This window comes from Spea bombifrons, chromosome 3 (assembly GCF_027358695.1).
Source record: "Spea bombifrons isolate aSpeBom1 chromosome 3, aSpeBom1.2.pri, whole genome shotgun sequence".
In the NCBI taxonomy this organism is placed as follows: Eukaryota; Metazoa; Chordata; class Amphibia; order Anura; family Pelobatidae; genus Spea; species Spea bombifrons.
In genome coordinates this window covers 21,801,804-21,945,982 of record NC_071089.1, presented here as the reverse complement: position 1 = coordinate 21,945,982, position 144,179 = coordinate 21,801,804, and the positions used below count along the sequence as shown (strand labels likewise).

At 39.4% G+C, this 144,179-nt stretch overlaps 6 protein-coding genes across 6 annotated transcripts in view; 4 read left to right on the top strand and 2 right to left on the bottom strand.

Moving 5' to 3' along the window:
* Nucleotides 1-11,108, top strand: part of PAPOLG (poly(A) polymerase gamma) — an 11,898-nt gene extending 790 nt beyond the window's left edge. Inside the window, exons 2-22 of the mRNA XM_053459623.1 lie at nt 1,013-1,171; nt 1,443-1,509; nt 2,209-2,290; nt 2,374-2,483; nt 3,339-3,392; nt 3,626-3,737; nt 3,825-3,914; nt 4,001-4,139; nt 4,233-4,305; nt 4,383-4,503; nt 6,145-6,229; nt 6,448-6,501; nt 6,769-6,888; nt 7,447-7,556; nt 7,974-8,095; nt 8,228-8,403; nt 8,512-8,618; nt 8,823-9,052; nt 9,161-9,232; nt 9,390-9,446; nt 9,688-11,108. Of these exons, the coding sequence (XP_053315598.1) occupies nt 1,013-1,171; nt 1,443-1,509; nt 2,209-2,290; nt 2,374-2,483; nt 3,339-3,392; nt 3,626-3,737; nt 3,825-3,914; nt 4,001-4,139; nt 4,233-4,305; nt 4,383-4,503; nt 6,145-6,229; nt 6,448-6,501; nt 6,769-6,888; nt 7,447-7,556; nt 7,974-8,095; nt 8,228-8,403; nt 8,512-8,618; nt 8,823-9,052; nt 9,161-9,232; nt 9,390-9,446; nt 9,688-9,786 (2,239 nt within the window). The 3' untranslated portion in view covers nt 9,787-11,108. The remainder of the gene's footprint in view (nt 1-1,012; nt 1,172-1,442; nt 1,510-2,208; nt 2,291-2,373; nt 2,484-3,338; nt 3,393-3,625; nt 3,738-3,824; nt 3,915-4,000; nt 4,140-4,232; nt 4,306-4,382; nt 4,504-6,144; nt 6,230-6,447; nt 6,502-6,768; nt 6,889-7,446; nt 7,557-7,973; nt 8,096-8,227; nt 8,404-8,511; nt 8,619-8,822; nt 9,053-9,160; nt 9,233-9,389; nt 9,447-9,687) is intronic.
* Nucleotides 11,109-24,585: 13,477 nt separating this feature from the next.
* On the top strand, nt 24,586-52,165 carry REL (REL proto-oncogene, NF-kB subunit). Its single transcript, XM_053460246.1, has 12 exons — nt 24,586-24,636; nt 40,241-40,276; nt 40,667-40,809; nt 41,840-41,988; nt 43,206-43,297; nt 48,838-48,978; nt 49,608-49,712; nt 49,940-50,152; nt 50,790-50,858; nt 51,146-51,214; nt 51,725-52,002; nt 52,160-52,165. Exons 1-12 carry the CDS (start codon nt 24,630-24,632, stop codon nt 52,163-52,165), a joined length of 1,308 nt encoding a protein of 435 aa, XP_053316221.1. The 5' UTR covers nt 24,586-24,629.
* Nucleotides 52,166-62,475: 10,310 nt separating this feature from the next.
* On the bottom strand, nt 62,476-85,508 carry PUS10 (pseudouridine synthase 10). Its single transcript, XM_053460937.1, has 17 exons — nt 85,302-85,508; nt 84,473-84,709; nt 83,772-83,858; nt 82,014-82,048; nt 78,999-79,110; nt 77,142-77,203; nt 76,000-76,045; nt 75,081-75,145; nt 72,515-72,604; nt 71,755-71,876; nt 71,406-71,462; nt 69,895-69,971; nt 68,529-68,581; nt 68,156-68,273; nt 66,960-67,102; nt 66,072-66,171; nt 62,476-62,782 (listed from the first exon to the last, which is right to left on the bottom strand). Exons 1-17 carry the CDS (start codon nt 85,425-85,427, stop codon nt 62,744-62,746), a joined length of 1,569 nt encoding a protein of 522 aa, XP_053316912.1. The 5' UTR covers nt 85,428-85,508; the 3' UTR covers nt 62,476-62,743.
* A 2,838-nt stretch (nt 85,509-88,346) lies between these two features.
* PEX13 (peroxisomal biogenesis factor 13) lies at nt 88,347-92,935 on the top strand. Its single transcript, XM_053459039.1, has 4 exons — nt 88,347-88,449; nt 89,372-90,060; nt 91,408-91,533; nt 92,155-92,935. Exons 1-4 carry the CDS (start codon nt 88,355-88,357, stop codon nt 92,448-92,450), a joined length of 1,206 nt encoding a protein of 401 aa, XP_053315014.1. The 5' UTR covers nt 88,347-88,354; the 3' UTR covers nt 92,451-92,935.
* Nucleotides 92,936-95,766: 2,831 nt separating this feature from the next.
* On the bottom strand, nt 95,767-112,722 carry LOC128483663 (golgin subfamily A member 6-like protein 22). Its single transcript, XM_053459925.1, has 8 exons — nt 112,631-112,722; nt 111,608-111,961; nt 102,769-102,900; nt 101,710-101,868; nt 101,453-101,568; nt 98,757-98,862; nt 96,655-96,783; nt 95,767-96,047 (listed from the first exon to the last, which is right to left on the bottom strand). The coding sequence occupies exons 2-8, from the start codon at nt 111,923-111,925 to the stop codon at nt 96,000-96,002; spliced, it is 1,008 nt and encodes a 335-aa protein (XP_053315900.1). The 5' UTR covers nt 111,926-111,961; nt 112,631-112,722; the 3' UTR covers nt 95,767-95,999.
* A 97-nt stretch (nt 112,723-112,819) lies between these two features.
* SANBR (SANT and BTB domain regulator of CSR) lies at nt 112,820-129,591 on the top strand. The gene is made up of 22 exons (XM_053460661.1): nt 112,820-113,001; nt 115,416-115,579; nt 115,938-116,102; nt 117,036-117,222; nt 117,422-117,506; nt 117,922-118,163; nt 118,436-118,498; nt 119,501-119,657; nt 120,455-120,541; nt 120,706-120,816; nt 121,815-121,938; nt 122,307-122,459; nt 122,537-122,664; nt 122,847-122,946; nt 123,557-123,589; nt 124,717-124,816; nt 126,512-126,606; nt 126,914-126,939; nt 127,028-127,101; nt 128,505-128,593; nt 128,856-128,947; nt 129,132-129,591. The coding sequence occupies exons 3-22, from the start codon at nt 115,953-115,955 to the stop codon at nt 129,166-129,168; spliced, it is 2,133 nt and encodes a 710-aa protein (XP_053316636.1). The 5' UTR covers nt 112,820-113,001; nt 115,416-115,579; nt 115,938-115,952; the 3' UTR covers nt 129,169-129,591.
* The last annotated feature ends 14,588 nt before the right edge of the window (nt 129,592-144,179 follow it).

The window sequence follows — 144,179 nt, the reverse complement described above, 5'->3', positions numbered from 1 at the left end:
ATTTAGTAAAGTGATGCAGGATTGCACAATGTGTTGTCCTGGTGTATTTAAATGTTCCATTGGTTGCTATGGCGATGGGAAAACCAGTTAATTACCCACATACCTCCTTGGGTTTTAATGCCTTTTATATAACCAGTAATTGTTTGCAGGTTAATACATAAACTCCCTTTTCTATTACAAATGTAAAAGTAAAACTGACCTTTACACCATGACCCTTAAAGGAACCGTCTACTGGCCCAGATTCGCCAAGGATGAAGGCACGTTAAAGTACGGATGTTAAAAATGTGGCCTCGTTAGGACAGTGCCGCGCAGAGATCTGGCTTCCCCTGTCACCAAGTGCCAGGATCACAGGTGCTGGTACACATTCACTGTCGGAAAGCCATTCCCTTTGGCGTATAAGAGCTGAAGATGACTATATGGGCTATATTGGGCATATAAGGGCTGAAGAGAGCAATAGAGACCCAGGAGGGTCTGTCAATCCAGGCTTGATGGGATCTGCCCCACGTCTTCGTCAGGCATTCAGATCCACGCAGCCTGCCTCCTGGTCACAGTGCATGTGATGGCTGGAGTTTACTTTTAAAATTGCACAATCTCCTGTAGTTAATTTGCCTAAACAGTTACATGGGAACTGCATATTAGTGCTGCTCTGTTCTGCAACCAACACAAATCTTTCTGCAAAGACAACCTTTAATAAAAAGTTTGCTTTGAGGCTTGAGTGTTGTGGCTGGTGTTATTGGCTGTCATAGAGAACATGAGTCCACATTAAACGGCTTTGATCCCAAACAAATCAGAGCTTTGACCTGAAACTTTTTGCTTTTTTGTGGACCTTGTATGCTTTTCTCTACACTCTAGTGTGATCCGTGATTATTATATTCCTGCGTGACACGTTTGAGGAGCATTTCGAACGCGTCCTTTAGTTGGTAGTATGCTCTTTTAAGAAACCTGTGTGAAAAGATATATAACTGGATTTGGCAGAACAGGTGAGGTAACGTTCATCTTCTTTACTTTACAGGAGTGGCGTGCCAGATGTCCAGCCCCAGAAACATTATGGCATCACCTCAGCGATTAGTTGGGCTGGCCCCAAAGATATTGATCATATTTACACCCAGAAGCTCATAGAGGCCATGAGACCCTTTGGTGTGTTTGAAGATGATGAGGAACTCAGTCATAGGTTGGTGCCTTCTCTTACCTGTTTGTTTTTAGTGTCTCATTGTTCGTGCTTCTACTCTCATGCCACTGTTTTTACCAGATGAGGGAGTGGTATATTTCTCACTCTGCATACACATTCTACATCTTACCAATGATTAAACTAATGCTTCACCTTTTCCTATCCTATGCCAATTACCAAAGTAAGACTCTTATAAGCAGGACCCTGTGCCAGTTCTCTTCTCTGGTTGTGGAATTGTTTGAATACTGATGATCTCCCTGTTTTTCCCCCATAGGCTAGTTGTGTTGGGTAAACTGAACAATATGGTGAAAGAATGGATTGCAGAACTTGGAGAATGCAAGGTTGGTGCACTGTTAATGTGCCGAAGCATTTCATTTTCTGTGGTAGCTTCCTATGGTTTCCTTGAACACTTTGAAATCAGAGGCATGTGTTGTCAATACAGCAATAAACCTAGATGATAAAAACCTAGATAATAACCTTGACTGACAGCTGGTGTCTCGGTATCTTCATGATCATGTCAAGTAGTCTTTCCAGTAAAGCAATCTGATTTTAGTGAATCCTGAGCAGGGTTTTTTTGTTTTGTTTTTTGCTGCCAGAAAAAAAAATTTGTTCTTTCTGTCACATAAGGCTGGTGTCTGTGCTTTTGCATGTGCAGGTAATAAGGGTGCATTCATGTGCCTCCAGTAACTTTCCCTTTATGTCTAGCCACGCAGCAGTGATCTGTTTTTGTCGTCGGCACATCAGCCTGATGGTCATCTTTATTTATTGATACTATGTCACACCATCCTACACTGTAGTGCTGTACAATGTGCAAGAGTGACAGAACATGTTGTTTGTCTCACAACTCAAAGTTAAATTAATAACTTATGTGTCATATGTTGAATTTAGTGAAAGTGTTTAAACTGTTATATATATATATATATGTATGTATGTATATACATGTATGTATGTGTGTATGTCTTGATAAACTCCTGTATGCTGTATTATGTAACATATGGGACCTTGTGTGCTATATATATATATTTTTTTTTTTTTGTTAGAGTCTTCCTCCTACAATCATATCAGCAGCCGGTGGCAAAATCTTCACATTTGGCTCCTACAGGCTTGGGGTGCACACAAAAGGTTTGACATTGACCTTCCTTTGTTCTGTATTGTGTAGTTTCTGGTATTGTGCAGGTTGACACTAACAGGAGTTTCTTTACTAGGAGCCGATATCGACGCATTGTGTGTTGCACCGCGACATGTTGAACGCGCTGATTTTTTTCAGTCCTTTGCCGAGAAGTTAAAGCATCAAGAGGGCATTAAAAATTTAAGGGTATGTTTTATGGGTTTTGTTGTGCTGATCGTTAAGGTAGTTCTGAAGACAGAAATTAGTAGTTTGGTAATACTCCAGTTACACAAATTAAACTTTTTATGAACAATATGTTTACTACATTGTAAAATGGGAGTAATATGAAAACTAAAAAAAAAAAAAAAAAAAAAAAAAGGGTAGATTTACAACCTTGGCTGTATTGTATTAAAATGTTTTGGGTTTTTTTGTCTGCAAACACGTGGTTTAGTGCAGGACCAACGGCCCACACCTAGCTGTTGGGTGCCAGAGCCTTCTGTCAGCAATAGCCAGCATTACACCTAGTGCAGTCATTCTGGGAGATTGTTGGTGTTCACAGGATAGTATGGGCATTCAAACACTGGCACTGCAGGAATGAAGATCCTGCTTTGACCATGCGCCACTCATTGCACATACTGCGATCAGCAAAAAGGGGTGGAAAAGGATCTCCCTTAAACAAATCATTAAAAATGTATATAATGACCTCTGATGTCAACATGTTCCTCTTGGTACTCTCTCGTAACAAGATCTCTGAAGTCTGCAAACACCTTAAGCCATAGCACTGTCCTGTGAGAGCAGTGCAAAAATGTCACACGTAATAGTGGTGGAAGTTGTGTAGGCATGGTTCAGTGAAGACGCCCAGCAATCTATATAGTGTATGTAGGAACGATTCCCAGTCCGATTGGAGTAACCCATATACATCTAAACATAATTTAGCATTAAAACAACATCAAGGCTTAAAACTGGTTAGTTCTCAAATGAAGAATTGCCTTTTGCTATTGGCATACATTAAGTACTCCTGATCTATATTTGTAAACTGATTTTTATCTTTTCCTTCTTTAGGCTGTGGAAGATGCCTTTGTTCCAGTTATTAAATTTGAATTCCTTAATATTGAGGTTTGTTTCACAGTATAAGGCCAAAGTGCATTATGTTCTCATTCATTTGCTGGTGTTAAAGTGGGTTTGATTTTAATTTGCTCTGTGTATATATTTGTATATCATTTTACAAATTGTGATGCACATTGTCTATTTTACGTAATTTTCATTTTGAAAAGAAACTTAACTAGGGCGTTAACTGTATTAGTTCGGTGCTCTTATTTTTTTTTGTGGTTTCATTTTTTATTTTTTAGATCGATTTAGTGTTTGCCAGACTGCCTTTACAGTGCATCCCAGACAATTTGGATTTACGTGATGATTCGGGTTTAAAAAACTTGGATATAAGATGTATAAGGAGCTTAAATGGTAATGTCTATCGTCATTTTGTGCATGCTTGGCGTTGCTTACGTGGAGCCCTATCATTTATTTATTTTTTGTTAAATATGGTTACAGGATGCAGAGTCACAGATGAAATTCTCCATTTAGTACCCAACAAAGAAAATTTCAGGTTAACCCTCAGAGCTATAAAACTGTGGGCAAAAAGTGAGTTCACTTAAATTACTTGACAAAAATGTATTTCCTTCATCTTTTAAGTTCTCAGCATTTTTTTTTCTTTCCAATTCCTAAAGGGCGTGGGATTTACTCAAATGTGTTGGGATTTCTTGGAGGGGTGTCTTGGGCCATGCTGGTTGCCAGGACATGTCAGTTGTACCCAAATGCTGTGCCATCTACACTTGTGCACAAGTTCTTCTTGGTATTTTCAAAATGGTGAGTTGAGTATAGCATTCACTAAAGAAACACTTATTATTGGTCTCATTTCTGTAACGCTCTCGTGCTCACTGCTGGTTTTGTTTGATCTAGGGAATGGCCTAATCCTGTGTTGCTAAAACAGCCAGAAGAGAGTAATCTGAATTTACCGGTGTGGGATCCAAGGGTATGTATCAAAGCATATGCATTTTTTTTTCTTCAAACTTTATGCCATATTTTACATAAACCTCAATATTCTTTCAGGTGAACCCAGCTGACCGCTATCACTTAATGCCAATAATAACTCCTGCATATCCTCAACAAAACTCCACGTACAATGCTTCTACATCAACACGTGCAATTATGGTAGAGGAGTTTAAGCAAGGTAATCCCAAAGTTCCAGTGATTAGATGCAAATGCATAATAATGTTATGCTACCAATTTACTAATGCATTATAGGAACAAAACATATTTTTAGAAAATACCATTTTTGTAAATTGTAGTTTGATATTTTATGAAAGAGAAAATGAGAGTAATTGCACCATATACAGAAGTCGGAAAACCTAAAGTAAACACTTGGCTATAATATACAGGTAAAACTTTGCACAATTATGTAGGGAAAAATGAATTCCTTATGTGGCACCCACCACAATTGGGTCACTGGCTGATTGGTGAGACTGCAGTTACCGTAATCATTGTGCAGATAACCATTTGCTAGGTTGAAAAGAAAACATTAATTTTTATTTTATAACACCACTTGTAAGGGACAATTGATTGGTGAATCAATATCCAATGATTTTTTTTTTACTTTATGATCTGTGTGACCTCTGGGATTTAAAGGAGTACCTTTTAACAGTACAATATACAATTTCAGTTAATGTGATGCATTCTTAGCTCTGTTAGGCTAGGTTTCCACTTGGGTTTTTGTCCGGCGTTTTTTTCTTGATGAAAAACGCCAGGAAAACTGCCAAGAAAACTGCCGCTGCATTTACCTGCGTTTTGGCGTTTTTTCTGCAGTTTTTTTCTGGCGTTTTAGCCTTTCTGTGGAAATTGCTTTTTTTGACCTTAGGCAGTTTTTCCAGCCTTTACAAGTTAGACGTTTCACCCAGCTAAAAGGGATTAGGATAAATGGCAAGTATCTGCCCTCTCCTGATGTCATTTACTTGGTAGACCCTTTTGTCTCTTTTCTGTGGTTTGTAAGGCATGCTTTATTCTGAATGTCTGCTCCTCTGGGAAGATTGGCCCCAAATGATGGTGCAAATTGTTTGCTGTTGCTTTTGGCACGCAGGATCCAGTCGCGTATGTTTGTTTGTAATGGCATGTTTGTTCCAAATGGTGTAAAATTCAATATGAACCAGTCCAGGACTTTGTTTTGTGTGAAACTGTTTGTTTTCAGCCTATTTCTCGTAGGACACACAGATACTGGGTCCATCCTCTGCATTGTAACTGTGGAAAAAACGCCATCAAAAACGCCAAGACAATAAACCCACATGGCTTTTTCATGGCGTTTTTTCTCTCCCATAGACTTCTATTGGAGGAAAAACGCCAAGATTTCTTGCAAAAAACGCCAGTGTCAACATGCTGCGATTTTGAAAAACTGCCACAGAGCCCAAAAAAGCAGAAAAAAGCCAAAGAGGACTGAAAAAACGCCAGACAGAAAAACGCCAAGTGGAAATGGCATTTTGCGATTTCCTATTGAATTACAGCTAACATCTGGCTGCAGCCGTTTTTCACAAAAAAAACGCCAGGTGGCGCTATTGGCGTTTTTATAGGCGTTTTTAGCAAAAAAAAACCAAGTGGAAACCTAGCTTTATAGTGGAAACCCCAGTCAAGATCACAGGTTGAAATCTGTGTGTTAAATGGAGATGCTTTTTGTATATTGTTGGACTTGAGGTTTGACTTGATTTCCTGAACTTAAGTACTGGAGCTGGTTGAATTTTACTTTCAGATCTTTAAAAGGCATATTTACAAGTGGAATAAATCTTAAGTATCACCGTTTGTAATGTTTCATCCGTTATGTTTAAAGGTCTGACAGTCACTGATGAAATTCTTCTTGGAAAGGCAGATTGGTCAAAACTTTTTGAACCTCCAAACTTTTTTCAGAAATACAAGTAAGTAATTGTAATGGATTTAAGGCTTTTGACCGGCTACCCTATTTTCTGAATTTTTAATTATTAACCCCTATGGAGTATTAACAATAAAATTAACATGGTTCTAGTTGTCTGGTTAGGGTTGATACATAAGATAATACTAGGGTTTTGGTATTCAGAAGTAATATTTTGATAAAAAAAAAAAAGATGTTAACGTGCAAAAATATATTCTCTTTCAGGCATTATATTGTCTTAACTGCAAGCGCATGTACAGAAGAGCATCACCTCGAATGGTATGTTTGCTAACTTGAAACCCGTTAGTAGCTTTAACTTTAAATTATGGGACTGTTATGTGTCCGCGTTGCAGTTCGCTGTCTGAATGCAAGTCGATTGGTTCTTATTGATCAATCACGCATCTGTCTAAAAGTTGAAGGTCTGATGTTTTGAATCTTCAATACGGAATTAGTTCTGTTACTTTGTACGTGTTGCATTACAGCTGTTTACCTAGGCTACATGTAATCAACAAAGTGCCATAAATGCATTGATATTTTGCTTTTTAGGGTTGGCTTGGTTGAATCTAAAATTCGAGTGCTTGTTGGGAACTTGGAAAGAAATGAGTTCATTACACTTGCCCATATAAACCCTCAGTCTTTCCCTGGGAATAAAGAGCTTTGCAAAGAGTAAGTTTGTTTTTTAATGTCTGAGTTTTCTTAAAGCATTAGGAAATGGGTACTAATTGTTTTCTGGTTCTTGAAGTAGGCGGTGCTTGCAAGACCTTATCTCTGCTTACTGGAGTTTCAGTTTAAGGGATTTTTGACATTTGTTCTATTAACAGGCATCGGTAGAATTGCTTCCTGAGTTTGTCCTCCACTTAGTGATTTTTTTTTTTTTTTTTTTTTTTTTTTTTTTTTTTTCTCCGCTGCTCAGGTTTTCACAGCACTGAATTGTGACTGCCAGATTACTTATATTTTGAGGCTGATAATGGTGTGCTAATTTCTCCATTTTGATATAACAATGTATATGTTTAACACCTAGTCAGTCTTTTTAAACGGCAAGCTTGCTTTTGGCAAAACCAACCCTAGACAAGCAATGCCATGATGTGATATCACATTGCAGTTTTAATTAGAAGCAAGACAAATGGCAAATATAATCTGACTGCTTGTTTAGCAGGTTATCTGTGAGGCAAGGTTCTGTTTTTTTTTTCCCTTTTCTTAATGTTTTTTGGTGTCTTTTTCCAGTAATGAATATATGTCAATGTGGTTCCTTGGAATTCATTTTAAGAAGGTGGAGAACGCTGAAAGTGTTAATATTGATTTAACCCATGATATACAGTCATTCACTGACACAGGTGAGTTGTCTATCTAATTTTGCCAATAGCAAGAGGGAGCAAACTTATTCATAGTGATCTTGGCTTCGTTATGCTTATAGGTTAATAAGTGATGCCATTTATGTTCAACATTTGTATTTTACTTTGAAGGTAATTGAGTGTTTTGCCTTTTAGCGTAAGCTTTTACTGAGCTGTTCTGTTTCAGCGATCCCATACTGCTTGAGTTGCCCAAGTATTTCTTATCATAGGGATGCGTTACACATGGCTAGTTTTGCCCTTCTTGCTGCTATAGACTCTTCGTAATGCGCAGTGAAGATGGTTAGCTAGAGCCACAAAGTATATGCGTTTTAGTTTTTCATGTGTTTATTGAATTTGTATGTTTTTTATGCTTGTAAGGAATTTAATGCACAATTTTGATGATTTGCCTATGAATTCTAGTATACAGACAAGCAAATAACATTAACATGCTAAAGAAGGGAATGAAGATTGAAGCAACCCATGTTAGGAAGAAGCAACTCCATTACTACCTTCCTGTCGAAATGCTGCACAAAAGGAAAAAGGTACTATAATAGAGTAATTCCCTGCTCTAACCTTCTAACCTAGCAGCCTGCGTAGACACAGTACTGATGTCCGCCGTGGTAATGACATTTGTATTAAATCTGACCGATTACGTACATTTCTCTTTGTTGTAGCAAAGTGTGCCAGATATTAGCAGATCAGCTTCTGGATTATCCTCCAAAAGATCATCTTTAGATGGAAATTACTTGGACAGCTCTAGAGATACAGACACAGGCACACCGTGTCAATCTCCTACTTCATGTCATCAGAATTCCAAATCTGAAAGTCCTACTCTACCTCCATCACAAAGGTAAAGAGATCCTAACCAAGCTCCCTCTCTGAGCTTGTGTAGATGAAATTAAAATAGTAAGTCCATTATCTGTGCAGCTACCTGAGGATTTTTTTTTCTTTTCTCCAGCCAAGCCATACCAGAGGAAATTTCGTCATCTCTGTTTCCGTGCTCCCAGAGCGTGGATGCGGCTTCAGAAGTCGCCCAAGGATTCTCAATTCCGGTTATAGTGTCAAGTAAGCATCCTAAACTAAAGGGTCAGACTGAGTAAACGGCAAATTAAGTTGCACTTTTTTCTTTTTTTTTGGTGGGGGCTGTCCCAATACCTTGCGTGGTATATTCCACAAACGACTAAAAGGTGGCTGGTCTTAATTCCATGTTTCGTTTTCCCTGTTACTTTTTTTTAATTTGGTTTTATTTTCTATGTATTTCTCCTTCAGAGTCCAAGTCTACTGTGGCCATGAAAGAGGGCGTCCATTCATCTGGCTGCAGCATTCCAACAGTAGTAGGACTGAATGTTGTTCCACGTCATCAATCACCCCCAAAGCATTCTCAGGAGCAACATCCCCAGAACGGACTAGTGAACTTGAGCCCAAAAAGTGCTGCCGCCAAAAGGACTCATCCACCTTGTTTGGAGGGTTCTTCAAAAAGAATTAAGGATGCTGAAAAGGTTTGTATACTTAACTCTGCACTTGCACCAGTATTGTTAAATAGGAACATTGACTTTACCAAAATCTGAGAATCATTTGAATATATGGAAACTTTTCCTTTTTTCTAGGATATGGGATTAGCAGATTCTGCATTGATAGAGCCATGTCCTAAAGAGGAGGAAACAATCAGGCAAGCTGTGGTAAGTATTAAACCTGACCCTTAGTTTACTGGCACTTCATTTGTTGTATGTTTTTAGTGTTCCCTATTTCACATGGAAACTGCTCAGTTTGCATTCCTACAGCAATGTCTGATTAAAGTTGGTTTTCTTGCATAACAGATGTTTTCTCTCGTCTTAGGAAAGGATTATTGTTGAGCCTATGCCTATCCCCACTATTGAGAGATGTAGATCACAGGTATGATCTATAGACTTTCTATATTTGCATTGCTGAGTTTCCACTCAACGGCTATAGGATAACTTGCCAAGTAATTACTTAAAAAAATCTGTTTTTAGGCACTGGTTATAAACTCTACAAAATATGTTCTTAAAGACAAACCTGGCATTTTTTAATTTTCTGAAAGGTTTTGAAATCTGTGTTTTCTGTAGTTATTTTAGAGCTATAAGAATGTTACTGACCATTGTGGTTTGTTTTATAGCGACTACCCAGTAAAGAACTTCCAGATGCTTCTTCACCAGTGCCAACCAGTAACATCAGAGTCATTAAAAACTCTATTAGGCTAACTCTAAACCGGTAACTACAGTTTATACTCGGGCTGCAACACGAGAAGCAATAATCTGCTATGTTAGGTGATCTAAAAAATATTATGGCTCATGAACTGTCTACGTTTCATACGTTTCAAACATGGTGCTGTATCAAACTAATTGTTGAATTTATTTTCCAGTTGTGTACACTGCCAAACTAGAATACATATTTTTAAGTAGCTTTTTTTAGAGTTTGCCAGTTTACACTTTGTAAAAGATATAAAAACAAAAAAAAAACACCAAACATTTGACCCTTGTACAGTGTTACAAATGTTATTTCAATTCCTCTATTTGATACCTGTGAAAAATTGCTAAAAATGAAAAAAAAGTATTTATTTTATGTATGTTTTTGTTAATGAAGTGTTTGTTATCATGTAATAGTTTCTGTCCACCTAACTGGTATAGATAAAATGCGTTGTGCAAACTAACCCAGTGTTTATTAGGCTATATGTAAGTTCCTGCGACAGACTATACGCTGCAGGAACCTTTTGCTTCTCGAGCCTTGATGGGCTTAAGTTTTTGTGCAATAGTTTTCCTTCCCACCCAGAAAACTTAATTCTGAGCTGCCTCCTGTGGAGGCCTGCAAGAAAAATTAGCATGACGAGTCCCTCATTAACCACCCCTTTCCCCAACAAATATTTAAATTTGCTTTGTTCATTAGCACGCTTAGATTTAAATTAAACTTTTAAGTATTCCCTGGTCTCTTTTGCTGCAAGCAGAACCGAAAAACTTGGCACCAGATACTGCTGGGGAAGGGGGATATATATCTGCACCAAGTAGGTAAACAGAAACCGTGCTCTGTCGTCCTGCCCCCGTCTACTGTAAGTGACCGAAGAAAAGCCACATAACTGCTGCCTGTGCCGCCGCATACTCCAAAAACTCAGGAATTTAGAACATGGCTTGAAAGCAATACGTTTTAAGTGCTTCAATTATGTCAAGGATTTTTTTTTTTTTAATACAGAGCATGTAACACACAATTCATACACTTCTGTTTTGTATGCAATATAAATTTCCACCTTTTTCAAAAAAAAAGTGTGCCTTTTTCTTTTATGTTGGTTTTATATTCAGTGTTCTTTGACTTTTTTTCTTGTTTTACTGGCGGAATCGGCCAATGAGATCATGTATCCGACATGAGAGGAAGCAACCCTGGGTATTAATAGGTTCCGAAAAGATCTAGGGAAGAGATTAATTACAGAAATGCTGCGTAAAGCACGTCAACATTTTTACCTGCCTTTTCTGTGTTTCCCTTCTGTGTGTATGTGTTTAATGGGACATATTGAAATATTTGCATGTTAAAATAAAAACCTAAGAAATATACCCTAAGCCCTATATACATTTACACAGCTGCTTTTATCTTACAAGGAGGCAAGACGTACGCACTAAAAGTATCAGTGTGCTACTTGTATCGTCTGCTACAGTCGTTGATTGCTCTTACACCATACGCGTACTCTGTCCCCCTGGCCTTGTACCCCAGCTCACGCCAAACTTTTTGTGACACCAGTCGTTAACCCCTTCAGAACCAGGATTGTAGAGAAAAGGGGGGTGCCACTGCACTGGAGCAGCGTTGGTGTATGGCTAGCCATAGCTTAACGTATTCAGAGCATGTACTGTGCTGAAAAGGACAGTGATATTACAGCAGCCCACCCAAGCATCAGACAGCACCAATGTTGAGGTGAAAACAGGACTTTTTTTTTTTTTGGAACAAGCGCAGGTATTTACAGAAACATAACTGGATCAAGAGTATAATCCCATCACCTCCAGCCATCACTATTTTAGGGTGATCCTGAGAGAGCAGCGTAAATCCCAGGGTACCAATAGAGCGCATGGGGATCTAAGGATGTTATATTCCAAAAAGGGACTTGAGATGACCTCAGGACTCTGAGCGGCGGTCTTGGAAACGTCCCTGGGAGTAGTCTGCTCTGTAGCCGGGCCAGGGTTCCATAGCCATGCCTGGGTAAACCCTGGTCCTAAAGATTGGTAATGAAACCAGGGTTCCCAAAGAAGCTCTCTCTCTGTAACCACCACCGAGTGTTGCCCATCATGAGGACAGTGTAAGTCCAAAAAAAGCAAAGTTTTGGGACAACAGATGCGTGTGGCGACGCAATTCCAAATGTCGGCGGGTATGGCTGGGGTTCTCAGCCCGACATACAGCTCCATGAATTAGCAGCTAGGTCCCGATCAGGCTCATTGAGCGTTTCTGTGCATGTAGAGCCCCCATAGCAGGCTAGTTCATGGGAGTCTGGTTAGAGCAGACCAGACAGGGTTTCCCATTCACCCCGTGCCCATGATGGATGTAAGAGGGGACTGGGTGGGTAGGTAAGGAGTTTCACCAGGAATCCATCAGTTACCCTTTCCTAAACTCAACCCCCCCCCCGTGTCCTCAGCCTCAGGGGGTTACCGTGACACCCTGCGTGTAGGAATGTTTGCACAGATAAGGACAGATTAACGGAGCTTGAAATTCCACAAAGTTGGTACCAAACTTTCCAATAGGCGCTATGCATTCTGGTAAGTAGCGTTCTCTGGGCATCTGCCAAACCCAGATTCATTCATCAGAGTTTCAGATGTTTAGGTACTTGATTTTATACATCTGTTAGCAATTGATGCAGCTGATACACCTCAATAATTATTAGGAGCGTCATTGTTAGAAATTGTTGATTTCATCCAGCAGAGGTCGCCATAAAACAGGATTAGCCCACGCTAGATGTTAAATGGCACTTGCTTACTAAATTTAAGGAATTATATGGCAATTGAGTGGTAACTGCAGGCAAACACCAAGCTTTTTAAGTTGCACACCATGTTTAACCCCTTCGTGACAAAGGCTGATTTTATTTTTTGTACCCTTTGTGACAATGACCGTTTTAGGGCTGCAACTAACGATTATTTTAATAATCGATTAGTTGGCCGATTATTTTTTCGATTAATCGATTAATCGGATAAAAAAAAACAATATGCAAATTTTTCATTTATTTAAAATAATTTAATGAACTGGATGTTAAAAAACAACTTAAAATTTACATTAACATTCTTATTTTGTTATGATGTAATAAAAAACAATATTTTCAAAGTACAAGAACCCAAACACAATATTTATGAAACAAAATAACCCCAAACATTCTGAAAAGAGGTGGACTATTACTGTTCAAGAAACTTTGCCCCAGCCATGGCACTTTGCACCCAGCACTTTGCCCCAGCCCTGGCACTTTGCACCCAGCAAGCACTTTGCACCCAGCACTCAGCACTTTGCACCCAGCCCTGGCACTTTGCACCCAGCCCTGGCACTTTGCACCCAGCACTTTGTACCCAGCACTCAGCACTTTGCACCCAGCACTTTGCCCCAGCCCTGGCACTTTGCACCCAGCACTTTGCCCCAGCCCTGGCACTTTGCACCCAGCAAGCACTTTGCACCCAGCACTCAGCACTTTGCACCAGCACTTTGCACTTTGCACCCAGCCCTGGCACTTTGCAGCCAGCCCTGGCACTTTGTACCCAGCACTGGCACTTTGCACCCAGCACTTTGCACTGTGCCCCTGCACCCAGTCTCCAACTCTGCCCTGCACCCAGCCCTGCCCCCACACTCTGCCCTGCCCCCACACTCTGCCCTGCACCCACTCTGCCCTGCACCCACACTCACACCCTGCCCTGCATCCCCACCCCCACTCTGCCCTGCACCCAGTCTCCCACTCTGCCCTGCACCCACACTCACACCCTGCATCCCCACCCCCACTCTGCCCTGCACCGCCACCCCCACTCTGCTCTGCACCCACACTCACACCCTGCATCCCCTGAAACCCCACCCCCACCCCACCGTGGACCCCCACCCCCGCGAATCGCTCTGTGCGAATGGAGCCACTCGCACAGAGCGAACCGCTCTGTGCGAATGGAGCCACTCGCACAGAGCGAACCGCTCTGTGCGAATGGAGCCACTCGCACAGAGCGAACCGCTCTGTGCGAATGGAGCCACTCGCACAGAGCGAACCGCTCTGTGCGAATGGAGCCACTCGCACAGAGCGAACCGCTCTGTGCGAATGGAGCCACTCGCACAGAGCGAACCGCTCTGTGCGAATGGAGCCACTCGCACAGAGCGAATCGCTCTGTGCGAATGGCTCCATTCGCACAGAGCGATTCGCTCTGTGCGATCTGTGCACATAGACATGAAGAATACTTACCTCCGGAACGCGTCACATCCGTCACGTAGCTAGAAGGCGGAGACTGCAGAGCGTGTAGCAGAAGCGGGGAACGCTCGCGGAGGTAAGTAAAAGGAGCCGAGTGCTCCAACAACGAATCGATCACTCGATTAATCGATAACGGAAATCGTCGACAACGATTTCCGTTATCGATTATTATCGATTTTATCGATTCGTTGTTTCAGCCCTAGACCGTTTAAACATTTCTTCGGTGCTCTTGTATAGCTGTGATTTTCTTCTTTCCCGTTTACTGAACCCACGCAAGTTATATTTTTTTTCAGGACAAGAAGGCTTTCTTTAGATGTCATTATTTTGACTTTATCATAATTTACTGTAAAAAAGTATAAAATATGCAAACTAATGAAAAAACAGCTAAATATATTCTAGTATCTGTCCTGAGTTTAGAAATACCCAATGTTTTGTGTGTTTTTTTTTTTTTTCTCTACACGTTACGGGGCAATAAGTACAAGTAGCATTTTGCTATTTCAAAAGTTTTCTCCAAATTTGGTAATTCTGCCCCATGTGCCATTTCGAGTATCAAACCATATATTTTTTAAAGACTAGGCACCCCAGGGTATTTCAAATGCTGATATTTTAACTCTTTCCATGCACACATGTATTTTTCCCCACATGAATTTAAAGCTTTGTGACGTGTCACTGTCACACAACACCTCCCGAGTACAGTAATACCCTAATGCATGGGTTTGTAGGGTTATTTTGGGACTAAAAGGCCACATTTGGAACATGAACATTTTTCAAATTGAAAATTTGATATGTGGTCATCCTGCGTTAATTGGGACATTGTTGAATCCGGCTAATTCAATTTACCTCATCAAATCATAGATTTTTTAAAAGTAGACCCCATGGGCATTTAACATGCCAGTATTTTAACTCTTTTCCATGTGAGAATTGTTTGAAGATATAGCGCTAATTTTGACTTGCATATAAAAATACATTTATATATATTTTTATTATTTTTGGCCTTGGGGGTTTGGTGTTGCTGAATGCCTCGCTATTGAGGCTACACCATTGAAGTTTAGGAGACGATCGTTATTAAAGCTTAGGAGACAGGGCCTTCACTTCCTACTTGCCAATTCTGCTTACCTTGCCTAGCGAGTTTAGTTTGCTATTTTAGTTCCTGACCTTAGTTCAGCCCAAAACTAAGTGAGAGCAAGGTCTGTTCCTGCAGACCTCTACTTCAGTGCTCCCTAGCACTGTGTGAAGGTAGTTGATGCTGAGTGCCAGGATATGACATCATATCCCAGCACTTAGCATGGAAGCCTTGTGCACAGCGAGGGAGTGCTGAATCAGAGGCCTGAAACACAGGACTTAAAGAAGAAAAAGCAGAGGGTAGAAAGTAAGAGATGGGAAGAAAGGGGTGGAGCAGGAGAACAAAGGTAAGAGACTGGGGAGAAAGAAGGGTAGATGCTAGTGAGAAGGGGAGGGCTAAAGATAAACAGAAAGGAGAGATACAGTGAGAAAAAAGGAAGATATGAGAAAGAAGAGAGATGAGGAGAAAGGGGAGATAAAACTGCGTCCCCTGGGAACACAGTGTGCAGGCACCACAGTCTGTGGGACCAAGTTAGGCGTAAAATCTGCAGGTGAGGTAAGGTGGTGCAGGAGGCTTAACATGGGAATACATGAGTGTTGAGGGGCAGAAATGGAAAATGCAGGCTGTTTAGGGGGGGGGCAGAGGTGGCACAGGCATGCTGTTAAGAGGCAGAGGCAGGCTGTATAGGGACATAGGTGGCAGAGCCAGGCTGTTTGGGGCGAGGCAGAGATGAGACTGAGATGATGATTTTTTTCACATATATATATATGCAGAGATGACACTGGCAGGCTGTTTAGGGGAGGCAGAGATGGCACAATCAGGCTATTTCAGGGGCAGAGGTGGCACAGGCTAGTTGTTTCAGTAGTAGTGTTGGCACAGGCAGGCTGTTTTAGGGGTAGAGGCCTACCACGTCAATGTTTGCCTTAGTATATAGTGATGCAAGTTATGCTGTGCCACTATCAATGTCTGGTGCAGTATATAATGATGGGAGTTATGCTGTACCATATATGTTCGGTAAATGTTATTTATTTAAACGTATTTCATTTATTCATAAGTTAATTTATTTTTTCAGATTTCTAGTTGCCACATACAGGATACGTCCCGGGTGCCCCTGGGGACAGATAAAGAATAAGAGATTTAAAGAGAAAAAAGTGAGGGTCTGCAATGCCGTCACATAATAACCGCAAGCTTGGGGTGTCAGGCGGTTTAGATGGTGCTTTCAATAAGTTGTAATAATATCTGTGACCGTGTCCGAGTTCATCTGTGTCTGTAAGTTGATGATGCTGCTGTTGCTTAATAGTGTTTGTTTAATTAAATTACTTATTTTTAACTATTTTAGGACAGAGGCAATCCTGTTTTAAAACTTAATGTATTATATTAACTAGTGAAATGCTGGGATTGAATGATCTTGGTAATGTCCCTAATTAATTTCCACATCAATTTTCTTGGCCTGGACAATGACTGGGAATGAAAAGCAGCCCTTGAAACATTATGACACCAGCCCCATATATTTTATCTCTTGTACCCACATGCAGCCCTCATAAATACCTGAGTCACACTATTTGACATCCAAATAACTATAAATCATTCATTTGTATCATATTATTTGTATTAAAATCCCAGAAACCAAAAATGTTAAAAGGCCCAAATACTGTAGAGCAGTATTCCAACATGACAACGACCCCAAACATACCTCCAAGACGACCACTGCCTTGCTAAAGAAGCTGAGGGTGAAGGTGATGGGCTGGCTAAGCATGTCTCCAGACCTTAAACTTATTGAGCATCTGTGGGGCATCCTCAAACGGAAGGTAGGGGAGCGCAAGGTCTCTAACATCCACCAGCTCCGTGATGTCATCATGGAGGAGTGGAAGAGGACTCCAGTGGCAACCTGTGAAGCTCTGCCCAAGAGGCAGTATTGGAAAATCATGGTGGCCACACAAAATATTGACACTTTGGCCCAAATTTGGACATTTCCACTTAGGGGTGTACTCCCTTTTTGTTGCCAAGGTTTAGACATTAATGCCTCTGTGTTGAGTTATTTGAGGGGACAGCAAATTTACACTGTTATACAGGATGTACACTCACTACTTTACATTGTAGAAGAGTGTAATTTCTTCAGTGTTGTCACATGAAAAGATATAATAAAAAATTTGACGGGTGTACTCGCTTTTGTGAGATACTGTAGCTGTGAACTGCGGCAAAAGGTTGTTGAGCTTCACAAAATGGAAAGTGGCTATAAGAAAATAGCAAAAGCATTGTGATGTCCATTTCTACCATCAGGGCAATAAATAAGAAGTTCCAGTCAACTGGAAATGTTATAAATCAACCTGGATATATAAATAAATGACACCGTGAATAAAAAACCAAATTTACGTGCTCTTATAGTGAACAAAAAATAAAAATAAAAATAATACTTCCCTGATTGGACCGCAGCACCCAAACAACACTCTCCTCCAAGTGTTAAATTATACAACCAACGAAATTTTGATGGGGCGCAGGTACATATAAAAGGGAAAAATAATACAATATAGTGTAGATTATTTATTCAATGTGAAATTAAAGTGATATATTGCACTCACAAATTGAAGAATTGAATCCAACCCATCAATAGGACTGTAAACAATCTTTAATATTCTTCTTGAGAAAATCTAAAAAAACAAACTTCAATGGTGCAGTATTCCAAAATAAATATAAAAAAGGAAAAGAATGCACTCACAATTGTATATGCACTACAAGTGCATATATAGGCCTTGAAAGTCCACCAAAATGTGGGGTATATCGAACTCCAATTGAAACTCAACGCGTTTCACCCGTAGGCTTCTTCAGGAAAATCAATTGAAGCATATGTCCATAAAATTCCAATGTAAAATCAGCAGTCCGTAAGTCACATTTTGGTGGACTTTCAAGGCCTATATATGCACTTGTAGTGCATATACAATTGTGAGTGCATTCTTTTCCTTTTTTATATTTATTTTGGAATACTGCACCATTGAAGTTTGTTTTTTTAGATTTTCTCAAGAAGAATATTAAAGATTGTTTACAGTCCTATTGATGGGTTGGATTCAATTCTTCAATTTGTGAGTGCAATATATCACTTTAATTTCACATTGAATAAATAATCTACACTATATTGTATTATTTTTCCCTTTTATATGTACCTGCGCCCCATCAAAATTTCGTTGGTTGTACAACCTGGATATATGTCTATATTGTCTCCAAGTACAATCCGACATCACCTACATCCCCACAAGTTGTTTAGAAGGATTTCAAGAAAAAAAGCCTCTAATTTCATCCGAAAACAAGCACACAGTCGTCTTTGCTAGACACAACTGGAACTTCAAATGGGATCGGGTTCTATGGTCAGATGAAACCAAAATAGAGCTTTTTGGCAATAAACCCCAGAGATGGGTTTGCCGCACAGACAGAGGTAGCCATATGAAAAACCTCATGCCCATGCACCCTATCAAATATGAACAGATATTAAATGAACACCTGACTGCCTCTGCCAAAAAGTTTTAAATGGGCTTTGGTTTGATCTTCCAGCAGGGCAACAATCCAAAATACACATCAAAAGCAATACTAAAATGGTTTACTGACCATAAAATCAAGGCCCTGCCATGGCCATCCCACTTTACTGACAGGAACCCCATAGAAAATCTGTGGGGTGAAAAGGAGAGTTCGAAGGGTCTGGAGAGATTCTACATGGAGGAATGGTCTCAGATGCCTTGCCATGTATTTTCCAACCTCATATGTTTTCTCCAACCTCATCAGGCATTATAGGAGAAGACTCAGAGCTGTTACCTTGGCAAAGGGAGGAAGCACAAAGTATTGACTAAAAGAAAGCCAAAATTGTGCCATACATATATTTAACAATTTTTAGTTTTTTGATAAACCTGTGTTGTGTTTGCAATTGTTTGATATCCATGAGAGCAGAGCCTTTTTTGCTCATTAGCAGGTTGCAAAGGTGACATACAACTGTAACGAACACTAGATGTACTGTATATAACTCACACTGGGAAAAATAGGGACCTAGGAACACCATTGCAAAACCTTATGTATGTTTTCCTGCTCTTTTAGTTCACTACTGTCTACTTAGCATACATTACTAGGTACTTTACTGAAAATGGTGGAGTTCCCCTTTAATATAATGTTCATATGAGGAATTGAACAGTGTTGACATAATTAAATTAAAGAGGAAGTCCCATAGAAAAATAAATATTTTTTCCTACACTCCCAACATTACAGATGTCGAAAACCAGTCACCTGTCACTTGTTTTGGAAGCATGCTTAAAAATGACCTGCAGTGTGGATAAAACTTGGTTGGGTATGGCTAGAAGCAGGGGTGTAACTAGAAACCACAGAGCCCAGGTGCTAAAATTGCTCCAGGGGCCAACTTCACAAGCACCACATCCAACAGTGCCACATTTGCCCCCAAGCAGCTTGTCTGTCCCATCTTTGACCCCCCAAACCGCTTGTCAGTGCCCCAAACAGCTTGCCTGTGCCATCCTTGCCACCAAACAAGTTGTCAGTGCCCCGAAACAGCTTGTCTCTGCAATCTTTGTCACTAAAAGCATGTGCTAGCTTTGCCAGCAAAAAGCTTGCCTGTTCCCCCAAACAGATTGTCTATGCCACACTTGTCCCAAACAGCTTGTTAGTGCCCCTAAACAGACTGTCTGTTTCATCTTTGCCACCAAACAGCTTGTCAATGCATTCCCATTCTAAGTTTAAACAGTGTCACTGAAATGCCTCAATAGTGAAGCATTCAGCAACACCGAAAACCCACCACAGGACGCACTGTGACCACTCTGGAGAGCGGTCACAAGCGGCACTGCAAGAGATTTTGCCTTTCACAAATGACAGCCTGGACATCAGAAGAAGCCTCGTTCATGAAATTTCTGCCCTGCTAGACCTGCCCTTGTGCAACGAAAGTGCTATTATTGTGAAGTAAAAATATCTAGGAGTAACAGCAGCTCAGCCACAAAGCAGTAGACCATGCACACTCACGGAGCAGGGCTGCCCCATGGAGTACCTTAAAATCGCCTGTCCGCTGTAGCTTCGCTCACTACAGAGTTGCAAACTCCTTACAAAAGCAACATTAGCATAAGCTCTGTGAGTTGGGAGCTTCATGAAATGGGTTTCCATAACCAAGCAGCTGCACACAAGCCCAGGATTACTATGTGCAATGCCAAACGTTGTCTGTAGTGGTGTGAAGCACACTGCCACTGGACTCTGGAGCAGTGAAATGTTCTCTGTAATAATAAATCTCTCTTCACTATCTGAAAGTTTGATCAACTGGTGGATTTCAGAAGAACACTTCCAACCAAACTGCATAGTGTCTACTGTGATGTTTGCTAGAGAAGGAACAATGGTCAGGGGCTGTTTCTCGTGGTTTGGGCTCCTTAGTTTCCTTGAAGGGTAATGTTACAGCAAAGACATTTTAGACAATGGCATGCGTCCAACTTTGTGGCACCAGTTTGTGAAAGGTCCTTTCCTGTTCCAGCATGACTGTGCCCCTGTGCACAAAGCAGGGTCTATAAAGACGAGGTTTGATGAGTTAAGTGTGGAGGAACTCGTGGCCCGCACAGAGCCCTGAACATTACCCCACTGAAACCCTTTGTGTTGGGCACAAATTCCAACAGACACACTCCAAAACCTTCACAGAAGAAAGGGAGGCTATTACAAAGGTGTGGTCACCTCCATATTAATGTCCATAATTTTGAAATGGGATGTCCAACAAGTGCCAACTTTAGGTGTTCAGGCACCCAGTGCAGCAACCCCTGTGCTACCCCCTCCTTGTCATCACCCCAGAGTCCCTTTGTCCCCTCCTTCACTTTTCCACACCTCTCTTTTCCTTCTCCATGTAGTTCAGGTATAGATCAAATAAACAGCACATGGAAACACAGAGCAATAATATAATCCATGGCAACCCTAAATTGCAGGCATAGATCACAGGCTACAGACTCCAAAGGCCAGCACCGTTACCCAGATTGCACACATAGGACTTGCCCAGCACCCAGATTGCATCTACAGCACCGGACCAAATTGGAAGCATAGGGATTGCAATGTTTTGTGCCCAAACAGCTTGTCTGTGACATCTTCGTCCCCAAACAGCTTGTCAGTGGCCCCAAACTGCCTCCATGTGCCATCTTTGCACCCAAACAGCCTGCCTATGCCATCTATGCCCACAAACAGCATATATGTGCCCAGAGGCGTATCTAAGGTATGGCACCTATGGCTCGTGGCATAGGCACAATTTGAAAGGGGGCGCGAGTGAGCGGCTTTTAAACGCTGTCTTTTTTTTGGGGGGATGCGAAGAAGAGAGAGGGGCGCCTAGCAACCGCTCGGCGCCCCTCATTCTCCTCCACAAGGCCTCTACCTCCGTCCTGGTGCCGGCATTTCATGCTGAGCAGTGGGCACCAGTGAGCGGCTTTTAAACGCTGTATTTTTTATTTTTTTGATGCAGAGGAGAGAGAGGGGCGCCTAACAACTGCTCGGCGCCCCTCATTCTCCTCCACGAGGCCTCTACCATCGCCGCAGCAGAGCAGGAAGACAGAAGCCTTATGGTCCCATCGCTGGACCTAAAGGTGAGAGAACTACAAAGGGGGAGAAGGTAGATAGTGAGTGGGGGGGAGAGGGGTTAGAAAGTGATAAGGAGGGAGAGGGGTTAGAAAGTGATAAGGGAAGGAGAGGGGGTAGATAGTGAGAAAGGGGGAGAGAGGGTAGAAAGTGAGAAAGGGGGGAGAGAGGGTAGAAAGTGATAAGGGAGGGAGAGCATGAGTTAATATGTGGATGTATTGTCTGAATGAGGGAGAGCATGAGTTAATATGTGGATGAGTTGTCTGAATGAGGGAGAGCATGAGTTAATATGTGGATGAATTGTCTGAATGAGGGAGAGCATGAGTTAATGTGAGGATGAATTGTCTGAATGAAAGTGTGAGTTAGTGAGTGACTGTAAAAGTGTTTGTGTGTGTCATAGATGTATAATTGTGGAAACACAAAGATGGCACTAGCAGGACGTTTGAGCCTTGGGGACCAAGATGGCACAGGCAGGTTGTATATGGGACAAAGATGGCACAGGCCGGACTGTTTGGGGACAAAATTGACTTGTGCTGGGCTATTTGGGGACAAAGATGGCAAATCTTATGTGTGTAATCTGGGTGCTGGTCAGGTTCTATGTGGGCAGTGTGGACGCCAGGGCTGGCTTTGGGGTGTGCAACCTGTGATCTATACCTGTAATTTAGGGGGTAAATATACCTTTAATGCCGTGTTTTTATGTGAATTCCAATTGATCTATACCTCCAAAGCTGGGGTTTTGTGTTATTCTGTAGATCCGTATCTGCTATGCTATGTTTCCATACATTATTTATGTATACCTGCAAGTACAGGGTTTGTATGTCTTGTTCAGTTGATTAATACCTGCAATTCTGTATCCATGTATTTATTTGATCTATACCTGAAATGCTATGTTTTATATATTATTATTGTATACCTGCAAATACAGGATTTGTATGTCTGATTCTGTTTATATATACCTTCAGTGCTGAGGTCACAAGTGAATTTCAATTGATCTATACATGCAAAGCTGGGTTTGTGTGTTAATGTGCTGATCTATACCTGCTATCGGCAGCAGGGTCTAATATTTTTATATATATGGGCAGCAGGGGCCTAATCTAAACGGCCGCTGGGTGCTGATGCCGCCGGCCGGCGCTACTTTAATACTTTTTTTTAAAATTTAATATGGCAAGCCGGATCGGCTATTAAATGGAAAAAAAATAGTATTAAAGCAGCGCCGGCCGGCGGCATCAGCGCCCAGCGGCCGTACGCGATGGCCGCCAAGTGATGGGAGCAGCGTGAGGGCTGAAAGCTCCGCCCCCTCGCACTCACCTTTCACCCCTCACGCTGCTCCCATCACTATGCGGCTATCAGATTGTTGGTAATTGAATCTAAACGGCCGCTGGGTGCTGATGCTGCCGGCCGGCGCTACGTTAATACTTTATTTATTTATTTTTAATATGGCAAGCCGATCCGGCATATTAAATAAATAAAAAAAAAAGGATTAAAGGAGCTCCGGCCGGTGGCAACAGCACCCAGCGGCCGTTTAGATAAGTTTTCCAGCAGTCTGATGGCCGCATAGTGATGGGAGCAGCGTGAGGGGTGAAAGGTGAGTGCGAGGGGGGCGGAGCCACTTCACTTGACTTGCCCCCCAGGCCTTAGGCTGCCAGCCCTCCCCTGATGGGCAGCAAGGGCTAATAAATGGGTTTTAGATATTTGGACAGAGGCGCAATTTCAGTGCTTGCCATAGGCGCTATTTTCGGTAGATACGCCTCTGTATGTGCCATCTTTGCCCCCCAAATCCTTATACATCTATGCCGACAGATACTTGCATCCACGCAAACTTATACATGTATAACTTTATAGGCATTCACACATACTCATTTACACATACTCATTTATACTCCCACACACACTTACCTCACCTGCAGCTTTCTCTGTGGTGCTCGCACAGGCCCACGTGGAAGTGTTTCCCAAGGCCTCCCAGAGTGGCGAGCCTTGTCGCAGTTGCCACCCCTACGACCATGGCTGTTGCGGACACAAAGCCAATGAGTCTTTCTACGTGACTTTGTGACCTCTAGATATTCAGTATATTTTATTTACACAATTTCTTCTGTTTCTATACACATTATTGTAACTTTCAGGGCTGTAGATAACACTCATACCCACAAAATATTTTGAGAAAAGGGGGCATCAGGGGAGCAAAGCAAGACTTGGGGGGGGGTTAAGGCCAAAAAAGTGAGACTTGGGCAGTGTGATGCTCTCGCACGTTCACTATATTTATTATAATATAACCTTTGCAATTACCTGATTGATGGTTTGGGGATGAGCAATATTTCATATTCGCTGTAATCGTCACTGGCCCCAACTCCCCATACCAGACCTCAGTGACGTTATATTGTAGTATTAAAACGTCACCACCCTCCTCAAGTCACAAAAAAGAAAGCGGCTGCCCCGAGTTTCTCCGGTTCTGACAGACAGCTCGCGGGTGCGTGGGCTGCAGCGTGGGGGGGGGACAACGCAGGTGGCAGGGACTTTCCACTGCAGGAGGCGACCTTATTAAAGGTCTGCCCCGAACCCTGCACAAGCCCCGCCCACCGCTCATACTCACCAATAATAGCCTGTTACAGCTGGGAACAGAAGACATTAACTCCCTTCACTTACACTTAAGGTACTTTTCTATTCGAGTGAGCTCACTATCTGAGCAGGAAGAAGGGGTCGCTCAGCTTATTTGCTGTGAAGCAAGAGATTCATAGAGAACGCATCGCATGTGGCAGTAGAAGCACCTATAGAAGGTGATCTGGAACCTGGAGGGGTTCTTTCATTTGGGGCACTGGATCTAGCACATTGAGGATGAGTAAAAGCCCTGCTGTCACCAGTTCCTGATCCCCACCGAGTCTGGGTACCTTCTGAGTGCCTTCACAGTGACTGATCTTCTAACCTCAGTAGACTTGGATCTGATCTCCAGTGGCATCCATCACACGCTTATCCCTTCATCACACACACCACAGGGCGATCTGTTCGCAGATTTCTGACGACTGGATACTCAATGGCATGTAAGTACCATTAATAACTAATTCATCATAGGACTTTCATTTCAGATACGCAGCATTATTGAGTTACAGTTAAAAAACCCTTCTCTGATTTCCCTTTTGGATTCACTAAACTGGCATTTAAGCGGTTAAAGTGCTGTGAATAGGGTTAAAGTGCTCTATATAGGGTTAAAGTGTTGTAATAGGGTTAAAGTGCTCTGTATAGGGTTAAAGTGCTGTGCACAGAGGCGATCACATTGTACACTGTGCTGTAGTGACAGCTCCATAGGTCTATATGAAGCTGATCCCTTAATACAAAGAGTTCAAGGGTGACTGGTGATCAGTGTCATTTTTTGGTTAGAAATGTAGATATTTGTTTCAGATTCCAGAAACCGTGACTTTTCTTGTTATTGACAGTTAAAATCCAATCAACTGTTTACAATTGAGCCAACTATAAAGCTTGCAGGCATTCATCCCAGTAGGGCTTCTATTATGTTCTTAATGAGGTTTATTTACTAACATGATGCTCTATTCATCATGAAGGGCCCATCTCCAGCAAGGGCCCAACAATGCATAATTCAATATACAAGGAGATTTTCAAGAACCTTCACTGATTTAACATACATTATACAGGGCCGGCCAAGCTCACCGGGTTTGACCCATCATAATGTATAGGAGCAGAAACACAGACCTCCTGATAACGTCTGTTTAGTGAATAGTGCTTCGCAAGAAGCGCATTTTACTGGAACCTCATTGTGTTGGAGAGCTCTGAAAAAACCTTATTTCATTGTATGAATGCAAATAATAAAATTTGGTTTCTTTTTGACCGAAACTTTTAAAAACGCACCAAGATTAAAAAAGGAGAAGTTCAGAGTACCCGTTATTTGTCAGAATGGTGGTAACTTCTCTAATTTCTACAGGAAGAAAATAACCAATCAATGGTATTCGGTGATGTCATACATAACTTTCAGAATCATTAAACACGGTTTACGTTGGCGAATAGCTGTGCAGTCAGTTACATGGGCTACACATGCTACACATGCAACAGTTACATAGAATATCTTCAGCCCGTCTAGTCTTTAATTTTTTTCGTTGTAAAGACATAATACGCCTTTGGTCTCGTAAATATGCTATAGCAATATGCCTGTCCCATTTATGTTCATATTCCCTTACTGTATTAACCTATACCACTTCTACTGGGAGGCTGTTCCCTTTATCTACCACCCTCTCAGTAAAAAAATTGGTTATACAATCTAGTAGATTAACATCAGAAACTGGTGCCAAGAGATTATTATTATTATTACCTTTTATTTATTAAGCATCAACAAATTATGCAGTGCTATACAATTTAAATAGGGTGGTAAACACATACATAACAAATTTACATTAACGCATACAGACACAACCGTTGAGCTTCCCGTCTAGCCTTATGGTGCTTTTATACAATGGTCCTTTCAAGAATGGGGGATTTATAGGGGCTCTGCTCGTGAGTTTACAATCTAAACATATACCCATACACTACTCTTCTGGCAACTCTTTACATCCTATTGCAATAAGGGTACCAGATTTGGCTCTGATATAATAAACTGCTTATTTCTTAGGTGTCTGGCTAGAATTAAGTTGGGGGAAAGCCAAATGTAAACCAACAGAGATATACTGGGCGGCTTTTATGTCAGTCGTGGAAGTTGTCCCAGACATGGGCTATTATCATACCTGGGAACTTGTGAGCTCCGACTACCTGGAGCCTACCTGCAGGACGCAGCCAGGACTGCCCACTGACACCAATGGGCGGTCCCGCTGACATTGGTGGGCGGTCCTGCTGACATCAGTGGGCAGTCCTGCTGACATCAGTGGGCCGTCCCGGTGGCATCAGTGGGCGGTTCTACTTACATGGGGGCATTCCCGCCCAAGTCGGTGGGCATTCCCACTGACATCGCCGGAAACTTCCCCATTTAAAGGTGAAATAGGCATGGAGTGGGGTGTGTCGGCACCCCGCGACCCGGAGGATTCAGGTGTCGAGAGAGTTCCCAGGTGTGGTTATTATGTGCAGCCCATGTATCAAGATGAGTAATTCAGTGGCATCAAAAATCTGAAGCCCTACTTTTCGGTGACTCAAGTGAATGCTTTTTACCCATCATGTTTCTATGTGTATGACGCGTAAAAGTCAAATATGGCTGAAGGGGGTGAGGTTGCGGCTCGAGGTATGTCAGTTATACCTGACAAGCACATGTATGGAGGCCATCTGTAAAACCTGTTTTGGCTTTGCTTCTCCTGACACCACTGGAGAGTTTCTGAAACCCAGGAAAAAAGAGATTTCATTAAGTTCTGAAAACGTGGGACAGTCCTTTCAGAAATCAATACAATTGGTGGCATCACCACAATTCCTCTGCATGCAAGCAAAACCATTGATTTGTGTTTATTCAAAGGAAGAGTTAAAAAGGTCTTGCAGGAGAGTTCCAAATTCTCACTTCGCTTCACTATGCATTATGAAAGGCCATCCCCAGACTGCTGCAAGAAGAGTTTGGTTGGCCCTGTAAAATGTATAGTTAAAGATGCTGGTTCACATAGATCTTTTTGCGATACAATGCATGGTTTGTTGCGTTCTGTTCAAATGTCGTCATCATTTAGAAACGTACTGCTCTAAGCATGCCAGAAATCTGTTAACTCTTTGAGTTTCTAGACATACACACATACGTACACATGTTTTTCCCCAAAGGATTGCAAAGGCATGCAGATAGCTTCTTTTAACCTTCACAATAAGTGATTCCAGCTCATACGGGAATTTTCATCATAGCAGTTCTGCAACTTCCTGAATATTTGGATATCTATTACTGCGTATGTGATGTCATGTGACAAAAAGGAGGAAGTGCAAAGTATTTTTTTATGGAGTTAATGACTAGATACAGTACTTATTTATTTATACATCCAAGCAACCTGACAGCTTCGTACCTGGGAACTCTCATGCTCTGACTCATGTGCTTGCAATCTGACCAAACCCTTGGGGTCGCTGGATGAGTTTACAGAAGTCTGGAGCCCACCGGAGCCCAGAATTTTACAGGAATTTTATATTTGCAGACAACCTACTCCTGTCCACTACAAGGAAGCACATAGGATGTAAACACTGTCTTAAAGTCCTAATTTCCCATGATATCCTAGTGGCTATATGTGGAATTGCAATTGAAACACAAAACAAGGCTTTGGTTGTGGCAAAGTCTCTTTAAAGCAGAGCAGCTATGAGGGACACTTGTCCCCTTGCATGTTCTCCTCTGCTTGGAGACGACATCTTTACATTCTGTACTAATATAATACTCGAGCCCATTTTATTTATTTTGTATTGGTATTCCCTAGCTGGATTCCATGTTCAGATGCAGATGCAGAAAACGTTAGAAACATATTATAGTCATAGGTTTTTGAGTTTCCTTCACATGGATGCCTAGATATGTGTGTGTGTCAAGTGCCAGACCACCAACATTGTGTGGGCAGTTGTGTGACACCACCCTACAATCTGCCTGTAAAATGTGGGTGAATGCCTTTTTTTTACCCTTTAGGGACATTGTAAACATAGATCTGCCATCAGTCCCAGAGACTGGTGGCAGCTCACAATACTGTATCTGATTATGACACGTGGTTTGCACCAGTTGCTATGGAAAATAGCTGGGAGTGGGGAAAAGGGGCAAATGCATTTAAGGGGGTTTTATGCAAAATACCTCCATGCATTTGCAAGGCGGACACCATAACAAGTTAAAAGTTCCACTCAGCGATCCTGTGCATTTATGTGCATATGATGACTGGTGAGTCTCTTTCCCTTTTCTGCATTCTTATTTGGAGGGAACTAAACGGGTTTCTAGTGAGGCAAAGCATGGAAAAAAAAAACATTGAACGCTTACACTTATTGTCAGTGGCAGAATAAGTCATAATAAGTGCCATTATTATTGCAACAATTAATGTTTTGCTACAAGAACCAACAAACTAGAAATGCAACCTTTCAATTTCTAGGTAGATCGTATGTGTTCCTCCGATGACTGATGATGACTGGGAGGCTCTGGCACTTTAAGGCCAGCGGGTGCCTGATGACGTTAGTGCTGTGTATCTGCAGCCACGCACTACTTTTTCATGCTCATGTAGCGTGTGGCCAGGCAGCACCCGGTCTCTGGACCTGGAGCAGCAGATCAGGTGACTCTGTGGCGGTGGTGGTCAGCGGCCCACCAAGCATTTGCCCAGTGTGCCAGATGTCCGGTTCAGGCCTGCTCCTACAGTACTCTTTGCTTGAATGTAACTCTTTCATAACAAATTCTAGCATTACAAACTTCATTTGTAGTACTGTTCAAACTCTTCCCAGAAATAATTCTTTAATCATGTAAAGTCTTGCCTCGCTCATCACTTGTGCCAGGAATTAAAAGAGCCGATAGGTTGTTGCCATGGAAATATTCCGTGTTTTTATTTGATTCATCCTTGAGAGGAAAGAATAAAATTACAGATGGCATTTTTCAAGACAATGTTCTGAGACACAGACCGAGATTTTTTTTATTTACCGGTATTTACGGATAACCTCATGAGAAGTACATTAGTCATACAGACATTAGAGTACAAATACATTAGGAAGGGTGATCTTTGTCCATAGAGCTTACAGTCTAATCAACGGCTGCTAATGTTATTGTCTTTTATTGGCGTTTATGTACCTCTATAGGATTGACAAAAGATTTTCAACATTTCCTCTTTTAACCAGTTAATGGTACCGTTCCACTGAGACTCACAATAATTGAATCCATCATCTGAAGGTTTTTTCATGTAACAATGACACACGTGTTTTCCTGTGGGGTATAATATTAACTTCTGGCCCAAAGCAATTTATTCCTAAACATACACATAATACATTTGATTAGTAAAAAAAACTTTGTTTCTTGTGGGTTTCCCCAGTCTGCTTTGAAGTTATGTTAGTTGTTTAAAGATTATTTGATCTTAATTGGATTATTCCCACAATAAAAACAACACCTTTTTACAGACATTTTTTTAATATGTTTTAAACTCAAAAGTAAAAGAAGGGAGATAAGAAGAAGGGTAAGATAGTGCCGATGTAAAGGGATATTGATAAGGGTATGACATATGATGGATTAAGGCAGTAAGTCTATATCAATATTTGAATGAACCCCGATGACGATTAGAAAGATCTATTTGCAACCTGTCAGAGGTTGTCTAGAAATTGGGCTAGACAATTCTCATGTTTGGTAAGAGAATCACACTGTCTTAACAATAACAATATCAATTAATAAGGTAAAATAGCTACAGATAAGAAATGGTGTAGCTTAGGTTGACTAACATGTAATGTAGACTATAACGTGCCCATTTCCCATTGCAGCCACTTCCAGGACAACCCAAGATCGTGGCATGTGAGCAGATATCAGATCTGGAGTAACAGAACTTGGCTTTCTGACAAAGTTCAATGATATACAGTACGACACAAATACAATATTCAAGTTCAGTGATCACGCATTAGAGGTTCAAGCATTTTTGAGCATTCTTCTTGAATGATTGCCTCTTGGGGTCAAGAAGGAATAGTAGCTTAATTAGGGTTTTTTTGCCATCTTTTGGATCAAAAATAGGAAGGTTAGGTAGAAGGGTTGAACTTGATGGACTTGATGGTCTTGATGGTCTTTTTTCAACTTTATTTACTATGTAACTATGAGATAGCGCAGTGGGCATCCACTTATTTTCCTTTTACCCTAGTAAAATAAATGTGTTTCTAAAGGGCAGAAAGCAAATGTGCCCATACTGACTCAAGTTCAGGGTTAGAGAGATCAGGTTTAGTTGTCCAGATTTATCCAGATCACGCTTAGGGTGGAGGCAGCAGATTCCTGTTAATCAAACCATATTACTGTCAGCATTTAAGTATCATAGAGCCCCTCGTCTTAAAACCATATCTAGCAAAACCAGTAGAGTCGTCGCCTAGCCAGTCAATATTACATTTTAAACCACCTAAGCAAGTGGCAACTCTAAAAGCAAGTGGTGCGCTTGCACTCATGACAAGTTCCAAGCTGGCTTTTCACCTGTTTACTTTGACACTCTTATAGATGCTGTGACAAGTGAGAAAGGGACAGAAATGTTGCATACATCATGATGTTGCAAGAGTTCATGTGAGATAAATACGAATGGCTTCCCACCATGGGGAAACCCTTGCTGAAAAGCTGTCCTCATTTCTGATGTTCCAGTAACATGCATGTCACAGATCTGTTGATGGACAGTTTTAAATGTAACTAGGGTGGACTTCTCTGGTCATTTAGATATGCTTTCTAGATTTTCACACCCATTCTTATTCAATTTGTTATTAAATTAGATTAAAGAAATTTAAGTGTGGGATTTTTCCAGAATGGTTAAAATTAGCAATCTTCTGAAAAATCTGCCCTTTGGGAATTACACTAACTTTTTCAAAATAAAAATATTTGATCTCGTCAAACAGGGAAATAAGAGGTGACATTTGAATGTATTCATTTTTCGCATTCAGTTGTATTTGCTCATTCTCTTTTTCATAGCTAAAGGATTTTATTAAAGTTTGTGTCAGTTGAGCGTGAATATGAATGTAACCTCTGAAGGTTAATATTGCGGGGGAAAGGGGCGACGTGACCTAGAAAGTGCTGAATAGCCCCAAGAGGATATAGGCACAGGTCTTGACAGCAATGAATTCAAATAAATTTTAGATTTCACAATCCACAACAGTGTTTTCTAACTGTAAATGATTGGCCAGGCATCATTATATCAATAGGTGACAGATCATTCAGTGTCACTGGGGTTCCATACAAAGGTTGTTGATGTGAATAGATGCACCTTTATGATTTCATTATTTAAGAAATAAGTAAAGTGCTACAAAGCTTGTAGACTGTAACAAATAGTTTATTCAACTTCCGGTAAACATAGGCAAAGTGCTATAAAGATAAAGTTATGTTGTTGATCTAGGTCTACCTTTAGAGACTAGGAAACAAGTAGAGAGTAAATCGGTGGAAGAGGTGGAGAAGCCTATTAAACCTATTGGGGATGTCTGGAACCTTGACACACAAATATTTTGAAGGAACATCAATGACGTATTTTATAAAAAAAAATTTGTATAACAAAGATAAGGATCCGTACTGTCAAAAAACATGTGCAAACCCCGGTGACCTTCTCCTGAATACAGGGCCTGCTGTCTGGGAGACCAGACCTGGTACCTGACAGGGGTACAGCAGAAGTCTCCATAATGCATTGGGAACATGTACATGAGACCTATGTCTCCACTGGCATTCAAAACCTATATAAAAGACATGGCTGAGACGTCATTTGGTTCTGTAATACTGTATACGTAATTCACTGAGGCGCATTTTAAAGACTACTCCATGTCACAATCTTTCCCGGTCAATACAAGTGTCAAACTATTTTCATTGTTCAGTATTTTAATTCATCTCACGTGACAATTAAGCACTCCCTGAAGAATTATGATTCAGGCAACATTTTATATGATGCATTTAGTTATAGAAGTATTACATTTGTTAGATTATTGTGAAATAACATCAATAACTCATCTACTCAATGCTGTTTTTTGAATCAAGGTCAACTGCTTCACTTTCAAGAACTGGTTTTTAGGAGTAAATGACCGGAAGCAGCGTGTGTCTGTGTGTTTCAGCGTGTCTGACCTTGATGTATACAACTCATGCTCAGCATGTTGCGTGATGCAGTAATTAGGGGTGGAGGGCAGCCCTCATTGATGTAAATGAGATAAACGGAGGCGCATGTTGAGGATTTAGGAGCGTTAAATCCTGACTCAATGGCTTAGGTAGTGAAAGTGGTTGGAAACTTCTTTCTGATGAGAAAAATGTAGCCTTCAGTATACGTGACAATGTAAACCAGTTTTTCTGCAACTGGAATGTGGTAAATTGGATCATGAATATTAGTTGAGAATTGTCACTAGCCTACGGTTGTTGAAACTGGAATGTCAGAATGGACAAAAAAACTCATTTGTTTACACTGGGCCTCATTAACGTACCTGGGAACTTTCTAAATGAGCTGACCCTGATACTCTAGAGATATCAACCCTTTAATCACCCTTCTTGAAGATATAGTGACTCTGACCAACCAAATAGTGACCCTCATGGGAAACCTTGACTTGTCGTCATTTAAAGATACACTTAAAGATACTCTGCATTCAAGCAGGGATATTAACCATAACATACTGGTAGCAAAAGCCATGGGTTGGGGCATAAGTGACACTTGTACACACTTCATGTTTTTGTGCTCCTGTGGAATTGATTTTTGTCACTGATTTGTGGTCACATTGAAAATGCCACAGCGGAGCCTGGTTGTCGAAGACTCTGCTTTTTGGTGGGGGGGGCGAGCCTTTTGCCCACCATTTCTCCTTAAAGACTTTAGTGAGTCCACTTTTTCAGAGGAGGCCGCAGGAGATCCAGCCATCCTTTGACTTCGTTCTGGGAGGAAAAGAAGAGGCTGTGTATCCCCTCAGAAGAAGACTGGGGGCCTGGTTTCCCTGTGGCCCTAAACCACTTGGAGCACTTGTCACTGTTTCTTTCTTTACAGTGATGGAGAGACCATGGTTAACACTGGGCTACAGAACAAAAATGCTGGTAGCAAAAGCACAAATTGGAAGTGTTACACATGATCATGACAGTCTAGGATAGGAAGCAGCCAACTCCAGACAATCTGCCCCTTTACCATGAGAACCTGGGATTCAGTATTAAACAAGTCACGTGTGATACATCTATCTATCTATCTATCTATCTATCTATCTATCTATCTATCTATCATCTAGCTATCTATCTATCTATCTATCTATAATCTATCTATCATCTATCTATCTATCTATCTATCTATCTATCTATCTATCTATCTATCTATCTATCTATCTATCTAATCTATCCATGTGTGTAGGGAGAGGTCTGTAGTGTGTCTATCATTTACAGAGAGGAGACATCTGATATGGTTTAGAGAAAATTGTTCACAGCATAACAGGCAACCTTGGATTTAAAAGTACTGGTGACATGGTGAAACGTTTTAAAATAAATCTGTTGAGACTGCTAGGCTAAGGGTATATTTATGCAAATGTTTTACAAAAGCATAGAAAGCGTGCTGTATGCCCAATGGATTTGGACACTAAAATCAAGTGATTCTTAAAGTTCATTTATTTCAGTTGAAATACAATATATCAATCTATATGTAAATACCGTTCATAAGAATACCAGTATGATAACTACTTTGAAATAGACAGAAGGACGTACAGAGACAAAAACGAGTCAATGAAAGCTTTTTGTATTCAGGTGTCAGATGATTCCATAAAAGAGAAACATTTATTTGTTTTTTGTCCTGTCACTTCCTTTTTCTTGCTTACACTTCCTTTTTTGTATTCTTTCGTCTATTTTACCCAAGCCACATGGCGTGATTACTGACAGCAAATAGAAGTATAATTGTTTTATTTAATTTTAGCTTAAAAGAATACACCACCCATTATATGCACTTAAATGCTTATGATAGCTGCATGGTCCCTTTATATTTTTATATGGTCTGTTTTGCAACGGCATGGGAATTTGGACGAACCCCCTACAACAAAGGTCGTTTGGGCTTCCCCCAATCCCTAGAGGAGATGTGTTTGGCCGTCCACATATTCCTGCACTCACCTCCATTCTATGGTTATTTCAGACCATTGTGCTTAAGCTCTGTGTAAATTGTTGGCGCTATATAAATAAAAGATAATAATAATAAATGTATAGAAAGTTCTTCCATTGATTTTAATGAGGGCACTTTTCTGCCACCGATTGACTGCTTCAAGCTCCAATCGGCATACCTGGTAACTCTTTGGGTTTCGCCCGCCCACTTACCCATCAAAAATCTGCTGACGTCGGCAGGACCCCCTACACATATCCCACAAGGGGGCTGCGGGTAGCAGGAGGCAGAAAGTCCCCAGGTATTCCAAATAGTGGCAAGAATAGTAAGACCATGGAGCAGGAGGGCAGGTTGTTTAATGTCAGATAAGTGTTTTGTTTGTTTAAATTATTCACATTACTCTCAAGGGTGCAGTTGATAGTCTACTCATTGTTCTGCTTCTCACCAGTCTAGAAATGTTTTGTGTTATGACACTACTATTTGTCCTTTTTTGCCTTGGGAAATATTACATGTAAATCCTGCTATGCTGCTATGACCTCATTTTGCAGTAATAAAATCCACATGGTGTAATTAAATACAATAAAATATATATGCATTTAAGGGACACTCCAATATCCAAGAACGCTCTTTGGGCAATAGGTACTTTTATATGCACTAATTGCTCAAAGAGCTGTCTTGGATATTGGAGCGTCCCATAGTAAATACTTACTATGTACTTTGTAAATACTAATATGCATTGATTTAATTGATAATCAAGGCCAAGCTGAGGCTGGGGTGCACTTGAGGAGATCAAGGATCTCTTTCTAACCAGCCAAAAATTAAAGGAACAATAGAACTGTGCATCAGCAATTGATGACAAGCATCTGGATATCACGTCTTATCCCAACTTTCGGCATTAAAGCTGCGTACACTGAAGCAGAGGTCTGAAGTAACTGACCTTAGGCTCCAACTACAGGATTGAAGGAGAAGCAAAAAAGCAGACGGAGAAAGGTAAGAGATAAAGAGAAATGGGGTAGGTGATAGCGAGAAATGGGAGAGCCATAGAGAAACAAGATTGAAAATGGGGAGGAGGGATAACGGAGAGAGACAATGAGAAAGGGAAGAGATAAGGCGAAACAATAGAGATGGGGAGAAATGGGGTAGATAATAAGATATGAGGGTAGATTAAAAAAGGATAGATAAGGAGAAAGAAAAGCTTGTGTATGTTAGGGCCAGTTAAGCATTTGGCTGAATGTACATGGGTACATATGGGTGTGTGGGCAGGCATTCATAAGGGCAATATGTGACTATATGTGTGTATTTTGACAGTCTACCCATACTATTACTGTTTTGGGCCTAAACAGAATAGACTGATTCACTGAGTCCAGCAACTGTGGATCACTGTGGTAGTGTGTGTGTGTGTGTATGTTAGTGTGTGTAGGGGATATGTTATGTGTGGGTATATTAATGTGTATCAGGGTATGTTAGTGTAGACATGCGTCTAGGTATAAAGTAATAAGCGTTGCGCATAAATACTTATCTAAGTATATTCCAATAGTCTTACAATATTGAAACAAAAAAACAAAATCAGACATAAAGATGTGTGAATCTGTATATAATCTTATATATGGACTTACAAAGACTGGTTGGAGTTGCACTCACATTTAATAGAGCCGCTAAAGTATGGTCTTAAGTGCTTAAAGCATTGCAGGACCCCAGTCCTTTCCCCCCAGCAAGCAAAGGAGTCTTAATGAGATAATCAAATGGTAGAATGGAGTATAAAAACTGTCAAAGTGTACCCCAAATGGTAGAGCTTACTTAAAAATCTGTATATATATATATATGTATATATATATATACCATATATATAAAATGTTTGAGTAAAGCAGACTTGGGAATTGTGTTGTGAAACAAAAATCTATTTAACAGACTTGTTGTAAATAAGCCCTATCCCATGGATGTTTAAACTCCCTCACTGTATTTTCCTCTACCACATATTCACCACCTTGTCATCATGGAACAGGACAGGAAGGAGAAATGGGCAATACAATTAAAGGAATGGAAGAACTCAGCTTTGAAGACAGTTTCCAGATTGGGCTTGTTTACTTTGGGGGAAAGACGTCTACTTCGGGGTAGGACTACTGTAGCAACCAGTGTTCCTGCCGCCTGTTAGCTGCATACATGGTCGCCTTCACCGACTGTTGGTGGATGCCATCACATAATCTGTGTATCTTAATTGTTACTGGAATAGCCAATAGGCCGGTAGTGTGCACATTACTTAACTAGTCATGTCTGTTTCTCCAGAGTGCTGTGCTTCCCACAGACTCGTTTGCTGCAACCTCCGCTTGAAGATCTGGCCATCCTTTTAGCCGTGGAGGCGAGAAAGGGGTCGCATATCCCAATGGAGGAAGAGGAAACCTGAGGACCTCTCCTTTCATCTCAGTTACATATTGTCATATGTTACTATATCTTGGCAGTTTAAATGTTATTATGAATGTCTCCCTATTCTAATAGTGCTTCAGAATCTGCGTGCATAAATTAATTTGATGTCTGGTTTTACAAAGGTCACCTTAGCCAATCTTGAAGAATGATTGGAGGTACAAAAGTATGTTCTGATTGGGATTAGGTGCTAAAGAAGCTTTTCTTGATACTTAAGCTTAGATTGTGTACCTGTTCGAGAGAGAAACATTTGACCTTCTAGCATTAAGGTAGCTTGAAGTCTGAGGTGCTTTCAGGGAGGCCCCACCTGGGCACAAACGATGGACAATTCAACTACACTTTTTTATTACCTATCCTGGGTTTTGTCTGGCATGTGGACGACAATTTCTACATTACCAGACATGGACCGTAATGGCAGTTTCCTCAGGTATTGTACTTTTTTTGTTTGTGCATGTGTGTCAGTTGTTTACACTTCTTTTATTACGTGGTTTCATTGAAATGAAATGCTGACGCAGATTTGCACACACACTGTAAATGCAGTGGAACCAGATTCCTGAAGATTTGGCTTTTAGTAGAGGACATGGTCTGGCCTATTGATTGCCGTCTCCCCTTGAAGACTTCTGTGGTTCTCCTTTCCATAGAGAAATCAAGAATGTCCTGCTCTTCTGGCCAACCTGGTGGGGACCAGGTGATTCACTGTGGCCTTATGTTGCCACTTTGGTCACCCACACATTTTTATCAACTTGACAGCGAAGCACAACACCCTGGGCTTAGAAGTGAATCATGTGTGCAGATGATTGTATATATTGCATCTTTTTCTTTTGATTGAAATGGATGTGCAAATGAAAGGTTTGTGAGCCCTGAAAAAAAAAGAGGGAGTTGGGTCCCATAAAATCTGGCTTTTTGGTGGGGGAGGTAGGCTGGCCTTCTGCCTGCCATTTCCCCTTGAAGATTTCAGTGGTTCTCCTCTTTGGAGAGGGTCAAGAAGGTCCAGCCTTCTAGCTAGCACTTTGGCTGGGGCGTGAAGCAAGGGGGTTGAGTATCCCTTTGAGAAGTGTGATCCCAGAAGAAGAACGATTGTAGACTCCACTGGAGCTCTTAACAATTTAGCACAAGTATCCTGTGGTAATATAGAGGTAAAGTAGCCTGTACCATATTATTTTCAAAAGTACTGCTCATTGGAAAAGGGGAGGGGGCACGTGAAGCCAAAATATTGGAATATTTAAGGCAGAAGAGTTAGTATCTTCCCGGGAAGACCTTGGTGGAGATGAAGAAGTTGTTTCAGTCTTTTTTCAACTTAAGTAACAATGTATATTCAATGTATGTTATAGGGTATATAGAACATAGGGTTAATTACTACATGTATATTTTTCCTGCCTTATTGTTCAGCTAAACAGGTAATTCAAGCAGAAAAGCTAAATACCGTGTTTCTGAGATGTTTTCCACTTCCTGCATACGTTGTATTCTGAACTGATGAGGAAAGACTGTGTAATTCTCAGCAGCTAACGCCTATAGTTCTTTCCACTGCGGCGTAGGCTTCTCCTGCATATAAACATTTAAGACGCTGTAAACGTCTTTCTGATATTGTAAAAGGTTGTCGATGCAAGTTGAACTGCATTCCTTTAAAACTCCTTATGCGTACTTACTGGAGTTGACTGTGAAGGATCCAAATATAACATCCCATCAAAATATAATAATAGATTGTAAATTTGCAAAAGCAGGGCCCTCTTTTCAGTCTGTACGAGTATGTATTAACATGTGTTTAATGTTACTGTCCATTTTGCATATTGTCAATTTTAATGTTGTTTTTCATTTTCACTTCCCTTATATAACAGTGTTACGTAACCTGCTGTTCTATAAACTAAATGTAATAATAATGATAATGTAAAGATGGCCATTCACCCAAATGCATAAAGAAAAAACATATATATATATATATATATATATAATTTGTGTGTCTAAAAAAATGCATAGGGTAAAAATTCACATACAGGTGTGCGTTTTAGTTGTGTTTGAAGTTGGAGTGTACCTTTAATTATCTGTTTAAGACTAACTTAAAACCACTGTTTTCAAAGCAGAAAAGAAGTGCCAAAGATAAACTTAATACTAAAACTATGAAAAAAAAATAGCTTTCTACTTCTATTTCTATTTTTCTATTTTTACCACAGAGTTTTTCCTTTTTCAGTTCCTCCCACCTTGTGGCTCAGTCATAGTGATTGAGTATCAAGAGTGAGCAAGCATGATCAAGCCACTGCTGCTTAGTGAATGAATTGAGAGCACTAACCACTAAGTTGAGAGCACAGACACACAGATTGCCGGCAGAAGATAATAGCGCGTCTAGTCTGCCTTTTGTAAAACATGCAAAGATCTCCACTTAAAGGGGCTCGTATACGAATGAAGAAAAGGAAATATATGGTGTAATATGACCTTAACACAAGGAATACAAGTACCATGCACCCACAAGGGATGAGTGGGAAAGGTGCTCCCAATGTATTTTGCAGGTCTTAACTTAGGGCCTGTCCTCCTCCGGAGAGGATGCCAGACACTTCCTTCTGAGGACCCCGTGAAAGACCTGCGAAATGTGTTGCAAGGCCAGTTTAATGTTTAATGGACCCATTTGGGAAAATCACCTTCCTGAGTAGGTCCGCTTGAGTGGACCTACTCAGGAAGGTGATTTTCTTTTATGTTCCAACGGTGGGGATCATGTACATGGATGTGTGCAGCTGTATTTTATTTCTTCTTCCAAGTGCATTTTTTAACATTCCTTCAGTGAAGTTTTCTTTTGCACTGCACTATTGGTGACATCTCTCCTTTTGTTGAGCAATGTGGAGGCTGGTAGATATAGAAGAGCCGTTTCCCATTCATGTTTGTAAGGATGTAGGCCAGGTATTCCTTGTGTTGGTGGTCGTATGTTGTATATCTTCTGGATATACTTGTTGGTGACATACTGAAGGAGTGTGTTAACAATTAATAAAGGGAACCTTCTTTTTTAAAACAAACTTTTGCTCTTGAAATTGTCTTTTGTTTTCTTATACCTAGCGAGTTGGAAGTCTACTGCGCTTAGTCATATACCCATAGGAGGTTTGTTTTTTCTTTTGAAGGTCCATAAAAGTGCTTAAACATAAATTGGTTCTAATGGTTGCCAGTGTATTTATAGATATGAGATCCATTGGATGCTTGTGTAGCAAGTTGTAATTTACAACATAACTGCTGCTTATTTACGCACACACGCTAACACCACCACCTGGACCACTGGCCAATGGCACCTCCTGTCGCGCAGCTGGACATTTTTATTTGGGGCCTGTCGTTTGTTATGTTTCTAATTGTTGTTTTTCTAAATTATGTCAGTAAAAATGGACATAGCTGTATTGGTCTCAGAGAAGGTGGAGTCTTTAGTCGAAGTGGATACTTTTTTTGGGCTATCACATTAGACGATCTTTACATCTTTCTCTACGTTGACCCAATAAAAGTTATCCACTTCGACTAAAGACTTTAGACTGTATCAACCATTCTTTTGTAACAAATATGATGTGTTATTCTCTATATGATAATTCCACTTTTTCCCCCCCAACAGTGCAAAATTTTGGAGCCATTCAGAGCATCCTTATGGGTAAGAAAACACCTTTTTTAAGTTTTATGTCAATAAGTTAAAACCACTAAACTTGACACAGCTGTATTTATTTTATACATATATTTTGGTGATATTTTTTAGTTCTCTATGGAATATTACTACATTGTTATAACAATAAAATAACCTTAAAAACATTTGGATCTGTTGGTGTTAATTTACCTGATCTTAATAGCATGTAAGATCCTCACAGCTCTGCAATAAACAGTGCGAATGCATCCTGGGGGTAATGAGAGTCCGCTAATGAGTAGGATATTGTAAATATTTTTGTACTTTAAGCTACTTGGCCACCTACTGTGGTTCAGTTCTAACCATATTTTGTTTCTGTGGCTCAGCAAATGAGTATAATGTTTCTTTCAACCTTGCTTTTAGGTGGACATGAGCCTTACATAGAAATATTTGAACAGCCTCGACAGAGAGGAATGAGATTTAGATATAAATGTGAAGGGCGATTAGCTGGCAGCATCCTCGGTGAGCACAGTACCGATAATAACAGGATATACCCATCCATCCAGGTAACTCTATCTTGCCAAATACAATGTTGAAATAAATGACCAGTGTTTATCTCTCTTTCTCTCTCTCTCTCTCTCTCTCTCTCTTTCTCTCTCTTTCTCTCTCTTTCTCTCTCTTTCCCTCCCCCCTCTCTCTCTCTGTCGCTCTCTCTCTTTCTCTCTCTCTCTCTCTCTCTCTCTCTTTCTCTTTCTCTCTCTCTCTCTCTTTCCCTCTCTCATTAGAATTTAATCTAGACAAAAGTCCATGTGGTGCACATTGACAACAAAAGACAGAAAACCTGAGACAAACGTCTTTTCAAAGCATTAGCGCAGGATGTAGATCTAGACCCATTTACTTTCAAGGGCATACCTCTTTGGAAAAACATCATTGAAAAACTTTGTAGAACCCTAGCCAGGAAAAAAAAGACCTGCAACATCCTACAGATATAAAATATGTAGAATACATGTTTGCTGCAGCCTCTATCACCACAAGCTACATGTATCAAAGATAGACAAATAAAGAAGTTATATGCATTGCTTGCTGATTTTTTGGTAACAGAAAACTGTATTTCTAATATAAGATCTGAACAATTATAACCAATCCATAAAAAAACTCAGTGTTCATGCATTAGTATTTCCCTAGTGCCATGAGGTCGTAGCTCACACACAAATAGTTGGCCTCCCATTTGGTCGGACTGGAAACTGATCATCTTCTACACTCAAGTGTGAAGGAGGTGTCGGTGCTTCTCATCCCACCGCCACAAAGCACTAACCCACATTAACAGTGGGTTGGAAACAAATTGTCAAGAGGCACGGCACAAATGTTCCACCTAGGGAAGCTATCTTTAGGTAGCCAACCATGCACAGATGGGACGTTTTTAATTATATGTCAATTTTTTTAGTTTTCCCCATTGGCTTTAGTTGCGTCCAATTTGTCGATCCAACGCACCGTAAAACAGCATGACTTGAGACTCTGGGCTGTGTAAATAAAACATTTTTATTTTCTTTGAAAGCATCATGAAGTTTGTTTCCAAACCGATTTATATATTTGCAGATTATGAATTATGTTGGCAAAGGGAAAGTGAGAGTCACTTTGGTTACCAAAAACGAGCCATACAGACCACATCCTCACGATCTAGTTGGCAAAGACAGCAGGGATGGATATTACGAAGCTGAATTTGGTCCTGACCGTAAAGTTCTAAGGTAAACATATGTTGCAGTCATAGTGGAGCTATTTTCCAAAGGGCGAGTTTACCGTCCCTGACAGCCTCACCAAAGAAGAATGCATATTAAAGTACTTTGTGAGCACTTTCACAGGCAGTCTTTAAAAACAAAAAATAAATAAAGACATGTTTTATGTAGAAGCTGCAGCTCCCCACCACCTCATCTGTGGTCCAACAATTCTCGCCACTGATTGGATGCTTGATGGGTGATGGCTGAAGAATTCTTTTAAGTATTAAGCTACCTAAACTTTTGTTTTGCCTGTGATTATTTATTGATACAGTGCCATCATATTCCACAAACAGGACTGTTTAAAGAAATGATGGTACTAGACATGTCTATAGATTGATTGGAGGGGTATGGTGGGAAAACACCTGATAGCAGGAATGAGACTTGGAAAGGCGGTGTTGGACGGGCAGATGGAAATCCATTGCTAATTTAATAGGCTTTCCTGAATAAATGTTTTTTTTAGAGATGTTTTGACAGACAGGATGCTTACAGGTGAGTCTCATAGGCTGCTGTTTGGGCATTTTATAGGGTGGGGGCTTCACACCTTGTATGCAAGCATAAGAGATGGTGATTAGAGCACGTATTAGAGGACTTATTAATATACAATATCATAACCTGATGTATATTTTTGTGGCTGCTTTGTACACATTATAAGTGACAGGTTTAGAGCATAGTGAGAGTTGCAGTACTTGGAGGATTAACCAGTACCGTACAGTAGTTGAAGGCATAAATGCATCTGTGCACAATGAAAACTGTTCCAGTGATTGAGTGTCTGTCTACAGCCTACTAATTGTGTCTTGTTCTGCATATATCCTATCAAATATTTAATTAATTGTGGTATATAATTGATCATCTTAAAATAGAGACAGCAGAGACTAGATCTCCAGCTCTTGTCAAACTACTGCTCCTACATGTCTGAAGCAGTATCCTAAATAAAAGTCATGTCCCTTTGGCTGTCACTTTTAAAATGAATCCACAACCAAGTTCAAAGATATTGCTTCCAGTCGCCATGACATCACACGTTTTTGACCCAGTTGTGCTCCTTTCATTTTCTGGTTTTGTTGGTTACTCCTAATGCAGGGGTTTGTAATATGTCTTCAAAGAGATCCTTTAAGGTTTGGTTTTGTGTTCAGCTTTTTGTAGATTAGCTTTTTGCATACAATGTAACATTGGAATCCTGTCATTTGTAGTTTTCAAAATCTGGGCATTCAGTGTATCAGAAGAAAAGAAGTTCGAGAGGCAATCCATAACAGGATTGTGAGCAAAATCAATCCATTTGGTGGTAAGTCTGAGTTCCATTTTTAAAATATTACTTTGTGTAAAAGAATATAATTTTATAAATGATCTAATTCACATTTATATCAGTTTACATTGCTAAAACACGTAGTGTTGGCAGTTCCACAAGACGCCAAAAATTATCTTCAAGAAGTGTCTGCAATGACTAGTCAAGTCATTTTTATTATACGTTGACTTGGTACATCACAATTTACCCTCGCTAGCTAAGCTTCTTTAAGAATATGTTTTGCATCAACATGATGGCTGTTTTTGGTTACTGAGGAAAAGCTGAATCAGGGTGTGTCATGAATCAGGGTGATGCAAATCATTATGAATCTTTTTGAGACTCACTTCCTGTTCAAATTAAATATAATTAATGAGATGGTGAATAAATGCCAGATATTTTTTGTTAAAGGGATAGTCACATGCAGGGGCATAATAAAAAACCTCAGCGTCCGGTGCGAAACTTGCTCCAGGTCCTCGACTCCACCAACCAACATGTCCCACATTGCCAGCTTTGCCCCCTGTGAGTGCCACATTTCCCCCCAAATACCCTACTGCCATCTTAGCCCCAAACAGCTTGCTTGTACCATCTTTGTCCCCAAACAGCTTGTCAATGCCCACAAACAGCCTGTCTGTGCCATCTTTGCACCCAAAACACATGCCTGTCCACACTATTTAGCTGCAGGAGTGGTGTGTATTTCTTCCACCATTCTGTGTGCAGACTGATTCAGCATACAGGAAGTGGATTGGATGTTACTTCCTGCATGCCGGATCAGTCAGACACCGCGTGCAGGGTAAAAGCTGTGGTTATTACCCTCACCTTGTGACTTTAAAGGGGTGCACAAGTGGTCGCTCCTAGAGGGAGCGATAAAGGGCCTTTGTACGTCTATGAAGATATTCCATTAAATAACAGCCGCATCCAGCAACAATATTAATTTACAACATTAAGGTCTACACTGTACTTCTGACTCATTTACTGTTATTTATATGGACAAAATGTGCTTTTCTTTCAAACTTCTGTGATCCCAACAGGTAGTGTATATCCATCCTGCTCGAGGAGCTAAACTTTAATCAGAAAAATCTTTATGAATTAATATTCATAAAAAAAATGAAATTTTATTTTTTGCAAGGTTCCTTTTTTTGCATAACAGGAAGTGAAACAGTCTGGTTCTAAGTTTTACAAGGAAATACTTGTACCCGGCAAACCACCTAAAGCACTGAACAGATTAAAAATGCATTAACCCTTTAGTTTAAGGTGTAAGGACTTTCAGACCTGAAGATGTTTGTTATAAAAAGTGTGGACAGTTCCCCTTTTAGATTAAAAATAAGTTTTGTTTTTTAAATGTTTTTAGTTTTTACATAATGTTTTCAGGCAGGTGCGTCTTAGCCGTTTCTGTGTGTTCTAGCGTTTATCTTAGTCCAATCTACTAGACAAACACCCCAACTCCTTATATAATGCCTGTGGTACAATAGACTAACAAAGCTCTATGGCAGAGGTGGCCAAACTTGCTTAGTTGCCAATAGACTTCAGATGTTTGAGAGGCGCGAGACATGCACATTTTGTTACAAAAATTATAAATAAATATTAAACACATGTACGTAATATTTATTCATATATGAAAAAATAATAAACTGTTAATATTTTTTAGTTTCAATAATCACAAAGTTGTCCAATATATTTCTGCGAGACGCGTATTACATATGAAAGAGCGACATGCGGCTTGCGAGCCACAGTTTGGCCACCCCTGGTCTATGGAGTATCAGACTAACAAAAGTCTAAGGAGTAATGGACTTTGTTATACGATTCAGTGTGGTGTTTGAGCATGGAACTTTGCCCAAAATATCACAATTGACAACAATGGCAGCTTCCATGGCTTGTGGATAAAGGAAGTTTATTGGGGCAAAATGAGAAAAAAATGCTCAAGGAAAAATATTTCATATATTTAGTCTGCTTTAGAACTGGACTGTAAATCCTTACAGATGGCAACAGAAGGGATATATATATATCTTCCTATGCAATGCGTTGATACGTTATTTCAAAGATATTTGGGTATGTCAAGTTCCTCCATGTCATGATCCCTTAAATAATTCCATCTTCATGAGACCAGCAAGAGGTCATAGCCGTCCCCATCTAATTGCCAACATGTAACATGGCTTTTTAAAACAACCTAATCGTTAAACAGTTGGTGTTTTTATTTAGAAAATAATCTAAAACAAGAGGGTCGGATAATTAGATGGAATGGAAGGAAGTTTTACTTTACTCAGAGGGTGGAACAGTCTCCCAGCTGAAGAGGTAGATTAGTGATAGCTTTATGGCTATTTAATGCATGTTTAAATTCCCTTACTGTATTAGGGTTTGAGTCTTTACATCAGAAAAACACTAGCAGACTAGTGGGATTGAATGGTTCTCATCTGCTATCAAATTCTATCTTTCTAAAAATATATACAAAAAATAGTTGTTATTTTTTGTTAATCACAAGTAGATAATCAATCAGTGCACATACTAAATAACAAAACATCAATTTAACATCCATGTTTATTAAATAATATTGTAGATAAAATATTGTGTATAAACACTTTACAATTAAAATACTAACAAATGCATAAGTACTTTCTTTTTCAGACTTATTTCTTACATCTTAACTTTTTGTTTCATTGGAAAAATAATTATAGCTCTCTGTTCTCACATTCTTTTCAATAGTGACTATTGTGTGGTAATTTTATTTGTAAAGTTAGTGTAGTAACGTGGGTCACGTAATTTGAATGCTAAAAGGTTGACATGCCTTGATAATCGCTTATTAAATGATTATTTAATAATAATCGCTTATTATTAAAACACAAAATGACCATAAAGGCGAAGAACTTTGTAATTTTAGTAAAGAGCGATATATATATGCTATTTTTTTCACCTTTTGGTGACCTGAAAATGTAAATGCTGCAGTCATGTCGCTTTACCTTGGCAAATGTGGGCAGCTTTTCCTGCCCCCTCCTCCTCCGTTTGTAGGTGTAGAGGAAGTGACTGATGTTACACTTCAGTTCTTTGACCTTATCAACAACACCCCATTCACATTAATTATTTGCATGGATTATAAATAGTAATGTTAACACATGAGCCGAAATGTGTAAGGACGCCGTAGCAGGTACTTTGAGAGAACCACAGATGCAGCATCATCTGTAGACGTAGTCATTGATGTCATTGATGCTAGAACTCCACAGCCTACCTTCCTGTTCGTGCCACGATTCAGGGTTTGAAGGCATATTCTTGACTTTGACACTTTGGCTATTTCAGAACACCTAATATATAGCCTAATTAGGTGTTTTAATTAACCTGTGAGTGCAAGAGAGGTGAGAAACAAGCAGCAGTTGTAATATAACACACACATGATGGCGTTTATTATTGATTTATACAGCGCCATCATATCCTGTAGCTCTGTACAATGGGTAAACAGGGCAAAAAAAGAAGCTTACAATCTAGAAAGTTTCTGTTGGCTTTCTAAAGAAATAAGGATTTGTCCTCCCTTGCTGTATGTAGTAGACTAACTACCCTGGGGTCTCAGATGTTTTCAGGCTTCCCATATAATATCAGTTAAATATACTACAGATTATTGCTTTATTGAAACAAATGCCATAGCTGTTACTTTAACTTTAACAGCTCTTTGCATAACTGTCTTATAATCTATAAACTTCCTTTGCCGAGTTTGTTTGTTTTATTTTCACACACTCTTATCTGGAAGTCATCACATCACTTAATACACTGATTGTAAACGTTGGTATGCAATCCTAGATTTAATGGCCTTGTATAGCTGGTTGTATATCCAAGGAAAGAGGAAGGTCAGTATAATGTGTTAAAACTGCCACGCCAAGGAAATATATCTTAATGCACGTGGGACGTAAAAATCCGCCATATAGCATTAGGGACACTGTTCTGTCGGTGACAGGAGAAGAGAGGGACAGTAATTATTTCTGATGACTTAGCAGTAAGCAGACAATATAATAAAGCATCTGAGGGGGTAGTAGAAGCATTATAAAACACAATCTACAGACACCAGACAAGCCAGAAGGTTTGTTTTTCCCTATATGGTCTGTGCAGGGCAAAAGATAAAATTATCTTCAGAACATGTCAAAATAAATTATGACATAGAATACAGCCTATTATTGATTGGTTATGAGGTATAAATCACCGGTTTATGGATCCAACACATCCAAGAATGCAACAGCAAACAGCATGTGTTAATATCAAACCAGTTAATGTCCGGTCCACTCAGCAACAACAAATAAAATAAAAGGCAATAATTAGGGTGGTAAGAAAAAGATCACTATATTAGTCCGTAGCAATGGTACTAATACAACAATTAAGAAAACAAGTACTCATATATATGTATTTTAATAACGTGTATAGATTATTAGTGACATTTCTAATAGATGTAAATAATGTCAAACTTCTGAAAAAATAACAGGTAAAACTACATCACTGCCTTTATTACGGGTTATAAGCTGCAGTCTCACAAGCCGTTATATACAATAATGACATATATCATTTCCCCAAAGAAGGGATAAACTCTTCTACTGTATATTAAATAAGACAAAATCCACGTCTATTTAGAATTATAAAATGCCATCATATCTACCACCAATTGTTGCTTTGGTTCAACTGGTCCCTGTTGATATAAATCAAGGTCCAGTGGAAAAATGAAGTGGAAAGAAAAATATCTTTTTTAACATTAGGCAGCTGCCATAAAATTTCAATTATCCAGGAAAAGATAGTAAATTTGATTATTAGATAAAGTAATTATGAGAGTAAAAATACGGTCCAAAATCTCAGTAGCCCAAAATCAATTATCCCGGTCCCCTCATTTTTCTAAACATAAACTTTATTACCATAATCTCCACCTATTGATTGAAATTGAAATAAATCAGTGTGCTAAAACAAATAATTGTTTATGATTCTATATAAATTGCATATAAGAAAATGGACCAGATCATTGTGTTTTATCTTAAGCAGGATTAGGTGGGAAACTCACACACATGTATAATACATCTCATGTCCTAAAGTTGTCACCCTTCTCCTCATCCATCCTTTACCAAGGTTATCTGAACATTCCACAACCAGATCATTAGGTGCACCTCAATAGATCAGAGATAGCTTGATAGGAGGAATAATGTGTGTGCATGCATGAGATTGCCATTCATTTATTCCCAATGTGATATGATAACAGGCACCTGTGGAGGCCATTAACACTAGACACCATTAGTGCAGCTGCAAAGAGTCCATTTGTGAAGCAAGAAGCCATGAAGGGACCCTCTAAGACCGTGAAGCTCCTTGAACTGCCGTAGCTTCACAAGCCCAAGTTACTTCTCTGGTTCAAGTTGAAAAATCCTAAAAGGCATGCATTCTAAAAATATTTTTATCGAAACAAATATATATAATAATCTAAAATATGGTAAATAAAAAGCATAAAGTAGATTGATGATAATAGTATCTAAAGATGCAGAGCAACTGTTGGTCCTTAACATAATGTTTCGATTTCTTATATCTCTACGCAGTGCGAGAAGAACAACTTCTTACCATTGAGGATTATGACCTGAATGTTGTACGGCTGTGTTTCCAAGTATTCCTCCCTGACGAACATGGAAACTATACAAGAGCTCTGGCACCTGTTGTTTCAAACCCAATTTATGATAATCGTAAGCTATTTTTATTTCATATTATTTACTAATAACAATGTGTAATTTTCATGCACATTATAGTATTTATGTATATATATATATGTGTGTGTGTGTATATATATATATATATATATAATATATAATAATACAAAAGCATAGCATTCACATAAGATTTGCAATAAATTCAACATGAATATGTGGGTTTCCTGAGATTATATGTCATTACAAAACAAATTAGGAAATTAGGGGCATAGGTTCCCTGACAACGTGCATTTGGTTGAAGAGGAAATATCTGCTGTCTCGGTCCCCTCTTCTTGGTTACTTCACCGGCAGCTGTCCTCTTCATCCCGACATGTCATTCAGTGGCATGTGGTTGTTTGCTCCCAGTGCTATCAACTTTAGAGTTTAAGTTTGAAATATAGTGAAAGGAAGAAAGTATTTCACATGTGGCCAAAGATGACTGACCCCAGTAAAGAATATTGCCTTACAGTGATAATGCTAGAGGATTTGGTTACTCTACTACTCATGCACCCCAATAATATGCTTGTACCCATATTGTTTTTTTTTCCCAAATTACGTTATTTAATAAATTATAGATTTGTAAAAATAGCAAATCCTAACAGAAAACATGAAATAATATTTATTAGGTGCTCCAAATACAGCTGAGCTGAGGATCTGCCGTGTAAACAAGAATTGTGGAAGCGTAAGAGGAGATGATGAAATATTCCTTCTCTGTGACAAGGTTCAAAAAGGTAAATATGGTGATGATGATTGATCCAAAAATGCTACGGTGACCAGACGTGACAATTTGGTGGGAATGGATAATTAAAGCACACAATTTATAGCTAAATTAAAATGCTGATTATTTCCGGGACATTTGGGGAAAAGTAGCATATATTTATGTGTGTTTTTTTCACTCTTGTCATGTCCATCACTATACTCAATAAAGAAGACATTTTTTTCATGTTTTCTGTTGTAGATGACATAGAAGTCCGCTTTTTCTCAGACAACTGGGAAGCTAAAGGAACATTTGGACAGGCTGATGTGCACCGTCAAGTTGCGATTGTGTTCAAAACGCCTGCATTTCCTTTCAACATCACTGAACCAACTACTGTAAAAATGCAGCTTCGAAGGCCTTCCGACCGAGAAGTCAGTGAACCAATGGATTTTCGATACCTGCCTGATGAGAAAGGTGAGGTAACCTCTTTACACTCTTCAGATGACAACATTGACAAATTACCAATGCACTATTGTTCTGTTTACTGAATATAATGCAAAAACAATTAAGATATACCTCTTTAGGACCCAATCGGTCTTTCTCTAATGCCCCTATTTTCTAGGAACTCAGAGTGTTTGTTGGCTTTAAATACATTTCCCTCTATAAAAACCTTACTCTTACACAAATAATCAGCTGGTCACAAAGCCTCATGAACATTTCTAGTGAAGCCCTCATCATAGCCATGGAATAAAAGTGTCCATCTTTGGCCATTTTAAACGTTGGGCAGTACAACACTGTGTTACTGTTCTTATAAGCAACTTGTAAGCCAACCTGGTGTCATCATTAAATGGCAACTTGTAATCAAAGTCCTTTTTATGGATGGATGTGCTTCAGAATGCAAGACCGTGTCTAACAAGTAGCATAGCCTTTCTGGACCATGAGGATTCAGGGTATCTCCTGCTTAGAGGAGTTGAAGCAGAAAGCTTCAAAACCTTGTATCAAATGTAAAAAAATTTCACATTTTAGCCTGTATTATAACTATATTTTATTCACAGTTACTTTAAATCTATGTTCTTAAAATCTGTATTAACAAAATGTTTTTATTCTGCAGACCCATATGGCAATAAAATTAAAAGGCAAAGAACATCCTTAGTGCTACAGCAGTTCAAAAAGAAGTATGGTAAGTAACATAATTACCTGGTTAATAACTGATAATTTTACCTCAAACACTCTTTTCCTGTATGACGTCATCTGCAATGGAGATCAACAGAATGGGGGGCAGCATTGTCAAAACCATAGGCTTCCTCAATTTAACCCAAAAATCCAGGGGTGCAGCCTATATTCGAGGATTTGCCTACAGTCAGGACATATGATATTCCTGATTTCAGTTCTTGTTTTGTTTGATGCCAAAATGTTATTTGCAAAAAAGGGTGTTCAAATATTTCTCCTCTCTATTATCTGGTCTAGAAATGGAGGAAAACATCAGAGTTGTGCCACAGCAGAAGTTTGTAGATGACAAACAAAGTATAAAACCAGGTAATGTTGATGTACAATATTTCATACGTAATAGTGGATAGTTTATCTTCAAATGTGTGCTTATCCTGTTATGGGAGACTAGTCTAGTCCTTAAAATAGTATTCTTTTAAATGCATGTATGAGTCTATTTTACACAGAATCCAATTAATTTGAATGCATGAAAACTTGTACATACATTTTAGTTGGAATGAGAAAATGAGATTTATTTTTGATTTAACAATACTTATGTGTTCAGTAACTCCCCCATTGGGGTCAGAATGTATTATCTTGTTTAGTTCATAAGCTCACAAGATGTTTGAATGTTAGTGCTGTATATTTCTAAACGCATCCTTCTCTTTTCCACCTGCCAGCTTTAGCCTCAGCCACATAGTCTTTCCCTGTAGACCAGAAGTTGGAGTTGGTAGTGTTTTTGCATAAAACCTTAACCTGGTCCTGCCTACATGTTCATTTATTTCACATTTGAATAATATAACTTTTTATTAAACAAATGCTTTATTTTCCTTATTGCAGAGCCATTCGTTAATCAGTCGGACTGTATGAACCGTTCTCAAGTTGCGCAACCCTCCCCAAAAGCATTGTTTTCATCAAACACCCTCAGCAGCTCTATAATGCTAGATTTCCAGAGGTTTGCTGTTCAACCAAGCACACAACATCTTTCCAATTCACTCAGGAATTTGTCGAACATGGGGGACAACTGTTATAATGTGGCACCTAACACCGTCCCTTGTACCTTCACACAAAATGAATTTCAACAGCTTCCAATGATTCATAACCCTGGGTCCCTCTGTGTAAGTGTTCCATATCAGTCGACATGTAGACCTCATAATGATTCCAGTAGTGCATCCAATTTGCAAGGAAGTGGTTTTAACATGTATGAGAACAACCCGAGGAACCCATTGACTGGAACCAATGGAACAGCAGCCGGTTCTATAAATGTACCAACAGAAGTAAGTTACATGGGCATTCCTTATCAGTCAAACATAAAGGAAGGGACGTCTCTCCTGGATTCATTAAGTGGTTTGAGCACATCCACGTCCTCGAGCGTTCTACCCAACACATTTCAGTCCAGTGGGTTTGTGCAATCAACAGTAAACTTTCAGACTTTGCAAAGCGACAGTGACATGCAAAATCAAGAAACACAACAAAACGAGGACTCGTTTATAAGTATGGAGTCTCAGCTAGAAAGTATATTGAAGACGTTAGCAGAATCAGAGCAAAGATTTAATGTCTAGCAAACATTCGTCGGGGAAGGCATCAACTCCCTCACCTTTTATAAACAACACGTTCTGTTTCAATGCATAGTTTGCTATAAAAATAAAAAGCTTTTACTTTCCGGGAACCAAAGGGTTGTTTTGTGCATGGATCCACAAAACTTTGTTTAACCCCTTAAGGACAATGGGCGGTCCCTAAACCCATTGAAAACAATGCATTTTGAGCCCGTTCATGTACGGGCTTTGTCATTAAGGGGTTAAAAAAAAATTAAAGAGATTGGGCTAATTTACCAAGACTAGCAAATCACTTCTCAAAACAACAGGGATTTTGCCATCCATTACTCATTTAAAAATAGCAAATGTAGGCCAAGCCAGGACCAGGACAAAACATCGGCCCAGCCACTTCCACCAATGTCTCAATGAAACTATGGTGTTTCTGCTGTCACTGTGTGTAACAAATGACATCATACAATGTTCACTGGCCCGCAGGGCATTTTTTGTTGAAAAGACGTTATGCGCCATTGACTAAGTGTTATGGGAGCAAAGAAGAAACTGAATATGATTAGTGAAAAATTTACTAAATTCACTCTATTATCTGGTAGATGTATGATTTTAATGAGTACTTGTAGACTAAAATACTCAGGGCATAACATTTTCTCCGGCAAAATGCAGCCAGATCATATAGATGCATACTGTGGATATACCCATGCTAAATGTATGTCATCAAAAATGCAATTAATGTAATGAAGAAATTCAAATAATGTTTTTTTTTTAATTTGTATGTTCTTTTATTTCTACTAAATGTTCTAGAATTTATATATAGGTTACAAAAAGTGCAGTTTATTTTTTATACTTTTTTAAAATGTTTTGAACATATGCAGTATTCGCTGCTATGCGAATGTTCATCAACAACCATAATGACTGTGTCATTGTATTGAAGTGTAAGCTAGATTACATCACCTAGATGTGTTTGTTACCTTTTTAACTAAAAGAGGGGTATGCAGTGTATACCCTTCCCTAAATCCAGGTGTTAAAGATGCATTTGCAACCAAGCAATACAATGGCAAGCAATTCCTAAGTGGCCTGCGTTCCGGAATGCAGGTATAGAGGGGAATAACAACCATGGGCAGATCAAGATCCCTGCTTGCATGGGGTCACATGACCTTGTACGGCACCCAACGCATAACAGCTGTGAGACGGTTTTCATTTTCTTTGGGGAGGGGTAACAGGAGTGGGTCCAATGAAAAAATTGTTTCTTAGTGTTTGCAATAGTTTTCCTAATGGCATAAGTATACGTTAGCTCACTCCTGAGACCTTTAAAGGTCCACCACAGTGTATTCTGAATTGTCACCTGTGTTAAAGCAGGGATAACAGCTGTATACATCATGTCTCCAGTTTGTGTGACCCTGACCATCTGCCCTTTTACCCTAAGACCGTGGGATAGTAGTGTAGAAATGCCATGTTACCAGAAATGCTACAAATGTAAATTAAATGTGTATAGTGTTCTAAATGATTTTTTCCAATGTTTTGGCTTCCAAATATTTTAGTATAACAGGTTGAGGTATCTTCTCTTTAGCTAATGTATTGATTCCTCATGGTCTGTCAGTTCTAAGTTTGTCAGACCCTTTGAAGTGCTACGGAAACTGTTGGCGCTATATAAATAAAAGATAATAATGCAGCTTTAGCGCATCTCCAAAGGAAACAATAATATATATATACTTTTTTGAAATTCCATAGTAGTGAAGTAGCAATTATGGGTGAGGGTAGTGACATCTCAGAATGCTTTGGAAAGACGTATATTTTTTTGGTGGGACTACAGGATATGGTGCTTAATGTAAAGTGAAATTTGGGTTCCCTTGCGATCAGGTACAGCAGTAGAATCTCTCCCCCTGCAGATTTTGGCCGAGGGGGTAGGGGACAGAGGGGTGGCATAAGTGTTTGGGAAATGTCATCGTTCAAGTGCTTTAACTTTCTGCCACTAAGTGGATATAATCTTTATTTTTGCTAAGCAATGTGATGCTGATGCCCCAGGCAATAATGGGGTGAAGCAATAATAATTTCCAAAGTGGGAATGTAAATTGCTGTAGATATGTAAGCATATGCTTGACATTTTACATTACATACACTGCTCGCTTATTCTTCCTTTTTATATTTTCACTTAAATAAACTGAGGTTCATTGGGCCTTGTTTCCAGTTCATACCATCTATTAACATGTATGTATTAACATGCACAAAATACGATTTACTATACCCTTACCTTCCCACCCCTTAATCCCGAGGCCCAAAACATTCTGAAGTATCTCTCTTATCGCTTAACATTTGAGGGTCCCTTGTCCGTCTTCTGCTGGTTCACACCTCAGCAGTACAGTGTTCTCACGTTTTGCATCATTTACATGGGCTATGATGTCATATCTAGGGTAACATACAGCGTAACTTTGAGACAATGGAAGCACAGACCTTCACTCCTTCATAACCCTACTTTATGGGTCCTTCCATATAGTGACATCAGGGCACCCCTTGGAATGCCACTTATTACAGCTTCAGTGTGCCCACTTCCAATCCATGAGTCTAGGCCAAAATATGCTCCTGAGTGCCCGAAGGGCAGCCATATGGCCTTGGATGCTACAATCTTCAATGGGCTTGGTAAACAGTTATGTCAGGTTAGGCCATGCATCATGACCACAGTAGGGTGACTCGATGGACCCTTTAACTGTAGCCATCTAGTCACCTTATGAAACAATGTAATCAAGAGGACCATTTAAAATGTAATGTGAGTTTTACATACAGAAGACCAATAGGTTACCCTTTGAGGAACTCTACTTTTTATACTTAACACCATCGTAGGGAAAGATTTACGAACCCAGAAGTCTTTAGAAAAGTTGAATACTGTTGCTACTCCTGCAAGAAAGACCCTTAAAATACATGGCGGTATAAGAGAATTGAAATGTTCAACTCTCCTGCAGGTTAGTGAATATACTCCATAGTTACATAACCTGCTCTATAACCATGCCTTACCCTTTAGGCATATAGTTGTTCATAGAGATATAAAATAATATATCTTTGCATATATGAGATGGATATGGATGAAAAATAGCCCAGCCAACTGCCCAGGTTGCCATACTGGAAGAATACTGTCACAAAAAATGTAATGACATTATTTTTCTTATTTTCTGACGATAAAGTTCTCAATAAATTTTGTTTCAATTTAGACTGCGTTTCCTCTTTGTTCTCCTCGAGAAACAGATCATTTTACACTTTAAAACTACTTATTTTTATGTTGATTTTTTTGTATCCTTGTGATTAAAAACAGCTTGAAGATTTTTTTGTAGACTTTGGCTGGATAAATGATAACATTATAATTTTAATACTGTATTTTTTATTACGTTGTATAAATAAACTTATTATAGCAAAATACTAAAGTGTCTTCTTCACTCTCCCACTACTCCCATAATTTGCAAACATTGAAATGTCCATGTACATGCGCTGTTTAAAAGGAAATAAGTGTTTGTAACTAGTCATAACAGCAGTCGTTTATTGATAAAGGATTATTACTATTTTTCCCATTACTATTTGTCATTCATATATTCTACAGTGCAGTACAATGGTGGGAACCTATATGGAATGCTGACATTTAAATCAAGACAGAAGCTGTGGGGAAGGCTTTTCTTAATTATAATTCTATTTTGCTAATTTTATTAATATGCTGTATATCAGCAGGTAATGATGGTCGCATTTTTAGACATTTTGTTTAGAATATTATTAGCATTTTTTCTGTTGACAAAATATGACTTCTTTCTTTGAACTGAAATAAAATAGGTAATTGTCTTATAGACATACACATTTTACAGTACAAAAGAGACCGGTATCTTAATTTTCTTTTATTAAAACTCTCTTACAGTATTCTGGATTTATTTTTGAATCTCCAGGAACCATTAAGTTAATTTTAATGAACCAGAATTGAGCTATTCTGATGCTTACAGCAACATCTAATTTATAAAACACACAAACAATTATACATTTACTTAGAATCCCAACATTTGTGAGAACTATAACGTTTTGTTGTCCAAAATGATATTCCATTATGATCTTTCCCCACAGGTGTAAAGTGGGCCTTCACGGGCCTCTTTGGGTGTAGTGTAAACCGAGAAACATAGATAACCATACGGCCCATCTAGTCTGCCCTTGCAACAGCTGCACCCACTATTATTCCGCCCCTGCCTTAATATACCGGTGCACTCATTAGACAATTCATTGAAGTTAGCAAGAGATTGTCAAATTGTTGGATCTACATTTTTGTTCACTTAATCAATACCGATAAGTAGATGTTAGTATAATTACTACGAGCCAGTCTATTACTATAGTAAGAATCTGTGATTTGGAAAGGAAAACCCTACATTGATATTATGAACTGCCGAACATCATCAGCAGACCAAACTGACTCGGCAAGTAATGTGGTTCCGTGTGTGATGACATCATAAATTCAACTCTTTGTTCTTGCATAACATGAACATTTTCACAGCATACAACCTGAGACTAAATGATACTGAAATAGTAAGTTTCCTCATTTCTGCTATGGGATTTTAAGCATTATTGTCCATTGAGTTAGTAAAAAGGATTTTTCTCAGTCCAATATGAATTAGCTTAAAAAAAGACCTATGTCATCTCATTCGGATAGGTTACCATGACTCAGCTATACTCTTCAGGATCTTCATCTTCTTCACCATCCATTATAATTACATTTTATAGAGGCTGACATGACCAAGCACACAGTAGGTGTGTTCATATATAAATATAATACATCATAATGCCTAAACAATTATGACCTGTTCTGCAAGAACAAAGTTTCGCTTATCATTAAATGTGTGTCCCTGCCTTTCACATGCCATCTTTTCTCCATACCGCCCTTACCCTAGGGTGACCACATTTTTTTTTCTGCCATTCAGGGACACAGTATGAAGCAGATGAGATTACACACACAGGTGTGTATATACAGGAAAAAAGAAAAAACCTGAATATAAGAATGCCTTATAAGAAAAAAGTTTTACTAATAAATGTTAATTCACATGTAAACTATTTTTCATATTTAATAAAAACTATGATTGAGAAAAATGCATTTTTGGTTTTATTTCCTTTTATTTGCCAACCTGCCCCCCGTTATGCACATCTGCCCCCCTGAAATACCTTATACCCCCTTATATGCCACTCTGACTCCCAGATATTCCTTTTAACCTCTATATGCCAGTCAGCCTCCCTGATATTCCTTTTAACCCCCTATATGCCACTCTGGCTCCCTGATATGCCTTTTAATCCCCTATATGCCACTCTGCATCCCTGATGTTCTTTTTAACACTCTATATGCCACTCTGCCTCCAGAAAGCCCGTATAATCCCATGTGCCACTCTTACCCTCCCCCGACTTACCAGTGCTTCTCTAGACTTCTCCCCGTGCTGCAGATTCCTTGGGGTGTAGTGGGGCAGCCGGTGAAGGTCTGTGCAATGCGCGCAGAACACCTCCGCTGCTGCTGCTGCTGCCGCCGGCACTTCCGCCTGGGCTTTTATGAATGAGCACCGGAATGACGCCGTCCCTCCGTCATAGAATCCCCGGCAGAAGTGCCAGCAGTAGCGGAGGCGCACAGACCTCCACCGGCTGCTGGAGAGAAGGAACCGGGTACCCTGCAGAGCTGCGGGCATCTGGATCTTAGTCTTTTAGTCAGACCTCTATTTGAGATCTGATTAGAAGACGACCTTGAATATAAGACGATGGTTATTTTTCAGAAAAAAAAACTCTTCTTATAATTGAGCAAATACGCTATATGTATTTCTACACTGATTCACATATGCACACCGTCACATACACATAAAATACATTTTAGATAATATATATATATATATATATATATATATCACATACACCCTGATTCACATATACTATTATATATTCATTATTACGAAGTCTTGGAAACCATGTTGATTTCAGATTTAATAATATACATACAATCATGACAGACATGAGTAGATATAGAATGTTAACCCATGTAATACCAGGGATGAGTAGATTCAGAGAATTACCAGACATTACACACACAGTCACACAAACACAGTGACAAACATAGTCACACAGACAAACAGTCACACAAACAAAAACAGTGACAAACTGAGTCACACACAGAGTCAAACACACATACCTGGTGCTGGCTGCAGCTTACTCTGAGTTGGTGTGAAGGAGGGACTCAGCCTATCAAGAGAGGCTTCTGAACTCTCAAGCAATCAGGAGAGTTGAGAAGTCTCTCCTGATTGGCTGAGACCTCCTTCACTCACTCTTAAAGGGACACTCCAATTATCATATAAACATATAACATTAAAGCATGTTATAGTTAGGGGTCCTTTCCAAATGCATAAGGGGATATCCCCCATACACATTAGCCATTTTGTCCAGCTCCACTTGAATAGGACGAGGCACCCTGTGCCATCCCTGATAACACAGGCAGCAAATCCAAGTTGATAATTCTGCTCATTATCATTATTAAAATACAGTGCACTAATAAACTGGTATGGATCTGGACATGAAAAAGCATTTAATTTCCCAGGATTTGCTGCTGAAGTGAGCAATATAACAAAGATAATACAACAAAACAGTTCACGCTCATCAAATACTATTTAAAAGCACATATTTTACATGGCTATAATGCTTATTGTGTAGCCGGATCAGTGGGACTGCATTGCTTTATAAACCACTGATGGCAGGAGCCCATCCATCCCACCCAAAGCGTACTTATACTAAACCGTCATAGTCTATAATCTCGTGCAACATTTCTTCTTTTGGAAAAATTAAACTATTTTATGGTACATGAACATTTTTATAATTGCACCTTAACTGAAACAGTGCAAACACAGTCTGCAGCGACTTGTCTGGAGTCTAAATGGGGAAATTACTGTCTTTTTTCTTAGTATTTGCTGGCAGACTACATCTTTCAAAGAAGAAAAAAAATAACCAAAGTTACATGGAGAGTGTCCTGTGAATGGGCAGCTGAATATTTTCCCATATATTAGGTGCCAACCACCATCCCACAGATAGAAAAAAAATAATATGCCGGTGCTGTATGGTGAATATGGAAAGGTACACTGTAGAACTGTGCCCACTTCGAACGCTGATCACTTCAATGCACGTGAGTGGTTTCAGATGACGAAGATCTCCCACACTAACTACGCACCACACACCCAAACCCTGAAATGGAAATGTAATATTAGCAGAGAAAGGTTAGAAGCAGTAGAGAACACCAACCCTTGGTATCCCTTCACTATGTCTCACATATATGGACTCGTTCAAATATTTCCATTCCGTCTTTTCTCTCTTTTACTTCTCCTTATCCTGGTCCCTCATACATCTCTCTCTGTTCCCACATGTACGACACACTCTCGCCCCTTCTCCATACCTTATGCTTCTCTATACTCCTTTACCTCTGGATTGTAAACTTAACGAAACGGACCCGTTTTACCTAATGTATCAATTTGTCTTAGTCTGTCAGTTCTAGTTGAAGCACTGCGTAAATTGGCGACATGTAAATAAAACAAAATAATGATAGCATGTAAAAAACAAAACAATGAAATGAAGCAATCTCCACTAGATATAATGTGCTTGAAGGAAAGTGAGAGAGGAAGTTAGCGGCTGCTTGTGTGACAGAAATATCTTTTTTTGGGGGGGAGGGGGCTGGACTGACATTCTTGTGGTGTAATACGGTTACTACTACTACTACTACTACTGGCTATAATGTGTTACTATCCACTCAAAGACTCAAAGACTTTTACATTCCACCCTTGTAAGCTACATTAGCACTTGGAAGTATTCACACTTTTTCATGTACATTTTGCTTCAGTCTGTTGTGGATAACCCTGTTGTGAGTTTATGATGCTCCTATCCTATCGACCTTAAATCCAGAGAAATTAATTGCGACCCACCAGGCTATTAGGAGACATTGTCGGGTAATAACTAAACCATGATCAAAAGTATGCGGACACCTCACCATCACACCTTTATGAGCTTGTTGGACACCCCATTCCAAAACCATGGGCGTTAATATGGACTCCCCTCTTCCCCCTCGAGGCTAAAGCTGCCTCCATTCTTTTGAGTAGGTTTCCACAAGATTTTGGAATATGTCTGTGGTCATGTGTGACCCATTCAACCAAAACAGCATTTTTAAGGTGTGGGGCACTGATGCTGAATGAGAGGGCCTGGGTGCAAATAGTGTTCCATCCCAAGGGTGTTCAGTGGCGAAAAGGTGAGGGCTCAGTGCAGGCCACTGAATTTCCTACACACCAAAGTCAACCAACGCATACATTTGTCTAAAATTTTATGTATGCTATAGCATTAACATTACCTGTCACCGAAACTTAAAAATGCACTATGCATTCCAGTAGGCAGCTTTCTCTTTCCTCTCTTGTAGCCTTTCTGTTCCATTCCAAGCTGTGTGCTAGCCACCTTCTGAAACCAGGCCCCTGTGGGATTCAAAAGGTATTCAATCACATTTGGACTACTTTTGCCAGATTTGTAGTATGGTACCAGTATGGTAAGTTTAATCAATATTTTGTATATATTGTCCTATATATGTATCAAATACATACTACCAAATGGTAGTTTGTCCTCATTTGTCCTGACCCCCCCCCCAGGCCTCCTACAAGCCATAACATCTCCCAATTTTAGCTAAAAGAAGTTTCTCTTATTTCATCTTGTGTAGCTGTGTGCTAGCCACCTTCTGAAACCATACATCATTCTCTACATCCTGAAACCACTAAACCCTAATTACAGCTGCAAGATATCTTCTCCTCCTTTTCATCCCTCTTTTTGTTTCAATTACCTATACTATTCAATTAGATTGTAAGCTTACGAGCCGAACCTTTAAAAGCTCACCATTACTGCCAGGAACCTTGTGTAAAAGTACTATAACGCTAGATGGCAAGATTATGGGCAGGGTTCTCACCTCCTGGTGTGTCTGTATGTATTAATGTATATTTGTTATGCATGTGTTAACTGCCCCATTTAAATTGTACAGCGCTGAGTAATTTGTTGGTGCTTAATAAATAAAAGATAACAATAATAATTCTGGCATCTGCTAAATCCACATTTGTCCATTAGACTTCCCATATAGTAAAGCGAGATTCATCACTCCAGAGAACGATATGCCCTATTTACCCCTTGTATAGTAATAGGTAACACAATGGTACCAGATAATCAATCAATAAACATTGTGTCCACGTGGGCAAACCTAAACGAGAGGTGGTAGCCATGTCAGTGCGCCGGCATTTGCCTGGTATGAGGCATGGGATGAAATTCACTGGCAGCATGTGAACACACAATCCCCGTGCCCAATATCAGGAGACTGCTGCCGGGTGAATTAAAGAACACAATTTCGCTATGAAACAGAGAGACAATGACACAGAAGACAATCTAGTTCAAATATTTCAAGGTAGGTAGATATTTAATAATAAAAATTCTTATAAACTACAGGACTGTTTACAAATTGTGGCACAATGTAGAATTCCAGGCTGTTTCCAATATTCAAAGACGGTACACAAAATTTAAGACACTTTTAATTTGGAGCTTAACAAATCCTTATGTGCTCCATATGTCTTCGCATGGACATGTGATGGTTTGATCTGATCTTTTTAACTTCGGAAATTATACCCGATTGCTTATTTTTATTCCAGGTAACTTCTGGTTTTTTTTTTTTTTTTTATAGATTTTTTTGCTAGTTTCATTTATGCTGGGATCTATATTTAGTTTTACATGTAATTATACAACCTATGTAGGTTTACCAAATCAATATGTAACTTACAGGGGAAGACACAGCTAAATTGTTTTATTAATTTTACCTACCATAACATAATTAAGATGCAACTGCATACATTAAAATACATTTTCATGATGTCAATTGTTACTTTTATTCAAGCGATTTTGTACTGTTTTCTTTTACCAAATGTGCAATAAACGGAGAATTAAAAAAAAAAAAAAAAAAAATACATTTTCATATCCATCTTTAAACCTAAAGAAGGGACATTTGATGTCTTCAAAAGCATGTATGACCTGAATGTCGGTCTTAGATTTATTTGGCCTAGATTGTCCATAAAAGAAGTATATTGTTTACAGCTTGTATTAATGTTATTCTATTCTGTAAACATACTAACTAAAATAAACAAAACAATTTTATTGAAAAAAAGTGTTAGATCAACATGATCTGCAGAATCTTGCATCATCCACGGATGGGTCGAGCTTCACATTCATTCCATGTGACGCAGGTTTAGTAACCGTCTCTGGATTCTGGAGATTAATCATCCAGGGCAGGAGGCCAATCAATGTCGACAGACTTTGTGTAAGAGAATGGAAAAAATAACAGATTAAAATATTAATACAAAACATGGATTAATCATTCTGAGGAACAAGCTTTGCCATCACCAATTAGTGCAATATGTTTACTTGTTTATATATTACATAGTTCATAAGGTTGAAAAAAGACCAAAGTCCATCAAGTTCAACCTATATACATATTGTGTCCCTACCGTGTTGATCCAGAGGAAGGCAAAAAACCCTTATGAAGCAGATGCCAATTGCCCCATACCAGGGGGAAAATTCCTTCCCGACTCCAAATATGGCAATCAGAATAAATCCCTGGATCAACGTTCTGTCCCTATTAATTTACTATCCATAACTTGTGATATTATTGCTTTCAAGAAACACGTCCAGGCTCCTTTTAAACTCTTTTATTGAGTTTACCATTACCACTTCCTCTGGCAGAGAGTTCCATAGTCTCACCGCTCTTACTGTAAAGAACCCCCGTCTGTGCTGGTGTAGAAACCTTCTTTCCTCCAGCCGTAGAGGATGTCCCCTTGTTATAGATACAGTCCTGGGTATAAATAGGTCCTGGGAGTGATCTCTGTACTGCCCCCTTATATATTTATACATAGTTATTAAGTCCCCCCTAAGCCGTCTTTTCTCCAAACTAAATAACCCTAATTCTGATAATCTTTCTGGGTACTGCAGTCCTTCCATTCCCCTTATTACTCTGGTTGCCCGTCTTTGAACCCTCTCCATCTCCACTATATCTTTCTTGTACACTGGTGCCCAGTACTGTACACAGTATTCCATGTGTGGTCTGACTAGTGACTTGTACAATGGTAGAATTATTTCCTTGTCATGGGCATCCATGCCCCTTTTGATGCACCCCATGATTTTATTTGCCTTAGCAGCAGCTGCCCGACACTGGTCGCTACAGGTAAATTTACTGTTAACCAAGACTCCTAAGTCCTTTTCCATGTCAGTCGTCCCCAGTGTTTTCCCATTTAATACATATTCCCAGCCTGGATTTTTCTTCCCCATGTGCATAACCTTACATTTATCCGTGTTGAACCTCATCTGCCACATCCCAGCCCAAGCCTCCAACCTATGCAGATCCATTTGTAATCGTGCACTGTCCTCTATTGTGTTAACCACGCTACAGAGCTTAGTATCGTCTGCAAAGATTGATACTTTACTATACAATCCCTCTACAAGGTCATTAATAAATATATTAAAAAGAATAGGACCCAAAACTGACCCCTGTGGTACCCCACTAGTAACAGTCACCCACTCAGAGTATGTACCATTAATAACCACCCTCTGTTTCCTATCACTGAGCCAGTTACTTACCCACATACACACATTCTCCCCCAGCCCAAGCATTCTCATTTTATGTACCAGCCTTTTATGTGGCACCGTATCAAATGCTTTGGAAAAATCAAGATATACGACATCCAGCGATTCTCCCCGATCCAGTCTTGAGCTCACCTCCTCATAAAAGCTGATCAGGTTAGTTTGACAGGACCGATCCCTTGTAAACCCATGCTGATATGGAGTCATACATTTATTTTCATTGAGATACTCCAAAATAGCATCTCTTAGGAAACCCTCAAACAGTTTACATACAACAGAAGTTAAACTAACAGGCCTATAATTCCCCGGGTCACTTTTTGTCCCCTTTTTGAATATTGGCACAACATTTGCAATGCGCCAGTCCTGGGGAACAGACCCGGTCACTATAGAGTCCTTGAATATTAGAAATAGGGGTCTGTCTATTACATTACTTAACTCCCTTAGAACGCGGGGGTGAATGCCATCTGGACCTGGTGATTTGTCTATTTTGATTTTTTTTAGGCGGCACTGCACTTCTTCCTGGGTTAGACAGGCGACATGTACTGTATTATGAGAGAAAAATCAAGATTCGTATGAACACGTTTATATATGTCATTATCAGCTTTACATCCTATATGCGGCACCACTATGATGCTGAATAAGGTATTCTCATGGGGACATTTTTGGGTTGTGAACATATTCAGGGTGTTGGAAAAGGTTAAAGAAAAGACCGTCCCCGTAATAGCATTTTTATATGAAAACTACCTACAGCTCGATTTGATATCGACGCATTTTCTGTCACCTTCATGCATATAACTGAAGCTTAAGCTTTGCCACAGGCTAATCATCCAGGCAGGAGATGAGAGTGTGACTTTTCGTGAACATGAGCTACAAACATCATCCCTGTGTTTTTAAGGTATTTACACCCGTTTGTTTTGAAAGCGGCATCAAGATAAGTAATTGGGGGAAAAAAATGGAATTAACACTAAAATGTGCACAGCATAACATTATTATTTTATGAGAACACATTCCATGGCAGGTGACATCTATTTTTACAACATCTTTAGAACATAACTCCATTTGAAAATATTTTAATGCTAGATCTAGTCCGGCTGTCTGTCCAATTGATTAACTAAATTTGGGGGTTATAGGCCCACCTCAACCTTGGTGTTTGTGCTCCTCCTGTATGACATCCGAATACCTCCATCAGATGACAGATTGACTTGATTTCATCTCATAAATTTACTTTCTAATCTAGAATGTGGCTAACGATGACCATCGTGATGCCACACAAGTTACATAGGCATAAAAAAAGACATGCGTCCATCAAGCTCAGCCTTTCCCATATGTGGTTTTGTGAGAGTTTTCAGCAGTGTTTTTTGCCCTTGGCTAGTGAGAACACATTTATTAAATGGTTGAAAGCTATGGTTTTTTTTTTCTCGTTTAAATGGCCTGTCATTCACAAATGTTTGGATGACAGGGTCCATTACAGGAATGTACAAACCTTCATTTATATTTTCATAAAAATACATATCGCTACCTTGGCTTAGCACATGCATTCACACTCACCCAGGCGGCTTTCTATCACAGGCGCACATCAAGCAGCCATGTTTTAGCTTTTGGCTCTGTGCCGTCAAACCTGACAGCAGATAATATTTAGTCCTGAAAAATAACATTTCGTCTATGTCTCCTAGCAAATTGTGACTGCACAACGTTATACATTTTCAATGATAGGTCACAGTATTATTTTTTTTTAATCACCTAACCATGAAATGTTCTAGAGGTGAGTAAGCAGCATGAGCTACGTCCAACCCCAGTTTGGTTTATCCAGCTTTACTGACCCAGAGCTTAAGAAAAGGCCATTCGAGTGTCTCACAACAGCAAGCTAGAGGATGAATATGAATCGGATCAGCCTGGTCTGAGTCAGGTGCTGGGCTAGAGCCAACTACAGTTTGTCCTGCTACAGAAGTAACAAAAACCCCACTAACCTCTACATCAAGCTCCAGAATGTCCGCTGTGGTTTGCAGTATGGAACCTATATTTGGTTTGGTTCTTCCAAAGTCCCCGTGTACAAATTCTTTTATATAGCTTGATACCAGCTAAGGAAGTCATTTGGAAACATTTTGTGTGCACCCTGCTGGTCCCGAGGCAAGCATTATGATCAAACCTACCACCATTCTTGTATAAAGGCACCCAATAGACAATATTGATGGTAATGCAAGACAATAGTCAGTTAATATAAATGGTTCTATTCATGAAGTGGTTACATCATTCTCACTGGAATGGCCAGTGCTTGTGGTCAACTTTGGGACAATAAACATCCACGCAATGTATTTATATTGATAATGATCCAAAAAGAATCCTCTCAACTAATGAATGGCACAAGGCACTCTTTCACAATATCTTAACACATTTTTTGTGTCGTAATAATCATGCAGATCCTGAGAACAGGAATTTAGTGATGGCTGCTTTTATGGCATTAGTGTAAAGTGGATTCCTAACATACCTGATTCAAACAGTATTTTCGTCTGTAAACAAAACTACATTTTGTTTTATTTAGTATAAAATTTATGACTGGGAAAAATTGACGGATCGGCTTTAACTTGAGGCTCTGTGAATGCCACATGCGGTGGCCTACTAGGTGGCCCGGTTGCATTACTAAGGACTAATGACCTCCCTGGTGCACCACAGCTCTCAATTGGATGGCTAGAGATTTCTCCCTTGAATCCGGCCATTTTTGCCCCCAGAGCTCTGTACAGATCTCCATCTGACCAATGCTGGGATATGGGATCATGGCATGTCCGGGAGGTCCCTATAAATACATCACTGGCCAAGTCCCTTCATCTTACATGAATGCAACTAGGGCAAAAGGATACGTCCCTGCTTGAGTCTTTAAATACAGGCGGAAGTGGTGCTCATCCATATACTCTGTTTTCATTGTGTGGATGATTCGAGGCCTTAAAGCCAAAGGGCGGCGATGAAGAACCCGTAGAGGAGTTTTCTGGTCTATTTTCAATTCCTGCCAACCAAAGGCACAATAATATATACCAGCTGTTATATCAGAAGGGAAATCAAAGAGAAAAAACAGAAAATAAAGAGACTGGGTCACGGAGTGTAGACACTAGCGCTGAGATCACAAGGATGCTTATAATTACTACACGTGTGATTTTTTGCCCAATCCCGCCTGCTCCCGCAATGTGGGTGTTCCACTCCCGCCACATTTGTGGCCAATCACGCCCACCTCCTTACCTGAACTGCAGATTTCCCGCGCAGTCACGCAAGGCTGCCCTTGAGTTGTTCCCTCACAGCGTCTCTTCTCTTGCTCCGCCCAGGAACAAGGCAGGGTCACGGGAAGTGACGTCACATCACGTGACTCCGTTTTGTTCCTGGGCGGAGCAAGAGAGGAGACACTGTAAGGGGGCAGCGAGAAGGCAGCCTTGCGGGACTGCGCAGGATTACTGGGACCCGCAGGTACAGTACCTGACCGCCCGCTCCCGCAACCCCAGCAAAACCGCCCGCATGTTTTTTGGCGGGTCCCGCTTCCCAATGCAGTCCTCTAGTTTAGAGGCACTGCCCATTGACGCATAAACAATATTTGAAGCACTGATTTCAAGTAATCAACCAGTACCAATAAATGCAAGTACACGAACTTGCCAAAAGCTGAAGTTTTCATTATAGTACTTACTTCCTTTTTATATTAACAGATTATTCAAAGGGTTAGAACATAAATAATACAACAAATTTGCATTTTATTCCAAATTTGATTTTGTTTCAGGGAACTAATGTTTGTCGACTGTGTTATGAACCTTAGTGAACCCAAAAGGCCTTGAGATGTTGGCAGCAAACTCCAATGATGACTCTTTACTTCTATTGTTCAATCAAGAGATGGGGCTGAGACCACAAAGGTAGTCCAGTGTGCTCCATTACAAAGCAAGCACTGGACCTGTGGCTTTATCGTGACTGTTATGGGATTACAAGGTTATAGTTTCATATTCTAGCTAATGTTGGTCACCATGTAACTATGGGTTACTGCCCATCATTCCAGGACCTAAAAGGGTAATCCACAACTTACCTCCATACTATCTAACAGTTTGAGATCTTCTTCCCGGACTGCTTTCTCTGTCCATATTAAGGCACTGTAACACTTGGTCTTCTCTTCCTCTCCTTCTTTCATATGCCCCACTGCTTCTCTACAACATAGTGAAAGGTTGTATAAAACATGATTATGTATGAATCTTCCTTGCCTTTTGTTTCCAATTTACTATGTGATGCACCGCTGTAGAACACGATGGGCCTACATAAATCATTAAATAATAGTTACTCTAATTCTGCATTGCCATCCACACTTAACAGGATTTCTGAATTTTTTTGTGTGGGTTATTAATCTAACACAAAAAGGGTCAACGATATCCGTTTAAAAAACAAAGTTGCACGTTGACACTTACCTGTTGACAATTTGTAGATCCCGAACTTTGATTTTATCTGAATTGTTTATTTTCTGAAACAGTACAAAACAATGTAAATTCAACAGTGATAATCCAGTGATGTGATCAGAAGTCAGATATGAAATGCAATACATATAACGAAACAGTGGATGTTATGTAGAAGAACCGACTATGGTGCAAAGGGTGAATAGAGGTCTTATCACTGTAGTAACCAATGTAATGGTGTTGCAGACATGCGCTTTATATCGATAGCATGCTAAGGTGATAAAGCGATACTCATGTTTTGATTCGCCATAGCATAAACCATATTCTGCCATGACAGACACATGTTTATGGTGAAGGTAAGCCTGATTCTGTATCGTTCCCTGTTATGATTGATGTCATTATTTAGAGCTAATGAAGCACCAATCAAATGGCTCCTGTAGTTCTTATAAACAGACTATATAAAAAGTTCATATAAAACGAAGGACAGCTATTGTAGTTAACTAAAGTGTTTGTTTACGAAACGTAGTTAAATATAAGTGTTTTTTTCAGCAGCTCTAACTTTAACATCTGCTTACATCTCTTGCAAACCAGCAGGAGTTTGCTGCAAAAACTTGCTTCCTTAGAAACAATGTCTTCTAACATCACTAAACTCTGCAGTGCTTTGGGTTCCAGTTGAGTTTGAATCCAGCTATCTACCAAGATAGATCATTAAATCAAAGGCGCTCTGATGACGCATGTTGTATTAACTGAGTGAAATGTTTGCAATTAAATTTACATCCACTAACAGGGTAGTGATAAAAGAATTCAGAAAACCACACACAGACCTGGGAGTCCACGAAAGAGTAACAGGACTAGAGGTCACCATCTCGAGCCAGGGGCAGACCCGGAAACCACAGGGCCCTGGTGTGAAAATTGCACCGGGGTCCCAAACAGCTTGACTGTGCCCCCAAACAGCTTGAGTGTGCCATCTATCCAGGTACTTCTGCAAAAGAGCGGAGCCTCTGCACCCCACCCTTTAATTGGAGGAACGGAGGAGAGGCTGTCCTTGTGGAGCACACCATGGCTCCAGACTGATTTGTGGTGAAAGCGAGGCAGACAAACGCTTCCCTTTCTCCACGAATCGGCCTGCAGTACATCCAACGGGAAGGTTGAGGAAATACTTGTATAACGGAGCTGATACCAGGGAGAAGTGGACAAAGAAAGATGACAGATGAGCAAGAACAGGCTAGGCAGGGACACAGACGTTGTCAGCGCAGAAGGATCTGAGGTCTGAACAAAAGACAACCTCGATTATAAGACAAGGTTGTTTTTTCAGAAGACTTTTTCGAGAAAAAAAAAAAGATTTATAATCAAGCAAATGCAGTGTGTGCATTCCATTTACCTGCTGTAGTTCCTTCATGTGCTGCAGAGAGACCTCGACTCGGTGAGGATTCACAAGTTCAATCGCAAAAGGTCTTCCTAGAACAAGAGATTAAATTGTGTTTAGCTTCCAGGCTAGTCAGCGTAAAACACGTTAATTTGATAGAACACACCCTACAAAATGTTTTAACAATCATTAGTAAATGTGCAAGGACCATGGCCGGACTGGGGATGATGAGGCAACACTGGAATTTTTAAGGCAGGCGGCCTACAAATTACACAATGACTTTAAGGCTGATGGATGGATACGAGAGGCCACGTGTTACGTTTTTATGTTTATGCAGCATTTGCGGCGGGGCTTATCTGCCCAACGGCCACACACTGAAGCACTCGACCTGCTGTGGTGGCAGATAGGATGAGCACAAAGTGGTTTTGGCCAGCCAGTTGTCTGGTGTGCCAGATGGCAGGTCTGGGACCTGGCAGGTGGTTACTAATGGAGGTACATTGCACCCAGGATAACTAGTAACAGAAGCACCCAGTGAGGTCACGTAACACGTTAGTGGCAACTAGCACAGGGAGTGTGAGCTGCAGTAAAGAAAGAACTCTGCAAGTAAGGTAAAAGGGAAGGAGAGCAAGCGAGCTGCACTGTGGAAGTAAGAGGGTTAAAAAGAGGAGAGCAGAAGAGGATGAGAGAGAGGGAAGGATGATGAAATAAGAAGGGGAGGAGAGGGTATGAGAGAAAGAGGGGGAGAATGGGAAAAGAGGGAGAGGCTGCGAGATAGGAAGAGGAGGACGGGAGGAAGAAGCTGTGAGAGGGAGAAGAAGAGGTGAAGGTGTGAGAAAGAGGAGAAGATTAGTGTAAGAGGGGGACGATGGTGAGAGAGGAAAGGGCGAGATAGTAAGAGCAGTGTCATAGCCTGACTCAGGCCTAAGCATAGGGTGCCAGGTCCGGGGGGGGGGGCAGTGTGATTTTATATAGCCTGTGGGAAAGAGTAAGGGACAGTGAGTGTGTGCATGTATGTATAAGTGTATGGTAGTACAATGAGTGTGTGCTTTATTTTGCGGGGTGGAGGTGTGAAGAAATACTCAACCCAGTTGCCACACAAAGTCACATAAAAAGTCTGTGTAAAGCCTCATACCCTAGCCACTAGAACAAAGGTGACAGTTTAAAATCTTGAGAGGTATGACTGGCGTTATATGATGGTTTTGAGATCTTACATTTCAGTAACAATGCTGTCTGGTCCACTTGTGAACATGCAGAATGAAGTCAACAATGCAAGAGATTCTCCAAAGTTTTATTCAAAGACTCCATGTTCACAGGAGTGGAAGCTCAGTTGTTTCCATTAGTATATATCCTACTTATTTGAAAATACACTGCATTGCCATGCACTTTACAAGTGAAAGAGTGAATTATTAGACCTAAGAAGGATCCATACAACTCAGGGTTAGATTTATAAAAGGTAATTGTCTAAGGGTGAAAATCCAAATGTTTATCTATAATTTAGCATCTAGAACATAAGGGTGCTACTGTACCTTTCCCTAGGGTTCGAACATCAACATCTTCTCTTCCAGAGGATGAAAAGTTGAAACCTTTGAAAGATATGGATGTTAGCTCAAAACCAAGAACAAAAATGGTATAAATAACATCAGGTAAAGCAGAACAGAAGGTAACTCAATATGCGGATCCTCTAATTTTACTGTGGTCAAGGGCACATTGTTATGTACATCGAGATAAGTAAAGAAAACAAAAAAAAAGTCCATAGATGCTGCTCATTACTTTGAGTCATTCGTGTTTGTACTCCATCATTAAAAAGAGGCTAATCACACAATTTGACATGACTTTGTAGTAAGTTTTAGTATTAACGGTAACAGAATGACTTACTTTCTGCTTTAAATACAGCCATCAGGTGGTCCGTTATCAGCTCCTCCACGGAAGATTCCATCTTCCTCTCCCCATCGATAACCCATGGTGTTTGAGGCAAAGTTCTTGAGTATTTGTTATATCTGCCTGCGCAAGATTATTTCTTAAATGGCAAAACAGTAAAATAGCCCAGTGCACACACAAAACCAGAAACATGAAAAAAAATAACTACAACAAGAGGCAACTAGGGACACCTGATGTGGTACTCTTCTTACAAACTATTGTCCGTCCATGCCTGCTTTACAACATGGAGAGCACTCGTTTATAGGCGCACTACTGAGCATGTGCAGGATGTTCACATAGTAACGCTTCCTGGCTTCAGTAGAGGAAGCTGGAGAAGTTAAATGAGACCATTCAAAAAAGAAATCCAATCCAATTTTGGGGACTACACTATACCTTTAATCATTCTGGTACAGATATATCTCAAGCATAAAGCCCATGCCCCCCACCATCCCATTTTCCACAGAACATCCATTAATTTTTGGTGTTCTCCCACGATTTCATCATGCTCCGGTCTAGACACCAGAAATGTAGAGGTATGCACATGTAGTCTCCATGAAATAAACATCACATCTCAGGCTACTACCGAAAAGATTTTGGTGCAAGGGGAGATCTTGCACTACTAGGTGCACATCTGGACGGGGAGAACTGCTCTAAACCACATTATAAACAAAACTATTATACAATCTGCTCAGGATTCTGAATAAGCAAGAATAAATACATGCCGGCCACGAAAACAGAAGAATGACTGCACTGGATATCCACAAGTTGACATACTGTCTCTGGACACTGTAGGGGGTATGGAAACAGTCTGAAAAATAAAATAAAATAAATCAACTATTGGGAGTAAGTCAACAGTGTCTTGATTTAAATCAGATGCTAACAATGAAAGTAACAACCATGCCAATCTGTTTTTTTTTCTGTCCCTAGAAGTGAGAAGTTGATGGGTTATGATCTGTTGTGCTATTGATAAATCGGGGAACTTGCATCCTGTAGTAAGTTCTCTTGTTTATATATGTTTTGGAGAACCTGAGTCCAGAGCAGCAGAGTTTTAAGCCATTTTGTTGCCATCTGATAACCACTGGTCCAATCACCAATGGTGGGACTTTTTTTGATTGATGCTGTGTTCTACATCTAAATATATATACGTTTAGAAAAAAATATCCACTGCTTGATGTTCACAAGGGAGAGCTGTCAGAAGGGGGTTTCAATTCCCTTACATCACCATCCATTACGAAAGGCTGTGCTGGCCCCGTAAAATGCAAAGTTCAGTGGGTTAGGAGACTGAAGGAACCTCACCGAATTACCTATACTTTATACAGGGCTAGCCAAGCTCTTCCTGCAGCAGATGTATACTCACTGTCCACTTTACTACGTACACCTTGCTAGTACCGGGTTGGACCAATTTTGCCTTCAGAATTGCCTTCATTTGTGGCATACTTTCTACAAGGTGCTGGAAATACTCCTCAGAGATTTTGGTCCATATGGATCATGGGATCACGCAGTTGCTGCATTTTTGTCAGCTGCACATCCATGATGCTAATCTCCAGTTTCACCACATCCCAAAGCACCAATACTCAGGTTGGCCGTCTTATTTAAACAACGCTCAATTGGTACTAGGGGGCCCAAATTGTGCCAAGAAACCAGCCACCACACCAGCCTAGACTGTTGATACAAGGCAGGATGGATTAATGTTTTCATGTTGTTTACCCCAAGGTCTGACCCGCCCATTTGAATGGTCACAGCTGGAATTGAGGCTCATCAGACCAGGCAACATTCTTCCAGTCTTCCATTGTCCAATTTTGGTGAGCCTGTGCGAATTGTATCCTCAGTTTCCCGTTCTTAGCTGACAGAAGTGGCACCCAGTGTGGTCTTCTGTTCATGTTGCCCATCTGCTTCAAGGTTCGACGTGTTGTGTATTCAGAGATAGTAGTCTGTATACCTTGGTTGCAACGAGTGGTTATTTAAGTTAACGAGGCGTTTTCGTCCACACAACTGTCGCTCACTGGATATTTTCTCTTTTTTTCAGACCATTCTCTTTTAACCCTAGAGATGGTTGTGCATGAAAATCCCAGTAGATTAGCAGTTTCTGAAATACTCAGACCAGCAAATCTGGCACCAACAACCATGCCACGTTCAAAGTCCCTTAAATCCCCTTTCTTCCCCATTCTGATACTTTGAAATTCAGCAAGTTGTCTTGACCAAGTCTACATGCCTAATTGCATTGAGTTGCTGCCATGTGACTGGCTGATTAGCTATTTGTGTTAACAAGCAATTGAACAGGTGTACCTAATAAAGTGGCCAGTACGTGTATATTTGAAGCATATCTGAAGCTGCCAACTACTTCATCCTTTTCAGCAGGCATTCAGCCAGCTAGGGCTGGGGTTTTCCACATCCAGAATGCTGACACATAACATGGTCATGCAACTCGATTTCACGAGGCCCTGTACTCCCATTGTGTGGTAAACTGATCGATTTGTTGGGAGTATGTGAATCCAGTAAACTAGAATTTAGGTAATTAAACGGCTATTTTGTAAAGCAATTTATTGATATTTTGGGGGTAGTAGTGGGCTACGAAAGCCTCCATTACTCTAGCAGTGGCTACTTATAACTCCCATCAATTAGCCGATTCCCTGAATTGTCCACTATAGGTGGAGTAGCTCTCCTTTGAAACACAGTAGCTGGTCTTCTTAATAGTACAAGGTTAATAATTAGTGCCCTTGCCCCACAACATATTATGGGAACCTGACAGTGGGCAGATGTATTCATACCTATTGTACCCTGGTCATAATTTCTATATGGCCATGGTACGTCTTATTGTGGCACCCTTTTATTATACTGTAAACTTTTAAGTATATCTATTACTTCTAGTGCAAAAAAAATACACATAAGCACATTCATCCTGGAAAAAGATTACTAACCACGCTACATGGCCAGGGGTAAAACATTTGAAAGCACAGTTCTGCTGCATATCACAATTAAATGTATTTACCATCTGCAATGTTATTATACTTGGAAAGCCATTTTCATTTCCAAGCTAAGAAGAAAAACCTCATGCCCCCACAGCCCAGATAATCAATGATGTGTATGAGTTTCCAACTGCTCAGTAAAGACAGTTCTTTGAACACAGAACAGATTTCTGAAACATATGACATATTTGTTTGAAGCCCCAAGAGGAAAATGAAACCGTATATCAACAGATTATTAACAATTAGTAGCTTCAGAACTTTTTCCAGCTCTGTCAATGACATGCTCAATACTTAGAAGAAGCTTTTAAAGAAACTCACACACGGAAATCCTCTTCTTTTATCTTGTCTAAAGCCTTCAGAACTGCCATTCTGGTGAAAACAGACTGTAGATGAAAATTAAAAAAAATATATATTTAAAGCGTGGATAGAGGATGTGGCATTACCTGCTTTAAGTGTGGAGGATGTGGTAAGGTCCACAGGAGAACAATGTATTTCTTGATCCATCTACATATAAACACTTCTTATTAAAAATAATTATTACAAAATTATTAAAATTGGACCTTCCTCTCTTTCAAAAGCCCTTTATATTAAAGGAAGAATGCGATGAAGTACATCTGTTAACAAACATATTATAACACTGGCTGTCACAATACAGATTATTTCGCAGATAACCGACTAAAGGTTTGGTTCCATTTATTTACCACTACATGCTAGAGAGAGCGACTGAAGGTCCACTGCATCCCTATTTTCACGTTAAATGTGTGTTGACGTAAATGTCTTCATGTCCTAAACTTCATATAAATTAGAAATAATCACAGGCTTCATCTAGACTGATTTGTATAGAAGCTTTGGTTAATTAAAGTTCTGAAACCAGGGAGCCCGACTTCTGGAAGGTTACAGTTGGCTCCTAACATTTGTTTTTACTTAATTTGTACCAAAGCATGACTGCAAAGTGTTCCAACGAGCAAAAAATTGATCTATACCTCTGATGATGATTAAATGATAAAAGTATAGCTCAAAATATATTCTGACCCAAAATTATCTGTTAAGGTTCACCGTTTGTATGTAGCCGGCAATGCATTAGGGCATTAAGTGTGGAACATGAAAAACAGCCATTTAAAAAACATCAAACATTTCTCAAAATATCGATAAACCCTTTTTTAACCACGATGGCTGTGAAGATCTCATATCAAATAGACCGATTCTTGATACAGATTTAAAACGTATAAATACATACCTGCTTATTCTTAGTCTGTTTGAAACAGTCTTTGCATGCCGATGCTCTAGATAATAAACAAGAACCAAGAGCTATTAACGTACAGAAGAAAAGAACGGTAAATATTCGTTATTATTAGTAGCATATGGACCAGCTTTAAATATACATTTACGGGTCCTGATTTGCAAGTTTGTGGTGACAGTGTGGTCATTTATAGTTATTGCTGCTTTAACGCATAGTAATTCCACTGTTTGGGTTTGTACGTAACAGAGTTTGTCTGGGATTCTCAATTCGACTCTCCAGCCATCATACGCATTTTAAAGCATATGATAGCCAAGTGTGCCCAGCAAACTAACTTTTCTATGCCACGTAATACCGTATGGCACCGTATGGCAAGGATGGAGTGAAAATAAAGTCATTGATATCCGTGAGAAATCTTGAATTTTTGGTGTTGTGCCTCAAAACCATAATAACAATAATCTAGCTTTGTTAGACAGTGATACTTTGGTCGCCAAACTGGCTGGCACAACCTGTAGATGCTATGACGTCAAATAGCACCAGTTGATCATTAAAGGCAATTTGCACCATGGCCATCAGCCGCAGCAGAAACAGGCAGTTCCACCGGCTTCTGCGTGCATCTTTATTCTCATAGTAAAAGTGGGCAAGAATGTGTGGTTTCCACAGTAACCGAGAATTATTTGCTCTTCCTCAGCTCTCGTTTATCAAGGTGTTAACTGAATCACATTTTGTTCAGAACATTAAAAAAATCCCTACCACAGATATTGCGGCCACATTTATAATATATATATATATATATATTATATATATATATATATAAGTGGTGGGGTGTAGAGAATTACTCACTAACTTTGAATATTATTGTTTTGACACGTTTTATCTTTGTTCAAAGGTGTGGCACAAACGTTACTCTAAAAAACATTAGATCATTTATGTATAGTATCATATTTACAAAGCGCGTGTCCCTTGGGCTTCTAGAAAAAAATAACGTGTTGGATAGATAATGTTCAATAGATGACTTACGTTGGGTTTGCCCTGTATTATATGACATGCAGCTACTAAATCATGGTGGTTTTGAATAGGCAATAGAGATGATAATTAGGTAAGTGTGAAACATCCACATGACTTTGGTTAGCGTTACTTACAGGAAGTGGCAGTCAGAATCGGTTTCTGGGTGGGCAAACACCACGGCGACTTCAAACACACTCTAAAAAAGAAAAAAGGGACGTTCAGAAGGCAGAAGGAAAGGAGATGAATTACCCTCTGTTAACCCTTAATAATGATCCAGTTTGAGGTATAGATAAAGGAAGTAAGTTGATCTCTTTAAATAAAGGTTGTAGCAGGTGCACGGTGACCCGCATGGCCCATCTTAATCTGTAGACAAGGGTACCAAATCATTGTGATGGGGTATGTGTGGCTTCTGCGACACTTGATTCAGACAGAACACGACCAAATTTTATGGATATATTACGGTCCCTGACAGCTCCACTAAAGAAGAATGCATATTAAAGTACTTACAAAGAAAAGCTCTGAACCTCAGCAAGCAGCATTTGCTGATCCATCTCTGGAGCTAACTAGCGGTAATTATATATCACGTTCAAGGAGATGTGTTTGGTCAAACACATTAGAAAGATATATAGAGCTAGGGCTGGGAGGGCATATGGACACCGAGGGGGAAGAAAGGGTCTAGAAGTCACTATGGGTAACTAGATGAGTGTGGTGCCGATACTCAGGGTCTAATGCTGCTTAAAAGAGATAGAAATCTGAGCACAGTGCCTAGAGACTGGTCTGATATTACCAGGGCATTTGGAGAGTTGGCTTATACCGTGGGCACTGGTTATTGCCGCTAAGCCAGTAACTGTACAGTGAGCCAGTAACACTGCTGAATGCTGGAGGTTGATTCTAGGAAAAATAAGAATCTAAGTAAACTATCTTGGTAGGTGACAGACAGTAACTCATACTTTGTGGCTGGGTGTTGTGTCTAGAGAATGCTGCTGTGTTTTTATCTTAAGGAAACCGTTGGCTATGCTGGTCATGACATTTTAAAAGTGAGATTTGATTCCAAGGTAAACAGGACCGCTGACTTGATAAGCTTTGGTCCACAGGTACTTCGAATTCTACCCACATGCCCATCAAATAAGGCAATAGCAACGCAATTCAAGAAGAAAAAGCCCAGCATGCACTAGCGTCTAAAACAGCTAACACCTGAATGGGAAGGATAAAAAAAACATTAAAACCATGGGCAAAGTCCTAGAATGAAGACAGTTCCACGGTGACCAATGGCTACAATCTATGTTGAGTGTAAGTAGCCAAAATTCTTAGATGGGTAGGTTGGAATTCTTAAGTCCCTGAAGCCTATGTTGCCAAAGCCTTAGTTAACATAACAGCTATCAAGAGCCAGTTTGTTAAGTAGATCATCTACAGTGGACGTCTCAAACGCAACTGCTGAAAACAAGGTTTATGTATCCAACATGTGCAGCCCACTTAAAAATACAGACTCAAACCACAAAACCTTTAGGTTATACTATGCTTAAAATATATCCTTGGTAATGGATATGCACTTTCTTTACTGCTTTTCCAGAGAAGCTCTCGAAAATCATCAATAATAAGTAGATTGCATTAAAGGAATGGTGGGAGACTCTGATTTAAAGGTCTACTAATACCCACTGATATTGGTTATTGTATTATGTATGTGTAATTATATATATATATATATATATATATATATATATATATATATATATAGTCCAAGAACTGCACTATATACAGCATCATACCCATCCAAATCCAGTATCCCAATTGTAAAGGTCATCCAGTCCCATCGCCTTCTGTGCCAGTTCATTGTATCCCTCATCATATTTACCATAATGCCCATGTTTACTTTATCTCCAAGACAGAACCGCAGAACATACAGATTCTTTTTAAAGGATAAAAACGACAGCAATATCATATTATTCTATGAGCGTAGACTCTGGAAAACCCCATGAATGCGATGGATATACCTTGCTCAGAGCTTGAACCCCAAATTCTTCTGAAATAAGAGGATGGATAATCCACTTGTAAGCTTCCTTCAGTTGGATAATGGCTGCCTTCTCCAAACAATAACCGTGTTTTCTGTTTTACAAAAACATATGGAAAAGAAGATGTTAAACCAATGAAAACCCAAATATAATAGAGAATACGGAGATGGATCAATAAACTAATATACTTAAAATATTAAATTAATATTAAATATTTTAATAATTTTTTTCAGTTTTTTTTACAGTAGCTAGATCAATAAACTTAAATAAAATGTAACAAAAAAACAATAAAATAAAAAAGCAAGCATGTTTGATGTTTCATATAAAGACACTAATTTTAAGTTATTAAACCTTTCGATGAAATAGTAAAAAGATGGATTTTCTAAGGCTTTATTTGTTTAAAACCTTTCAGAGTCATGTAGTACATTATAACACCCCCATCTCTGGCACATGAACACAGCGTGTCCTCGATCCGTGACTCACACAACCTCTGGTATCATGTGAAATGATCTGTAAAAAATACCCAGATAGCTACAAACTTCCAGGAATTTGTTGTATGTTATTTACAAGTCAATAAAAAATAAATAAAAGAAATACATAGAAGTATATTGATTTAAGGGGGTGGGGGACATCACAAGGCAAAAATGATAAAACCTATAAAGGGTTTTCTTGTGACTTTTGTTTGGAATTTCTAACACAGAAGGGGCAATCATTAACATGTTTTCCTGGACATGCAGAAATGTATCTGACTGGTATAAACTTAAAATCTCGGGGCATGTATCTGTAGCCTTAGAAAGCTTTCCAGGGGAGGGCTACGTTTAGCCTACTTCACTACGCAAGACACGTTCTATTAAACTCTATTGAAACCGTTTAGGTCCTCATGTATGCATCACTTTGAAAAAGCCTGTTATTTTAAGGTGAAACGCATTACTGTACTACTATATATTTTTTCAATTATAATACATCTATTTCATTTTCATCACACTTGGACCTCCCTGATTTTATCCTGATAGGAAACTATCACATACGCCATATAGATTGAGCAAAACCCATTTTGCTCTATGTCAGTGCGTACAACGTTTTTATTATTTTATATCAGTTTTATACAGCGAGCACAATATTTTTTCCTTTCCGTTTAAGAAATCACAAATACACTACACTATATTGTGTTTTCTTATTATATATTCATCCCCTACTGCTGGGATTTGAGAATTCCTTCAAGGTGCTCCCTCTTCCTATTTGTACTTCTATTAAATTGATGTTTAGATTTAGCGGGCAGGTAGTAATTGTTCCTAGGTGCGTCTAGTGATAATTACATTTGTTAATTGGTTGATTTAGAAACTAAGGGAACTGGCGTAACTACAGGGGTGCCTCTTGGGGGCTTCTTCCTGTCTCCTCGTACCGGTTCCGAATGGTTTAGAATGGGCCCTTCCGACTTGGACTGCACCGATCCAGGTCGGAAGGGCCCTTTCTAAACTATTTGGAACCGGCACGGGGAGACAGGAACGTATCTGGGTCACGTGACCCCGCTGTGAAACAGAGGCTGCTCGCAGAGTGTACGAGGAGCCGGATAGCAAGGGCAGGAGCGGTGAGAGGTAAGCAGGGGTGGGATCTGTGTAATTATATATATATATATATATATAGATATATATATATATAGATATATATGTGTATAAGCATATGCTGCACTGCTGACACCCACCAAAAGGTCACGGAAGGACAGGAGAGACTCGGCAGGGTCCTACTGCTGGCTGACTGCACACATATGGAGTCCTGCTTGATGGTCAGTGTGATCAGCGCAAGGGAGAGTAGACAACGTTTTCCTCTTTCCACAAAGGGAAAATTTTAAAAAGGTATTTTTAATGAAATGTAAATAAAAATGAAAAAAAAACAATACAGTGAGCTCAGTGATGTCATTGTGACATCAGTGGCATACATAACATGTAACATGTACATGTACCATGTAAAAAAGCCTTTATATCTCATTGCCCAAGCACTACATGTAAAAAACCCTTCGCTACCCCAAACCCCTTAAGTAAGAAGTATAAAAAATTCTATAAGGTTCTGTGCAAGGGATGGATGTTGCCGAACATAAATAGGCAACCTTTTTTTCCTTTTACATACTAGCACTCACTACAATTTTTGGGTGTTTTGGGGGTTTCAAATGAAAGCTTTTTTTTTTCTGAAGAAAAAAAAAAAGGATGTAAAATAGTGTGTGAGTACATCAAACATGGAAAAGGGGATTCTTCATTAAATCAACAGATGATGAAAATGACAAAAAAATAAATAAATAATAATAATCGTCTTCGATTTTCCTTATGGGAAGGATCCATATGAAAAAAACCCCACCGGGTGAAGGAGACTTAATCGTTCTGGAGATTTCTGGTTACAAATAGGGGAGCAAAACCTACATTGCTAACTATGTCCTCGTACGGATCACATAATCCATCTCATCACTCTCCTTAAAACATAATAGACTAACCTATTAGAGCCCTGCGCGGGGCGGCTTTTTTGCTCCCGCAATGTGGGTGTTCCGCTCCCGCCACATTTGTGGCCAATCCCGCCCACCTCCTTACCTGAACTTATCTTGCTCTGCCCAGGAAAAAGGCGGAGTCACAGGACGTGACATCACCTCACGTGACTCCGTTTTGTTCCTGGGCGGAGCAAGAGAGGAGACACTGTAAGGGAGCAGCGAGAAGGCAGCCTTGCGGGACTGCGCGGGATTACCGGTACCCGCAGGTACAGTGCCTGACCCCCCGCAGCACCAGCAAGACCGCCCGCAAGTTTTTTGGCGGGACCCGCCTCCCAATGCAGTCCTCTATTACCTATTAAGAAATATGCATCAATACCTCATAATACTTTAATGAATCTTTTTTTAATGTTTAATAACCCACTACCTACTAAGATAATGCACTATATCACATTTTGCTTTAAAAAAAAACAGGTTATCAGATAAAATAATGACGTTAAAGATTCCCTCCAAGGACCATTACTCACCCCATTTCCTGTTTTGCTTGAAGCCATGCAGAATGCTACCCATGGGCAGGCAGCAACACCCAGAAAATAAAGAAAAACAATAAATTAGAAGAATCCGTTTGTAGTTGTGATTCATTATTTTTGGGAGTTGAAAATGCAGTGTCTTATCTGATCTTGATATATTTTGATATCTGTTCTAAAACCTCTAAATGTATTAGGTCTTTGACCTTGTATACTTTCAGTATTTCCTTATGTTTATACCAAATTCACACTAAATTCCTCTGTATTACTTTTATTGGCTGGCTATTTCATTTTCTATCATTCGCTCAGCAAAATAAAATATCTAAGCATCTAACTCTCTAGACTATGAAATGCTCCGACAGTATTTTGGGCGTTGGGTGGTCGCCCCGATGCTGCCATATATACACCAAGCACAAAAACACCCTATTGCCTACTGGCCGGTGGGCCAGTTGTGGAGATCGGTTGCTCGCTTGTAACAAGCCTTTTAGGCCCCGTTTCTCCTTTTGTAGCAGTTTATTATTGCGCGTGATTTGAAATGATTCCGCTGATGGTAACAGCGCTACGGAATCTGCTGGCGCTTTATAAAGAAATGTGGTGTAAATTGGCTTCTGGGTGCCACAATGACGAAGCCAGTAACTAGAGACTGAGTTAACGGTGTTAGGCTTTTGTGAGGTTGGAGAGAGTTTGGACCAAGAAGGGGACTTCCTAGAAACTCTTGTGACACACAGCATGACTCAGTGCTGCAGTGTTTAGGTTCAGGAAGTATTAGCAATTGAGAAGAATAAAGCATCACCGGGCACAGAATGAGAAGTAGCCTAAAAAAACAATCATTTTCATTGTAACCCATCACCGTGGGATAGTAAAATACTCCACATTTCATTGGTATCCGTTTATCACCTACGGGAAGTTAACAGAACAGGATCACCACATACAAACTCCATACGTATCACTGGAAGAGTTCATCTGTGCTGGCCTGATGGTGCAGGACATGAGTGATAGGGATATCTTCCCTTCCATTGAGTGCATTATCATTCTAACGGCTTATTTCTAATTCTTACTCACACTGTGGCCTGCACTATGGCCATTAATCTCAATTAACGTTGTAATAACATTTGATCAACTACATTTTGCTAAAGTGTCCTTCATGCCATGCATAAATAGTGAGTATATATACCCAGAAGTTAAGTGGAGTTTAACTCGGGGAAGGTGAACTTATGTACTGGGGCGATGGTGTTGTGAGTAAATAAGCAAAGCACACATGCAGTTGTAGAGGAAATAGAAAGTTAATGCCATAGATGATGTAGAAGTCATATGTTATGGTTTACTCAAACTGAAAGTAACACTTTATTATTATTTTCAATAGCGCACAACTAAAATTGCATAACGTCATGTAGGGCTGCAGCAAATAGAGAAGTCTGCTCTTAGGACGCCCTCTAGTGGAATTTCATTGGTAATGGACCAGTCATATTGTGAAAAAGTCCCCTCAACCACTTTGTGCCACGCTGTATTATTAACAGCACTGCACCAGTGAGGTCAACACCGTACCCAGAACATCTAGTGTGGGGAGAATGTGGGTTACCAAGTCACCGTAGAGCATATAATTCAGGCATCTGCTTACGATTTCTCAGAAAGTCACACCAAAAGTACATTTTGGGCTTTGGCGCAGTCCCCAAATAATAAAAATGTCTCACACATTGCACAGCGAGACCGTAGTCAGTACGGCCATGTACTTCACAAACAAGCCAATTGATCCCTCACCTCTCGAACAGACAGCTGAGCAGGTAAAGACACAGAAAACACAAAATCTTTGAATTCATAACCAGCATTTTTCACTTTCTCAAAAATCTGGAAAAAAAACACACACAAAATCAAATATTTACGTAACATGTCTACTGAGTGATGCTAACAGTGTTAACTTTTATAGAGACCTAATAAAAAAAATTCTACCATTTTATTTAATATTTTAACAGCAAATCCTCACATACGAAAGAGGATCACAACATTTCATCTGTGACTTTCAACTACAAGTTAAATAATCATGATCTACAAGAATATCCAAATTCCTACAAGAACTGTCAGCTCACACTTTTTTTTTTAACCACTAAGCTTTCTGAATATTCAGCACGTTCTACTTATAGCATTAAAGTGTCATTGTGTATTCTAAAAACTCCACTGCAGTAATCTACTAGCACCCCAGAGAACCAGGGAACTGGAGAGATAATATAAGACAGCAGGCCTTCAGCCTCAGACACCCCAACGATGAACAGAAAGGGGCTTATCAGTGGCACGCCTTTTGACAGCCCCCCGATTTGATACCCAATTAAAAGTTTTTCAAGGAATGCCGGCAGTCTCCGTGGCTAGGCGGGTCTTCAATATAAATTGGGCCCCGGATACAAACATTGAAAAAACATATATAAAACAGAAAAGTAAGTCATGTCTCCAACAAACTCTGAGTTTACCTTTTTAACAGACTCCACTTCACAGAGATGCTGAAGAACCCCCAGGCACAAATTACAAGTTCTCGGACTTTGAGAGTCATCCCCGTGCTCGGGTTCTGGGGAATTGATTGATTCTCTGTCGCCTGTACACTTAGCCGTTTCTTCAAGCTTGGCTCTCTTGCATGGTGGGCCACCGACTAAATCGGCTATATCTTCATGGTTCATCTCCAAGTAGTTCTGAAGTTCACAAACCAGATCCTACAGAAAGGGATATTTGAAATGAATTTATCATAATCATCCTTTCTGGATTAAGCGTCAACATATGACGCAGTGCTACACAATTTAAATTGGGTGGTTAACACACACAACACATATATTTACACGTACAGACCTTTTGTTGGGACAACGCAGAAAAAAAACCCATTAAGTTACTTTTGGGACCTCAGAGGTCCTGCTCTCTTTATTTTTTGATATCTGTAGATACATATTATGACACAAGAACACATGGTGAACACAGAATACTTGCAGCTGCAGACTTTTTATTCCACCTTAGAAGCTGTGGCAAGACAGGTGTAGGTTGCCTGTCTCTGGACACTTGAGAAAGACCCAGTAAGGTATAAATATTGTATGACTCTGGGGTAAAAAGAAAAAAAATGCCTATAAACAATTCTGCAGCTGTAAATATTCTGTTCTTGGTTTTCTAAATGGTATCTATAGGCCTCTAACCCCATTTCCACTGGGAAAACGCTTCTTCCTTGTGCAAATCAGGATATTTTTTAACTTGGGCATAGACAGATAAGATTAGACCAACTGACGTCATAACTTATTTTAAAACAATACACGTGGGTACCTTGTACGGAAGACGGTAGGGAGCTGTGGAATCAACACAGCAGAAGCGAAGTACACAACGCGGGCAAGATCCTGAGGAAAACAGCATCTGAGCAACTGGCTTATACTTTCCGTCTATGAGAAGCATCTTAAAAAACCTGTGTAAGAAAGAAATGAGGCAGTTACAGTCCTTACTGCTCAGATATCAGTCACATTATTGAGATTTCTTTATCTTAAATGAAAAATTGAAAGTGTATTTCAACACTGCAAATTGTGTTACAGCTTAATCAACACATCTAAACAGAGGTTAAAGTCTTATTAAGAGGCCGAGGGACTTGAATTATAACTGTTACAAAAGGATATCTGTTGCAAAAAATGAAAGGGAATGAGGGAATATTTCCATCGCCCTAATTGGTCCGGGACGTTCCTACGGTCAGGAAAGAGTAAAACCGCTGTATATAGAACTCGTGCCTAGGGCAGTTCTGGTCCTTTGTTATACTCAAAGCAAAGTTAAAACGTAATGGATATAATAATAATGACGAGGGAGCACAATGGATAAGGAATGAAAATGTTACATACCCTGTGTCCTTATCTGCCACAAGTGTACTTAGAATTCAGTGCAGGAGCGATGTTAGACATGTTCATGTTGGCATTTGTGTACTTTATCTTTCTTCAACTAGCCTTATCAAGCATTTTCCTTCAATGTTTAGATCTGAAGTTAAACAATAGTATGATGGGCAGAGCCGCTCAGTGGGACTACAGACAACTTGCCTTCTCTGTAAGTAGGGAAACTGTACAAACCCAATATACTATATAAAGCGACTCCTCTGAGCTGTCTCCTTGAAGGTTTTAATAAAAACCAAACCAAGGAGTGCAAAGCAAGGAAAACAGGTCACGCGTTAGGTCCATATTTATAATCATGTTTCCTTTCCAAGGTGACCGCAAAGCTGACAAGAACAACCTGACAATTCTTAAGACACGCGGGGAAATTAAGTTTCAACAGTACCTTAGTAGTGAATTATACTAATCAACCACAAACAAAACTAAAGCACAAAGAAGATGGTTATGCTCATGTTTACTTTTTTGCTTACCTTAAGTCTTCCAAATTTGGCTGCAAAAAAAAAAAAAAAAAAACCCCAAAACAATATACACTGATAAGGAATCTATATTATTAAAAGAAATGTGGAATGAATGGGAGGGATGTTACTGCATGTCAATGTACTTCGAGATAATATTACAAAAAAAAGAATAATCTATAAATGAAGTTAAATGCAGGAGATGAGCTGTTCTATGACATGTATCTGCTTGTTGTAATTTACACTACAGGGTAATAGAGAACACGTTCGGAATAGCATGGAGCATCGGGGTGCTATGGCGAATATTACGGCGTATACTCAGACTAAAGCTCCTTTACTGTCATACACATTTCTATAAACTGTATCTAAGCACATGGGTTGAATATACAGCGTGGACGGGAATCACAGGGGCGGAACCTGTGAAAAGATCTGCATTGCTCGGGGAACCGGATACCATGAGCACCAGCTAGGCAGTAGCAATCACACACAGATACGTTTCGGGGGTTATAATACTGACATCTAGTGCTCGGGAGGTAATATTGCATTAATGTATTAAAATAGACTATCTTTATTACAGGTTTACTGAGTTTTTACCACAATGCACACTTTGTGCATCTAAATGAAAAAACGTCTGCTGCTGCCACTTTTAATAATATCAGTAATTTAACTCTTGCTTTTAAGACTTCCCATTTTACAGTGCTGCAGAATATGGTGGCGCTACATAAATCTATATATAAGACTATTTGGCATGATGCACCCAAGAGGCAAAAGCACATGTTCTGATCTCATATCACCACGTATATAGCATAAGAGTCTGATTGTATATGTCTTTGGGGCCAATACCAGATATTTATGTTTCATTTACGACACTACACCAAAGGCTTCCATCTGGATCAAGCACTCGGCGCAGGAGGAGTTTGACCGCTATCCCATTGTACAGCACTACAGAATATGATAGCGCGATAAAAAACAATAAATAAAATATTCAGGATGTCCTCGCTTTCTATTGTACCCAGTATGTACATACAATGCTTATATGGGAATATAACAGATACCCAGAGATCAGATTGACCTGTTAGCTTGTATTGTATGCTCACATACATAGGACAGGGCCTAATATTAACCAATTCTATAATGGGTTAAAAACTGCTCCCCTGGATCTGGATCCGGATCCAGACTGGAACAGTGATTTATTTTTTCTCACCTTCTATTCTTAGTCAACTTATCTACATTCCCGGTTATATCTCACAAAACAAAGACGAGGGTCAACTGCCAGGATTTTGAAAGATCCGGCACATGAAATAGTTAAATAAAATCATTATCAGGAGATGATTTGGCGATATAGAAGTCATTTCAAGACAATATTAAGTCGATAAGTTGAACAGTTTTGGTAGTGGTTGATACAGTAAGGAAAGGTAATGAGATATGTACAAAGCTATCCTGAATCTAAAACGAGACCAAGGACTGACTAAGGTCTCTACACCAGGATAAACGTGGGGCCCAACGGTTTGTATCTGAGGTTGGAACCTGTGAGACGAGGGGCCAGTTTTACTTAGATGGCAAAGACTTGGTTGGCAAGTTCTCAGCGGGCGCAATTAGCCCAAGGACACGTCGCGGGGGCATTAGTAACTGGTACATGTGAGTGCATGCCATTTAGGAGCACATGTTCTAGACATATTATCAGAGACAGCTTTGTTACAAGGTATACCGAAACCTCCCAAATCTCCTTATTCTATGTGCACCACACGCATGCATGCATGCATGCAATACATGTTAATACATGTGAGTATTAAAAATATCTTATACACAAAAGGGTAAGTCCACGAGCGTGTTAATAATTAAATATATCTATTATTCACATACAACTATTTGCTTTGATATCTTCATTTGATTTTATACAACAACAACAAAAAACCGCCTATTTCTCTGGCTAACAGACACCAAAGCCTCTCCTTCCTAGATGTTCGATGCTGCCGAATTCGATTAACACTGTCTGTGTATGGCGTTCCAATCTTGCGGGATGGCGGCTCAGCCTCCTCCTAAACCGTGGGAGACCCGGCGCGTTATGGGTGGTCTCCCCGCCACCTCATATCAGTGAGTGTACATACAGCGAGGAGCGTTGTGGCGGGGGTTGTGAGGAGAAATACGGGGCTGTGGGAATCCGGGGGGAGCCAGAGGTGTAATTCAGTAGGAAGTGTTTGAGGGTTGAAGTCCAAAGAGCTGCTCTGTGGCCTGCGGTAGATTTGCAGCGATGACAACAATCCTTTACCCTTTAAATGCGGTAGCAGGGCACAGTAAAGGCCTTCTCGGGCACCTACGCACATTTACCGTATTTAAACATTGGGTGATTGCCATGGTGCATTATTTTAACCTCATATGTCAGATGTATCTGCCGTGTACAGGAAGCCATAAGAATCCGGTGTAACTGCATTGATGGTTTTTGAGCCCCTGACAGGGCCGTCATTAGTAATCTTGGGGCCCCCCTGCCTTCTACCACTGCTTAAACCAACCCAATACTCAGAAAGGGGTGATCTGGGCCCCAATGACTCTGGTAGTGGGCAACAAGGGCCAATTAGTAGGCCCGTGACAGATCTAGGTGCCCAGCTTGCATGGGCCCCATATACAACTGCAGTTTTGGAAACATGCTATCAAAATGCATGATTTCAACTATAATAATGACGGTTTTGCCCATTCGCTCTTTAATATTTCTGTTATAAGTTGCCTCTTTGGCAGATCTGATGGTTGTAAAAACAAAAATCTTATGTTTAAACATAAAATATATTTCTTGTCTTCAAAAAAGCACATGTGTAAAAATCAGATAAAATGCCATTTGGACAGATCCCCACAAATCAGTCTAGAATTCAAGGACGGAAGTTGGTACTGCTGCCATATCCCTAGACTAATGTTTCTTCTCACCTTTTTTTTCTTGAATGTAGTTTATATGGCGTTCTTGGTGTCTTTAACATATTTATTAATAATGTCTGGTTTTTTTTTTGTTTTTGTTTTTTTTATCCAGTTCAGCTGATCTTAGAGCTAATGTCTTGACTAGACCAGGACAGCCAGCTCTCAGCAGAGTGCCTCCTCCGGTTTTACCCAGACCGACACAGCAGACCAGAAGCAGTACAATCAGTCCCTACCGGCCCGCATACAGCTCTTTCTCACCAGCCTTTGGAGGATCGTATGGCAGCTCATTTTATGGCAGCTACAGTCCGTATAGCTACGGGGGTGGCATGGGATTTAATCGCTTTCAGGCAGACGATGTGCCCCCTAGTAGGTTTGTCCGTCAAGCTGAAGAGAGCAGCAGGGGGGCTTTCCAGTCTATTGAAAGCATTGTCCACGCGTTTTCCTCTGTCAGTATGATGATGGATGCCACTTTCTCCGCAGTTTATAATAGTTTTCGAGCTGTTCTGGATGTAGCCAACCACTTTTCCAGAATGAAGGTACATTTCACAAATGTGTTTTCAGCTTTTGCACTAGTGAGAACAATCAGGTTCCTGTACAGGCGCCTGCAGAGGTTATTGGGTCTGCGGAAGAATTCCGAAACAGAAGACTTGTGGACCGAGAGTGCTGGGACTGTAGCCCTAAACAACTCCGAAAGGAATGCTAACAAGTCCTGGCCCATTTTCTTGTTCTTTGCTGTTATTCTCGGCGGCCCGTACCTTATTTGGAAACTTCTGTCTACGAGTAATGAAGAAGACGCTAATGGTAGGTAAATCAAAATCACAGCTGGGAGCAGTCATAACGCATACCAATAGAATGTTTTTGGTATTTGCCCCATATTTAGCACCTTGCATCAGAATTGCTCTGACACAGTCTGAGGCTTTATACTTATTTTATGTATCTGTTATGTATCTGCTCTGTGAAATCTTAAAATGACTTGATACAGTTGCTACAATTATACTTATTATACAAGGAGACTATATGTGATGTAGTAGCCTGTCTGTATTATTTACCACTGCTCTTCACCATTACTGACATGTTGCTGTATGTTACTGCTTGTTAACATGACCTTCTGAAGCACTAATGTGCAATGTGATCACAGTGACTTGTGCTTTTCTGGATTAAAGCCATGTAACAAGTTGCTTTCTCCTGTCACTGTCTATGGTTAATAGTTCTGTGAGCTACAAGAAGGATGCAAACCAAATAGCAATATGTTGCTTTTTCATATTAATAGTTTTTTTTTGTGTCTGTTCACCCTGTTTACTTTACCTCTACCTCTGATCTACAAATATGTGTACTAATCACAAGAGCAACTCAAAAAGCCCGAGTTGGCATATAGTCCCGGTATAGCCTCTAGGCAAAATGTTAAAGTTGAGAAAATGGGGAGGAGGAGGCCAACCACATTTCGATGTTTTACTCTTTATATTTTGTCGCTAATAAATAATATTTTTTAGCAAGAATATGGTTTAATACACATCAAGAGGAATAATGGTTTAACAGACAAGCTTGAGTCTTTATGTTGTAAATACCCCTTGTCATGAAGGGTTAACTGGGGTGCTGTATAAAGTGGTGTAGTACTGAAGAAAGCTGTCCTTTATGTCATATTGCCCCAATAGAAATCCTTTGGCTGCAGATCAGGGGGTAATAAATGGAAATAAAAACATGATTTGCTAAGAAAAAACTTGGTCTGAAAGATTTTGAATTTGCTTTACTGCTACACAGGGAAATACTCTGCAGAGCATTGTGGGACTAGGATATTTAGAGTAAAGGAACCCTCATATACCAAATTTAGTGAGGATAAGGTTTTTGCCATTATTCCTGGTTTATACCAGCATTTGCATAAACTTTGCAAAGCTTAATCTCCTTAACATAGGAATGCTGGATTTTACAGCTACTGCACAATGGTCTGCGATGGGCGATTATATACTGGTTAGCATAGGTAGTTTAAATTTAACGAAGCACATTGTCTCAATAGTGTAGATGACTTAATGAGCAGCTTTACTGAAGACATTAAATATTATTTCCAAATTATATTTATCCAGACCTCCTCTTGGCAGGATCCACGCCATCAAGGTTGCGATAATAAATCTGTTTGTTGCTTACACTGTTTAGAAAATATAAACTGGGCAAGTGGAGAAGATGATCATGTTGTGGGAAGAGCGGAATATGACTTTACTGCAGCTTCTGACGAAGAAATCTCGTTCCGTGCCGGAGATCTGCTGAATTTGGCTCCTAAAGGTATATTTATACTTCCACAGTCCAGTCCCTGAAAATGAAGATCGTTAGCTTGCGTTGACGGTACAAATCTTGTCTCTTCACAGTGTGTTTTTCAGAAGACGTACTTACGTCCGTCTTTCAAAACATCTTATTTGGAATGACCTTCTCTCTCCCTGACATGGCAGTATTTTATGTAGTTGCATCCATCTTATTTAAAATGAGCTATATTTTCCCCATGAATTTTAAATATAACAATTTTTCTAGCTCTCACTTTGTTTAACTTGCAAGGAAATTTACACCATATTCTGTGTGTCTAAATATTATTTATTTGTATGATTTGTTTTAAGCTTCGGACATGGATCACGTGGATCTGGTGTTTTAGGCTGAAGTATAATTGGATGAGCCAGCACCAGAAATGATCCGTGTTCTGGACATCATTGACATACAAGATCGTTCTTGCTACCCAGAGAAGCTTGCTTCGTTTCTTGGATTGATCCGGCCAATGTCACCCATTTGCAATCAGTTGTCATTTTCTACCGCTGCGTATTTTGCTTTCCTTTTTGCTGTCATTGAATGAATTTTTTTGAATTGCTTCTGTGCAACATGAAAAGTTAATCTTTTTTTTTTCCTCCTTCTTCTCAGAACAACAGCCCAAAATCAGAGGTTGGTTGCTGGGAAGTGTCGATGGACAGACAACCGGATTTGTTCCAGCAAATTACATAAAAATCCTGGGTAAAAGAAAAGGAAGAAAGTCTACAGAATTAGAAAAGCATGAAGAGTCGCAGGCTTTCCCAAGCAGCCCATCGGTACAAGGACCCATGGCAGTCGCCACTTTAGAAGAGCAAGAGGCAGCCCTGGAATCGGTCTTTGTGGAAACAAATAAGTCTTCATGTGACATTAACACAAGTGGATCACATGGGGAAGTATTTGATTTATAAACCTCTTCTCTGTCCACAGTCCTTAAATATTTCGTAAAAAATTAAAAATAGCTATTTGTGGCGAATCGATTATTTAGAGTCCTCTCCTGGTAAACTTGGCACCTAAACGAAGCCTGGGATGGGGATAAAGTATACCAACGGTATTTTGTGCTACTAGAGCTACTGGCAAATAGAAATATTTTGTTGTGTAAGGGCTTGATGTCAGTAGCAGGATGTAAGGCTGCCACATATTATATTCATGTTTCAAGTCTTCTGTTGCAGTGTATTGATCATTTTCTGCCTGTACTAAAAAGGTTGCGTTTAATGTTAAGTTGAGTTGAGGAAAGAAATGCAGGCCTCTTAGAAAATTGATTGGGAATGCAATGAAAATAGACACGGATCCAAATCACTAAATTCATGTTAACATCAGCGTGTCTTGAATGTCTCTGTTCAGTAACTCAAAATATAATAAACATCTGGATCACACGATCATTAGAAAATAAAAAGTGTTCGGACATTTTTTTTAGGATTTCCTAGACGGACATAATTGGCATTAATCATTTTGGAAAGGAGGTACTACGCTAAATATTTTTCACCTTAAATAGATAGAGAATATACGTGAGCTTCAAAAAGATAACCTAAAACTGTGATGCCAGTTGGCTGCTGGATGCACACATCCAGTTTAGAGCTCTTCTCCGGGCTCGTCAAATCGGTCCCTGAACATACTGAGCACTTCGTAGTGAAAATAGGTTTAGTTTAGTCTTCGTACAAAATGTTGTACGTACGGGAGTCCGGTAAAGTTCTGTACACAGCATTTCAAAGCGTGTCCTTTGCTCGGTAATGCACGTTACAAGACACTGGTTTGAATATGGAAATAAAAGGATTCTTATTAATACTGCGCTGTATTTTGGAAGGCAAAGTATTAAGCAGTGGAGGTTTGTAGACCTTTTGTTAGTTAAAATTCCTATATATGTTAAGAGCCTTTTTTTAATTAGCTTGAAAATATGACTCCATTCAATAAAACTGCAAACCTTTTCTCTGGAGAGAGATCCTTCCAATACGTAAAATATATATATTATATTTAATGTTTGACAATAAAATGACATAAGGGGATTGATTAGCTGCACACTTAGCTCTTTTCTTCTTTTATCTAAATTTGGTTGTTTTTACTGATAATATGGCAATATCTGTAAACATGAACCCTTCCGTGTGAGATGGTTTCACGTACATAACTCACTGGCACCTAAAGGGCTCTGTTTTTTTTTTCTACACACATGATGTGTTGATTCTTATTTATGAGGACAGAATGCTCTGACAAAGTTGTAATGTTTAGATAACTATGTTCTGTAAATTGTTAATTTATGCAATTTATCATAATGTACATTAAATGAGCAGCTTTTGTAAAGATTAAAATGTCTGTGTCTTCTCTGCGTGCCGTAACGTTTGACAATTGCTTTGCGGCGAAGGTCAAAGTTTATATAGTTAGATCATGACTTCTAAGAATTTCTATCACACTTGGTGTGTATTGTGCATAGCCCCGTTAAATGAAGAAGGCTTTAAGTTGGGCTACATTGGCCCAATATAATGTATAGTAAAGTCAAGGAAATGTGCAAACTTCCAATTTACGTGTCGACCCCCAGTATATAAAATATGTAATTCTTCCTTGTAATACATGTATACATACATACACTGTATATAACATGGAGGACAAGTCATTTTATTGGCTACACAGTTTTGAAATTTAGGATACTGGTAGCCCGATATAGGCTATATATTTATCGGCTTATTCGATGAAGACTGAGTTTGCAAGAGAGCTGCAGATTTGCTTCATTCAATTCACTTTACAGTAACGACCACCTCCAATGAGTGTCTGCTAATTACCAATATATGTACGTAATGCTACAGGAATAGAGTGAACGTCTCTACTACTAAAGGGGCAGTCTAATGTCATCCCCTGGAGGATGTATGTTACTTTGTGAGTACTTTAAATATCCAGTCTTCAAATAATAAAAAAAAAAAATCTGCAGCTTCAGAGATGCAGCAGAGCGACGTGCTTTAAGCAGCCTAAATGTGGCAGGAAACTGTTCCTGTTTAAATAAGTCGGAAGAATCTCCGCATGCATTTCCACGGGGGTCACACAGCTGTATTAAAGTGCATGTAACAGCTGGGGTGTCCATTTAAATTAGGTCTCCCCGTTGGTGGAAACCTTGACAATTCTGGTCGCCATAGAACTCCCTATTGAACTACTTCTACAGGTTGATTTCTTGTTTCCATGGCAACCGGATGACCGAATGGGATTTCCGAAAACAAAAATGTTGGACGGATTTTTGTTGAATATGAAAACGGAGATGGACCAATTTCTTTATATACGAAAATGTTTCCCACTGAGAATGAACACAAATTCCGCCTGTGCCCAAGTCTATTTCTGTAACTAAACTTCTGCTTGAAAAAACTACCCAGTTGAGACTCATTTACAAATCTACAGTTAATTCATTCATAAAAAAAAACAAAATGTCCGCTCGATGGACGCAGACAACAACCCGCTAGTGCTGGCACTTCCGCTGGAGCTTCTAACGCCGGCCTCCACCCGCTGCCCCCACCAGACACCAGCGAGTCAGAAGCACTGGTAAGTCGGGGGGGGCATAAGGCTTTTCTGGAGGCAGTGTGCCCCATAATATGCCCTTTAACCCCCTATATGCCAGAGTGGCATATAGGGGTATAAGGCATTTCTGGAGGCATTGTGGCATATAGGGGGTATAAGGCATTTCTGGAGGCAGAGTGGCATATAGGGGGTTAAAAGGCATTTCATGGGGCAGAGTGGCATATAGGGTGTTAAAAGGCATATCATGGGGCAGAGTGGCAGATAGGAGGGTATAAGGCATATCAGGGAGGCAGAATGGCAAGCCTGGAAGCAGATGTGCATAACTGGTTGGAAAATAAAAGGAAATAAAAACAAAAACATTTCTCTATCATAGCTTTATTAAATATGAAAAAATAGTTTACATGAATTAATATTTACTAGTAAAACTTTTTTCCTATAGGGTCATCTTATATTCAGGCTTTTTCTTTTTTTTCCTGAATTAATATTCAGATTTTTGGTGAGAGTCATCTTATAAATCAAGCAAATACGGTAATTACTGACATTAACTAGCAATTATAAAATGTATTCAAATCTAGAAAAAAAACTATTAAAAGTAAACATGTATGACTTGCTCTTTTGTCAATTCCTTTCAGAGTACAGGAATAGCATACAACATAAAAGTTGATATGACGTTGCTGTAATGTGTGCATTTTAATCAGATATCCAATCAACAATACATGAGAAACCATGGAATTATGTATGTAATTGGATTGTTAACTAGTGAGAAATAAAAGTATGCTCCTTCACCTCTATACATTTTTTCACTCATAGACAAAAATATCTACTGATAAACATCCTATAATAAATAGATTATACATTAACATTTGGGACTGTGCTTAACATAATATGCCAGCTGAATAATATTGCTTGAAAGTCCAGTGGAATACATTTTGTCCGAGGGTATGCGATCATCTGAAGGTCAACCGTGATCACTTAATTCTGCTGCTCTTGGTTACAAGCAAACGCTGTAACTTTTCCTTTAAAAAACAAATAAACATATAATATTAGTTTTTATATATATTGTTAACTTTGTTTTCAAGATGGGACAGAGCACACTAAAGGACGGCATCTGCTCCATGAGTGGCACTAAAGGTACATGGTAGGCGCCATTGGGCAGTTCCCAGTTTGGACCTGTTTTCAAAATAATCTTTCTAATTTAGCCAATTCATCCTACTTTAATTTATATATTTGTAAAAGTTTGCCATAGGCTGGAATACAGATGTTCTCAAACATTCTGCTCTTCGGGTCTGCAAGGTTCTATAGAAATTAATGACATTACCAGATCCTGTTAGTTTGTTGCATAGAGCAAAGTAGGTGTGGATGAATGAAGATGACAGAAGGTACAAGTGGTGCTTTCTGTAGATTGTCTCTAGATTTGCAGTCTTACTGGGGTCCTATACTACCTCGATTATTGCTGAATGATACCGAAACCTGCTAAAGCAACATTCATAAAAAGGTTAATGTAGTCTGGAAACTGTCTGCTCCGTACCAAGAGTATAATGCTTCACCTCTGAGAACTGTCATGGTCCTAAAAGAGATAATGTGGTCCCCTTTACGGTTTCATAAAATAAAAGATATCCTTACTTGTTCCCGGAGTTGCTTTTGAAACCTTTGGCACATGGACTGTAGCTCATCAATAGTCCTAGCCTTTAGTTTAAGCTGCACATTCTTATCCTCGAGGGCTGATATCAATGATTTGCACTGCTCACACTCCTAGAAACACAACACGGAATTGAAACCTAAACCTCATTTACTACTTGGATCAAAATGGAACAGGAAAAAACCCCAGATCTGTTATAATGACTAATTTGACAGTAAAAGTATTATTAAACGCTCATCTACAAACACCAGACAAGCCAGAAGGCCTGTTTTTCCCTCAGAAATCTCATGATGCTGCCTCAACCACAAGGAATTCTGGGTAGGTGCATGTAAATAAGTTTAACAATTATCACCTTTTGCCTCTATATCCACTTTATACATGGATCCCTTGAAAGTAATTGCCCGCTGTACAAGAGGTGCAATAGTCAGATCACCACTCATGGACAGCTGTTTCATCCTTAATGGGTGTCTGTAGATAATAATACATCTACTACCCCTTAAATTTAAGTGGAAGGCTTTCCATCACCTTTACCCACTTTATGTAATGGTAATTTGACAGTTGTCAAATTCAATTATTATTTGACCCTTAGGGTATTATCAAAATAAGGAATTAAAATAATATTATAATACTACAGACATGTTAACACAGTGGCAATAAAGAAACTTCTTGATTGCATGCAGTGACACAGTTAAGTCTTCCCAAAATATACGGTAATGTCAGCTAAACTCAAAGACCAAAAATATGTGGATACCTGACCATCACACCTATATCAGCCTGTGGGACACGTCAAACTGTGGGCATTACTATGGAGTCATTTGGGAAGGCTTTCCATGAGATTGTGCAGTGGGTCTGAGGGAATTTGTGCCCATTTAGCCAAAAAAGCTTTTGTGAGGTCAGACACTGAGGTTGGAGAAGAAGGCCTGGCTCGCAATCAGAGTTTCAATTCATCCCAAAGGTGTTCAGGGGGGCATGGGTAGACCCAGAGCCTGATTTCAGGACGCAATCAGAAGCAGACACTAAGACCTTGCTTTTTGTACAGGGGCACAGTCATGCTGGAACAGGAAAGGGCCTTCCTCAAACATGGAAGCATATAATTGTCTAAAATATCTTTATATAGTGTAGCATTAACATTACCCTTCACTACTAAGGGTGCTAGCCCAAACCCTCAATAACTGCCCCAGACCATTATCCTTCCTCCACCAAACCTGAGAACACATGTGCTGTACACCACTCCAACACTTGCCATTGCACACATTGAGCTTCAGCTTGTATGCAGCTGCTTTGCATGGAAACCCAATTCAGGAAGCTCCCGGCACACAGCGCTTGTGCCAATCTTCCTTCCAGAGGCATTTTGGAACTCTGCAGTAAGTCATGCTACAGGCGATTATTATGTACTACATGCTTCAGCACTCGGCAGCCCTGCTCCCTCAGTGTGCGTGGTCTATCCCTTTTTGACTTCACAATGATCCTATAATGCCACGTTTAAAGACACTGAGATAATCAGTGCGTCCCATTCTACTGCCAATGATTGTCTATGGAGATTTTATTAAATAACTGTTTATTACTTCTCAGCTCATCTCAGCTTCTACAGCCCATCATGCAAAGAGAATACAGTTATGTGACTCCATATAAGTGGTTTGTCATCCCAAACACCACAGGTGTCCACATACTCGTGATCATATATTGTATACTGTACATGATGGTTGATAAATGTTTGGCTAAGGCCTTTAACTTCTAGCTAAAATGCTTTGTTAGTGATGGCATTGTGGTTACATGTGCAGGTTAACTCGCTGGAGAAGAACAAACCATGTTAAGGTATAAGTGGGACTTGCCGTTCCCGCGACCTGGAGTTTTCCCATAGTGACCCAGGAAAAGTGGCTCTGCAACCAGAGTCTCCAGGCAAAACCTAGAGAGTTCCCGGGTATGCCAATTAGCCAGCTTGATGTTCGGAGCTAAGAGTTACTGTTCAGCATATACTGTAATATAGAAATATAACCCTAGACAAAAATATAGCATTCCGGATTAAACAAGTCTACAGATTTCCTTTTTAGAGACACCTCTTGTTTCTTGTATTTTGTCCACATACCTTTTTGGAAGCAGTCTCTTTTCTAAGCTGGGTTTGAAGTAACCGGTTTTGTTCTGTCAATCGATCTAATTCCCTTTGGCGCTCCTCCATTTGCTGCTGATGTTCCCTGCATAATAAATAAATTAAACAATTTTCCTGGATATTTGATAAGCACTCTAGACGCGCATGTGAGCAGCGTACATTTAGGAAACTGATGACTTCATCAAATTTCAGCTTGGCCTGAAAAAAAATATTTATTATGTATATGCTCCACATTCATATATCAGTTGCTCTCCAAGCCCTCTCGGTTTGATATGATCAGCTTCTTCAACTTGTCAAAATTAGTTTTGTGTACAGAATGCTAGCCACTGCAAGGAAGAGGAGCAATTCTATTTCAGGGGCCTTATTGTATTGATAGAGATCAAGATAATGCAGAATATTGATTTATACCACATCCCCCACGTTCTAAGAGATATATTCCAGTGTACTCACATTCAGATAATCCGTGATTTTGCCAGTTATTACATAGAGAAGGACTATGTGAAATAATATTTTTTTCCTGTGGCTTTAAATTGCTCATGATATGTTTTCAAGTAAAAATACATAAGAGCAATTATGTTGCTTATTAATGTTTCTCAAAGCTGTGGCTTCACTATAGGAGAAGGAGGTTTACTCGGTTCCCTAAAACAGCTGAACATATGGATTGGACATAGGGCCAGTCCAAAATTATTCACCGTGCCAGTGTTGAACTTGGACCCGGGGGACTGCAGTGGGGTCATGTAATGCAATGTTATAAGACCCCCACGATAAATGGGCAGCTGATCTAAAGATGTGTGAGCATTGATTATTAAGAGCTCCAGTGCAGGCAAGGTAAGGCTGTGATGTAGTAACATACCCATGTATCAATGTAGTAAAGTGGTATCGATAGAGTGGGGTATGATGGAGTACCTATGTTTTAGGGGAAGTGCGTGTCACAGTAGGAGTGTATGTGTGTATGTGCTATAGTGAAACATCATGTAGGGAAACACTGAAACATCACAGTATGAACCCCTTAATGACAAAGGCCGTACATGTACGGGCTTAAAATGCATTGTTTTCAATGGGTTTAGGGACCGCCCATTGTCCTTAAGGGGTTAAACGTGCACACATTCACTCATTCACCGTGTACAGAGTCTGTTTTTAGGGCAGCCGTGTTATTACAACAGGATCATGTGACACTGTGTTATAAGCCCCCACCTCAGCAAGTAGGCATGCTTGAAGAATCTGGACAGGCCCAGGAAGGTGGGCTACTGCCCCTCTAGCCCACGCAGACAATAAACCTGGGTGTAATAAGGAGTAACATTTAAATCCATAAAAGATGCTTATGTTACAGATTCCTCTTAATGCTAGACTTACTGTATAACTGGTGCATTGTCACATATTTAATCAGCACTATTTTCTGGCATCAATATTTAATAATTAGTGCAAATTAGTTTGGCACATTCCAGACATTTTTGTCAGCTGTTCTGATGCCATTCTTGAATACAGCTTTTGCATGCCTTATTTTTCTTGGCAGAAGGGGGTTTTGATCATTGAATTAACATTCTTTCATTGTATGCCTGCTAGTCAATGGTTTCAGTAAATCATTTTAACCACCAATATTAAACAAAAAAAAAATGCAGAATTTATTTTCAAAAACTAAAGTCATCTTCAGATAAGTGAATGACAGACCTGCTTCCTGAAGATAACATTATAAATGTATCTTATGATTGATATAAAAGAGAGCAATTAATCTAATTCTTACACAGTCTTATGTCTATGAAAGTAGGTTGGATACAAAAGGCTGCCCTGGAGACCAGGACAGCATGACCAGGCTAGACAGCGACCAGAAAGGGTTAGGGCAGACTCTTCCTGGGGGAGGATAGAAAATGTAGAGCGGGCTTATAAGGGCAACCAGAGGGGGCAGTACAGACCTTCAGTTGTGATGACAATGAGTTCTCAGCGAGGGTCTTCTGAGCTAGTGACCTGCGGCTAGGGGGTTGTTGGGGTGTCTGGCTTAGCTTGATGGAAATGCTGAGTGATCTCCATATGGGTGGATTTATATAAAGCTGGATGTGGCTGCGTAGGATTAATTATTTTAATGTTCTATAAGAAGTTTCATTTCTTCAAGTTAACCACTACTTTATTGGTAATAAAGCTGTGGCAAGCTCAATCCAAACTTCTGTGTGTTTATTATGGGTTCATTCAAGGAGGGAGGGCGCGACTTGGCAAAGCCCTATTCATGCGCCTGCTCCTTAATACATTGTGAGATTGTACAAGAAATTCTCTCAATCATTATCAACCCGTTATAAAACTAAATATGCCAATACCAAATATGAAAAATATAAACAGAAAATGTCAAATGAATACATTGTTTGATCTATACATCCGCTAGCAATTTAGGGAGATGCATAGTACAAGTGATGCAATCTCTAATGAGCATGTTTTAACCCTTCAATGCATGTGTGTTTTTAATATTAACGTTCCTGTACTATCATGTCCCTTGTAAATGATATACGTTAGTGTCTTAAACTTAATTTATATTATTAATTCTACTGCAATATTTAAAATTTACATGACCTTGAATATGCTAAACTATGGAGCTCCCGCATACCTGTAACCTGCTTTGGAACAGTAATATTAGAGCAAAGAATGACATATAAAATAAATGGAATATAAAACAGATGTCTTAACTGTACCATGATTTCTCTTTAAAGAGTTCAGAGATTTGGTGCTTGAGTTTTTTAATCTTTTCATCCCTGATTGATATCTGAAGTTGAGTCTGTTCATGTAATGAGGCCACTGCCTCTTCATACTGCATCAAATACAAAATGTAAAACTTCATTATTAACTTATACAACAAATCGGGATTATAAGAGAAGTAAGTCAGTGGTCTGCACCACAACCTTGGTCCTCATTACATTGTTAAATGTCAAGAAAACACCATAAAACGTACCTGATCCTTTAACTCTTGAATCATCTTCTCATAACGCATAATACTTTCATTTAAGAGCCGATCCCTTTCCTCCACCAGATTCTGGACTTCCTCCAGCTTATTTCTTGTTCTTTCATGGCTGTTTACTTCTTCTTCTATATCTTTGTTATATTGCGTCTCCTGCAATAGAAAGTTATTGCAATCTGACCATTTCGCTGCTAACACACTGCTTACTACTTAATATTTAATGGACCTTTAATGACAGACTGACATCAACTTAGTATTTACATTAACATTACAAAAACATGCATATAAATCATCATAAAATGAATCCTGTCTTGTGTCATTTTATTCAAGCCATTTATGATAGGGATTTAGCACCTCTAGTATTTGTGTTTAGTCACTTGGGATGTACTACCTGTGGCAGTATACATTTTCAGCTTGCAACCGTTAATTTGATGCCCATCTGTAAGTGTCCTCACAGATCCGCATTAATCTTTTCTTATTTGCTGAATTACTTGGAATTTTTATGGCTTATTATTGTTGTTTTGATAACCCTTTCACAGGTTGAAGATGAGTACTCAAGGCCATCCTTTGACAATCCTGGAACTTTTTACGAGAGTCATCTTGCCTTCCCTTTTCTTTTGATCTAGAGACTCAGACCTTAATCAGTATTTGGTCTTTTTTAGAGACTTAACTCAAACAAGGTACTTTTTTAAATAAAATAATATATTCATTGATGTGGCATAAACAGAGCCGGCCTTTTATATGGAGGATGTTAAATAAAGTAAAAAAAAGTTAAAAAAACAAAACAAAAAAAACCAATGCTTTAAGTCCCGGGCAGGTGCCCCTGTTGCCATGGCGCCCCCTGTGCGGCCGCACACGTCGCACACCCCTAAGGCAGGCCCTGGGCATAAATGTATTTACAACTAGGTGTTTAGGCCAGCAAACAAATAAGGTAAGTGACAAATCATATTCATGTGCCTGGGATGCACTCAAGCCCTGTATCCCTAAGGCTTTTATGCCTATGATCTATTGATATGACTGTAAACTATTCCCTGAAATATCTGGCTACACTACCTTATCATGAAGTGCTCTCTTCAGATTGTATAATGTCGTATCTTTCTTCTCGATTAATGCTTTAAGGAAGAGGTTCTCTTTTTCTAAAGCTCTTATGTTTGATAGAGAAGTACCTTCTTCGTCACCAGATACCTAGGTTGAGAAAAGATCCTAAGTTATTGTTTTCATTCGACACAATAACAACATTTTATGGAAGCTTTTTCAACAAGTGGTTGCTAAGTAATTCATCATGATGAATGACCTCCTAAATTCTACATTGGATGGAAATGATTAATATGTTGCATAAAAGCGATCCAGGATCAGGATATTTCCCTTCTAATACCGTAGTTAAGGTCTCCATGAAGACCAAGAATAGAACCGTTTGGTTATCTCGATTGATGACTGGCTACTCAGAATCTTCTTCAAGGGATGTTTAAGGATGGATAATGTGCTCATCTTGCATTTTGTCATGTGATATACAACAGCCCACATTACATTCATAAATTCACTAAATAACTATATAAAGTCAGAGTAAGTTCTTCCTTAGACTTTTCCACACAGACTTCCGTATAGACCATGTAGAGACTTACCGTCATGACTCGAGTATGGCTGTACATCCTATTCTTTTACACAATGCTCTAAGGTAAAGGGATAGGGTTTCATTCACAAATTAAGAAAGAAAGGGGAAAGCACTAAAGATCACTATACATACTTCAGACCTATAGCTAAATAAATTATAAATTCCTGGTACTATTAAATGCCCAATTCCATCGCAAAAAATGTGTTAATCATGTAAACATTTGTCCATTAGTATATGTAATATATAATCTTTATTGAAATTGACCCTTAGTTACTAAATGAACCAGTGAACAAAATGTAATTGCTAATTGGGTTCAATTTAACTAGATCCATGAGGCGTTATTACTGCCAACCTTGTTGCATCTAAACATCAATTAAATAGAACCTGTTTTGTAAAGTGAAGTAGGCTAAAAGGTATAAAAAAAAAGCAGCACATGATGAAACAAAGTCGTTGACATCTATTAGTCTGGAAAGGGTTACAAATCCATTTCTAAGGCTTTGGGATTCCAGAGAACCACAACGAGAGCCATTATCTACAAATGGAGACAACTTGAAACAGTGGTAAACCTTCCTAGGAGTGACTGGCCTGCCAAGATTCCCCCCCAGAGCACACGGACAACTCATCAAGGAGGACTCAAATGAACCCAGACTAACATGTAAAGGACCACAAGCCTCGCTTGCCTTAGTTAAGGAATCAGTATTCAAGATTCCACAATAAAAATGTCAGAGAAGAGCCTTGGGTTAGTGGTGCAATGGAAAGAGGGAGAATGCTGGAGTGTGTATCTGTACTGTATGTGTATAAGATTGGAGAGAGTGGGTGTTAGAGTGAGTTTGCGGAGTTTGCGGATTTTTAGCTAATGATGTATCGGTTCTGTTTCCTGTTCTGTAGCAAAGTTGTTTCATTTGCTTTATGATGTTTAAAGGCAGCACAATCTAGTTAAAGCTCTTGCAATGGCTTTTTACCTTCTCCGCTGCTGCAGCACTTAGTTTAACACGACACAAACGCAAGCACTAATTCCTTGTTGCCATAGAAACAAAAAAAAGCTTGTTAAAAGTTTCTGCTGCGTGTATGTCATTAAACCTTCAGACGAAAGAATACAATGACAGATTTATTAAGGTTATTAAGGACTTATTTGGTTAATATACTAGAGCAGGGGCGTCCAACATGCAGCCCGCCTGACCTCGTGGTGCGGCCCGGGTGAGATCTACAGCCAGGGCAACCGGGATTGCAGGATCGCAACAGCCCTGCTGCTTTCCTGTGGGTTGCTTGCATACACTTTGAGAGCAGTGTCGTTTGTACCGCACAGGGGAAGCAGAACCCAATTGACGTAACGTCACATGACTCTGCTCCATTCCTGCTTCCTTTGTGCGGTACAAGAGAAGTCGTTTGCACAGAATGCGAACAACGCAGAGGGAAGCAGCGGCCCCTGCGAAAGTCTGCGAACGGCACTGAGAGAGCTGCAGTGCAGGTAAAGGGGTGGGGGAGGGTGTATGAATGAGTATGTGTGATTAAGTGGGGGGGCATAACACAGGGATGCTGTAAGTGATGTGCAGACCCCATACTGCTGGCAGCATCAATACACAAGGGGGGGGCAGCTAGCCAGGTTTCAGCATGTACTGGCTGACTTGGCATGATAGGAGTGTGATTGCTAACAGCAATCACAGTCCTATCATGCCCAGGTTCAAGCATGTACTGGTTGTCTGAGCATGATAGGAGTGTGATTGCTGTTAACAATCATATATATATTGCGACAGGCCTCCCTTTTCCTTGGGATTTTTGTCAAGGATCTTGGTTGTTACCACAGTCTTCTAGGGTAAATGAAGCCCAGGATACATCCAGCTCAGTATCAATGTTTATTTTACAGGAAGAAACAGCAGCAGTTATAAGCAGCACAGGATAACAGTCTTTGCTTGAGCACTGACTTAGTACAAAAGAGCTCCAAACATTCACCTTCCAACAAGTCACAAGTTTCCATCAAAATGGCTTTTCAGAGAGAAACCACACTCCTCAGTTCCTCAGCTCTCCCAGCTGGAATAACAATGGCCTCTTTTCCTGAATCAGGCTCAGTTCCTTTTACCCTCTGCCTGCTAATTAATCAACCACAGGTGAGCTGCTACTTAGTCCACACCTGTGGAGCTCCTGTCCAGAATGCAGACTCTGGACTGGATCAATACAGCAATTAGTGCTGTTGGAGCACTGGCCCACCCTGCTCTTCCAGATGCTCCGCCCCAGGGACCCTTACCATGTTTTGCAAACTGCCAGTAATGCAGTTTGTAGTCAAACAACATCTTTCCCTGGGACTTCAATTTTACACATAAGGACACACAAAGTTAGCCAGAGTAGGGCGTATTACCGCCCATCCACTACTGTACCGGCCTTTCTGTCACATATCCTCCCCCCCAGCTCATTCCTACAAGGGTGAGCGACCATGGATATCAAGGAGTGTACCCTGGAGAGCCCGTCCGCATTTCCTTGTTTAAGACCTGCTCTGTGTTCCACAGTAAAATTGAAGGGTTGTAAACTGAGGAACCACCTGGTTACCCTTGCATTTGTTTCTTTATTTTGAGACATCCATGTTAGAGGAGCATGGTCGGTAATTAATCTAAATTTCCTCCCCAGAAGATAGTACCTAAGAGCCTCTAAAGCCCACTTAATCGCCAGACACTCCTTCTCTACTATGGAGTAATTCTTTTCTTGTGGGTTTAGTTTTCTGCTCAAATAAAAAACAGGATGTTCTTCACCTTGGTACTCTTGGGAAAGGACAGCCCCCAAGCCAACATCAGAAGCATCAGTTTGTACCATAAATTCTCTAGAAAAGTCTGGAGTTACCAAGACCGGCTGAGCACAGAGAGCTCCTTTTAATGTATGAAAAGCTTGATCTGCTTCTGGAGACCACTTAACAGAAACCGGGGATCTTGCTTTTGTAAGGTCAGTTAAAGGGGCTGCAATAGTAGCAAAATCACGAATGAACCTTCTATAATAACTAGTTAACCCTAAAAATGCCCTCACTTGCTTTTTTGTGAGTGGTCGAGGCCAGTTTTGTATAGATTCCACTTTTGCCAACTGAGGCTTAACCAACCCTCTCCCTATCGAATAGCCCAAGTACTTTGCCTCTTCAAGGCCAATAGTGCACTTGGCAGGATTGGCAGTTAAGCCAGCAGAGCGAATAGAATTAAGTACAGCTTGAATTTTAGGGAGATGAGATTCCCAGTCTGTACTATGGATAACAACATCATCGAGGTATGCTGCAGCATAACGGACGTGAGGCCTTAGAATCTTATCCATCATGAAAAGTGGCAGGGGCCCCATGTAACCCAAATGGTAATACAGTATATTGAAAAAGACCATTTGGTGTTGAAAAAGCAGTTTTTTCCTTTGCCTGTTCAGTGAGTGGGACCTGCCAGTATCCTTTTGTTAAATCTAGGGTCGTCAGGTAACGAGCCTTCCCCAGCCTTTCTATCAATTCATCAACGCGAGGCATCGGATATGTGTCAAATTTTGAAATGCAATTTAACTTACGATAATCATTACAGAATCTTATAGTGCCGTCAGGTTTTGGAACCAGCACAATAGGACTGTTCCATTCACTATGGGATTCTTCAATTACCCCCAGCTTTAACATTTTTTCCACCTCCAAGGTTATAGCTTTCCTCCGAGCTTCGGGAATTCTGTATGGTTTTAAGTTTACCTTTTTCCCGGGTTCTGTTATTACATTATGTTTGATGATACTAGTCCTTCCTGGGACTGCAGAGAAAATGTCCTTGTTTCTCCTGACAAAATCTCTGACTTCTTGTTTCTGATGCCCTGAGAGTGTTTCTGGAATATTTACCTCAGGATCAGGGATGGGAGGCTCTGGGGGCTTCAAAGCCGTTAAGACTTCCCTATCTTTCCAAGGTTTTAACAAATTGATATGATAGAGCTGCTCAGGTTTTCTCCTACCTGGCTGCTTTACTTTATAGTTAACCTCTCCCACCTTTTCAATGATCTCATAGGGGTCATGCCAAGTTGCAAGAAACTTATTCTCCACTGTAGGAACCAACACTAGTACTCTGTCCCCAGGTTGGAATACCCTGATCCTAGAATTACGATTATAGCAATTTTTCTGTGCTTCCTGAGCTTTCTGCATATGTTCTCTGACTACAGGCATGACGGCTGCCATTCGGTCCTGCATCTGTGCTATATGCTCAATCACACTTCGGTAAGGTGTGGTTTCCTGCTCCCATGTCTCTTTAGCGATGTCTAACAATCCACGAGGATGTCTCCCATATAATAACTCAAAGGGTGAGAAGCCAGTGGAGGATTGGGGAACTTCCCTAATGGAGAACATTAGGTATGGTAACAAAAAGTCCCAATTTTTGCCATCAGTGTCTACCACTTTCCGTAACATACTTTTTAGAGTTTTATTAAACCTCTCGACTAAACCGTCAGTCTGGGGATGGTAAACTGAGGTCCTAATATGCTTCACTTGAAGGAATTTGCACAACTCTTTCATGACTTTGGACATAAACGGGGTTCCTTGATCCGTTAGTATCTCTTTAGGAATACCCACTCTACTAAACATTAACATGAGCTCTTTTGCTATATACTTTGCAGACATATTACGTAGGGGAACTGCTTCTGGATAACGAGTTGCATAGTCCATAACAACCAAAATATATTGGTGTCCCCTAGCTGATTTTACCAATGGCCCCACTAAGTCCATAGCAATCCTTTCAAAGGGTATGTCAATTATAGGTAGAGGTATCAGTGGGCTACGAAAAGCCTTGAAAGGGGCTCTGAGTTGGCACTCAGGACAAGAGGAACAATAGTTTGTTACTGCAGCAAATACCCCAGGCCAGTAAAATCGTCTAAGAATTCTCTCTCGTGTTTTTTCTACTCCCAGGTGTCCACCCAAAATGTGGCTATGTCCAAGACTAAGTACGATTTTTCGGAAAGCCTGGGGAACCAATAACTGTTTAGTGGTATCTACACCCTTTCTTTCTACTCTATATATCAGATCATTGATTACTTCAAAGTAGGGATTGGGCAATCTGTTTTCTGGCTGATTAACAACTCCATTTGTGACTTGAATATTATTTCTAGCAGCAACTAATGTAGGATCTTCCCATTGAGCACATTTAAAATTAACCGGACTGACCCCTAACTCTGGGAAATCATCCTCCTTCTCTGTGCTAGTACCAGCCTCCTCTCGGTTTCCAACAGTATTATCCCCTACTAATACAGGTAAAGGGTGGAAAGCTTTACATTTATTTTGTCTCATGTCATCCAGATCATCTTCCAAATCAACATCAGAAAAGGGAAACACAGACCCTTCACCAGTTTGACTGCTTCCTAATGAGGTATGGCCTGAGTTTTCTGTGGATCCCCACAGCTGGAGAAAGTTGGGGAAGTCTCGTCCAATCACCACATCATGTGCTAAACTGGGCATTACACCTACTCTATATTTTATATTACCATACTCAGTTTCAATTTGTACCTCAGCAGTGGGATATTCTCGCTTGTCACCGTGTACACAGATAATTCCCATTTTATGTACATGATCTGTTTCTACCTCAGGTATTATCGACTCGGCTACTAAAGTGACCATGCTCCCTGAATCTAGCAGTGCTCTAGACATTTTCCCATTTACATTCACATAACACCAATGAGAATTATCATTATTAGCAGAACCAACACATTGATAAAGAGAACATGGATTTTCCCCCATATTGCATTCCATACGTTCGTCGTTGAGTGGGCAGTCCTTGGCTGTATGACCAACCTCGTTACATTTATAACATTTGATAACATAGTCATATCCCCAATTAGTTCTTTTCCCAGGTTTGTTATGTCTGAATGCGGCTCTGACTCCTGGAATAGCGTCTCTGGTGTCTTGTGCATATACCTGCCGTTCTTCAGTACCCCTTAAATCATAAACAGTCTTACCAGCTTTCCCAGGATCTTGGATCTTCTGATTGCGGGATTGCTCAGTTGAAACAGGACGTGCAAGTTCTCCTGCAGCTACATACCTCTCCACCAAAGCAATTAATTGGTCTGCTGTCTGAGGGTCACTTTGACTAACCCATCTACGCAGAGTGGGAGGCAAGCCCCGCAAAAAACGGTCCATTACTAAGAGTTCCACAATGTGACTAGCTGAGTTGACCTCCGGCTGTAACCACTTCCTGGCCAGATGTATTAGGTCAAACATTTGGGATCTTGCAGCTTTGTCAGAGGAATATGACCATGAATGGAACCTTTGTGCACGTACTGCTGAAGTTACTCCAAGCCTTGCCAGGATTTCATCCTTCAACTTGCTGTAGTCACTGGCCTGTGCTAGCTCCAAGTCATAGTAGGCCTTCTGGGGTTCTCCACTCAGGAACGGTGCCAGTATGCTTGCCCACTCAGCTGCCGGCCATCCTTCTCTCGCTGCTGTGCGTTCAAAAGCCAGAAGATATGCCTCAGTGTCATCTACTGCAGTCATCTTTTGAAGATAGTGACTTGCCCGAATCACCTTGGGTCCTTGATAGGTCCCTTCAGAGTCCCAGTTCAGCTTTTCAGACAAAGCGTGAATCTCCTGCTGTAGCGCATGGGTAGCGGTTTGCTGTTCCTCACGGGTCACTCTGAATGCCTCAGCTTGTGTCATAACAATCTGCTGTACCAAGGTCTCAGTGCTTTCCTTCTGTGCTTTGGCCATTATCATAGCATTCTCTGCTTGAGCCAGCACCAGCTGCTGTAGGGCTGCACTATTTTCTGCAGCTCTCCTATTAGCTTCCTGCTGTGCAGAAGTAGACTGGATCAGTGCTTTAATAACTTCCTCCATGGTGAGCTGTAAATGGCTTCTACCCACAGACTTACGTGGATGCCCGCAATCTCCACCATATGCGACAGGCCTCCCTTTTCCTTGGGATTTTTGTCAAGGATCTTGGTTGTTACCACAGTCTTCTAGGGTAAATGAAGCCCAGGATACATCCAGCTCAGTATCAATGTTTATTTTACAGGAAGAAACAGCAGCAGTTATAAGCAGCACAGGATAACAGTCTTTGCTTGAGCACTGACTTAGTACAAAAGAGCTCCAAACATTCACCTTCCAACAAGTCACAAGTTTCCATCAAAATGGCTTTTCAGAGAGAAACCACACTCCTCAGTTCCTCAGCTCTCCCAGCTGGAATAACAATGGCCTCTTTTCCTGAATCAGGCTCAGTTCCTTTTACCCTCTGCCTGCTAATTAATCAACCACAGGTGAGCTGCTACTTAGTCCACACCTGTGGAGCTCCTGTCCAGAATGCAGACTCTGGACTGGATCAATACAGCAATTAGTGCTGTTGGAGCACTGGCCCACCCTGCTCTTCCAGATGCTCCGCCCCAGGGACCCTTACCATGTTTTGCAAACTGCCAGTAATGCAGTTTGTAGTCAAACAACATCTTTCCCTGGGACTTCAATTTTACACATAAGGACACACAAAGTTAGCCAGAGTAGGGCGTATTACCGCCCATCCACTACTGTACCGGCCTTTCTGTCACAATATATATATATATATATATATATATATATATTGTTATTGAATTTTTTTGTCCAATTTTGGTGTGTTAACCACACTTTTCTTAAACGTAAGTAACACACCAAAATTGGACAAGAAAAATACAATAACAATATTCATTTATGTATGATTGTTAACAGCAATCACACTCCTATCATGCAACCAGTACATGCTGGAATCTGGGTATGCCTGAAAATGCTGTTAACAATCATATATATATATATATATATATATATATATATATATTAACATTGTTATTGATTTTTTTGTACAATTTTGGTGTGTTACTTACTTTTATTAAAAGTGTGGTTATATTTTTACATTTTATTTTTGGGGGGGCATTTTCGGTTTTGGCTAAGTGAACCCTGAATTTTCTGTTTCGGTCCATCCCTAGAATAAATAGAACTATTTAATTTTTACTTATCCAGAATCCCAAATTTGTAGTCACTTCAGATGATAAAACTTTCTAGGCCCATAAATTAGTGAGAGGAAAGTAAAGGTTTTACTTTATTTCAATTTGCATATCTTATTAAAGGCCATGTTTTCTCTCAGTAAAAAATTAGTGTCGCCCTCGCACGTATATAATTGTGATGAAGTGGCCCAATGCAGAAAAAACTTGGACACCCCTGTACTAGAGAGTGCAATTTAGCTGTTTTCCCCTAAATGCATGAAATAGATGATGCCAAACTTTGTAAATAAATAATAAATTGGGAAGATTGCGATTGGAACCACAGAAAGACCAAGTTTTTTACACTCAACTCACCTGAATTGCTTTGGACATAACAGCTGTCCGTGTCATTTCTGGTCTCTGATTGCCAGGAAACTTTTTAGTTGCTTTATTCACTAAAAGGCTGGTACTTAGTCTTACATGTTGAATCCCTAGAGCGACTCCAGCAATACCGGGAAGACTTTCTTTCTTACTTTTATTGTTTGCAAGGAGTGATTCTACTGTTGCACTCTGTGTAGGCTCCAGTTCTGTTACTACACTTGCAACTAATCTTGAGGTTTTCTTCATTCTTGATGTTGTTCTCCGCAGAGCTAATGGGTCATTAAATTTAGATCCAGAAGAACTGGAAATCATCGACGGTAGAAAAGCAGAGTCATGGCAGTTTCCTTCCTGCGGTTAAGACAGGATAAATGATGATCATATATACTTGTCATTAACAAACAGCAGAACAGGGCTTTCTGGACGCTTTAAAAATACCCCAGATGGAATCGGTATGTTTTTCTTATGCAAAGAGGCACACATAATTTGGGTTTAATATAAAAATAAGCTGGTTTAGCTAGCAGGTGCTATATGAACAGGTCTGAATGGATTTTGTACATGTAAAAAATGTATTCGATTTATTGTGCATATTTGTAAATAATATCACCAACTAGGATATATAGTTTCTTTTGTTAATTTGGCATTAAAGCATGATTTTTGGTACTGTTAGGCATCCAAATCTTTCCCAGGAACAATCATGTAAAATGATGCCTCATTAATATCTTTTGATGGGAACATTTAATTGTCATGTGACACAAAAGTAGGCACTGATACATTGTTGCCATAGAAATGGAAAAGCTTCTTAAAAGTGTGGATTGTTTTTAGATGACCAAATCATCAGAGGGAAGAATAAAATGACAGATCTGCCAAGATGTATTTGCTTAACATACTAGAGAATGTAAATAATGTCTAAGTGGAACAGCACTTTTAATTGTAAATACAAGTACATTTTGACAATATCAGCAGCGACCAATTGACACTTCTGCTTCTCCGTATTGAATACATTATCTATACTCTTACATATACAGGTGGAAAGACAATGAACAGCGGGTGGGCTTTATGGGTGGGTTTCTCCAAACGGCACAGCAGGTTTCCGGCACACCGCGGCCTCCTCCCTTTTCCTCGTTGCTAGGATACGAGAGGACGCTCAGCTAGCACTCGCTGCACTGCGGCAAGGCAACCAAGCGCCGTGCAACCTGTCTTGTCTGTGACACGAGAATCTCTCTGCCCAGTTCCCCCGTGCCATTCTCTCTCACCCTGCATTCCAATTGGATAGCTCTCCAGCCGCTTCTGGCGCCGATTGGCCTGTTGGCTAGCGTGGTTGGTTGCGCCGGTCCCGGCTCCTGCGATGTTCCCGGGGTGTGTTTAGTGGAGGAGCGGCCCTTTGGACGGTGAGCTATCAGGTCACGATCGGTACCCGCACTCATTCATTCTCATCATGAATCTCTGAATCACGCCAAGGAAATGTAACATGTAACATGATCTGTGTTGTGTCTGTTGTATTGCGATGTAACGATGCTGATTGTGATATGACATGCGGTGATGTGTGGTAATTGTATTGTAGAGAGCACTTTGTCTCATGTAGAATGTCTTTATATGCAGGTTAAGTGTTGTTCCCTGAACAATATACACTAGATGTAGAATGGGCTCTTTGCCCTATAAATAACTAGAAATGCTATTGTTTATCATAACCATGACAAGTGGTGCTCTATAATATTATGCAACTGCTTCTAAATTTATGTAGAATTATACATTTTCCAGATTTGCTTTAGAGATGGACCCCTAAATGATTTTTAGGGGAAGCTGCTGAAGCTGCTGAAGCTGCAGAAGCTGCTGCTAGTTAGAATCTAGTAATATAAATATGGAGAAGGCACTCCTTAAAGAAAAATGGACAGGGCTCTTATAATATGTTTTATTGTCATGGATTTCTATGAAATGATAAAAAATTACTTTTCTCAAGTCTGCCGCACTCCATCCCCATTGTAGTCTGTTTTTTGTGCTGCTTGATATGGCTGTTTGATGTGGTAGGAAAATGCTCCCCCTGAAATTACTGCCCCTGCTTTTTTTCATATGCATGTAGGAGGTCTCATTAGACCCCCAGGAACTCTTACATGAGCCAGCACTGCAGCTGGCTGGTGGTGAGTATAGTGCCCATATGCTTTGACAAGCAGGAGGCAAGCTGGGGGGCAGGAAAAGAGGCAAATATTAGGGGGGATTCTGGAGACTCCCTCCATACATTTGCATGGGGGGGCAAAATGGCACGATAACGGGGGCAGTCATATATCAAATGTCAGATATCATAAGTGTATGTGATGGCTAGAGTGTCCCTTTAATCAGTTACAGAAATAGCTGTCAATCTTGACGTCTCTAACCACACTTGATCCTTATCATAGCACTGACACTGGCGGTGTTAAAATATGTACTGAAACACTGTCAACATTATCGGGGGGGGGCAGCACCTTCTTGCCTGGAGGACAGGTAAAGCCAAGCCCCATCAGCCCCTTGCCCCCCCGGTAACTAACACACGCACTGGCACAAATATTTACACACATACTCTTCCATCAACTCATACTAACACAAACTTACACATCCGTACTCTTGCTGTGCTCACACTAACTGATCGTTCATCATACGCCTCTTGGTACACGTTGCATGGAAATTCAAAACTCTTCAGTAAAAAAAGGACATTTCAACTAAAATACTACTTCTTACTTCCATAACCAATTAAAGCCCAAATTTAGCTGGAGTCTTTTTGTTCAAGCTAGGGAAAGAAGCTTCTGTGGAGATGGTCAGTTTATTTACGTTCTTCCTTATCTTTTCAGAAGATTCTCAATGGACACCCCAGCCATCATATGCACTTCAATGCAGATGATAGCTGCATGGTCCCTTTAAACAGGGGACACCGTGGGAGTGGGTTCAGACCCTTTGTCCGCATTTGTGGAAAGTTCTCCCATTGATTTCAAAGAGAGCTTTCCTTCCGCTGATTGGCTGCTTCAAGAAAGTTGAAGGAAAGTGTTCCCATTGACTTAATTGAAATTGTCTTTAACTTCCTTAACTGTGCGCCAGTGGCTGGCACCCATGCAAAGTGCAACTTATTTATTCATGGCATACTTATTGAAAAAGTAATGCAAAATGAGAGTAAAGTGTTCTGTTAATGACAGGAGCACTTAAAGCTTTGTTGCTCACCCGATAGAAAACATAGTTTAATACACATTTATTAAACGTGTCCAAAGAGGAAAAAAGTACTAACCTTTAGGAGAAGCTCTTAAATTAATGGGACTGTTCATGCGCAACCCCCCCCCCAAGAACCATTGCAAACAAAGTGAAACTCTAGGAGAGGACCTTTTGGATGGGGATGAGTTGATCGGGCTGGATCATCTGTAGAGGTTGTTGGTAGTTCAGGTAGGGTATGGGAAACCAATGGAGTGATCGGCGTAGTGGATGAGGAACAGTGACAGAGTGACTAGTCTAGCTGCGGTGTTGAGGATGGATTGGAACGTATAGATCATATATGTGGCATTTCATTTAATTTCTTTATTTCACCTTTCAGTCTAGTCTTTTTAGTTCTGAAACAGAAATTCACCTGCTCATCTGCTTAAAACACATCTTCTCTGATCTTTCTTTTTCAAGCATCATCTTAATTTACACACGAATGCACATGTCTAATGTGAATTGTATTGCATCCTATGTTGCGACTAAAGGGTTAATAGGGTTCGGCTTCATCTGCCAGATTTAGCAGCACTAGCTGTGCCTTCCTGTTCTACATTATGGATGGGCACTAACTGGAGATGCTCTGTTTCTGCAGACCTCAGAAGTGTAGAAGAAGCAGCTTTTTGATTGGACACACCAGCCCTTAGCTCCTCCCATTCAGCGTCTGCTCCAGCTTCATTCCCAAACTATCAGATCACTGCTGAGAATTCTCTTCATTCATAACCCTTCCTGCACTGATGTTTCTCCCTCTCTGACCAGGTAATTTATAGCATGTGCAAAAAAAAAATTTCTGGATCCTTAATCATTTTAATCCTTGTTGGTGCTAAAATACTTTGAATTTAAATCCTGAACATTTGTTAAATTATGATATGTATTGATATAGAAATATAGGAATTGATGGCAGATAATAACCATTTGGCTCCATCTAGTCTGCTTATTTTTGCCTGTTTTAAAGATTAAGACCTTAAACAGTCTTTGGTCTCGTCTTAGATTCAGGATAGCTTTATTCCTATCCTGTACATGTTTAAATACCCTTACCATGTTAACCTCTAGCACTGTGAATATGCTTTTTTCTGGTTGAAAGATAATCACTGTATTTATATTGTAATTATTGTAGGCATCCATTGACAAGATGAGTGGTGGATATTCAGAAAATAATAATTATCCCTATGATAATAATCAGATGGTTTTGGACATGATTCTGTATTCCCTTGTTGGTGTTCCTCAGCCAATTAATTGGGAGAGTGTCGCAAGGCTGGTTCCAGGATATACATCCAAAGAGGTAATTTATACTTTCCTCTCTAAATGGTTGGTGGGCTTTGATTGTATTAAGAATTTAAGCAAGATGTATAATGCATTTTATTCTTAATTCCTGGTCTTCCTAGTCGCCAGGATATTATATCATAACATGTGCCTATCCAGAGAACCTTGTACCATGATAACTGTATAACTACTACACTTACTATACCTCCCCTATACTGTAATACATACATTTACAAAATCCGCGATAAAAGGTTATTTTCCAGCTTTTTACACACGTTTGGGGGTCACTGGGGCTGTACAATAAAAGCATCTATAGTGAATATTTGCTAGTATTAGCCATTCGATTGTAGTTTTTGGTTGAGAGTTATAGGGGTGGCAGTCAAACAGCTAGAGGCCATGAAATCATAGAGTGTATGATTTTCACTTATAAGAACTGGTAATTCTGGTCAATAGTTTTCCGGTAAAATATTTCCTTTTGTTTTTATAATGTCACATAAGAAAATGTTTTAGTATTTTTGGTTTATTTTTCATGAAGTCACGGGAATTCTGTAGTTTGGAGGTAGCTTGATAATTCACATGTCAGTGCCCGTGCAGCTGGGTTTTATCACCACTTTAGCTTATAACCTTATGGCTCCTGCTGTTTTGCATCATTTGTTCATTTAATAAACCATCAATAAATAATGTATGTTCATTAACAGCAACACAAAGCCCTTCTAAATGATTTACTGCTCTTTCTTATCAGAGCATGATGGTAAGAAGGCTAAGTATGCTGGTTTCTTAAGCAGTCGATGAGTGGACTTTTCTAATGACTTCTTGTCACTGTATAAGGTGACTCTGGTTATGTCCCTTAGAATGTAAAAGTCTCTAACGCTTTCTAAATCCATCAGCCTTTGTCCTTTATTTAATGACGGAGGTCAATTTTACCATGAATGTTTCTTCTATATTCATACAGTGTGCCAAACGATTTGAAGAACTGCAAAGCAATGGGGCATCTCCTGTAGACAACCAGTACAATCCATTAATGGCAACTGGAGGTGTACCTCTTGAAAACCTAGCTACATATATCAAGAGCTCTCTGCTCGATTCAGCAGAGGACCCGGAAGATATGGCTGTAGGACAAGGGAGCATCCCTGCAACAGGTACTGAACATGAGGGCCACTCTTAGGCTCACGGTCCACTCTTAGGTGGACCCTGCAGTGCAGCTGCTCTTCCTCCTGCAGGGTCCGCGAGTCATAATCCTTGCACTTTACCAATCCAAAGTATATTGATTGAGTAATTATATTTTGTTTATGATCCAGTATGTATTTAAAAATACATTTATCTCTTCTTGTGATTAAGGAAGATCTGGTGCTACTTCAAAATGTTCTGCTGAAAATGACAAATCACCATCCACTATGAATGGAGACTCTGTAGGAAGCCAGGGGTAAGACACCGATTTACAACACAGCGAGCAGCATGCTGCAGGCTGATTTTTCTTTTTTGACCTCCGAAGCATAACTTACAACTCACGTGTATATATATATATATATATATATATATATATATCTATTTATATCTATATATATATATATATATATTCCAATTTTCTGGGTGTTGCAAAAGTACAGTAGTTCTGTTAAATGGTGTTAAGTGTTGGACTAGACCAAGAGCCTCCTTTTACCTCTGTATTAGTAACCTCTTAAATGCAAAACGTTGGGTCTTCTATCATTAATTATAAATCAGGTTAAACCATATTTCTTTTTTTGCCTGCTGGTTCATAAGGTTGATATGTAAGGCATTTTCCCTATGAAAGTCCACGTTAATGTGATTTTTATAATTCATAATTTTTTGGTTTAAAGGCCAAAGATGGTCATCCATGTATGTGATGAAGCCAAGAACCTGAAGGAGGACTTTGTGTGTCCCCGTGATCTCCTGGTATCAGAGATGAAGTACTTTGCTGAATATTTGTCTACTGATGCCCAGAGGTGGGAGGAAGTTGACATATCTGTTCACTGCGATGTGCAGATTTTCAACTGGCTGATGAAGTATGTGAAACGTAATTCAAATGATTCAAGTGACAAAACGGAGGTACCAAAGCTTGGTAAGTGTCAACTCTCAACGTTCTCTATTGTAATCTGAAAAACTAGATAGGTTAGAAAAGCATGAATGGATAAAACTGTATTTTTGGTGTTGGTTACATCATCATTTTCTTCATTAAAGGAAATGCAAACAAAGGTTTCAATGGGACACCTTCTTATACATTTTACATTTTATTCCATCTTTTTTTGCCAAGATTACCACATTTGTAAATTTCACCTCACTATCATAGCATGGCCCTCTTAGATATGTAATATATTTAATCATTTATTGCAGAACCTTCAAACGTCATTTCAATTCTGATTTCCTCAGAGTTTCTGAAGATGGATTCGTTGGTAGGTAGATCAGATCTAGTGTTTTGGTTGCATGTTACATATTGTGATGGATGTAAAGAAAGATTATTTCCCAAAATAAATAGAATTGAATTTTAAATCACAAGATATTTTTCCTTGTAAGCAGCTTTCTTGGCAACATTATGAGACAAAATAATTGAGGTCACTTATGCCACTGTATATGAAAGTAAAAATGGATATTGCTGTATTACCCCCTAGGGAAGATGGAGTCCTTTAGTCAAAGTTTATACCATTCAAGGATGTGTGACTGACCTAGGACAGCTTCCCCAGTCACCTCCGTGGTTGGCAACCAGGTCCCATAATGGTGCTGAACTCCTTTAAGAAATGGAGCACCAGGATTTGGAATCCATAGTGGTTGGGGAGATCAAACATCTCCATTGACACTGGGGGCTTAATTACATGAGAGGGCAACCCGTCCCCTCCCCAGTTTTGTACCAGGGGGACTGCTGCCCCCCCTTGGACTTGCTGCCCCGGGGCTGGATGTGTTACTGTTACAACTTATTTGGCCAATATGAAGAAAAACAAATGTAAAGTCGATAAACTTTTGGTACCTCAGATGAAGACTCTTTTCCTTTAGTTAATCACCACTAGTGTTTTGTAATGAATTTGCATAGAGGAAAAAACATTGTTTCTGTTTTTGGTATTAACATATATTAAAATGCAAAATACCAAAGAAAGATTTATTTACCAAAATAAGGGATGCATATGAGTTGTTGTAAGTTGAAATCTAGCTTCTGACGTGCCAGCCACTGCAGGTTTTTCCTGTGAAAATGGCGGCTTGGTCCATCCTTATGCATAGTGATGTATATCAGTGAGATCACTTCATGGAATATGTATTATAGAGAATAAGTCAAACCTTTTGACAGAAATTCCCCTCAACAAGTCACGGTTTACTGAAAAAACCCTCCAGATGTTACTTCACTTCTGTCAGATACCTGCTAACCCCAGACAATTTCTGAATGATTTTATTGTGCATTTTTATAGGTAGAAGAATGCATTAATTACTGTCACAAAAACATGAGCGCTATCGTGGCAACTCCATGCAATATGAACTGCATCAATGCAAATCTCTTGACACGCATCGCTGACCTCTTCACGCATAATGAGGCAGATGACGTGAAGGACAGAAAAGACAAGTTTAAAAGGTAAAAGTATAAAAATGCTTCCCTTTCTGTATTTTCATCAACCAAAACAACCGTTTTCAAATATTTTTCCTTTGACCTTTAGGTCACAGGTGGACCTTGTATAAACAATAGGGGGTTAAAGGTGCTGTTCCACATTTTTTGCCTAACTTTCTCTGATTTATATATGAATAAATACTACTGTGAAATGCTTCTTAAATGAGTATATATTTCTTTTTTTAAATAACATACTATTTTGCTGTATTTTTTTCTTGAAACATTTCAACAGTACCTCTGAATCCTGTCTGTCTTCATTGCTCAGCCTTCCTATCTCTGGCAGAAGGGACATTACCTTTAAGGTCTTCACATACATCATTGCCATCACACCTGTCACACGAAACACCTCACGCAATAACACTTACTCCCCACAACTAGCCAATGTGGCCATTACTATGAATTAGGATCTGTGAAACCTTGCTGTTTCACATACATGAGCATGAAATAAGAGGTGAACAGGGTTCTTGGTGGTTTTACTTCACTTTACATGATGCAGAGCGTATCTGGGGACATTGCCCCCATGTGGAACAGCGTCTTTAAGATAATAATTGAAAAATGGCTATGTCGCGTTAGCAAGTGACATCTCCCATTGGTTGATGTGATGATAGGACCACTTTTTAAAGGTTACATATATAACCCCATTGATACTGTTTGATTATAAATCAAACTTATACATTGGCATAAGGTCACATAAAACATTTTTAAGCTTGAATGTGTTTTAAAAAATGTAAATAAATTCAGTTTTCTAATTTTTATTTCATTAGCAAAATATTTTGTAAGAAGATTGAGAGATTGTTCGACTCAGACTACAGGAACCCGGACTCTCCAGCAAACGCTTCAACTCTATACAGGTAAAGATCTAAAACAAAGCATTACTGGGAAAGATCGAAAGCATTGTAACACTGAGGAAGAACAGATCTCATTTTATTATTTTGGAGGGTGGCTTAATTTGCGTCTCGGTCATCTCTAGAATTATTTTTTGTGTTAATGTTTAACTACAATATTTATTTTCTAGATGCTGCTTGTGTAAGAGGCTTCTGACTAAGGAAGCAGAGCAAAAGATTGCATGTCTACCAGGAAAAATCAACATAGACCAGTATGGAAACATAGTGTACTTTCACATAAGGTACATTCATATATTTTGTTTTGTCTGTTCCTAGAGTAGCTTTACACCCTGTGCACCTTTGTGGTTTGGTGCTTCATTCATCCACTTCATTGTGATGTTCATTCCTACACTCCACTTACTAAAGGTGATCAAGGATATATTTGGAATAGCTGGATCATCAATATCTAACAAATAATGGTCCCATTTTATGTCATTATTTTTATGTTTCTTATTTATAATTTGGATATTTTCATAACATATTTTTACCATATGATAAATTCTACAGGATCGGCACCACTGCTGTCAAAATCCCAATTTATGTTAAACTACAATAATGCTCAACATGTCTTGGCTTTTTATGTCTTGGAAGGCCAAAATGCTCCTTTACACACTACCCAGTATGGGTGATCATCGTAAGCAGGGATAGTTAGAGGGTCCCTCCTGCCGTGTCAGCATTTATGCCACAGGACAAGATTGTCCGAACGTCTGTTGTCCCAAGAGCTGTTTTACTGAATCTGTCAGATGGGAGCCAGCAGTGCTACAGTTTTGCTATGACAAAAGAGAAACGTGGCTGTCATCAGACAGGGAAACTTCTCTACTGAGGATATACTATCAGGACCTAGTGGTTGTTGAGAGCGCTTTATTTTTTTCACCATGATGTAATAATACATCCTCATGGCCAGAAGGAGCTAATGGAATATGTTGAATTATGAGTGTGAACACTTCAGAATTCAATGTCAAATCATTGGTGTCATTATTTGACTAAATTTATAATTTCATAATGCCTTGTGAAGTCATGAGTTGAAACCACAACTTGGTCCTTTCACTGTTAAGACCAGTGAATGTCCTAATTTTCAGATAATAATTGAACTCGACAAAATCCATTGGGCATTAGGGATGAGTGTTGTCAGACCCGTGTTAATTAGGGAAATTGTACAGTAGGTTTGCATGTGTAAAATTCACTTTCCTTTGTATATGCCAACGTTCCTGCATTATTTAATTCTGCACCTATTTTTCAGGGACAAAATGTGGGATGTCCACGAGTACCTGACCAGTTTATTTGAGGAGCTTAAATCATGGCGAGATGTTTATTGGCGGCTATGGGGGACTATAAACTGGCTTACCTGCTCCAGGTGTAAGCAAGTGAGTAGAGCTGTTGGTTGCTTTGCCGAACGCTCCACAACGTGCAACTTTCCATTAAATGTGTCGTTTTTACATCGATAATATTTGAAATTATTTTGTACACAGTTATTTTTCACCAAAATATGGTTGCATGAATGTGTTGTTGTGATATAACTGGTTATCTTAGTGTGTGATGTAACAAAGTAAGCCTGGTCAGATATAAATGGGAACTTACCTTGCTTCACACCCTAATGACAGCCACGCTACAGGTTCTGTAATTGTATACAGGTAATTCAGTAGTATATACCCCAAACCCTCTGGTTTTTAAAATATGTACCCCATGATATTGTTTTTTAGCACACTATTTAATGCCTTGTGTTTCCCTGCAGTCATTCCTGTGCACTGAGCTGTCACACTGCCAGTATCACCCCGAACCGGCAGTGTATCCTGGTGCAGCAAGCTCCCTGGGGTCACCTGGCACCGGCATGTACCCCTGCTGTAATCAAAAAGTACTCCGATTTGACCCTACCCAGCTTCCGAAGGTAGCAGTCTACCGCAATGATAACCTTGTCACACGTGAAACACCTTTTTACAAACATTTTGCTTTCTTGTCAACTAGGGCTGCAAACTTAGAGACCATGTCATTGCTTTGCCCGAGGGAGGTGAAGGCCCTTCTTCCAAAGTGCTCTATGACCTTCTGCAGCGCAGAGACATCATAGTCGTGCCTTATTCCGTCGACGGGAGTGGGTAAGAAGTCATTTATAACCTATGCATCTAAAATGTCCTGCGCCACAGGCTCATGTATTCCAAATCTAATCCAAATCTGCATTGGGCCTGAGTTATACAATTGGCATGATTTACTTGATGAAACCCTTGATCTTTTATATTGTGTGTGTGTGATATGTATGTTGTTCTCTTGTGTTTTGCAGAGAGTCAGGGATCGTTTTAAGCAATGATAAAATTCTTGACTGTGATGTCAACTTAGGATCTAACCCTTTATGTGGGCCGAAGTATGGCGAGATAAGTGCTGTAAGTGCAATGTCTTACAATAACCATACATATTATATATATCACATAATGTTTTATCCTGAACAGATTGTAGAAATACTTCCTAAATCCTTGTTCTATCTGCCTATTTTTAGGCAGAGCTACTTAATCTGTTTAGCTATAGATAAACCAGTGTTATACCACTAGATCAATCCGTGGAACCTTCCTTTCCAAAGAGCTCCTTAATCTTCTCTTAATAGTTGTTTTAAGAGGCTATAGGCTTTGATAATATGGTGGGAAGTAAAGCTGTTAACATGTTTTGCCACTAATTTGGCTTGTTCCAGCTTTTAGTATGGATCATATTTGGAGATAAAGTATGTTTTATTGTTTGCTCGTGTTATTAAGTGTGAGCCATAGCAGAAATCAGAGGAATGCCAAATAAAATGATAAATGTTTTATTAATTTTCGGTCTACCCATATAATTTCCTAAAAAAAAAAAAAAATATTTCACTGTAGAATAAAACTAGTAAAGATGTACATAAGTATTAATCTGTAAACTTAATGTATACTAATACTCTGTGTAAGCTACCAACTTGTCTTATTGTTGTCGCTCATGTGGTCCTTCATTTCTGTTTCTCTCTTTCTTGGATAGTTTCTTTCAGTAAAAAACTTCAGTCTACAATTGGTAAGTAACCCTAGGAATATCTCGCTTGCCAGCCGATTGGGGAGTTAGGGAGGAACCTAGGCTATGGTCCACTACCAATGCAAATGCTTTTTGCTGTGAATCACAGGAAAATTTCGGATCATGATAAATCTAAGATGAATCTGACGCTGAGTATTAGGGAGAATTGACACATGTCCAATAAACCAATTGAATTACCAGTACCCTATTAAGGCAAGCGAAACAATGTGTTCTTCAGACTTTTCCCTGCACTCACCATCCGATTGACATGATGGGGCTGGGAACTTTTGGCTCATGGGCAAGCTGAGCCAAATTACCCAGTAGTAAGGTGTCATCTAAAAAAAATTTTAGCAGACAACATCACTGTCCAGTACTGTCCCCCTTATCCATTTAACCTTAAAGTTACTTAACCTTACATATACACGGTAATAGTAAGCATGCCTTCCTTTTTTAGAGCCATTTAAAATAAATATAAAAAAATATGACACGCAAAGAAATGCAACATAATGCAAGTTTTCAGTTCAGTACTTTGGATCCAGATACAGGTGATATTTATATCTATTGAGGGAAATAAATGTCCACTACTACTTAACGCAGGAGAGAGTTTTAAGGCTTCCATCCGCTAGGAATCTTTATAACTCTCCAAAGTGCCTTGACAATGAACAGATCATAGAGGATAGTGAGATCAGTATGTCTTTAAGAAACAATTCAGAAAGAATGCTAGTTCTCTCTTGCTTTTCCCTCCTTGTCTCTTTTATGTTTCTTTCATCCAGCTTTGTTTGATCTTTTTTCCTGCTCTTATTAAACATAGCATTTTAACCCGTGCTGTGCCCACGTTATATATTATTTTTATCTTATTTCTTTTTTTGGCTTCAAAATAAATTTGGGCTCATCAATCGGGTTTACATTCCTTTTGGAACATATTTGCTGCTATACAACATATTCAATGCCTTTTGTGAATGTTAATTTGGTAAAGTTAATTTTAAGTTTTATTTCTGTGGTCCCGCCAAAAAATGTCCTAGTATATGTGTCTCCACAGTCATCACAAGTCTTAAAAATTCTGTCCCTGGCACTTTGGTGAAAGGAGGGAAAATCTTTGTTTTGTCAAGATGCATCTTCTTCTGTTTCAGAAGCAGCAGTCTTTGTTGTCAGAAGAGGACGACTACACAACTGGATCCGAAGTGACAGAGGATGAAGTTGGAGATGAAGAAGAGGTGTCAAGGAAACAAGGTAGTTCTTATGTTCTCAATGGCTTCCAAGAAACACTGTCAGGTGGCGGTTAATAGAAACAGGGTGCTATCCAGTGGAGTATTTATGGGGATCGCTGATCAATGACTGTGCCAGGCAAGTGCCCCTAGCCGTCCTCTAGACCCACTCCTTAGTGGGCAGCAGTCTGATCTGCACCATCTGACCTACCAAGCTACAGAGGACCTCCTCTGCTTTCTTCTTCCTGCGTAGCATCAGGATATGAAGTCACAGTACTGTGCAAAAGTTTTTGGCAGGTGTGAAAAAACGCTTTTAAGTAAGAAGGTGGGCTACGTAACCCTGCTGCTGCATACCAATGGGATGGATTATGGATAATAAATAAGTTATCATTATACTTTGTGGAGTTTGATCTTTTATAGGCTCCATCAGAAATCTTCAGCTTCTTGCTGTTAGTGCTTTCAAAAATAAACATGTTAATAGTAAAAATCAAAACTCTAGAAATATCAAATTAATTATTTGGTGTGATTGACCTTTGTCTTCAAAACACCATCCGTTCTTTTAGGAACACTTGCACAAAGACAGGGATTTTGTAGGTGTATGATTGAACAAGATACATAGGAAATACAGCCCTACTACTAAAATTGGGTGACCAGAGAAATCAAGGGTTGTCATATCATAGATATAGTTACTAATATCAATATGAACAAAATAAATACAATTATAGCGACATCATGTAAATATTAAATCATGTAAACTATTTTTTCATAGCTTTTATTCAATATGAAAAAATAGTTTACATGAATTAATATTTACTAGTCTTTTTTCCTATAGGGTCGTCTTATATTCAGCCTTTTTCGTTTTTCCTAAATTAACATTCAGATTTTGGGGGTCGTCTTAAAATCGAGCAAATGCGGTAGATATAACAGGTGTCCAGAGAGAACGGACTTATACATAATCATTAAATTACTTGGGTAATGAGAAAAATATTTTTTTTGTTTTTATTTCCTTTTATTTGCCAACCTGCCCCCCCAGTTATGTACATCTGCCCCCAGGCTTGCCACTCTGCCTCCCTGATATGCCTTATACCCCCCTCTATGCCACTCTGACTCAGCGCAGCGGGGAATTCTCCTCTCTGGCAGCCGGGGAAGGTATGCGCGATGCGTGTAGACAACCTCCGCTGCTGCCAGCACTTTCGCCAGCACTTGGTGATAGAAGCCCCAGTGGAAGTGCCGGCAGCGGCGGATCTGGATCTTAGTCTCATAGTCAGACCTCATTTGAGGTCTGATTAGAACACGACCTTGATTATAAGACGAGAGCATTTGCTCTGAAAAAAACCTTGTCTTATAATCGAGCAAATACGGTATTAAGAAGTGGAACTGCTGTTCTTGCAAGGTTCTGTGCAGCGCTGAATACACTGTCTACACTCTGTTTATTCCTTAACTGACGACACGCGGAACAACTATCACAAGGTTTGCGCTTGTTATTTTTTCTAAAGCTTGTGCTTTTATTTACATAATGCCATGAAAAAAAATACCAGAGGCCTGATATCCCGAACAGAAATGTAAAGCAATTGTTAGAGAAATCAGTTTTTGGAAATTAGTTTCAATATCCCTCAAATATTCTTTAGCATTTAGTCATGTCTTAATATGCATTTGTACATCATAATAACTGGATACATTCAGTGTGGCGAATGTCTAAATTTTCTTTTTTTTTTTTCAGTAGGGAGAAAGTCAAAGACGAAGAAATCAACTAAGCAGCCTAAAAAGCATGTTTCATCACCTTGTATAAGTAAAAGGGAAAAACAACAAGAAAAGGTAAATGTTTTAACTACCAGCAATATAAATATGTTATGTGCTCATTTCTATAGCGCGAAGGAGACTTTAGATATGCGTTGTGCCGGTGCATAAAGTATTTGCTTCTATGATGCTAACAAAAATGATCAGGTACCAACAGTTCCTCATTCAGAAAACATGAACTTCTAACTTCTGTATAAACTGATATTGTTTCTCCTATTTTTTGACTATAGTAAATTAACGCAAAACGTGTTGTTATTGTGTGACTATGAAACAGGACATAGTTTAATGCTTGACTTTTTTTCTCTCTCTCTCTCTCTTGCAACAGCCATCACGAGATTCCTCTCCATTTACGTGAGTGCATTTCTAAACAACTCTTTCTGTTTACCTTTCAAAGCGAAATTAGCTTTTTTGCATATATATAATGCTTGTGTTTCAACAGAGTGAGTCTTCAGAGGAATAAGTGGGATGCCTCTCGTTCGTTAAGATATAACCAGGATGCCCAAAGAGAAGACGGTGTGTGACACTTAGATAACATTTTATTTTTTGACACAGGTATTATTCCCACTTTAAAAATGCCAACATTGGCAGAGTAAGTCTTTGGTAATTCAGCCTTTCCACCATATTTCCTTGTTATATGAAGACTTACAAATGAGAGACAGCTCCTCTTATCCTTAGGTGTAGCAGGAACAAAAAATACCCAGAACATGTCCCAATCTTTAAAAGTCATAAACACTTCTTAAGCAGCCGTCCCATCATAGGAGTGGAGTGGGCCTTTTCGTTCGGATCATGCATATCATTCTCACCATGTTTACCAAAATGGTTGTGGCTCATACCTGAAGATCACATGTAAAGATAAGTCTTCACTGCTTACTGGCAGAAAAATCAGAAAATATGCTGATACAGGTGTCCATGTTCTTTACTAACTTGATTGGATTGTCAACATGCAGAAATCTTAAATACTCCCATGCCGGTAGACCACATTCCTGGAAATAATTATTTACTTTTTCTGTTAAGGGTCTTCCTTGTAGAGAAGTAAAGTTAAACACTGTAAGCAATAATATGTGCTCAGAGTTTAGACAGTGATCTGCTCCATCAAATGTCCATTCTGCAGTCCACGTTATTCATTCTGATGACCAGAAGAGGTCCCTCCTCACGAGTACCATACTGAATAGCCAGACTTTGGCAACATCTACTAGATACTCCAATATACTTTCTCAGTGGTCCTTGCGATTTCTGTCTTGAACTTCTTTGAAGTTCAACAAGGTTTTGAAGGGACAAGGTAGACCCTAGGCTGGCCCTCACCTCAGCTCTCTGCCTAAAGTGAGATAGGATTCTGTTGGCTACCTTTTGCCCTTCACCACCTTTTAAAAGGGGAGCACAAACTACATACTTGCACAGTAAAATGTGAGGTTTTGAAGGTCTCTAGAATCAGTTATTTAAATTATTCAGACCACCAATGAAGTCTATTTTTGAGAACATCTCTTGAACTTGAACTACAATCCACACTCTGAGTATCTACATCTTGAGGAGAGTGACAGTTTGCAAGCGTCTACATACACTCTGAAACCACTACATGCTTGATACTCTTGCCTAAAAATATTTGATTATTATATGCATAGTTCTTTGAGTGGTTATTTCCTATCATGTCCTTTGTTTATCATATGCCTTGCTTAATATTATAGGAGATTACCTGAGAATTATCTTTCAGTTTTCAAGGAAAGGCTTTGATTGTTTTATAAATGTGTTTTCCCTGTCTAAAGATAAGAGGAGCTTTCAGACAATTGGATGGCCCATAAGACACATATATATATATATATATATATATATATATATATATATATATATATGTGGTTGATTGACCTAAATTGTGAAAATAAAAAACAAATGAACTTTCCTTTCCTTTCCTTTTGTGTCAGACCAGCGAAGGATGACTGAAATCACAGGTCACCTGATAAAAATCAGATTAGGCGACTTGGAATGTGCCAAAGCCAAGGAAGGGAAGGACGTAAGTATTACTGTATATTCTCCATTTGCTTGCCATATACTTACTCGTTTTTCTTTGCATGTTCGTGCTATTATTTTTTAAGGGAGAATCCAAACAGTTTATTCTTTGGTGGCACTAAACAGAAAATTGGTTATGTGTGGTTCCTTTACCTATGTCTACAGATATTTTGTGTATTAAACATTTTGTCAGAGTGTCCATTTAATTAGAACGTATACAAGATGTTGCATTGCTTCAGATAAACAGACATTCTACTTATCTATAGCAGGCAGCAGGTATATACTCGAGACTGGAAGCTCAAGTCAAGGCTACTGCTCAGACCAATGCTCGACAGAGTAATACAGAAAAGAACCCAAGGTAAGAGATTTTATATATATATATATATATATATATATATACATATACGTCTGCCAGCTTCAATGTGTCTGTCTTCCTTCGCTGATTCTCTGACATAGCTTTTTCATAATGGTCTATGGTTTCATTTTCACTTCTGTAGTTACCTATTAATCAAATTTATTTTATTTTTTTACTCATTTTGTAGGTCTAAACCTCGTTTTGGTCTGGGAAGGCCAACATAAATAAACCGCATACTGATTATGCTATTGCAACATTGAAACTGGAAGCTTGGTGAAATTAATTATTTGCCTTTTTGGGAGAGGCAGGACCAAGCTTAGACGTTGGGCAGCAGACCACTGGCGTTCCAAAGCTTTGATGGTGGGGCGCATGAGCTGGGCACAGCTTCCTCAAACACTGGTGGACCACCCGCAGAATAAGGGGAAGTAGACAAAAGTTTTGCCGTACTTGGAGCCCAACCCTTTGCCTCATGCAACGTACTACAGTTGAGGAAATCTGGGCTTATGCCTTGTCTGCCATATTACTGGGTCATTTGGAGAGGGTAATTTATTAAAAGCTTTGCAAGTTTTACCATGTAGAGGCGGCATCAATTGTTTTGTTTTATCTGTAAATATTGTTTTTTTTATTAAACATATTTTAAAAGGAAATTATTGCATGAGTTATTTTTTCCTCTATATTCACATTAAAGGATATTTAACGGATGAATATTTACTATCTCACTGAATGGTGCAGTTCCTCTTATACAGAACACTAACTGAACTCTCTAGTATGCTAAGCAAATAAACCTCAGCATATCAATTTGCAACAACTAACCAGTGCCTTCTTTTGTGTCACATAAAAATATAGAATTTGATTGCATATAAGAACCATTCGGACAATCTAGTCTGCTCATTCTTCCTGCTGTAAAGACATTAATACGTCCTTGGTCCTGTGTAATAAGCATTGTGTCTACCCCATGCATGTTTAAAATCCTTCACTGTATTAGCCTCTACAACATCTGATTGAAGGCTGTTCCATTTATCTACCACCCGCCAGGTAAAGTCTATCCTGTACATTAAAATGAAAGTATTTTTTTTTTTTTTGTCACTGTGAATCATCTCCAAAATAAAGGTCTCCAGAACAGTACACCCTGTAAAGTGACAGAACCAACTCTATCTTTCTGCTACTAATGCCTCTAGCTATACAACTCAGCACCTTGCTTGCTCTTTTTCAGCGCTTAATTGGATTATCTGCTTACCTCTAAGTCCTCAGAAATAATTACTCCTCTTTTTCTGTTGTCAATGATAGAACAGTGCCCCCAATGCTATATTCTACCTTACAATCTTTACATCCCAAGTGCATTATTTTGCATTTATCAACATTAAACTGCAGCTGCCACACTCACAACCATTCTTCTCATTTAGTCACAAAACTTGCCATATGGCTTGTTCCGCCAGGAATGTCTCCTGTGTTGAAGTCCTTTGTTACATACCATTTGTAATATTGCTAAAAAATATGAAACCCAATACTCATCCCTGAGGTACAAGACCTTAACACCATTAACTACAACCTTCTGTCTCCTGCCACAACCATTGCCTTATCCATTCAGCATCGAAACCCAATTTATTTATAAACCTTCTAAATGCTTTTTAGCGATTTATGAGGCGACTCTAGGATTTCAGGACAACAGTAGGAGAAGCCCAGGAAAACGATGCCATAATGTAATGTTGAGTTAATTGCAGAATTAACGGGAACTATGTCAAATGAACACTCGCGTAACAAATAATAGTATAACAAAAATCAACACAAATATATGGTACGATTCTTTCTTGTTCCAAAACATTTTGGATTATGTCATCACACTCCAAACTGGAGTCATTGGACTTTTTTTATTGTCGTAGTCACAACAGGATGCAAACAAGTTTGTGGGAGTGATTGTGTAGACAAAAGCACAAATTTAGAGACACAGCCTACTCTCCTAAACCAATAGATTACTGGGAAGATATGAATATCTTTTCTTGGGATATGTATTTTCCTGCTTGGATTAAATTAAGTTTACAGCAACAACGTCACGTTTTCCCAGGAAATGTATTAGAAGAATAATCCTGGCATACCCTATGTATATGAAACTTTCTCTGATGGAGCTGATTTTATTCCTATCTTGTCTTGCTGTCCAGCTTTTCATCAATGTCAGTAAGTCAATATTATAACAGTTGTGTATATATATAAATATGATAAAGATCTGTGTATTTTTTATTTATTTAAAGTATATCAATCAGCAGACAATTGGAAGTAACCAGTTGGGGTTCAAACATTAAAAGGGCAGTACATTTTTTAACTTTTAAGGAAACAAGAAAGTTTTTCACATCCGACGGGCGTATGGACACTGCCGGCACCCATACTGTCAGTGACCATCTCCACTCACCAGTAAATACATTAGGCATGATGTAGGAAATGCGTATCGGAATGTGTTCCTTGCCTTTTTAACGTAATATCTTCTAATAACTACTTTGCAAATGTTAAAATTATTATAAAGTCTGCTTCATTGTTATCTTTAAAAAAAACTAAACTGTCTAATAGTGCCTTTTTCCACTTTGTGTTGAGGGTGAATGTAGCCTTGTGTAGTTGTTTGTGAAATACTATTGTATGCTACAGAATTATTCATCATTTATCAATTGTTGGTACTGAAGGTACCAAGGAGGGGGGATCTAGATGATTGTGAATCAGGAAGAGCACAATTCAAACAGTCTTGTGGACACTTTTGTTGCTTGTAATTTTGGAATCTGAAGACATAATGCTGAATTTGCGGAAGCCTCTCTGTGTAAAGTGGCTAATTTTTTAGTTGTATTTTCAAACAGCCGCTTTACGATTTCATTGGAGTTGCATTCTTTGTTTTACCATTTTAATAATTTAGCAAAAGTATTATAATTATCGATTTATGTAGCAGCACCATATTCCATAGCGCTGTACAATAGGTAAACAAGACGGAATAAGTATTACATAACATAACAACTAGGATTTACAGAAACAAAAGGTAAGGAGATCCCTGCTCAGATGAAAACGATTTGCCTTTTTCCTTTTAAAAATGGCCATGGATTAACCTTGAATCATTAAAGGATGGTTGGTCCTGAGGTGCACTACATAACGGGGTGTTCCATCCGAGTATTAAGCTAATTCAAAAGTAATCAATATAATACTAAGGACAAGGCTGCTATAAAACAGGTGAAAAATTAGGTGCCCCCTTTGCATAGACTTTTGGTGTCCAGTTGTCTTCAACTGATTAGAGCATCAGAAATCATTAATTCTGTTACAGCTACCTTATGAGCCCTATATGAATAAATAAAACGTTTCATGCTTCAGGGGCAAGACGCCCTCTTGCAGGTGGGTGACTGGTGTTTTTTTTGGGTATCTGCCAAAACAACCTTACCTAGGAAACTCAACAAGTCAGTCACATGTTTCTTCACATATCTAAGTTATGTACATTTGTTCACTAAAGTTATCATGTGAGATATTAACTGTAAATCACCCATTAGTTGGAAAAGGAGTCTATCCTGAACTAAGTATTCTGGAAATAATAAACACTACATCTCAAGACTTAGTGAGACTTTAGTTCAAGGGTTTTTGTTTTCGAAAACATCTTGGTATGTATATTTCCATCAATAGGTCAATTCACACTGTATTATTGACTTTTTAACTTGAATGCTAATGTAATAAGAATGAAATATACCATACTTAATGACCAAAAGTATACGATACCTGAACATCACACCTATATGAGCTTGTTGGTCATTGCATTCCATAGGGATTAATATGAAGTTGCTCCCCACTAACCCCCCCTGGCAGTGTGCTTTACACCACCTCAGATGGTGCTTGCCATAGCGTATAGAGATCTTTAGCTTGTGTGTTGTTGCTCGGACATGGAAACCCATTTCATAAAACTCCAAACACACACTTATGTGACATTCTATGACAGTGGCATATTTAAAGTCACTCTTCAATACAACAGATTCTACGGTCATTATTTGTCTATGGAGATGGCTGCCTCTGTGCTCGATTTTATATACCTGTTAGTAATGGGTGTGACTGAAACGAATAGTGATACAAATAATAGTGATCAGGCGCTAATAATATATATGGTGTGACTGAAACACCTAAACTCAATAATTAGGAAGGGTGATATAGTTTATATGGCATCACACAAGTCTAGGCAGGTGCACAGGGGGCCCTTCACTCAGGCGCACTGAAATGCAGGGGCACCTTGGTCAGGGAATGCAGCACGAGTGGGGGGGGGCTATTGTTAGATATTCTTTGTCTTTAATATCTAAGCTTTTCCAGTGACCAAACAGCAATCAAGGCCACCGCTTCTAAGTCTTCTTATGTAGGTTTATTTAGTAACAAAGTAGTATACATACAGTACTGATTGATGAACAGATGAGGGTCGTAGGTACTGTAGGCTCAGTATTCTTGGTGATATGAAGGAGAAAAAGAAAGAAAGAGACCTTGCTCTTGTAAACATGACTATTTATACCCCTTTACCTTCAGTTAGGGTATAAGTTCTTACTATATATATAGGCAATATATGAATTTAAGGAATCCTATTGGAGCAGTCATGGGATACACTGGCATTCCACAGAAAACCCTCTAATTGCTACATCACGTGATTGATAACAAATGTCCCTAGCACTCAAGTTGCATTCAGGCCTAAAGTGTGTAGAACAGAATAAAAGTATAACAATGATTTCTTACAACTATGCTGGTTGAATCTGCACAGACTTCATGCTCCGTCTCCTCATGCTTGGTGCCTTGTTTAAAGTCAGAGCACTCAGTCAGATGTCACTGACCGATTCAGTGTAATACTGTTTTGGGTGCAAAGATGGCACTGACAAGTTGCTTGAAGGCAAAGATGGCACTGACAAGCTGTTTGGGCACAAAGATGTCACTAATAAGCTGTTCGAGGACAAAGGTAGCATTGGTAAGTTGTTTGGGAACAGATATAGCACTGATAAGTTGTTTGGGGTGGGAAAGATGGTACTGACAAGCTGTTTAGAGGCAAAGCTGGTACTGTGTGAAGTGAGTGACTTGGTGAAGGCGGCAGCCCAAAGACATGGAGTGGTTGCCATAGAAAATGGGTGAGGTGTTATGCCATTGTGACATGTACTCCCTTCCTTCTTTTAAACCACTGAAGAGGCCAATAATCGGCAAGAATACCGTACAGTCCACTGTATCTTGGAATGTATAAACAAAACAAAACAAAAAACTTGTAGTCTTAACACATTTTTTTCACACTTTTTCACAGGTGGTTCACTTTCCATAACGTATACATTTTTCGCTAATTTGGATACCACGCATCAGTTTGTGGAAAATGTTAATACTACTCTTTTAGAAGAAGGAAAAGACAGAGCCATGCTCATAACACAAGTAAGACCTTTTCAGGTGTCATGTTTCTCTTCTACTTTAAATATTATTATTGTTCCATATTCTCTGGGAAAAAAGTTTTCCTAAAAAGCCAAGAAACGCATACAGTATGTGAGAATATTTATCATAGAATTCAGAATCACACTGAATAGTTGGTTCCATTACTCCACAGGTACATTGCAAGTCTTTTAACTATGCCATTATATTTATTGTCACTGTCTTTGTCAACAGATTGAATTTTTACCTTCAAATTCTGCTGATCGTATTAAATTCACCATCATAACAGGAGCAATACCGATTTTGATAAACAATCAAAAGACCACCTTGAACATTTCTAAACTTGATCATGAGACTTGCAAGCCCATCATTACAAACATTCCTTTAACAGATGGAAGTACAGCAGTCTACACTACTGTTTACATTACCGCTTCAGATAACAGTGATAATAGACCTGTTTGTTATCATATTGAAAACTCAACTGATTTCAATGAAGATATGATGAGTGAAACTTCTGTGTGTTGTGGATTACATTTTCTGGTCTACAATTCAAACGGAGGAGTAGCAGTTGAGCCATTTGGTGGCTCTCCTGGCACAGATGATATGGGAATATGGTACAACTTCACCATTTTTGCTAATCATCAAGTCCAAGAACCTCCAGCTTCAGAAATTACATTTACATTCGTTGTGGATGATTTAAATAATTATGTCTTAAAATTCCCATTAAGTAAGCATGAAGTTTCAATATTAGTGAATAAAACAATTGGTTCAACTTCACTGACTATGTCTGATCTCCATGTGGACTCCAGGACGAATGTCTCTTTATCATACAAAATTGTTGATCAACAATCTTCCACGTCACCTGATGTGTTTGCCAATAATTATATCACTGGACAAATCGGTTTACTACAGTCTCTAAATTTTGACAAGACAAAGCATTTTCAAATAACATTACAGGTGCCTGATGAAGTGTTCCCAGAATCAACAAGAATGACTACCGTTGGAATCAATGTATTGGATGTCACTGAAAAGTGTCCTGAATTTAGCCAATCTGTATACAATGTTTCTGTCCAGGAGAACTTACCGAATGGTGGTATTATCTGTATTTTAAATGTGTCTTATAAAGATGAGGTAAGGACAATTAATAGATTAGCTTAAGGGAATTAAATAAGCAAACTCTACCGTTAATAAAAGAATAGTCTAGTCCCCAAAATTGCATTTTATGTTTTAGTGTATGCTGGAGTCCATTTAGTAGCATTTTACCGCATTAGATTGGCGCAGACATTCTTCAGTCAGAGTTTGGGACTTCTGTATAATTCCTCCTCACGTACCTTCTACTAGCTCAGCTCCCATTGATTAGAATGAGGGTGCTAGTGAGCGAATGCACCCTGCTTTCAGTAGCGGCAGCAAGAGGAGAAGTGCAATATATTATGAAGAATGAAAGAAATCTCATTTCCTAACTCAAATAACTAAAGAAAGCATCACCAGTTTGGATGCAGTAAAATGCAGTGGAGTCCATGCAAATTAGACTCCAATATGCATTTATCAAGAAAATTGAGCTGGATACGTTTTTTTAGCTTCACAGTTAATTTCAGATGAGTTCATGCTCAGAGGTGGGTGAGTAAGGAATGTTAATACTGCAATAATTTATATAGTAAGTTTTACCAAATAGAAGAGCGCATTCATTTTAAAGTAAATGACAAACTCACTGTGGATGTCTGTGAACAAGTTTACTCAAATCCATAATAAATATGTTTCAAATGGTGGTTATCACTATGAGACAGCTGAGCTAACACTACACTTTAAGCCATGGAAGTATGTTAGTGATGTTCATTTGAAGGCAACTCCTTTGGGTTACTCTTAACCTTGGCGCATATTCTTTTCTTAAAGGAAGGACTGGCCAACGTATATTTCACTGTAAATAATACTATGTTTAGTGTTGAAAACAATGGAGCAATGTATTTGGATAATGGAGTGCTGGACAGAGAATGCACGCCTGAAATTGTCATTGAGGTACGTAGAAATAAAGAGAATGATTTATGATTTACCAAGTTGAGTGATTACAGATGAGTTTGCAGCAAAGTTGTGACAACTTGTGTCATTATGCAATACAAAGGACCAGCTCTGGAAAGAAGGGATGATCTGTTTCCTTAATGCATAAGTCAATCAGAGAGGGGACTTTTAAAAAGTTTCACTGATTTAATTATGTATTATACAGGGTCAAGTGGTAATTCTTGTAAGCAAAGTCATCCTTAGTTGCCCCATCGTAATGCATACTCAAGTTAGTAAATTGAATTAATCCCTAGTTTTATTATTATTACTATAATAACAGACAGGTTAAGATTCAATATGGCAAGATACCACATTTTGCATCACCATTTTTGCCTTCATTGCTACCCTTCTATGTTATCTGAAGAACTACCTTCAGGTACCAGCATATATCGCCATACATTGTACAGGTCCCTGGCTGGTTAGGGGAAATCAGAGTATATCCACAGTTGGCTAATGATCTCTATGGCTCCCAAAGGTGGGACAGTCGGGCAGCACCCAAAAATATCCCAGTGAAAACGTTAGTTGGAAATAACATTACAATCTATCTGTGCTCATTCTTCCAGGTCTGGGCATTTGATGTGGGGTCGGACAGACTGAATTGCAGTGCCCTGGTTATCATAAATCTCCTTGATGTCAACGATAACAATCCAGAGTTTGGCAACAAAGCAATTATTTTCAATCTACCTGAGGGGGACTATCTACCTGCCACAGTTGGGGAAGTATTCGTAACTGATCTGGATGCAGGTTTAAATGGACAAGCAATTATCTATTCACCTTCTCAAGAGGAAAGTTTTGTTGTTTGGCAGGTAAGTAACACCAAATAATCCACCCAAGCAATTTATATAATCCATCAATGTAATGATGTTGAGTTGTATTGGAGATTAACAATTTAGCCTTGGGGTTTTCTCTTAACAGTGGTAACAAGATGAGATTTAACTATAATTAATTTTGTTGAACATTAAGACATGCTGTGTAAGGTTCATAGCATGGCTTCCTTTTATACTTAAGTGTTGCTAATTATATTTTCCCCTATAGAATGGAACTATTCTTGTTCATGGAGTTCTGGACAGAGAAAAGAAAGAGAAATATGTAATACCCTTAATAGCATCAGACCTCGGTGACCCACCAAGAAAGGTATTGTAAGTTGTGGGAAAATATAAGAATCTTGTTTCATGACTGAAGGAATGAGAGATCAGTAAAATATGAGGTGGTTTAGCTGAAAGTAACGTGAATGTGCAGAATTATGGCAGGTATTGGGTACAGCTAACCTTGTTAAAACATTGCTGCCTAAACAGTCACCAACCTTCTGTCTCATTGCCTCTCAACATCCTTGACACATCCATAAAGCAGAATCTTCTTTTCCTTCTGTACCAAAATGGCTTATGTTAATTTTGTATGTTTTTAATAATGTTATTGGTAATTTTGTATTCTTCCCTTTTGGAAAAATGGTATCAAATCTGAAAAATAAAATATAATAATACACTAAACATAGAAAAAATACTGTGTTAATAAGTAAAGGAGATAGAATAAAAAGGTGTTTAACCTAAAATTACAAGTTTATATTTTTACAATATATAATCTGTGTTATTTTGGTGAATAAAGGTACTTTTCTTAACATGACTATGAACTTGCATTGAACCATATGAAAGCAATCTTCACACAAGATATAGCTGTATGCATCTACATAGGCAATCAGATAGAACTGATAGTGGTTTGCAGGTGTCAGGATCCTACCCTGGATTTCCAAGGTGTTGCTTGCGAAGAGAATTGTCACTTTTTCATGCTGAGATGCGACCATGTAGTGAGCCTTTTTGGTCATGGTTGGGTGCATTTTATATATTGTTAGTCTTCCTGGTTTTTTACTTTTCCCATGACGTTGCTCATTTGCTGCCCATCCTAAACCCTTTAGCCTTTGTCTGCCAGTTAGATTTGGCCTTAACAGAGCAGCTAATCCCAGAACATCAAGGTATCTGGAGGCTCAACCAAAGGGGAATGTGATTGTTATAGGCAGAAAACATTATTTTTCCTTGGTCGTCTTTGACCAGGGGTCCTACCATGATGCATAAGCATTACACCAGGAGAGTTGTGGTTTCTGCTTGTTCACTTCCCTATTCATGATTTAACTTAAGGCCCAACACTGGCAGGTTTCTCCAGCTAGAAGATCTATGCTGGGACTGGAGAATGCATAATTTAATTCCTAAATAAAACCAAGCTCTTCCTGCCACAGAAACTCACTTGGACATTGGACCTTCATCATGTATAGTGAAGCCAAGGAGTTGAAGCCACAACTCTCCTGCAAGCTTTCCTGTAAATTCTCCTTTTAGTGAATACTAGTCCCCAAACTACAGTATGTCAATGGGAATCTACCAATATGTTCAACACATCATCCGTTTAATAAGGCGGCTCCTGTGTTAGTTTCATCCTGCTTAGACTGAATTTACTGAATGCTCATTATAGTTGCTCATATTTTACTCCTGTAGAACTTTGCAGATGCTGTGATAGTCATACAAGATGTTAATGATAATGCGCCAACCTTCAGCCAAGATGAATATTTTGCGCGCATTGTGTTAAGTAATATGAACGAAGGGGACCCAGTGATCACAGTGCCTGTTACTGATCTGGATACTGGAAATAATTCCCAGATTTGTTACAGGTAATAAATAATTATTTATTTTTTCTGTTGGCCAGGTGTTAGCAAAAGCAAAATGTTTGTACCATAGCCACATTAGCCTTGGACCTGCTAACCCATGTGATATGTGATTGTGATAACCCATGTGATACAATATCTAAAAAAAATTGCTAGTATAATATCATTAAGAAAGTGATGTGTCAAGGTCCCATTACATTGATAAAAAAAAATGCTGTTTTACATTACATTAAGCAATTTCCTTAGCACATCTATGCATAATAGACTGAATTTTCTTAATAAATAAATATTTGAAGGTTTTTTTCTACATGCTACTTTTGGATTTGAGGGATAGTTTTTCCACTTGCTAGCAGATCAAAGAAAACTTAATGTACAGCAGATTATTGTTGTTTAAACTGGTAAAAACACAATTTACAAATCTTGATTCCCTTTAGATTTCAGCAAGATTATAATGATTTTACCATTAATGGAGAAACCGGACAAATATCTCTTTCAAGTAACATATCTGCAGATTCCACGGACAGAAGCTTCGCACTGGTTGTGATTGCGACTGACTTCGGAGATCCCCCTCTCTCATCTAGTGGTAAGTGGCCACTGCTACAAATTAACCCCCCCTACACACACACACACACACAGTACTAACCTCTATGAATTACAGATTGTGAATTGAAGCTTTTCTTTAAAAGCAAAAACATTTCACAAAAATAATACAAAAATAAATGTATAAATCTAAAATTATCTATATCTTAATAAATAATCCATCAGTTCTTGTTTTGAAATACAAGCCATCCAGGAAAGAAATGGTTGAACGTATGATGTGTGATCACCAAAGAATGTGTGAAAATTCTGTGTACAATATTTAGTGCTTTACATACCATAAGCAGAAAACTGTAAGAGAACATTGTATTTACCAAACTAATGGCTAAATCATCCCGTTGTAGGTGTGCGTTTAATGAGTTAGGGGTGCGTAACTGGTAGTTTTCAGGTGAATGTGTTTTCAGGTGAGCCAACGTAGTGTAATACATAATTAAATCAATGGGGACTTTCAAGAAATCTCACTGATATAAAGGGGAACTCCCACTATTGTTTAACTGGTATCAGATCAAAATATTTTAAAATATTGAACTGTTTTCTTTCTTTCTTTTTTTTTTAAACAGCTTGACTTTTCGCAAAATATAATGTTTAAAGGGAGCTGTTCATTAGTCATTTGCATATGAGTCCAGTCTACTAGACAAGGACCTCCACTCCTTATCATACTGCCTTGTTTATACAATAGAATGGCTCACCCAGCTCTAGCTAATGAAAGTCTACGTAGGAATTGGCATGGCCTTCATGAAGCAGTGTGGTGTTTGTGGAAGAAGAAGTCATTCAAAATTTTATAAGACTGTTAACAATGGCGGTCTTCAGGTCTGTCGCTAAAGGAAAGGCAACATTTGATAAAACCAAGCTAACCTACTTTTCTATGTGAGGTATTTTATTCTTAAGGAAAAATATACTTATTCCATGGGACTTCCCCTTTAAGTCCTTCATAATGCATTGTGAAGTTGGTAAGGCAACTCAAACTCCAGAATGCTTTCTCAAATTAATAACTATCTTATTACTTAGAGTGACTAGAAAGGGACAAAATAAACCCATGATCACTGAAAAACACCATTGATCTGTCCCAAACTTATTTACTTAAAAATTAAGCAAAGAAACCAAAAGAAACCAAAAATGAAGAAAGGAATTGTGACTCTTCACATGTCTAGGGATTATGTACATTTAGGGTCTAAATTAAAACAATTTGTGTGGTCTATCTGTAACTAAACTAATGTTTCTAATAAAAGTCTCTGTTTTAGCTTATTATGACTTTTTTACATTTCAGTGACTGTTTTTGTGACAGTGGTGGTAAATGATACAGCGTTTGGGCTGCAGTTTGTAAATTCTCATTATCATTTCACGATTCCTGAAGAGCAGCCAGTAGCTGCTGAGGTTGGGACAGTAAGAGCCGTCACTGGAAACGCCAGCATCTCCGTAATGTATTTTCTGAAGACATACACCGATATATTTTCTGTTACTAACAAGGGCCATATTATTACACACGTTGTGTTAGATCGAGAGAACCATGACAGTTACAACATTCTTGTGAGAGCTACTGATTCACGTGAACCACCCAATACGTCAGCCACCGTGGTATGATCCATTTCATTTCATTCGTCTAATGTTTTATATTCATACACATACTAACCTGGTTTGTCTATGCACATGAATATGTTTTTTGTTGCTTTCTTAGTTTCTAGTTCTTATGATTAAGTGATATTTGCCAAGTACCGGTTGTGCCAATTGCCCCATGTGTTACAAACATTTCATATCTAGAAGCATAACAAGTACAACATCTTACCCCCAGTTTATTGAATTTGCTCCATTCTACAGTCTCCATCATTGTAATAGCGCTACATAATCTGATGGCCCTCTATAAATAACATGTAATAATAATGATAATATTACTACTTCTACTACTAAGTTAACAAAAACCGACACACTTGAATTTTCATTAATATTTAAGCTGCTCTTGAGTTGATGTTACTGCTCGGCCCTTGAGTATAAAGTTGAGTTAAGCTGAACTGCTAAATTTCATTGCAGATGCCAGGCCCAGAGTGAATGTGGCCATGTTTACTTAAGTAACAAAAAACCAATAATTTTTTATGATATGTCAGATAACTCAGAGGTATACCTGAAACTTTCTGAAAATAATTAGTTTATTATTACTTTAGTATGAAAACTTAATGGATTATTGTTTTTTTAGCAACAATAAACGAATCATTTTTATGATATACTTGAAATGTTCTCTATTTTTTTTTAAACTCCTGTCAGTTAAATACAATCTAGATTTTCCAATAAAAGTTGGATTTCCTCCTTGAAAAAGTTTTTTATGATTTTAACGTGCATGTGGAAAGTAAATTGGTTTGGCTTGGTGGTATTTCCCTCCAGGTTCACCTCATTTGGCAGGTTTCCTCACATTTCTTGCCAATGCCTTCCAAGGTTTAAGTGTTATGAGTGATATTTGTGGTTAGGGGCTTCTGGTGTGTAAATCAGAGCCTTAGACATAATGAAGACACCTGTTGTTATTAACTATGTTTTTGTGTCTATCCACTATCGCTGGGAAAACTTTAGTGATGAATTTATTTTTGCGCAACATAGTCAACGCAAGAGAAAGATCAATTATTTGCCTAAAAGCAAATTACAATTATATTTCACTGGGTTAAGATTTGTGGCTTTGTATAAGAAGGAGCTGTGTTTTAAAAGGAATTTAAATTTATTTTAAATAGCTAAAAGTTAAAACAGTAATGCTAACAAGATTAAATCTTCCCCCTATCATTCCCAAAAATTATTTTCATGTAAATATTTAAAGGAAAAAAACAAAATCTGCTAACATACTATAGCGTGCAGTTATGTTTTTTCTAAGCGTGGCAGCAACTTTTGTCCAGAGGTACTGCAGAATATTTCCTGAAACAAAATAATTATTTTAATTTACTTTTAGGTTACTGTTTCCATAAGTGACATAAACGATAACAACCCGCTCTTTTCACCACTGATTCATACACATCTCACATGTCAAGAGAACATGGATTTTATTGATATTGGCCTAATCACAGCTACTGACATGGATAAAGGAGATAATGGTTGCGTGACCTATTCGTTGGAAAACGACTTTAACAGCACCTTCCATATAAACAGCTCTACTGGTGAACTGACTATAATCAAGTCGTTGGACAGGGAAACAAAAGACAGTTTTGATGTCAAAGTAGTGGTGAGTAGTTGTGGGTACCATGTGTACCATACAATGCACCAACACCCACAGGGATGTGAAGTTACAGAGATAGGACCTAACAGGCCCGGATAGGCCATCTGGCACACCGGGCAAACGACCAGTGGGCCACTGACTGACGGCGCCACAAGACAGCACCGTGCACACAGATCGGGTGCTGCAGCGGGTGGCTAGATGCTGATACATCCAGCCATATGCTACTGACCATAAAAACATAGCGTGCGGCCGTTTATAACCAGCCGTCTGCCATCACTGGCCTAAAAGTGATCTCTCATGGACCTCTGGGCCTCTCATCAACGCCAGTCCAGCCCTGGACCTATGATGTCTACCTAACTCTGTACCTTCTATGAACAAAATTATATATGCACTACCATTTCCTTTTTCATCAGGCTACGGATTTGGGAATTCCTCCATTATCGTCTACAATAATTATCCATATTACTGTTGAGGATGTCAACGATAACCCCCCAATATTTAAAGAGGAATCAAATGTTATTTCAGTGAAGGAAAACGAGCCTCCACAAGTGGTATTTAAAATTAACAAATTAAGTTATCTATCTATAAGTCTGATTTAATACGCAATGTGTTTCTCGAGATCTTTTGTTTCATAAGAGTTGGTTGTTTTTTGTGTTTATTTAGATATTGAATATTCCTGCAATGGATAAGGACATAGGAAACAACGCTCGTATCTCATATTCCTTGGCAAATACCTCACCTCTGTTTTACATTGGATGTGAATCTGGCAGTATTTCCACTCTTCAGCCGTTAGATTATGAGACAGACACACAGCATTTCTTAAAAGTAGTGGCGGTCAACCCATCGGATCCACAGCTCCAGAGTACTGCAACAGTAACTGGTAATCCTGGCGTTATATGTTCTGCTACGTAGCAAATTCTACAGTTTTAATAAATCGTATTTATGGTTTTCCATGTGCAATTAATCACCAACAAGGCTTGTAGTGTTGATTGACATTTTGATGATATTTCTGCAGTCAATGATCAGATGTCAGTTGTACGTTATCTCACATCCCAAGGAACTTACAAAGTAATATCAATACAAATAGTAATATAGTAACTCCACACCCCTAGTGGAGTAATAGTTATTACCTGCTCATCCCAAATACTTTGCACAGCTTGCTAGATCTTGCACAAATATTTTTATAATATTTTTATCCCTGGTACCTTCCCCATATAGCCTACCTTATCTACGCAGCATCGCAGGGTTTAACGGGAGTGGAAATCCATAGGTTCGCCGTCAGGAGGCCCCTGCCGGCGACCAACAGAGTCGCTCGCACAGACCTTTAACATCTGATGGTGGAGCTTGGCCTGGAGTCTCCC

Excerpts from the sequence above, each read along its gene's own strand:
- REL (XM_053460246.1), top strand. Across the intron at positions 49,713-49,939 it reads CTGTGACAAGGTTCAAAAAG|ATGACATAGAAGTCCGCTTT; the intron begins GTAAATATGGTG and ends TTTCTGTTGTAG. Across the intron at positions 50,859-51,145 it reads GCAGTTCAAAAAGAAGTATG|AAATGGAGGAAAACATCAGA; the intron begins GTAAGTAACATA and ends TATCTGGTCTAG.
- PUS10 (XM_053460937.1), bottom strand. The coding sequence starts at position 85,427 with ATGCTTCTCATAGACGGAAAGTATAAGCCAGTTGCTCAGATGCTGTTT. Across the intron at positions 69,972-71,405 it reads TGTTCGAACCCTAGGGAAAG|GAAGACCTTTTGCGATTGAA; the intron begins GTACAGTAGCAC and ends CTCTTGTTCTAG. Across the intron at positions 62,783-66,071 it reads TTCTGGAGCTTGATGTAGAG|TCTGTCGACATTGATTGGCC; the intron begins GTTAGTGGGGTT and ends TCTTACACAAAG.
- PEX13 (XM_053459039.1), top strand. The coding sequence starts at position 88,355 with ATGGCGTTCCAATCTTGCGGGATGGCGGCTCAGCCTCCTCCTAAACCG. Across the intron at positions 88,450-89,371 it reads CTCCCCGCCACCTCATATCA|TTCAGCTGATCTTAGAGCTA; the intron begins GTGAGTGTACAT and ends TTTTTTATCCAG. Across the intron at positions 91,534-92,154 it reads GCTGAATTTGGCTCCTAAAG|AACAACAGCCCAAAATCAGA; the intron begins GTATATTTATAC and ends CCTTCTTCTCAG.
- LOC128483663 (XM_053459925.1), bottom strand. The coding sequence starts at position 111,925 with ATGATTTCCAGTTCTTCTGGATCTAAATTTAATGACCCATTAGCTCTG. Across the intron at positions 101,569-101,709 it reads TTCAAGAGTTAAAGGATCAG|TATGAAGAGGCAGTGGCCTC; the intron begins GTACGTTTTATG and ends TATTTGATGCAG. Across the intron at positions 98,863-101,452 it reads CTCTTTAAAGAGAAATCATG|GGAACATCAGCAGCAAATGG; the intron begins GTACAGTTAAGA and ends TTTATTATGCAG.
- SANBR (XM_053460661.1), top strand. The coding sequence starts at position 115,953 with ATGAGTGGTGGATATTCAGAAAATAATAATTATCCCTATGATAATAAT. Across the intron at positions 117,223-117,421 it reads AGGGAGCATCCCTGCAACAG|GAAGATCTGGTGCTACTTCA; the intron begins GTACTGAACATG and ends CTTGTGATTAAG. Across the intron at positions 118,164-118,435 it reads AACGGAGGTACCAAAGCTTG|AACCTTCAAACGTCATTTCA; the intron begins GTAAGTGTCAAC and ends CATTTATTGCAG.